This window comes from Mauremys mutica, chromosome 14, assembly GCF_020497125.1.
Source record: "Mauremys mutica isolate MM-2020 ecotype Southern chromosome 14, ASM2049712v1, whole genome shotgun sequence".
Lineage (NCBI taxonomy): Eukaryota > Metazoa > Chordata > Testudines > Geoemydidae > Mauremys > Mauremys mutica.
In genome coordinates this window covers 42028073-42149795 of record NC_059085.1, presented here as the reverse complement: position 1 = coordinate 42149795, position 121723 = coordinate 42028073, and the positions used below count along the sequence as shown (strand labels likewise).

The 121723-nt window shown below is 51.6% G+C and overlaps 4 protein-coding genes and 1 non-coding gene across 8 annotated transcripts; 3 read left to right on the top strand and 2 right to left on the bottom strand.

Moving 5' to 3' along the window:
- Nucleotides 1-7035: 7035 nt before the first annotated feature.
- On the top strand, nt 7036-7125 carry TRNAR-UCU. The gene is given in 2 exon segments: nt 7036-7072; nt 7090-7125. It is a non-coding gene; the product is annotated as a tRNA-Arg (tRNA).
- Nucleotides 7126-10493: 3368 nt separating this feature from the next.
- Nucleotides 10494-22011, top strand: MVD (mevalonate diphosphate decarboxylase). The gene is made up of 10 exons (XM_044987756.1): nt 10494-10685; nt 11319-11389; nt 13243-13357; nt 14316-14462; nt 14894-15093; nt 15717-15791; nt 17995-18213; nt 19390-19505; nt 19926-20034; nt 21186-22011. Exons 1-10 carry the CDS (start codon nt 10616-10618, stop codon nt 21264-21266), a joined length of 1203 nt encoding a protein of 400 aa, XP_044843691.1. The 5' UTR covers nt 10494-10615; the 3' UTR covers nt 21267-22011.
- Nucleotides 22012-25055: 3044 nt separating this feature from the next.
- On the top strand, nt 25056-35890 carry LOC123349657 (cytochrome b-245 light chain). Its single transcript, XM_044987874.1, has 6 exons — nt 25056-25188; nt 30845-30914; nt 32049-32123; nt 33315-33398; nt 34541-34622; nt 35330-35890. Exons 1-6 carry the CDS (start codon nt 25131-25133, stop codon nt 35519-35521), a joined length of 561 nt encoding a protein of 186 aa, XP_044843809.1. The 5' UTR covers nt 25056-25130; the 3' UTR covers nt 35522-35890.
- A 5870-nt stretch (nt 35891-41760) lies between these two features.
- On the bottom strand, nt 41761-44732 carry IL17C (interleukin 17C). The gene is made up of 3 exons (XM_044986752.1): nt 44606-44732; nt 43507-43826; nt 41761-42185 (listed from the first exon to the last, which is right to left on the bottom strand). Exons 1-3 carry the CDS (start codon nt 44621-44623, stop codon nt 41936-41938), a joined length of 588 nt encoding a protein of 195 aa, XP_044842687.1. The 5' UTR covers nt 44624-44732; the 3' UTR covers nt 41761-41935.
- A 6621-nt stretch (nt 44733-51353) lies between these two features.
- ZC3H18 (zinc finger CCCH-type containing 18) lies at nt 51354-112330 on the bottom strand. 4 transcript variants are annotated; one of them, XM_044987428.1, is made up of 19 exons: nt 112311-112330; nt 102897-103501; nt 97837-97921; nt 89705-89853; nt 89324-89416; nt 88371-88528; nt 86320-86352; nt 83468-83594; nt 81794-82092; nt 69118-69318; nt 67649-67774; nt 65226-65327; nt 63312-63455; nt 61946-62098; nt 59699-59853; nt 58161-58360; nt 56569-56665; nt 54742-54838; nt 51354-52292 (listed from the first exon to the last, which is right to left on the bottom strand). In XM_044987428.1, the coding sequence occupies exons 2-19, from the start codon at nt 103485-103487 to the stop codon at nt 52088-52090; spliced, it is 3015 nt and encodes a 1004-aa protein (XP_044843363.1). In that variant the 5' UTR covers nt 103488-103501; nt 112311-112330; the 3' UTR covers nt 51354-52087. The 4 variants fall into 4 exon arrangements, with proteins under 4 accessions (XP_044843363.1, XP_044843364.1, XP_044843365.1 ...); XM_044987429.1 differs by having other exon boundaries at nt 58161-58357; XM_044987430.1 differs by having other exon boundaries at nt 83477-83594; nt 112311-112329.
- Nucleotides 112331-121723: the final 9393 nt, after the last annotated feature.

The following is a 121723-nucleotide window of genomic DNA, read 5'->3' as shown; positions in this document are numbered from 1 at the left end:
CTGCTGCTGTCGGGTGTGACCGGCCCCACCCAGGAGAGAGCCGGCTGGATTCCCAGAGCACAGCCTCTTGGTGTGCAAGTTGCACGTGTCCGATCTGGGATTGTTCCCAGGGGAACTGGGCCGGCGCTCCCCGATGCCAGAGCCCAGGTGGTGGCAGGGAGGGCTGGTCAGGGCCTGGCCAGGCTGTCGGCCGTCCTTCATCAGGATCCGGCTGGGTGGTTTTACCAGGCACCAGCTCTGAGTCAGGCCTGCTTCCCGTTGCCCCCTGCAGCTCCTCTGAAAGCAACAAGGGTGTGTGGGACAAGCCACAACTGCCACTGATTTCAGTGTGTGTGTGGGGGGGGGTCGGGTCTACACTGCTGATGCTGGGGCTGAATTGGAGCCTAATAGAGAAACTGACCTCGCTCGTTGGGTGCCACAGGTGGCTTTTAGTCCATGAGTCAGGGCTGAGCCTAGAACTCCCCATGGCAAAGCCACAGGGTGTCAGGCTGGGCCAGCCCTAGTGCCTGCAGGGAAAGGCAGCCCTTCACCCCCTCCCCAAGACATCGAAACCCCTCTCCCCCCCAGCACTGGTCAGCAGCAGCTGCCAGGCAGGTTGCAGCTGGAGTGTGACTGAGGCTGCTGCAAAGCTGCTGGGTTAGCTGGGAGGGCAAGGGCTGGGGGTCCTGAACTCAAGCCCCCACCCAGTCTGTAGGGGGAGGAGCAGCCTTTCAGTGTGGCAGGGAGCCAGCTCCCCAGCTGGGGTAAATGGCCTGGCTCCACTGAAAGCAGCAAAGCTCTGATGATTTCCATCTGCCCATTGCTCTGGAAGGGGGCAGGCTGAGATGGGACAGCGACAGCCTCTTGAATCCTAGTTCTGTAGCCTTGGACTCACCGGCTGGGTCAGAGGCTTAGTTCAGCACCAGAAATTAAACCACGTTTCTGGAACTTTTCAGTGCCCAGACACCACGGTGATGGGCTTGTGCCTTCAGGACGGAGCTGAGGCGGAGCCCAGCTGGAGCTCAGTGCACAGCGAATATCAGAGCTCCTATGCCCCTCGCCAGCGAGAGAAAGGTGGGCCCACCCTTAGCTGCGAATCCGGAGTCGTGGTGACCAAAGGTAGTGGGTGGGGTCCAGACGAGGACAAGAAAGGAACGGCCAAGGTGGCAGATTCAGAACCCACCGCAGGGAATGCTTCTTCACACGACACGGAATTAGGCTGCGGAAGAGCTGAGGCCAAGAATTTAGCCTGGCCACGTGTACAGCCCTTGAGAAGAGACTAGCCAGAGTTGTTATGATGAGTGATGATAATGCTGGCAGGGAGATTACACCTCCCGCTTCAGGGCTTGAGCCGATTTCTAACTATCAGAGACCAGATTATCCCACATCTGTTGCTGCGACACCTGCCTTTGGTGCTGGCTGCTATTGGGGACAGGATCAGATGGCCCTTGGCTCTGAGCCGCTCTGGCGGTTCCTAAGTTCCATCCATTGTGCTAGGAAGGGCAGCAGAGAACCTGTGCATGAGTCACCCTAGAGGCACTCAAGGGGCAGACCCGCAGGTTTCCTTGGCACTCCCGGTTCTGCCTACACCGTAGGACAACAGGGCATCAGTCTGGAGGGATGTGGAGTTAACTGCAGGGCTCTGCTGGGACCAGCTTTGCTTCTTCAGGGGTGGTTTTACCACCTACCCCAGGGTTTCCCATTCTGCCCGAGTGGGGTCAGCTCAGCGCTAGGTGCTCCAGCTAGTAACCCACCAGGCAGGTGTGTGCTAAGCAAGGCTGCTATTTTTAGCCAGACCCAGTGAATCAAGGCTGGGATATATTTATCGTGGGGGTTGGGTGCATGTGTGTGTGTCTCTCCTAGGGCTGGGATTTGCTGAATACTTTCCACTGTGAGTGACTGGCAGATAAAAATACCCCCCCCCCCGGGGAGGGGGGGCTGGCTGGGTGAATGAGGCTTTGCATGCACTTGTTGCCTGCATTTCTCTGCTAGGTTCATGTAAATACGGGGGCAAGAGGCTGTAGCTGCTTGTTCTGGAAATTCGTTAAGGATGCAGAAACGAGCTGGGCTCCTCCGAAGGTGGCAGGTGCAATCACCCATCCCCCCATGACTCGGGAGCTTCCTTCGTTAAAGGGGGCAAGGACTGAATTTCAGCTGTTGCCCGGGGGATGGGGCATCTGCTCTTTCTGGGGGGTGAGGGGAAAATTTGGAGCAAGCCCTAATCGTCTTCCGTCGAGCTCTGATCAGACGGCAGCTGGAAGCCCGTGTTCCTCAGTGCCAGGAAGATGCTGCAAAAGTCAAGGGAATTCAGAAAGCAACAAAAAGATGCCGAAGAGATGAAGGCAGAATCAAATGATCCTGTCTGGCCTGGCCAGATGGTGCCTGCGAGGGACGTGATAACCTTGGGAGCTGCAGGGGCAGAGCAGGGTAGCTTGGTCTAAGGGACGGACGGGTGGGATTCCCCCGAGCTGTCAGTTCCCCAAGAAGTCAGTCTGACTCCAGTCTTGTCACTCAGGTCCATGAGTGGTGGGTGAACCCCCCCCATCTAGGGAGGCTAGCCCTGGCCCTGCCCCTTCCATCTGTGCCCCGCCCCCTGGAACTTCAAGGCCACACCCCTTGAACCCTGAGCCTCCTTCCCTGCAGCCGGAGGAGCCCCGAGGCCACCCCCATGGCCAGCTGGCCCACACCAGCCGCGCCGGCCGGCCCGAGTACCGGGCCACCAACTGGAGCAGAGCCCCTGCCAGCTTCAGGGGAGAGGGGGAGCGAGGGCAGGTTGGAGTGTGGGCAGGGCCACAGGCCTGGGTTAGGGAGGCTGAGCCTCTCCGCCCACGCTGGGGTCCCTTTATCCGGCACACAGCAATGCTACGCTGAGTTGATCAGCCTCAGTGTACGGTGAGTACAGGGTGCCCCACGCAGCCAGAGTTACACAGCAAACCTCTTCCTTCGTATACATTTACACATCACACGGCATCTGCTGTACACTGCATCACACGTGTTGCGACTGGGGCAGTCCTTGGTAGGAGCCAATGCCTGGCCAGCATGCTCCGTTCACGCGCGGCCGGGCACGCCTTACTCTGTGCCTTATCTCACGTGCCAAGCTTCTGGGCTCCTCTGGTAATGGGTCCCTGGGTGTCCTCCCTTGTCTCAGCTCGTACAGACGCTCGGCTTCCAGTGACCTCCCTAATTCTGTCTCCCAAGAAATGAGGCCGTGCCCGTGACCCATTACTCCTGTCAGCCCAGGCCTACATGTACCTGGAACACTGGAAGAAAGGAAAACATGATAGTAATATTCATCGTCGCTCAGGACTCTCCCCACCGGCCTGGACGGAGCCTTGGAGATCAGACAGTAGGGAACAAGGGCTAGAGCGGCCGGGATCCATGATTTGGGGATAATTATGAGCATCCCCAGCAGATAGAGGGGAGGCAGGGGCTCGGGTCTGTGCTTTGCTGTGGACCCTGAATGTCAGCTCTTCGTAGAGAGACTACCAAGGCAATGGATCATCTCACCGGGAATTACCCCAGTGTCAGGGGAAGTCCCTGGTGTTGCGCAGCTGGAGAACAGGGTCTAAGCTATCCCACTGCGGCAGCTGCCAGCAGGGGCGGCTCTAGCAATTTCGCCGCCCCAAGCATGGCGGCATGCCATGGGAGGCGCTCTGCCAGTCGCTGGTCCCGCGGCTCCGGTGGACCTCCTGCAGGCGTGCCTGCGTTGGGTGCGCTGGTCCCGCATGGCCGCAGGCACGCCTGCGGGAGGTCCACCGGAGCCGCCTGCCGCCCTCCCGGTGACAGGCAGAGGGCCCCCCGCGGCATGCCGCCCCAAGCACACGCTTGGCGTGCTGGGGTCTGGAGCCGCCCCTGGCTGCCAGTGCAGGGATGGGGCCAGGGTGGGGGAAAGGAAGGGTAGGGCTGTGCTGCTTCTAGTCTGGGCTGCAGCTTGGCCCCTCTGCACCTGTGGGAGGCCATCACAAATTAGAGCAGCTCCTGGCCCTGGGCTGCTCTAATTTGCTCCAGGGACAAAACTGGCATAAAACCACCTCACCCGCATAGCTGAGCTGACGGGGTAAAGATTCTGGGGTGGGAAGGAGGAAACCGCCCCCTGCCCCAAGAAGGAGAGTGGGAGGGGACCTTTGGGGCTGGACGACTGAGAGAAGAGGGAGCATGTGGAAGCCCTGGACTTAGCAGGTGTCTGGGGCTAATGGGCAGGCACCTGCTTCCTGGAGAGGTGATAAAGCTGCCGAGAGGAGCGTGTGCGTGTGAGGCTGTGAGTGTGAGTGTGTGTGCGCGTGCAGTGGGCGTGAGGTTAAGGACAAGTCTTGGGACCCCCAGCGCTCACCCTCATCCTCCGCACTCCATCGGTGTGGCCTTCTCTTCGGCGATGGCGTGATGGGGTGAGAACTATGCCTGGAATCCAGAGAGCTTGGGTAGGTATTTAAAGTGCATAAATAAATACACCAGCTGGTTCGTCAAGGAGCAGCGGCACCGCAGAGAGCTTAGTGGCCCATGCCCTGCGGTGGCCCCAAGGGGCGACCTGTGCTCCTTCTAGCACCTGCAGCGGGGTGCAGCGAGTGTGTGGGCAGACCCAGCAAAGAACACTCCCCACAGCGGGGGCACACTAACCCGTGGGCATCGCTGCCCGCAATGCTCTTAATGTCTTTGCTGCTGTGTCCCCACCTGGGCGGCTCTCGTCTCTTAGCATTCCACTCCCATCCCCGGCATGTCAGCGCGGGCCCGGTGCTGGCAGCGCAGCAGGTGTCACCTCCCTCGGTATGCCTGGGCCTTCCAGCAGCACAGCCGGCGTCCTGCACCCGGCGTGCACCCAGCAGCACGGCCCATGTCTTGTGCCCGGCGTGCACCCAGCAGCACGGCCCTTGTCTTGTGCCCGGCGTGCTCCCAGCAGTACGGCCCGTGTCCTGCGCCCAGCGTGCTCCCTGCAGCATGGCCGGTATCTGTGCCTGGTGTGCACCCAGCAGCACAGCCGGCGTCCTGCGCCCAGCGTGCACCCAGCAGCACGGCCCGTGTCCTGCGCCCAGCGTGCACCCAGCAGCACGGCCCTTGTCTTATGCCCGGCGTGCACCCAGCAGCACAGCCTGTGTCCTGCGTCCAGCATGCAGCCAGCAGCACGGCCTGTGTCCTGCGCCCGGCGTGCACCCAGCAGCACGGCCTGTGTCCTGCGCCTGGCGTGCACCCAGCAGCATGGCCCTTGTCTTGTGCACGGCGTGCACCCAGCAGCACGGCCTGTGTCCTGCGCCCGGCGTGCACCCAGCAGCACGGCCCTTGTCTTGTGCCCGGCGTGCACCCAGCAGCACGGCCTGTGTCCTGCGCCCGGCGTGCACCCAGGGAGGGTGGGCCGCGCAAGGAAGGGCAGTTGATCCTCTGGAGGGGCAGGGCAGGGCACAAAGCAGGGGCAAGCTGAGCGGGTCGTGCCCTGCTCCTTGCAAACCCTGTGACCTCCCGTACTGTCGTTCTGGCCTCTCTGACGCTTCCCCTTAGCTCCTCCCTGGGAGCGCCATTAGGATCGGGGAGCCAGCCCCGTCGCCGCTCTGAGGTCAAGCCCTGGCCCGAGGCCAGGATCTGGGCCGGCCCAGCCCGAGGCAGGGCAATCCCCCAGCAAAGCCGCCAGGAGAATCCTGCTTCGCACCTCTCTTCCTCCCGCGACATCCGCGCTTCCCGGGGGAGGGAGGGGCCATGCCCCCCTGGCTGGCGGGAAGGAACCAGAGGGGTGATGCTGTGGAGATTAGCGGGTGACTGGGAAGATGCTGGGGGAGGGAAGGGAGGGTTCTTGGCCCACTCCCAGCTGTCTCCCTTCCACTTTGCCCCTCGCTCAGTCACCAGGTGCCAAGAGAAAACATCCCTGGCTCACAGGGAGAGCTGCAGAGCTGAGCCCGAAAGCCGGGCCCACGCCGCCACCTGCTGGGCAATCCCCGTCACGCTGCCCCCAGGACCAGGCTGCCTTGGCCCCAGTGGTGACCGTGGAATTGACACAAGGCAGCGTTTGCTATTCAAAGCGCCATCAGGAACAGCCCTCCCCAGAGGCGCTGCAGTGGCGGGCAGCGGGGGCCCTGGAAGGCAGTGGAGGCTGCACTGGTGCAAGTGGTGCAGGCGTACCAGGGCCCATGAGGTTACGGGGGCCCCACCAGATGGAGCGATGCTCCAGCCTGTCTCCTGGCCCGTGGGATCACGATGCCACTCGCTCTCATTTGGCCCCATCGCACCCCTGTCGTGACGGAAGGGGGCGCGACCCTGGCACCAGGTCGCCATGCCAACCATCTCTCAGATTTGGCTTGTGTTGTGTGAGCGTGGGGCGGGTGAGGGGACAAGCACCCGGGATTGGGAGGAGGTGAAGGGTGCGCTGAGCGGGGGGGGGGGGCGGGGGGTGGTGGTGACGGGCTAGGAAGGTCCTGGGCCTGTGGGCGAGGTGCTAGTGGGCTGTGGAGTGGAGCATATTGGGGGGCTGCAGGGCGAGGGGTTGGGGATGGTGGGGTAGGCGGGGGGCCCGTGATATCGAGAGTAAACAACGTTTTAGATTTCAGAATCAGGAAGGGGACCCATAGTCTAGTCTTGCCCCAGGGCCCTCTGGGGCCATGTTACACCATTACTGTAAGGAAAGGAACTGGCAGCTCAGCTCAGAGCCTTCCTGTGGTTAACAGGAGCCAGGCGCTCTGGGTTGTATTCTCAGTTCATTGCATGAGCAGGGTCACAGCTCTGTGCCTCAGTTTCCCATCTGTAAAATGAGGATAATGCTAGTGACCTGCCTCCCAGGGGCACCTGCCGCCCACTGAGCTCCTTAATGTCCATAAAGCCCTGGCAGGTACTAGACAGGTGTAAACCATGCGTCTAAGAAACAGGGTGTCCCTGGCTTCCTTCGTCCAGCCTCCTGCCAAATGAGTCCTGCTGAAGAAATACAGCGAGGCTGGTAGAGTCCCAACCTCCACCAGGATCTCCTTTTTCTTTGGCTGTCCCTCCATGTGAGGAGCATGTCTGTCAAGGGGGCTCAGTGGTGAGTTTTTAGGTGGCCGAGGAGCCCAATTCATGTGCTGCAGATTTTCACATAACTGTCAGGGCTCTGTGGCACAATGGATAGTGCATTGGACTTCTAGCTTGATGACTAAAGTCATTCAAAGGTTGTGGGTTCAAGTCCCACCAGAGCTGTTTTACACCCCTCACAGTGAATGTGCTGAAAGCACAGGATATTCCACGCATCAGCACCAAGATTGGTTGGACAATCCTGGCATTAATCCAACAGAAGAGAAATGCATCCCGTAACTGACAGAATGATTCCTCTAACCAAGGAAAACATGAGGCCTGTCCCTTGCTTAAAGCCAGAGTCCAAAGGAAGCTACGTGACATCAAAACCAATCAGGATCTTTCTCTATCTTTAAAAACAGTTCTTGGGAGGGACTGGTCATTGTTAACTCCAGTCTAGGCCACTGGTCGGAGGTGAGTGGAGCTGTTACCATCTCAGGGCTGGTCGCAGGCCCACATGCCATGGATGGGCACACCAAGTCCAGTTCCCAGCAGACTCCACACAGAGAAATTACAGTGGCACTAACTGTCTGGCTGCTGATCAGTCTCTGCAGACAGGCCGGTGACCAGATTTTCCTGATTTCCCTGAGGAGATGGTCAGATTGGAATAGTAGACAGATAACTCCATCCTGCTTGGCAGGAACACTCCCTGCTCGCCAGTCTCAACCTCCCTTTGCTCAGTTTTACACCTTGTTAATTTCCAACATGCCCAGGGACTGTTTTGCAGTTGACTTTGATGGAGCAGGAGCGAGCTGTAAATCTCAGCTCACCCCATTTGAGGGTCCCAGCCGGATCCCCCAGGCTCCAGGGCTGGAATCCTGCAAAGAAACTCCAGGCTGCCTGCTTGGAGGATACTGGCCAGTAGAATCAAGAGCCAGCTTCTGAAATTTAGGTCAGGAATCAGCAACCTTTGGCACATGGCCTGCCAGGGTAAGCACCCTGGCAGGCTGGGCCGGTTTGTTTACCTGCCGCGTCTGCAGGTTCAGCCGATCGCGGCTCCCACTGGCCACTGTTTGCTGTTCCAGGCCAATGGGGGCTGTGGGAAGTGGCGCGGCCGAGGGATGTGCTGGCCACCGCTTCCCGCAGCCCCCTTGGCCTGGAGCGGCAAACCTGCAGACACGGCAGGTAAACAAACCAGCCTGCCAGGGTGCTTACTCTGGCAGGCCACGTGCCAAAGGTTGCCGATCCCTAATTTAGGTAATCACTGCAAGCGGCTCGCAGGTCCGGCCCCTAGGCAGAGGCACCGCAGGAGGCTTCGCTCGCTGATCTTGCCTGCAGGTTCCTGGCCAATGGGAGTGCAGAGCTGATGCTCAGGCCGGGGGCAGTGCGCGGAGCCCCGTGGGCCCCCTCTCCCCTGCCTAGGAGTTGGATTGCTGGCCGCTTCCGGGGCGCAGCACAAAGCCAGGACAGGTGGGGACTAGCCTGCCTTAGCTCTGCAGCTCCGCTGACCGGACTTTTAACTGCCCGATCGGCGGCACTTTTTCGACCGGATGTTCTGGTTGAAAACCAGACACCTGGTCACCCTAATGAAACGAGGCCTGGATCCCTGCCCAGTTCGCAGGCCTCTGTATCAGACAGACCATTCCACAAGGCACCAATCCGTCCCTTTGCTGGCAGTTGCAGCAAAGCGGCCAAGAAGTGAATGGGAGACAAAGGCCTTTGGGGGAACTGCACCCTGCTGCCGCCCATGCTGCACGAACAGAGGCCCAGATGCTCAAAGGTATTAAGGTGCCTAACTCCCATTGGAGTCAAAGGATCTGGGTCAGAGCGCTGCAGCTGCAAAGGACCATCCACACAGTGTCTTAACGTCTCCAGAATCAGCAAGCAGCAATGCATTTCTCTGCAATGAAAGGTGAAAGAGCCTGGGCCAGAGACGGGGAGGAAACCAGCTGGCTTTAATGCCCGAGGATGATACATGGACCTGCCAAGTTCACTCATTTCCCTTCTCACCACAGCTGCCTGTAGAACAAATGCATCCAGGTGTACGAGGCTCAGAACCAGCACCAGAGCCAGGCAGCCATGTTCACAGGATCTGCCTGGCCACCAGGGCTGACCCATGCTTGGCAGGAGAAAGAAGAGGAACTAAAGGGCCAGGCTGAATGTTACTTCAAGGAACTCTGCTTACACGTCCCCTACTGTCTAAACTTGTGTGACCCAAATTACACACAGGCTGCTTCCTCAGATCTCTTTGAACTGTCCATGTCATGCTGACATTGCTGGAAGTTACCCAGCCCCTGAGGGGTGTGTAGTACTGTGCCGGAAAACATGGGGCACCAGGGCTGAATCTCCTCTCTCATTGGTGTCAATCAGGAATGACAACCTGGTTGGCTACACAGGAATGGGGCACTGCCAACCTCAAATCTTAAAAACCCATCCCCCCACATCACAAGATTGGCTTAAAAATCAAAAGAGTTATAAAAATAACAAATGCCTGGTTCTTTTTATTTGCCTGCTGGTGTCTGAGCCCTTGTGGGGTAGGGAGGAAGGATATTTGTAAGCTTTCCTCTGCAACCACAAAGGCGAGAAACTTACTACAGGCAAGTCTCATCTTACACGGGGGTTCCGTTCCACGGTTAGCTCGTAAAGCGAAAACCGCGTATAGTCAAAATTACATTGAGTTGAACGGCGGGCGGAATCGCCCGAACTACAGGTACAGTATTACAATTATTTTTCTCTTTTTTTTTTTGGTTTTTGCCAACCACGTAAAGCTGAAATCGCACTTGTTAAACGCGTGTAAGATGCGACAGACCTGTAGTTTAAAATGAAAGCTGTGATTTCACATGCGATCCCCTGACTCCAGAAGCTGGGGCTTTCCGAAATCTTAGGCGGTACGTAGATTTTTACAGTGCTTGGACAAGTCAGCTGTTAAACAGTAAGAGAGTCTCAGACTTGGCTATAGTGGCACTCTGCCTCACCATGAAAACCCCCAAATATCCCCCCAGCCTCCCAAATGTTGCAAATATCCCCAAACCCTCCCATAGTCACATGAGCCACCATATAACATTGCGAGAGCTGGCACCCTGGGTAGTCTGGTTCAGTGGCCCGAGGATCAGCCCCCTCTCCCCCCAGGCTGCTCAGATGCAGGATCAGTCCCTAATTCTGGCCGCCCCAGCCCCCACCCCTCCCTTGGATTTGCCTATAGTGTCATGGCCGACGCTGGAACCCTAGGGCCTGAATGACGGTGGCACTGGTATACACTGCGCATGTGCACGCTGTTCCACTCATTAATATGGCGCCTGGTGCACTGCAGCAACATTCCCCTCTTCGTGTGACAGCTAAAACCCTCCGGGTGGTAACGTGCACCCGGGGCCGCCAGGGTTCCTCCTGCTGGGTGCAGAGGGAGCGGTCGGCGTCCATCTTCCGATCCCTCCCATTGGTTGGCAGAGCCAGCCGTGGGCGGGGGGCCGGTGCTGATTGGACGCGGCGGGAGCAGCTGGTGTTCCGCTAGCCAATCCGCTCCCGTCAGCTGATGGGTGTGTCGCGCGGGCCAGACACGTGTGGGAGGGCAGCTGCCCGCAGGGGCTTTCAGCGCCGGGCAGGACCCAGCGGGGTGCGCGGGGGAGCTGGAGCTCGGTGCAGCGCGGGGGTCCTTCGCTAGGCCTCTGCAGCCCCCGGCATGGCTGGGGAGAAGCCCCTCACCGTGGTGACCTGCACAGCCCCTGTCAACATCGCGGTCATCAAGTACTGTGAGTATCCCCTGCCCCTGTGGGCTGCCGGGCTCGGTGCCCCCCTGTGTGCCCGGCCCCGGCCCTCCCCGGGCAGCGCCCCCCCCTGTGTGCCCGGCCCCGGCCCTCCCCGGGCAGCGCCCCCCCCCCCCCCCGTGTGCCCGGCGCCGGCCCTCCCCGGTCCCCCAGTCACCCTGTTCGGTCCCGTGTTCCCTGCCGGGCGGGCCATCAGGCCCGTCTTTAGCGGGGCTGACTTTGGCTTGTTCTCTGGTCCTGAGTCTGCAGATGTTGCCCTTGTTTGTTTGTCTCAGTCTCTGCCGCGGAAGCACCTCCAGTTGTCAGGGCCGTACCCACTGTAGGGGTTAATAAATTACAACACAGGCCGCGGTAACTAATCAGCACCGGGTGAGGCAGGCAAAATGAATTCTGCAGCCGTGATCTCGTCAGACCTGTTTCTTGTAGCCAGTTCGCTGTGGATTATTTGGAAGTGACTTGTGTGTCTCTCTTATTGCATTTATGGGCTCCTCTGATGGGTCTCCACATGCCTGAGGGTAGCCGATGAGGCAGGAGCCTGAGTGATTAACTGTTTGCTGAGAGCCCTGTTCTAATGACTGGGGGGGCTCGGTGCTGATTTTACCATCTAATCTCTTCCAGGGGGGAAGCGAGACGAAGAGCTGATTTTACCCATCAATTCCTCTCTGAGCGTCACCCTGCACCAGGACCAGGTTGGTATGAACTTGTAATACAAGCCCAGGAAAGATGTTTCTTGGGAGTGAATTGGAGCTGAGGCTGCTAGAGAAGAGAGATCGTTAACAGTGGGACTCGAGCAGAGTTGGGGGGTTTCATTTGGGAGTGAAAAAACAGCAGCCGCTCTTCTTCTGGGAACAATCAGGCAAATGTTCAAGGAAAGAGGTTGTAACTTTCTTCCCAAAGGGCTTGGCCATGATGTACCACCATGGGAGAAACATCTGCCCCAAAGTGCCATAAACCCCATTGTAAGCGTGTCATAGAAATCTCTCCCCTCTCTACTTTCTATGTTGCTGTCTTGTGCGTGCCCCAAGGGCCAGTCCAAGTCCTGTCTGTGGCTCCTGTCCCTTCTCTTGGGAGAATATTCCACAGCCTCCTGAGTCACAGCATCTGGATTCATTTCCTGATATTTACCCAACATTTTCCCTCTTCTTATTTTAATCCCATTTGGCCCAGTCCCTCCCTTGGTGTAATCATTAACTCCTGAGAACTCAGTGGAGTTCCCTTTGCCCCTTCGGTTTTAGATCCCTGTGATCTGACCCTCTGCAGTGTTTGAACTGGCATCTGTGCTTAGAGAGATGTATCCGTCCACGTATTAGCTCAGTGCTTCCCCGCAGGGCGAGGGGGGCGAAGCCTGGTGGAAAGGCGGGCACTTGGGATTGGAAGGGCTCTCAGGTTGGCCCGTGGCCTGTGCTGAAGTGCTGCCTAGTCTCGGGTAGGGTGACCAGATGTCCTGATTTTATAGGGACAGTCCCGATTTTTGGGTCTCTTTCTTACATAGACTTCTATTACCCCCCCCACCCTCCCATCCCAATTTTTCACGTTTGCTGTCTGGTCGCCCTAGTCTCTGGTGACTTGTCGCGCCTCAGCCCTGAATAGACACTTAGTTTAAACTGCACTTCTAGGGCCTTGGGAAGGTCATGGCCAGTCTCACTCTCATAAAGGTGAGAGGTGCCAGCCCGTCTCGTGGCTGTCAGGGATGCCTCTTCCCATGTTCCCACCGGAAGGAGTATTGCCTGGTGGCAGGAACACCTGGGCTCTCTCTCCACATCTGCCACTGGCTTGCTGTGTGTGGCCTTGGGCCAGTCACTTCCCACCTCTGTGCCTCAGTTTCCCCATGTGTAAAGTGGGGATGATAGAATTTACTGCTGTGGGGTTACGCTGGGGGTTACGCGGCTGTGAGATCCCAGGTAAGCGATGGTATAAATAGACCGGCTAGGTGGTATTATTATCCTAGCAAAATGTGTAAGCCGCTGCCCCGTGGGCTAAGGGGTTGGGGCACCTAGCTTTTGCTCTATGTACACGTGCGGTGGGAGTGGAGCCGCTCTGGAAAACAAAGTAAACGTTGCAGAGAATCCGTTCACACATTCAGCAGGGCGGAGTGGCAGCCTGTGTGGGGAGGGGGTGTCCGGCGGGCAGGGTGCTGGAGTGGGAGTTGAAAGACCATGGTTCTAGTCCCACCTCTGCTGACCTTGGGCAAGTCTCTTCCACCTGTGTCAGCTCTTCAGGGGACTGTGTCTCTCTGCCTGTGTACAGCGCCTAGCACAATGGGGGCCTTTGGGTGCTGCTGTGACAGAGCAATCGTGATGCGTTAGAATAATTCTGGGCTTTTGTTCTTCCTCATCATGAATAGAATGTGATCCACAGCCCCCTCTGGGGTCGGGGATGGGGGCTTCGTGCGGCCCCGTGGGCGGTGCATAGTGGCCACTGCCGCGGGGCGGAGCTCAGCACCAATCCCTGGAGCTAAATCTAACCGTGTGCTTGCACGGCGCTGGGGCGCCCCCTGCAGGCCCTGGCTGCAGCTCAGCGCACTCTGATCTCTCCCTCCCAGCTTAAAACCACCACCACAGCCGCCATCAGCAGAGACTTCAAAGAGGACCGGCTCTGGCTGAACCGGGAGGAAGCCGACGTCGGGCACCCACGGCTGCAGTCCTGCCTGCGGGAGAGTGAGTATCCTGGTGGTGGGCAGGGCGGGCGCAGCCAGCTGGGCTGGTGTGAGCAGCTGGCATTGCCAGGGGGCAGGCCCCAGTTTGAGCCCCCAGCTCTCCCGTGCAAGGGCAGTGCCATGTGCCTTATGGGGGACCTCTCCTGGTTGATCAGGGAACTGCACAGTCTCTCCCAGACCTGGGACTCCATCTAGTCATTGTGCTCACACCAGGCCGGTGGCCAGAATACAGGACTGAGGGGTGTGTAGGGGCAGTGTAAAGGAGGGGGCTCATTGGGCTCCCAAAGCGGGCAAGTCCCCTTACCTGCGGGGAGGGCAGGCGGTCAAGGACTGTCTCAGTCCCTTGGGTTTCCCATATACTTCCAAGTTGCTGAGAGCATGATCTCCACTGGGCGCGCTCAGTATCTCCCTACAAGGCCATATGCAAACTGCAGGTGGGACTCCTGGGGTCCATTCCCAGCCATGCCACTGGTTCCCTACGTGACCCTGCACAGGATGCCGCCCTGCTCTGTGCCTCAGTTAACCCCTCTGTAAAACCTCCCCCCTGTTCTTCGGGGATCAAAGGGCTGTATTTAAAGCTTGGGAAGTGCTTTGAGACCCTTGCTGATTGGCGGGTGGAGGCTGCTTCTCTGGGACGTACCCCACGTCCTGAAAGTCCCTTGTGCTACCCCAGCACAGGCCCTCCTCCCCTGCCCAGAATCCATCCAGGAGAGCAAGGAGGGGCATGCAGATACCGCTGGCTGGCACCATGGCCCTGCTGCTGCCGCCTCGCTCATCGTCTTCTCTCCAGCACCCAAGGGGTTAATTCCCAACACAGGCAGCTGGTCCCACTGGCTGTGGGGAGGGGGTGTCAGGTGCTACCCATGGACCTGCCACCTCCAGCCCAGCCCCCGTGAAACCCACTGGGGCAGGTCAGATGCCTCCTGAAAATCTAAGCTCCACTCTGCCGTGTCCTGCAGTGCGCCGCCTGGCCAGGAAGCGGAGGGGTAGCAGTGCTGGGGCCGCGGCCCCCCTCAGCCTGGCCTACAAAGTGCACGTCGCCTCGGTGAACAACTTTCCCACGGCGGCCGGCCTGGCGTCCTCAGCAGCGGGGTACGCCTGCCTGGGTGAGTGCGTGGGTGTGAACCCTGCCTCGGGTCCTGCCCCACCCCGCTCTCGGGAGCGGGGAGCGGGTGGGGTGTATGCGCTGGGCTGTCCCTGCTCCTGGCTCTTGAGAGGGGGTGCCGGGCTGTCCCTTCCCCCCCACACACCCTGCCCCCAGCTCTGGAGGGAGTGGAGGGTGGGCTGTCCATGCCCCCACCCATGCCCTGTACCGGTCTGCTGTGGCCCCCCCTTCTTCCCCCGTTGCTGGGCCGTGCTACAGAGGGGTTGGGAGAGAAGCCTTGGGGGGGCCGTCTGGGGACGAGTGACCCTGGGATAGGCCCAGGGGCTGGATGCTGGCGGTGGAGAATCCAGCTGGGCAGAGCCCGGGGCCAGGCCCTGTGGGTGGGGAGCGAGTCCCCAGGCGGCGCTCACCTCACCCCGTCTCGTGTCCCAGTGCACACCCTGGCCCGGCTGTACGGCGTGGAGGGTGAGCTCTCCGAGGTCGCCCGCCAGGGCTCGGGCAGCGCCTGCAGGAGCATGCTGGGGGGCTTCGTGCAGTGGCTGATGGGGGAGCGGCCCGACGGCAAGGACAGCATTGCCCAGCAGGTGGCGCCAGAGACGCACTGGCCGGAGCTCAGAGTGCTCATCCTGGTGGTGAGTGAGAACCGGGTGATGGCCCAGGGGGTCTGGTACCCCTAGGTCACGGCATCCATTCAGCCTGAGCATGGGGGTGGGGCAAGAAAAGCATTATGGGATGGCGAGAGCTAGTGGCTGCTTCTGCGCTAGGACTCCTGGGTTCTGTTCCCAGCTCTGGAAGGGAAGTGTGGGCTAGTGGTTAGAGCAGGGACCTTGGCATCAGGACTCCTGGGTTCTGTGCCAGCCTCTCCTGCTTACTAGACCTTGGGTGAGTCACTCCCACTACCTGTGGCTCATTTTTCCCCTGCAGTCCTAGGCCTTCCTCCTGACGGGACTCTGGCTAATAGGGCTCTCGCAGGCAGTCGCTCTCTGAGCCTGAGAACTGGGCTCTGGGGTTTGCTGTGCCCTCACTTGGGAGGGAGAGCAGCGTCCGTTCCCGGTGTGCTTGGGGGGCGTGGAGTCAGCGTGGTCTTGAGGGTTTAGGGGTGAGATACTCCCAAGGATGTCACAATTTGGGTGGGGCAGCTGACTGCACCCAGCTGGTGAGATCCGCTCCCCAAGCATCTGGGGGCTGCTGCACCTTCTTCTGGGTGGGGAGAGCCCTTGGGGATGCTGATGCCAAGTACTTTCTCCCCCCGCAGGTAAGCGCTGAGAAGAAGCCGGTGGGCAGCACGGCTGGGATGCAGACAAGCGTGGACACCAGCCCCTTGCTGAAGGTTTGAGGTGGAAGCCCTGTTCTCAGCCCTGTGCCACCCGGGTGGGGGCAGGTGTTTCTCTTGCTCACGTTTGATCTAGCTGCCCCTGCGATGCTGCTGGGGCGGATGGGGGTACTGGAGTTTGGAATAATCCCCAAATCACTCAAATCCCAGAGCAAAGGAGGCCTGCGGCTAACTCCCTCCTCCCTCACCTCCCCTGTGCTCCAGCACCTGCCCCTGGAGCCATTCTGGGGGCGTGTTTGACTCCTGACCCTGGAATTGTGGGATTTGGTGGCATCTAAACTCTCCTGCTTCGGGGTCTGAGGTGACCTCTAGCTAATGGTGGCCAGGAAGGGGTGGGTGGGTTATTCCGTCCGTACTGTCTGCAGGGCTGCCGGGCCAGATGTCCTGCTCCCTTGCAAAATCTGCCGGACTTTTGAGTGCGTTTGGTGGTGGTTTTCCAGCTCCTTCCAACACAACGAATCCATGTCAGTGCTACTTGGGCTCTGGTCACCAGAGTGACTGAGCGCCTCTGAATGCACTCAGAGAAACTGCTCATTGCCAGCGGGCTGTAAGGCAGTGTGGCTGGAGGCACTGAGACCCGCTAGCTTTGAGTCTCCTCCTCCGGGGCTGCGGGATCCGAGGGTGTTGCCTGCACGTTGGGGAGGTTTTACTAGTGGGTGACCGGGCTGTACCCAAGTGGCCATGGGCCGAGTTTTCCGACAGCTGCGGGAACATCACTGACTGTGTTAACAACTCAGCCAGCAGCGGCATTGTGATGTGACTGGGGGCGTGTCTCGGGAGACCCTTTGTAGCTGAAGCACTAATTCTGTTCCAAGGGTGGGAGGGAGATTTGGGAGCCCCCCTCCCCCTCTGCATCCCCTTCAAAGCAGGACAAAGCAGCCGTGCTCCGGCCCCTGGTGGGGAGGGACTGTTCGCAGTCATGCTGGAAGGGCATAATGAGTGAGGTCCCGCAGGGATCAGTTCTGGGTCCCGTTCTGTTCAGTATCTTCATCAGTGATTTAGATAATGGCAGAGAGAGAGAACACTTATAAAGTTTGCAGTCGATACCAAGCTGGGAGGGGTTGCAAGTGCTTTGGAGGACAGGATTAAAATTCAAAATGATCAGGACAAACTGGAGAAATGGTCTGAAGTCAATAGGATGAAATTCAATAAGGACAAATGCAAAGTCCTCCACTTAGGAAGGAACAGTCAGTTGCACACATACAAATGGGAGATGGCTGCCTAGGAAGGAGCACTGCTGAAAGGGATCTGGGGGTCAGAGTGGATCACAAGCTAAATGCGAGTCAACAGCGTAACGCAGTTGCAAAAAAAGCAAACGTCGTTCTGGGCTGTATTAGCGGGAGTGTTGTAAGTAAGACATGAGAAGTAATTCTTCCGCTCTACTCCACACTGATTGCGCCTTAACTGGAGTGTTGTGTCCAATTCTGGGCACCACATTTCAGGAAAGATGTGGACAGATTGGAGAAAGTCCAGAGAAGAGCAACAAAAGTGATTAAAGTCTGGAAAACATGACCAAGGAGGGAAGATTGAAAAAACTGGGTTTGTTTAGTCTGGAGAAGAGAAGACTGAGAGGAGACTTGATAACAGTTTTCAAGTACATAAAAGGTTGTTACAAGGAGGAGGGAGAAATATTGTTCTTAACCTCTAAAGAATAGGACAAGAAGCAATGGGCTTATATTGCAGCAAGGGAGGATTTAGGTTGGACATTAGGAAAAACTTCCTAACTGTGAGAGTGGTTAAGCACTGGAATAAATTGCCTAGGGAGGTGGTGGAATCTCCATCATTGGGGATTTTTAAGAGCAGGTTGGACAAACACCTGCCAGAGATGGTCTAGATAATACTTAGTCCTGCCTTGAGTACAGGGGACTGGACTAGAGGACCTCTCGAGGTCCCTTCTAGTTCTATGATTCTGTGACTCCTCCAGCTCTCCTGTCTCTGACCCTCTCCTGGCTCTTTCCCTGCCTTTGCAGGGGCGTGTTGGTGGGTGGGGAGCAGCCCCTCTCAATGGTTGTGGGGGGTGGGGGCAGGTTTAGAGAGGGTGCGGTCCATCCCCCCCACTGTGATGAGGTGCCCTCACTATATGATGGTGCCAAGGAGATGGCACAGGTGCCCAACGTAATGACTTTGTGGGTCTCCCCATCCCAATGTAATGGGGTGCCTCCCACCCCCCGATGTAACTGTCCCTGTCGCCCCATTGCAGCACCGCGCAGAGGCAGTGGTGCCGGAGCGCATGGCCCAGATGATCCAGTTCATCCAGCAGCGAGACTTTGAAGGCTTTGGCCAGCTGACCATGAAGGACAGCAACCAGTTCCATGCCACCTGCCTGGACACCTTCCCTCCCATCTTCTACCTCAACGACGTCTCCCGGCGCATCATCGCCCTGGCCCACCGATTCAACGCGCACCACGGCAAGACCAAGGTGGGCTCAGTGCGGGATACGCGGACGGAGCTGACATCAGGGGTGCATAGCCTGGCACTTCGGGCAGGGCCTCCTGGTTCAGAGAGGGGCTTGTCCTTGTACCAAGGCGACAGGGTCAGGGGACGAGTGTCAGAGCCCCGGGATTGGAGAGTGGTGCCTGTCCGCTCAGAACATGTGCCATGTACCGGTAGAGCCATTGGCCACCCCTTTGAGATCCGCTGTGCCAGGCGCTACAATAGGATTGTGGGAGTTGGGAGACTTTTACCAGGTTCTCCCCTGGCACCCAAGAGTCCTTCACAACCGTGTACAATTGTCCACCATGCGCTGCGGCTTGGAGCAGCACTGGGAACTCGGGGGTACGTGCCAAGAAGACGCCGCTTCCAGCACAGTCAGGGTGCCGGGGCAGGACAGTGAACAGGTGTAGGGCTGCACTGACTTGTGACCGCTACGCGGGAGGTAACTTCTTAGTGGAGTGATGCCCCGTAGGGGGCTCCGGTGTGACAAAAGGCTCCTTGCTGCCCCAGAGGACCTGCCCCTAGGAAGCCAACTAAAATCGGCCTCCCCGTGTGAGTGATTTATCCTGCCTGCCTTCTGCCGCCTACCCTGCAGCACCTACCCGCCTTCCCCAGTGACTAACCTTCAACAAATCTCCATCACACGTCCCTGACTGTTTGTGGGAAACGTGTGGGATCCTGTGGCCCCGATCCCTGGGACGTGATGGAGTCGAGCAGTTGGTGGATGAGCGGATGAGGTGCAGTCGGCTCACATGCTTCAGGGGGCCTGTTGCTCTCTGCGGGGCTCAGGGAGGGAGCCCCACCCCAGATGCAGCCTTGCCCATGAATACTGGATTAAATGGACCCCTGGCCAGGATCTGTTTGCCCACCCAGCCGTGCTAGCACCAGCCCCGTTGCGTGGCAGGGGGAGGGAATGTGCATCTCGCTGGGGGCAGATGAAACAGGAAGCAGCTGCTGCTTTTCACGCTGCCTTCCTCGAGCAGGTGTTTCTCTCTGGCCAGCCCCATTCACCCGCCCCCTGAACTCCCTGCTCGGGTGCCAGTGTGCTGCAGGGCACCGACTGTGGAGACATGCCCTGGGCCAGCAAAGGCTGCAGCTGTGGGGCCGGGCGAGTGTTGAGGACCCAGGGCACCGAGTGCTAACCACGTCCGCTCTGTCGTAGGTGGCCTACACCTTCGACGCCGGCCCCAACGCTGTGGTCTTCACCCTGGCGGACACGGTGGATGAGTTTGTGGAAGTGGTGAAGTGCAGCTTCCCTCCTGAGTCTAATGGAGACCAGTAAGTCGCATGCGGTGTGCTGGGGGCTGCAGGTCGGGACTGAGGGGCACCAGCAGCGGGGCGTGGGACCGTGCTGCTCAGCATTGAGGGGTATCGGTAGGGCTGTGGAAGGCTGGGGTTCCCAGGCCTGGGCTAGCAGGGGACGGGGCTGCAGGCTGGGATTGGTTTGGGGCTGTCAGGAAGCGCTAGCGGGGTCTGCCGCGATGGACTACGGCAGGAGGTCTCGGAGTTGGGTCTCGGCCTGGAGACAGAGCCAGTCTGCAGCAGATGAGGGGGCAGCCCGAGGCGTCCTGGTGCGGAGGGGTGGGGTGGGGGATGACTGGGAGAGCAGCGACTCCCAGCCCCATTTGACCCCCCATCTCCCCTCTCTTGGGGTGTGCACCGCCTACCCCCACCAATTCCCCCTTTGTGCCCTCGCAGGTTCCTGAAGGGGCTGCCGGCCAGGCCCGCCTCGCTCTCGGAGGAGCTGCTCTCCGCTGTGGTGCTGGAGCCTGTTCCTGGGGCGATCCGGTACATCCTCCTCACCAAGGTACGGCGCGGGGCTGGGCCTGAGGCAGGTGGGGGGTGCGTCGCAGACCCGGGCCCATCCACGCTGGGGAGCTCGAACGTGGCTGGACCCCAGGCTTGACTGCCTGCAGTGGCAGAAAGAAACCGTGTTTGCTCGGCCTGGAGTGAGGAACGAGGGGAGCAGGTCTGTTTGACTCCCCTCTGGATCTCTGGCCACGCTCTGAACCCGAGTGTGAATTGGGGTGGGAAGGGGGGCTTAGGTCCTCCTCCCCCATCCCCATTGCAAAGGCTGGGCCCTTGTGAGGACAAGCCCTGTGCCATGGGGAAGCGCCCCAAGATTGTGGAGCCGGTTCCTTGGGCGGGTCTGAGCACTGTGCAGATAGACTCCCTCATCCAGGCCTTGTCTACACTGCCACTTTCTCGCTCAGGAGTGTGAACCCCCCGCGAGCGCTGCAGCTTTCAGCTCTGTAAAGCGCCAGTGTAGACGGTGCCCCAGCGCCGGGAGCTGCACCCCTTGAGGGGCTGGGTTTTTTACAGTTCTCTCCCCCGCGTTGGTGCTGCAACAGCGCTTTAACGTTTCTAGTGAAGACCAAGCCCGAGTTCTTTCCCGGCAGCTGGCCCCGCCCCACGCTAGCGCCTGCTTCCTCTTTCTCTGAGCACTAGCGAAACACCCAGCTGTCCCCTAGCTCATCAGCCACGTGGAATCAGGGCCTGCAGGAGTCATGTGGCTCCCAGCCATGGGTTTGGCCAGTGCTGGTGTGAGAGGAAAGCAGCGCGTGATGCAAGGTGTCCCCTGGCATCATGGGGTTAAATCCAATGTACCCACCAGAGTGCAGAGGGGAGACCTGGGGGCAAGCATCCAGTTAAGGGCAGGATGCAGGCGGCATTGGAGGGGGAGCAGGCTGCTGGTGCTGACTTCGTCATCCCAGATTGGACCGTGAGGTTTGCAGATCTGCAGTGGCAGGAGACAGACCACCGGCTTGCCCACCTCTGGCAGTGCAGTGCTCAAAGGGGGCTTTCTTCTAACTTCCCCCCTAGACAGGGCGGTGCTGTCTGAACCCTCTGCTGTGTACGTAAAGCCCCGTGTCTGGGTCCCTCGCTCGTAGCACCCATGGGGTCCCAGCAGCCCTCTCCAGCTCCCCTCTGTAACGTGTGGCTTTGTTCCTCTTGTAGCCGGGGCCGGGACCTCAGCCTCTGGACGATCCCAGCCTAAATCTGCTGGGAGCAGATGGGCTTCCCCGCCCCAGCGCCTGAGCGGCCCCCTGCGGAGCAGCCGTCTGGCACCCTTCAGCCTCAGGGAGACACGCTGAGCAAAGACACCTCCAGCCCACGGGGAACGTGGGTTGTGACGATGCTGTTTCAGTCGCTGGCTCTCAGGAGAGCGAAGAGGCGTTCGGGGCTTGGTCTTGGGGAACCTGTCCCAGCAAGGCTTGGGGATTGCCGGTGAGGTACAGTCTGGGAGAAGGTTTTCAGGTCCTGCTGTGCCCGCTGCTCCCTCTTGGGGGATTTAATGCTGGGGAAGAGCGCTGGTGACCAAAGCCCCGTCACAGAACACACGCCGCCTGGCCAGTGGCAGCGCCAGTGTCCCCATGCTGCCCAGCCAGGGCTGCTCCCCGCATCTGCCGGGGCCCCTCAGGAAAGGAGGGTCCTATCTCATGGCCAATTCTGCCCGCAAAGGAGGGCAGTTGTGATGAGGCTGCTCGTCTGCTAGGAAAAGGACTGAGATGCCACGGCAAACCGCTTCCGCATGGGAACAGCTCCTGGTGCCAGCTGCCCCAGGCTCCTTTCTGGTGGGGCCTGATCCGGACTGACCTAGAGATGAAGGGCTCACCCATCGCCTTAGCCAGCCGGTGCCGCTCTGCAGCACAGATCACCCCGTCCCACGCTGCACTAACTGAGAAGCTGGGTTTTAAAAATAGAGCAATAGGAGCAACTTTGAAATGTCCCTGCTTCTTTGTTGGTTTTTAGGTGTAAATGCCCATGAATATCACTTTCTGAACCCAAGTGTCTGCTCAGTTTTTACATTCCTGCCCTGCCTCCCTTCGACCTGTTAAGGTCCAGCGGGAGACACCCAGAGGGATGGGGGAGAGGGTGTTCTCCAGGAAGAGGCTGGACATGAAGCAGGTAGATTAAATTCCTGCATTACATTAGCAGCACTAACTGGTCCAGTCCCACCACGCATGTAGGATTGTTTCTTTCCATGGTGATTCCACAGCTACTTTAGCAAACATTTGGAATAAAAGCCCTGGTGTCTGGGGCAAATTCTGGTTACGTTCTGTCTACCTCCCATTCCCTTATGCAGTTCCAGTTGTAGGAGTTATTCTTCACTTCCCCTCTTAATAACAACCCCGCCACATGCTGCTAGCGCAGGGGTCCCCAACGCGGTGCCTATAGGTGCCATGGCGCCTGCTGGGGCATCTAAGAGCGCCAGTGTACTGGCCGGCCGATGAGCATCCCCGAAATGCCACCAACAAGCTGCGTCATCCAGAGGCGATTTTCGGTGGCGAAGCCTATTGACTTTGCCGCTTGTCGGTGGCATTTTGGCAGATGCTCGTCCGCTGCCACGGTCCTCCATGGCTTGTCCAGATGAAAAAGGTTGGGGACCACTGTGTGGAATGCTGGTACTGTGTGCTGCTCAACAGCTGCAGTGTTCCACCCCAGAGGCAGCTGCATTTCAGAGGTGGGTGAGTGATCACTAGTGTATACAGCCACTGCAGCACTTGAAATGGAAGACATGTCGTAGCCAACAGTTCTAGCAGCTGTAGTGTTCAGAATCTTTTCCTCATGTCCCATAGCTCCTCCTGTTATCAGCCCGCTTACTCATGAGGAACTTGGCTACAGGCTGCCTGGTTAGTGGGTGGGGTTTTTTTTGTTTTTTTTAAAGCCTTTCCTCATAGCTCATTCCAACACCTTGGTGGCTCTTCTCCCCTGTGCTTGTGACCTATCTGGTCCTGATGAAATCCCCAGTTTGGCGGAAGTTCTGGGGTGAGGGTTGCTATAGAAATAGTGTTGCCCATTCAGAAATTCAGGGGGGCTAGGGCTGTCAGTGGGGTAATGTGGGGGGGGGGGTTCCGTCACCTCCTGGGTCAGAGTAAAAGTTGAAGGGGCAGGCCCAGAAATGTGTGTAGACCGTAGAGCTCTGCCCGATGGGTATCTCGAAGGCCGGGGCGGTGGCCCAGGGGGAAAGTGGCTGATCCAAGAAGGGAGGAGACAGGAAGCGTTTGCTGTAAAGCCAGGGTTGGGGGATAAGGCAAAGGGAGCACTGGGGTGAGATGGCCTTAGCCGGCTCCGGGGGCAAGGAGGAACTGCCTTTATCAACCCCCAAGCATGAGGAAATTGTTCAATTTCCTCACCAACTGATGGCAGCTGTGACCCCTTCAGCTGTGGCTTGCAAACCCTAGGCTGGGTGCTGTAGCCAGAGGCTTGAGTGAAAGCATTTCAGGCCAGGCCAGGCCCAAGGGTCCTGCCCCCTGCCTCACCTGCAGAGCAGGAGCAGGACTCTGCTGTCTTCAGAGGGGGTCTGGACACCTAGCAGCTGCCTTCTTGTTCCCCACCTGTCTGGAGAAGGGGAACGGCAGCAGGTATCTCTGCGGGCCATGATTCCACAGCCTCTGTTAATGCCCCTTGGGCTCCTGGCCTTCATGCAAATTGTATCTCAGCTGTCAGGGCCTGAGGGAAGTGATTCTTCCTGCCCCCTCTGCTTTGGGTGAGCAGGGTTGGGCTTGCAGAGAGCCTGAGTTCAGTCCCTGCTCTGCCACTGCCATGCTCTGTGAGCATGAGCGGGTCCCTTTGCCTCTCTGTGCCTCAGTTTCCCCAGCTTTAACCTAGTTCAAGTGCTGCGAGATCTGATGAAAGGCTCCATAGGAGCACGGTTGTATTTCTACAGCCCTGCATGCTTGTCCTTGTATGGCCCTTAGGATCACAGCCCCTACGCTGCACCCAGTTTCTGATGAATGCAAAGAGCACAAGCTCCAGTAACAAGGAATGTGCCCGCCAAACAACCTGCTTCCCCGTTGCGCCCTACCTGAGGAAGGTCGGCCTAAAGGTTAGGTGAGGCCCTGCAAGTCCAGATGGTGGATCCTGTTCCCAGCCCTAGCGCTGCCTCGAGGAGTGATGCTGGGTCATACAGTCACAGCGTTTAACGCCAGAAGGGACCACTGACCCCCCCACCCTAAACGCAACCACCGAACTGAGACCAGCTCACTGCAGGGGCTGGGGGGGCAGGTGGGAGTGAGTGAAGTGCACTAGTGCCCGAGGCCCCCCAGGGGCAGGAAGATGTGTGATACACCGAGATAATTCTAGCAAGTGACCCACACCCACGTGCTGCAGAGGAAGGTGAAAACCACCGTCAGTCTGACCTGGGCCCTCCCCGCGGTCTCCTCTCCAGCCCCGGCCCACCCCGCGGTCCTGTTTCCAGCCATGGTCCCCTCTCCAGCCCTGGCCCACCCTGCGGTCCCCTCTCCAGCCCTGGCCCACCCTGCGGTCCCCTCTCCAGCCCTGGCCCACCCCCTGTCCCCTCTCCAGCCCCAGCCCACCCTGCGGTCCTGTCCCAGCCCTGGCCCACCCCCTGTCCCCTCTCCAGCCCCAGCCCACCCTGCGGTCCTGTCCCAGCCCTGGCCCACCCCCTGTCCCTCTCCAGCCCTGGCCCACCCCGTGGTCCTGTCTCCAGCCCTGGCAATCTCTGATGCTTCAGAGGAAGGGGATTAAAAAAAACCCCAAAAGCAAACCCGGGGGGTGGGGGGAGGAAATCCCTTCCAGACCCCTGCAAGTGGCTGGCTGGAAGCCTGAGGTCGCTTCACTTCCGTGCCTCAGTTTCCCCGGTGTGGCCGGGGGCTGGCTGAGCCCTGCCCGGGCTGGGTGTTTGCAGAGCCCCGGGCCCGCTCCCCGCTTTGAAGGCGGGTTTTAAAGCCTCCGAGGCAGCGACTCGCCGGGCTCCCCCCGGCCGGGCCCGAGAGCCGGGGGCGGGGGCGGGCTGGCGCCTGTCCCCAGGCGGGTGGGGGGGTCCGCGCTGCCCAGGGGGCGTGGCCGGCAGCGGGGCGGGCGGTAACCGAGCCGAGCGGGGCCGGGCCAGGTCGCCGGTGGCGGGCGCAGTGTGTCCGGGCCGGCAGCAGCGCAGCCATGGGGCGCATCGAGTGGGCCATGTGGGCCAACGAGCAGGCGCTGGCGTCCGGGCTCAGTGAGTGGGGGCGGGGGAGCCCCCCGGGCGGGGCGCTGGGGGGCCCGGGAGCGGGGCGGGGGGCGATTGGGGGGTCAGGAGAAGGGGAGCTGGGGGTGTGTGGGAGGCTGGCAGTGGGCAGGGAGCTGGGAGGGGGTGTGGGAGGCTGGCAGTGGGCAGGGAGCTGGGGGGTTTAGGGAGGCTGGCAGCGGACAGGGAGCTGGGGGGTTATGGGGGGCTGGCAGTGGGCAGGGAGCTGGGGAGGGGGTGTGGGAGGCTGGCAGTGGGCAGGGAGCTGGGGAGGGGGTGTGGGAGGCTGGCAGTGGGCAGGGAGCTGGGAGGGGGTTTAGGGGGGCTGGCAGTGGGCAGGGAGCTGGGGAGGGGGTGTGGGAGGCTGGCAGTGGGCAGGGAGCTGGGGGGGTTAGGGGGGCTGGCAGTGGGCAGGGAGCTGGGGAGGGGGTGTGGGAGGCTGGCAGTGGGCAGGGAGCTGGGGAGGGTTAGGGGGGCTGGCAGTGGGCAGGGTGCTGGGGGGGTATGGGGGGCTGGCAGTGGGCAGGGAGCTGGGGAGGGGGTGTGGGAGGCTGGCAGTGGGCAGGGAGCTGGGGGGTTATGGGGGGCTGGCAGTGGGCAGGGAGCTGGGGAGGGGGTGTGGGAGGCTGGCAGTGGGCAGGGAGCTGGGGAGGGGGTGTGGGAGGCTGGCAGTGGGCAGGGAGCTGGGGGGGTTAGGGGGGCTGGCAGTGGGCAGGGAGCTGGGGAGGGGGTGTGGGAGGGCTGTAAGTGGGCAGGGAGCTGGGGAGGGGTGTGTGGGGGCTGGCAGTGGGCAGGGAGCTGGGGGGTTATGGGGGGCTGGCAGTGGGCAGGGAGCTGGGGAGGGGGTGTGGGAGGCTGGCAGTGGGCAGGGAGCTGGGGAGGGGGTGTGGGAGGCTGGCAGTGGGCAGGGAGCTGGGGAGGGGGTGTGGGCGGCTGGCAGTGGGCAGGGAGCTGGGGAGGGGGTGTGGGAGGCTGGCAGTGGGCAGGGAGCTGGGGGGTGATGGGGGGCTGGCAGTGGGCAGGGAGCTGGGGAGGGGGTGTGGGAGGCTGGCAGTGGGCAGGGAGCTGGGGAGGGGTTATGGGAGGCTGGCAGTGGGCAGGGAGCTGGGGAGGGGGTGTGGGAGGCTGGCAGTGGGCAGGGAGCTGGGGAGGGGGTGTGGGGGGCTGGCAGTGGGCAGGGAGCTGGGGAGGGGGTGTGGGAGGCTGGCAGTGGGCAGGGAGCTGGGGGGTTATGGGGGGCTGGCAGTGGGCAGGGAGCTGGGGGGTTATGGGGGGCTGGCAGTGGGCAGGGAGCTGGGGGTTATGGGGGGCTGGCAGTGGGCAGGGAGCTGGGGGATAGGGTTTAAGACGGGTTCTCAAACTGGGGATTGGGACCCCTCAGGGGGTTCATGAGGTTATTACATGGAGGTTGTGAGCTGTCAGCCTCCACCCCAAGCCCCGCTTTGTCTCCAGCCTTTACAGTGGTGTTACGTATATTAAAAAGTGTTTTTAATTTATAAGGGGGGGTCACGTTCAGAGGTTTGCAGTGTGAAAAGGGGTCACCAGTACAGAAGTTTGAGACTCTCCGGTTTAAGAGAAGGTCTGAAGTGGCTGCCTTTCCCCAGGGTCATTCCTGGGGGAGGGAGCCTCTGCCCTGCAGGGTCTGTGATGAGCCAAGCCCACGCCTCGTCCGGGCATTTCCCAAGCTGCTGTGTTCCTCACCGGAGACCCCGTCTCAGCCTCAGGGGGCCTGGGCGAGCACCCATCACCCTGCAGCTCTGGGCCTCCGCCGTGGCTGGGGCTGAGCTTGAGGAAGTGAAAAGAATAAAAAGGGGAAGGAAGCGGCTGGGCTGTTTCTCTTCTGTTCTCCTCTTGCTTCATGAGTCTCTTCCATTGGCCTGATTAGCATCTGGTAATAAAATGTTCATGAAAACTCCCACTGCAGGGTGGGTACAGGGCTTGCGCCACCAACTTCACTTCTCTATAGAAATCAGAGTGAACTGGGTTTCTCTGGGGACTTGCTCACAGGAGAGAGCTGCCGTTCAGCCCCCTACCTTGAATGCAGTTACCCCAGGGGAAAGGTGCTTGAAACCAGTATCGCTTTCCTGCGCAGGAAGGGAAATAAATACCCCTACTGCTACGGCACCTTTATCCTGGGATAGCGGCGTTCACACTGCGAACGACACCCCGCGCCGACACGGGGATAGGGGAACACTTGGCAGTGGAGCCAGGCCTCAGTTTGACACCTGGCGTGGGGCTGAGTCCCTTGGGAAGAGCGTTTGTACAGGGATTTTTTTCTTCCAAAGTGTTCTTGAGCCAGGAGCTGGGATCCCTCCAGTGCAGTGGTTCTCAGCCTGTTTCTCGTTGCGGGCCGCATGCAGTATTACCTGTCTGGCCCTGAGGATGTCACATGCAGCCCCGTCTGCACACAGCTGCGGCCCACAGGCCCCGGGTTGAGAACCGCTGCTCCAATGTATAAATTCACTAGATCTGCCCTGCTGGCACCTCAGCTTCTTCCCCCCAGCCGTGACGTGGGTGTGAACTTTGCTTAGCTGCCGTCCAGAGAGACAGTACGGCACCATTGTGACACTTCGATTGTTGTGGAAGCCGCTGGAAGTGGAGAGAGAGTGGGTGGGAGGGAAGAGAGGGGTGAGCTGGGAGCCTTTTGCTTCTTGGTTACTGGGTGTTGTTACCATCAGGTGATTGTAGCCACCAGGTTACATTTACGGTCTAGTTCCCGTGGACAGCTGGTCATCACAAAATCCACCATCAACCTGACACCCATGCTGGCAGTGAGGCTTAAAACCAGTAGCTGGAAGGACTGGCCTTGGGGGTGAAATTCTGGGCCCACTGAAGTCAGTGGCAAAACTCCTGCCAACGTTGCTGGCACTGGGATTTCACCTTCAGGGTATGTCGGTGCTGCAGCAGGGAGGGTAGGTAGACCTGAGCTAGCTTGCTAAAAATAGCAGTGTGTCTGGGGGAGAAGGGGGGCCAAGATTATGGGCTAGCCACCCACGGACTGTCTCGCCTGGGCACGTACTGGGGCATCTAACCCATGCCGCTGCCACGCTGCTGTTTTTAGTGAGCTGGTTCGATCTAAGATAGCTCAGTTCTGCCTATGCACACTGCAGTCCGCCTCCTGATGGAGCGTGGTACCCTGTGTCTCCTGCCACCTCCATGGTGGTGCCTCCAGCTTGTGGCAGTGGGGACGCGAGCGCAGAGCAAAGGAGCTGTGGATAAATGAAGGAGCTGGGAGCTGCCAGGCCAGCACCAGCCTGGAACTCAAACCCACAAATGGCCAGTTTATAAATGTGCAACGCTGCATGCAAAATACACGTCTTGGGGGCCAGGCGCATAGGAGTTCCAGTCGGGATCAGACACAGGGTCCATCTGGTCTGGGAGCCTGTCTCTGGCAGCGGCCAGTGCCAGATGCTTCAGCGCAAGGTGCCTTGTAGTTGGCAGTGAGGGACTCGCCTGTCTGCAGGGAAGGCTGCCCCTCAATCCATCACGTTTACCGCCTGAAGCAGGCATGGTTATAGCATGTGGCTTTTAATCCTTACACCTGCTAGCTGGGTAACGATGCGTGGCGGTGTGCCTAATTAGCGATGCGTGCATGTCATTATCTGAGTTGTGGGCTCTGCCGTGGTAACTGCAAATTAGACATGCCTAACGAGTTAAAAGAAAGGCCCCAAAACATGCAGGGGGGGGCAGCATTGCATTTACGGGTCACAAGTCGGGCCATGCCTTGGGGAGAGTGAGAGAGGGTTGAAGATGGGGGTGGGGGTAGATTAAGCTACTTATTGAGCCTTGGGCCTTTTGGGTGTATTTTTTTCTGCTTAGACACGAAAAATCCTGAGGCATCTATTAGTGTAAAAGGAACCGAATCCAGTGAACGGATCCTGGCAGCGGGGCTGTTTGGTTTGTTCAGCTAGAAATCACGCCCTAGAGCGGGTGCTGCACGGCAGGGTTAGTCGCCTCCGCTGAGGCTTGGAGAATGTCAGGGCTGGGTTTGTTTGGGTTTTTAAGCGAGGAAAGAATGTGATGGGCTGTGCGGGAAACAAGGAAGTTTCTTAACGTTGGGCCTGCCTCTGAGAGTAGCACGTCCTCCCTTAGACCTAAACCCTCCCTCTGGCTGGCTCTGGGCTTTCACGCCAAATACGCTGGCCCGGGTCAAGTCCAGTGAGTAAAGAGCCAGGCAACTTCTGTCCCTCTGCTCCCACTTCTGACCTGGCTGATGGGAAAGTGCAAAGTGGGCGTCCCCGGTGCACTAGCTGGGGCTTTAAAAAGCCGCCTCTGGACTGGCTTGACCAGAGTGAGAGCTGCATTCCCGCCCAGGTTGCCATGGACACGTGACCTTCACAGGGGACCACTCCTGCAGAACTGGCTCTGCTTTAGGGCAATGTGAAAATGCCCTGCCAGGCTGCTGCTGTCTGGCACATTCAGGGCCCAGCTCCTGTGTCCTCGCTGGGCCAGCCTGGCAGTGGGGTTTTCTGCTGTGCTCTTGCTGTGTGAGTTGGAGAGGTTCTGGCTGTGCTGGTGGCTTCTCATAACACCCTGGGAAAGTCCCCCTGCTGATTCCCAGCCAGCGTGTCTGGGTAACCAGCCAAGTCTCTTCCTCCTCTTCCTGGTGAAGACTCCAGCTGGGTTCAGTGCTTGGCTCGTGGCAGGACTCACTTCCGGGCAGGTGCCCATGCAGTGATGGTTCCTCTCATACTGGGTTAGCGTAGCCCCTGCAGTAACTGAGGCGGATGCCCTCTCAAGGGGCCCTCTCCACTGGTGCCTACGGCTGAGTGCTCCCCGTAACTCTCACCCGAGTTCATCCTTCCTCACCCTCCTGCCGCCTCACCCCAACCCTAGCTCCAGCCGAGGCTATTCGGTGTCACTTTCCCTGCAGTGATGTGTGCCTGCCCCAGCGTGCCAGACGCAGCTACACATGGTGCCCTCTACCCTGGTGGCGTTCTTACATTTAAATCCGCCCTTCAGCTTCGGTTGAAGGTGGTTTGCAGGTGATTTCTCCTGTCCATGGTGGCTGGCCGAAGTGGAATTGAAACCAGCGTAGCCGGGGCTGTGCTGAAATGCCATGGCCAGGCCAGAGGCTGGAGTATAACTGACCAAACAGCGGCGCTTGTGGCGTCTGACTCCCTGGTGCAAAGACCAGCGCTAATGAGTGTCCAACTGACCTGGCTTGAGCCCCAGAGTGTGTTTGGATTGTTATTTCTCCAGCTAAATTTGTCACAAGTTGTGGTGACCTCTTTGGGCGTGATCAGATGGCAAAAACCCTCTCAGGCTGGGTCCTGTTTCTGGCTCTTACCTCCCGGGGAGAGGCTTTGATTTAAAATCTTACCCAGGCTCAGTCTGTGGTGTGATACTGGCTGGGGGAGGGAGCCGCAGCGGGGGCAGTTTGAGGCTGTGCAGCCCGTGGGGGGCTATTTCGCTAATGCATAGAACCGTGTCTCTGTAAACAGACAGAAACGACCTGGCGTGGCATGTGGGGCGCTCAATGAATGGCTAGACCTGGGATTAACTATCGCTGTGGAGCAGAGTAACATGGGGACAGAGCCTGTTCCGGGCGCAGAGGAGATCAGCTGTTGGGTACCACTAGGACAGAGTGTGGGGACGTTCACTCTGATTTATTAACTTCCTCCTCTCTCTCTCCCTTGTCTCTTAGTTCTAGTGACGGGAGGGATTGTGGCGGTAGCCGCTCAGTTCAAAGGGTGGCCATTTGCTGCCTATGCCATGTATCCTTTTCCAGAACCGCCATCTGGCCCCAGGCTCCCCAGACATCTTGCTGGCGAAGATCTCCGGAGGCTGCATCGTCCTGGCTTTGCTCACCGGAGCAGTAGTTTAAAAGGGTGCCAGCTGTCGGGAGGTTGGCAGTCACTGGAAAAGCTTTCGCAATGTCACAAAGTCAAAATGAAGAGATTGGGGTGGGGCATTTCAACTCCACTCCCCCTCCGGTACTCGCTTTGGGGCCAGTGTATTGGAAGAAGTGGAACTTACTATAAACAAACAGTGAAACTGACTAGCCGAGTTCCATGGTTTAGCCCAGGGGTAGGCAACCTATGGCATGGGTGCCAAAGGCGGCATGCGAGCTGATTTTCAGTGGCACTCACACTGCCCGGGTCCTGGCCGCCAGTCCGGGGGACTCTGCATTTTAATTTAATTTTAAATGAAGTTTCTTAAACATTTTAAAAACCTTATTTACTTTACATACAACAATAGTTTAGTTATATATTATAGGCTTATAGAAAGAGACCTTCTAAAAACGTTAAAATGTATGACGGGCACGCGAAACCTTAAATTAGAGTAAATAAATGAAGACTCGGCACAGCACGTCTGAAAGGTTGCCGACCCCTGGTTTAGCCGTTGAAGTGCCCAGCTGCTGTGGCTGGGTTTGTAATGAGGCTGGGGAATTGTCCTCTGGTTAATAACCTTTGTGATTCTGTGTGCTAAAGCAGGGGTATCCAATCCTCACGCTTCAGGGGCAAACTCATCTCGTCTCTCCCTTCCCTTCCCCCTGCTGGGGTCAGTTACCCTCTGCCTGTCATTGCTTAGCTGGCCAACATTATGGGCTTTTTCGTGTCTCCCTCTGGAACATCAGGCATTGTCCACGGCCACAGGTGGGATCCTGGATTTGATGGGCTGATCTGGACTGGCCAGCCCTAGGCTGCTGCAGCTGGCAGCAGAAGATCCCCAGGGCGGATGCTGCCGTCGAGGTCCCATCCAGGCAGCGTATGCGGGAGGGAGACGGCAAAAGGCCGTGGGCTATCGTGGGCTATCGTGGGTCTGTGCTGCACGTTCTGGGCTGCTCCAGCCATAGACCAAGGGGGTGCGGGCGCTAAGAAGCTATTTTCCTTGACTGGCCCTCTTAGAGCGGCTGGGGTCTTTGTCTGCTTGCTGGAGTACCCCCGGGGGAAGCGGAAAAAGGGCTCTACCATGGAGAGATGGTAAGTACTCCCCTGCCTTCACCTCCAGCTCTGTGTGTGGGGGTGGATGGGTGATCTCGCAAAGGGGATTTTCTGGCTTTCAGTCCAGGCCCAAACTGACACCTCGTGTTGCAGCCCCTCCTGGCAACGGCATGGCATGGAGAGCAGAGGCAATGTGCTCAAAGCTGAAGAAAGGAAATGGTGTCTTAAGCCATGGAGAAGTAACCAGTGGAACTCACTGCAACATGATATTAAGGCCAAGAGCTTAGCGGGGTCCTAAAAAAGGGATTTCGACATGGGCAGGCTTGAAAGAGCAGTCGTAGTTAGATTAGATTGGATAAAACCCGATAAATCCTCATGCTTCAGGGCATTAGCCAGCAACTCACTGACAAGGATTAGGAAGGAACTCTCCCCTATGGACGGGGTGATCCTTAATGCCCGCGATGGAGTTTCTCAGCCCTTCCTCTGAAGCAGTTGGTGCTGGTGGAAGACAGGTTATTGGGCTAGCTGGACCTTAGGTCAGATCCAGTCTGGCAATTGCTATGTTCTTCAGGCCTAGAAGGGCCAAAATGTGCCTCCTTCTGCTCCAACAGGAGAATCTCCGAGCAGTATGGGGGTTATGACACATGGCTGAACAGCTTTATTCTACCAGCAGGATGGCGTGCTAGATAAGGTCTCACCCTGCCAGCAGTGGAGAGTTTCCATGGCAGTGAAGCGACTCGGCTGGGGTTAAAAGCCCAAAATATAGCCATGGCCCTGAATTCATGGCTGGAGGGACTCTGAGGGGTTTTGGAGAGGAAGCCATAAGGGAGCTGGAGTGGCTGAACTGGGCTTGCATCTCTGGGTATCGCAGCCCTGCAGCCTCATGTCCAGGATGCTGACTCCCTCCATAGCAGCTGCCCTGTCTGGCTCCCTGTCACATTGCAGTTCAGATCCCCAGAGTGCCAGGGGCTGCAGGTCACTGCCCTGCTCGCTGGTTGTTGGTGATCAGGTAGGAGGAGACTTCTGCGCTCCCACAAGGTTTTCCACTGCCTAGGTGAGCATGTTAGATCCTGATCAGGATAGAGGGGGCAGAGAGAGGGGCACGACACAGGGCAGATTGGGAGCGGAGGGAAGGCTGCCCTTCTGTGTCATGTGCCCCATCCTCTGTGGGAATCCCATGCCTTTCTGACCCCCTTCCCTGTGTGCGCTCTCTCTCTCCACCCCATGCAGTGGCCAGAAGTACTTGACAGCCGTGGTGAAAGTTTTTGGGCCGATCACTAGGAATTACTACGTCCGGGCCATCCTGCATGCTGCGTAAGTCGTGTGTGTGTGTGTTTCTCGCAGCCCAGGCTGTCCTCTCCACTGCCAGCTCCTACCCGGGGTTACTTTTAACCATGTCTCAGTACACACATGCCTGATCCCGAGTGAGACCCTGCCCGGCTTGGATCGAGTGGTGGCACTGAGAGCTTGTGCATAGCCAGAGGGGATGGCTTCTCTCTGTAAGCACCAGATTTGAAATCCCTCATCCCCTCTCGCCATGGAGTCAGATCCCCATAGGGTCGGTGTAACCGTCACCCTTCTAACACCAATCTGAGCCCACGACTGCTCTGGGTGAATGAGAGCGCCTGTGTGCACTGTCCCAAGACTCTTTGTTTTCAAGCAGCAGTTCTCCCATGATCTGGCCCAAAGTTTTCCCTTTCCCCTGCTGTTAGGCAACACAGAGTGCCGCAGTGGGCTGCTGCCCTCCACCCCAGAGGTGGCTGCATTTCAGTGGGGCTGTGTGCGTTGCATGGAGTTTGGGATGTGCTCTGCCAGCCTTCAGAATGGGAAGCGTGAGACGGTTTCATTGATTTGGGGATGGGAAGCCACCCGTTGCTCTCGGCAGGGGCTGGTTTCGTATCCATTCCTGCCTCCTGGATGTCAAACGGCGGGCGTCCCCCCAGCTTCAGTTCACAGGGAGTTTATGTGAACGGACTGCTCCGCCCGCTCAGGAATTCTCCCGGGTTGTGTGCGGGGCTTGGGTTTGGTTCTGAGCCCGTGGAGGAGAGTCTGCTCCAATCCCCCAAAGGTTACAGCAGGGAGAATCCAGGAATGGGCAGTGAACTGTTCCTGCTAAACCCACACTGGAGATTTGGGGTTGGCACCCTACCCAGCCTGTCCCTGTGCCCCCTGTGCCAGGCGCCAGCTCCCCCATAGCAGACAGGCTCTTTCTGTCTGGCCAGCCACAGAGAGAACCAGGGATTTGACTCACCAGCTGAGGGAACGTTAGATTTCTGGGTAAACAAAAGCCTGGATTCTGCGGAACGCATCAGAAGCCACAGAGAGAACCAGCTCCCCGGTGCGCTACCCACAGACCTTTGCTTCCCCCTTGCGATACCCACAAACCTTTGCTCTTAATTTATTTGGAGGCTTGTCTTCAAAGGTTTCGGTTGGAGTTTAATCTCGCTCTCTCTCAGTCTTGCAGTGCCTGCGGGTTTCCTGTTATCCACCATTCTGGGCACGGCGTGTTTGGGCATAGCAAGTGCCATCTATTTATTGGTAAGTACCCAGTGCTGTTAGCTCACCTACCTTGTTAGCCCTCCGGGGGCTTCTTCCTACAGAGCAGCTGCTTGGGGGCTTGGTTTTCTCAGAATGGCACCAGGCAGCATCTGTCTTTCTACTCCCCCTGCATGTTTCACGCCTCTCCTCATCTTCTGTTTGCCTCCCCCGGTGGTGTGGACTAGTGGTTAGAGCATGAGAGAGGCAGGACTCTTGGGTTCCATTTCTGGGTCTAGTGATTAGAGCAGGGGACTGGGACTCCTGGGTTCGTGTCCTAGCTGCCACTGCTTCTCACCGGATTGGTGCGTGCCTCAGTTTCCCCATCAATAAACTGGATGGCATTTAGCTAGAGCCCCCCAGGAGGGGTTAGTTAGTTAATACTCATACAGAGCTGGCGGGGTGTCAGGAGGTAGGTAGGAGATGCAATAGCCTCCTTTGCTTCCCCTAGGTCTGATGGAGAAGTTTCTCTGCCAGGCGCTGAGTGCCCCCTGCTGGCTAACTCGAATGCTGAGCGTTCTGGGTCCCTAAAGCCTCCCGGGTGCATGGAGTTGGGCTGGCCGGCAGAGGCGCCCGTTGTGTGACTGGGAGATGGTGGGGGGTGGTAGCTGTGTGTGGGGTTCCTAACATCATTGCGTCTGCCCTGGGCCTGAGGGGGGCTGGGGAAGGGGTGACTCGGCTCTCACTGCCCTGCGGGGGCTGCTTTGCAGGCTGCGCTCCGCGGCGAGGAGTGGAACCCCATCGAGCAGAAGCCTCAGGAGCGGCCGCCGGTGGGAGGAGGCACCATCAAGCAGCCCCCGACCATGCCCCCGCCGCGGCCGCCCGCAGAAACGCGCAAGAAGCCGCCGGCAGAGTTGGCCGGCCAGGAAAATCCCATCCCGGTCACTGTGGAGGCAGAGTAACGTGTCAGCCCCGCGCTCTGCCTGCAGCCGGGTGCCCCCACTGCCAGCTCCGAAGCCTGATGCCCCCTTCACAGATGTTCCCTCCCGGGATCCAGCCTGCTCCCCATCTCCCCCCGGACAGCCAGCCCCCCCGCAGCTCTAGAGCCCAGTCCTCTTCCCGTCACCCCTTCACACTACAGCCCCCTGGCGTCACAGAGCCCAGCAGCCTAGTGGAGGGCGGTGGGGCCCACTCTGCCCACCGGGGTGTGGGGGGGTCGGGGGTGCCGTCTCCTGCTGGACCCCTCCCCTGAACGGGGGCGTGGTCGTGCCGAATGGCATCCCTTCATTGGATTGTCTCCTTTTGATACTGTAATAAAACGAGTGAAGCAATCTCTGATCTCGCTGCGCAGGGGGGGGTTGTGGCTGGGCGGGGCGCGGGTTGTGCAGCCAGGCGGGACCCCCCAGGCCTTGCATTTTCCACCTCGCCTTGTTGTTCTGTCGGTGCTAAGACACCCGGACCCTGCCCCATCCCCCTCGGGTACCAGGGCATCCCATCCGCGCCTCGTCTGCATTTCCTCAGGCGCCAGCTGCTGTCGGCATGGCCAGCCTCAAAGCACGGGTTACAAGGAGAGCCCCTTTCGGGGGCAAGATCTTCACGGAGAAGCCAGGGTGCTGCGTGAAGTGGTCACTCGCTCCCCTGGCTCTGGCTTTGCCAGCAGTGTGTGGGGGGCAGGGGCGGGGTGCTGGCTGCTGGGGGAAGCCCAGCGTCCAAGGGGATCTCTGCGGGAGGGAGGGCTCCTGTAGGCAGGGGGTGCTGGGAGGAGGTTGAGTGTGGTCCCTGCGTGGGGTGTCTCTCTCACCCAGCTCCAGGCCCACCCTCCTCCTCTGCTGGCTGCCTGATGGGCCTGGGGGTGGGTGGGGAGGCAGAGAGTGGGGTGGGGGCTGGTGCTGGGATGGGGGTCAGAGAGCCAGGTCAGGGGAGGAAGGGGTCCTTCCTCAGCCCCCTGCGAGGAGAGCGCCAGAGGCAGCGGGGCTTCCCCTGGGGCCTGAGCAGGCCTGGGGGGGGGGGTCCCCCAGCCCCAGGCGCTCGCTGGGGCTATGCTGTGGGTAGGGTCCCAGTCTGGTTGAATTGGTGCCGCGGTTGGTGGGTCTGGGCTGCAGGGGGCGCTGTGGCTTGCTGCTATGCAGCCAGGGCAGCACCAGCTGTGAGGGCAGCGGGAGCCGAGATGGGGGCAGGGGGGTGATGTGGGGAATGGGGGGGGGGGGACAGGTGCTAGGATTTCCCCCATCCCAGGTGGGCAGCGCAGGCCCGTGGAGCCCAGGCCTGGTTTGGCCAGCAGTGAGGATGCTGGGGTGAGGGGCCGGCTGATGTCCTGTGGGCCCAGGCTGGATGGTGCACGGGCAGTAGGAGCCGTGGCCGGGAGGGCAGCCGGCCCCTGGCCCCTGAGGGCCAGTGAGCTCCCATGTGGGGCTAGTGTCTGCGTGGGCATGGCTGTGCTAGCCCCTGGTTGCTACGTTCAGACGAGGCACTGAACGGCTGGCACAGCGCAACCGCCCTGGGCACTTCGGGCCGGGGAGGTGGGCAGTGGATCCCGCCCGCCCCCCCCCCGCCCTGACCTTGGGTCAGCACTGGTGTCCCGCAGGTGAACAGCACCGTGGCCCAGGAGGAAATGAGCCGGGTTTCCTTTCTCATCCCCCAAGGCAGCTAGTGTCTCCTCTCCTTGCATCAGACTAAAATCAGTGCCCGAGCCATGACTCACCCCAGGTTCCCCTCCGGGGCCTAGCCCGTCCTCCCCTCGCCCAGGCAGGACTGGCCTGGAACAGCTCTGTAGCCCGTTCCCTGACCTCAACCCGCTCACCCCGCTGCTATTGGTGCCAGCGCTCCGTGCTGAAGTGGCACCATTGTAAATGTCAGGGTTGCACCAGGCTGGTTGCATCATGGCCTGGATCTTGGCAGGAAGGGCCCACGCAGTAGTTGGGGTGCCAGAGCTGGTGTGCCAGGGGTTTGGGCTGTGCCCCACGCAGCACGGTGCCAGCACTGTGGGCTGGCCACACACCCAGCCACCATCCTGTGGCCCTGTCAGTTCCGCCCGGGGGTACCCGCCCCTGTCTCAGAGCCGCACACCCGGCCACCGTCCTGTGGCCCTGTCAGCTCCGCCCGGGGGTACCCGCCCCTGCCTCAGAGCCGCACACCCGGCCACCGTCCTGTGGCCCTGTCAGCTCCGCCCGGGGTACCCGCCCCTGCCTCAGAGCCGCACACCCGGCCACCGTCCTGTGGCCCTGTCAGCTCCGCCCGGGGGTACCCGCCCCTGCCTCAGAGCCGCACACCCGGCCACCGTCCTGTGGCCCTGTCACGAGCCCCCCCCCCCCCCAACACCTGACAGCCAGGTACTAAGCCGTCCGAGGCAAAGCGTCTGGTGCTGCGTGGTACGTCCTAGCGCTTTCTCCCCCCATCACTAAGGCCAGCACAACACCAGAGTTGGGTCCATCGCCAGCAGACACTTCACAGCAACATGGTCCAGTGTGTAAACCAGACGAAAGGGCCCCATGGGTGAGACGCCGTCACATGACCCATTCAGGGTAATGGTGCGCCCATGCCTGCCGCAGTCTGGCCCTGTTCTGAGTCAGTGGCACAAACAGAAATAAACCCTAGAGACTTTGGAAACGGCAAAACACACACGTCTCATGGCCCTTTTCTATAGCATGCGGCTGGCCGTTTGCGGCTCTGTTCCCAGCACGCCCGCCTCCTGCACGGGAAAGCCTGGGTAGGCACGCTGTTGCACTCCCGTGGTGTGCTGGTTACGGGGCCTGCTTTTGACAAACGTGTGCCCCTCGAAGGGGCGCAGAGCTGGGTACTAAGAGTGCGGGAGCTGTGGCGTTGGTCAAACATGGCTGGATGCTCCGGGCTGGCAGGTCAGCCACACCAGCTGTTGCCCTGGACTCTGACACGACCAGGTATGGAGCACAGGCTCTGGGCTTGGCTAAAGCATGTCGCCATACAGCCACCGCAGTAATTAAAGTGGTCGTGCACGGCCACACTTGCTCCGTCTGTTGGCAGTGTGCACCGCCCCCTCCCCCAAGAACACTGACATGGGACAGCGGTGAGGAGAGGGGGCTGGTTCATTCAACACCCCGCCTCCCGCCCCCCCGGCCCCAAAGCTGTCAGCTGGGCACCAGCTCACCCCAACAGCCTGAGCTTCTCAGCTGGGTGTGGGCTCAGAGCTGTGAGCCCTTCCCTCCCCCCCTCCGGCACTGCCCCCCACCCCCGGCCTGGTACTGCCAGCCCAGGCTTCCATTTCACAGCAGGGAGTGTATTATTTCCATCCCTTATTGGGAGGCAGTAGCAGGGGCTGGGGAGTGCTCACAGCTGTGACCCCAGCACCCCGCTGACAGCTTGGGCTGGCAGTGCCAGGGCTTGGGGGTGGGCGTTGAGCCCTCTTGGGCCTGACCACCAACCACCGATGTAAGTCACGCAGGGTCTACACAGCTGCTGCATCGTCCTGCCTACGCCAATGTGAAAGTGACGCGGTAGCGTCGTGATGGCGGTGTAATGGGCCACTTACTTCGGCGTGGACGTGGCCATAACTAGGGTGCCGTAACCGCCCTTTCGGTGCCTGAATGCTGTAACGTAGCCCCCCCGCTGAGCCATGTCATGCTTGTGCCATATGAGGCCGCTGGTGAAAAGTCGCGGGCGCAAGGTAGGCCAGGAGGCCGCTAGTGGGCTTGGCCAGGAGCAAACGAGGGAAGGTGCGCACGTGTAGTCAGCGCTGGGCAGTGGGCTCCATGCACCGATGAAGGACCGCCTGGCCCAGAGCCCTGCTGCCCTTTCCTGAGGGACTAGCCCAGGCGTCGGGCTCACTGTTTTGCGCCCCCACAAACACAGACAAGGTCCGGCTCGCCCTGGGTGGCTTGGCCCATCCCCTCATTAGGACATTCCCTAATTAGGCCGGAGTTCCAGCACGCCAAGCTGGGCCTGTCATGCCTCTCCTTGTTCATCAGGCATGGCCCTCAGGTGGCCTCCGGAGCCTCTTTCGTTAGGCCTCAGCCGGCTCTCTCCTTTTCATAGCCCGCCTCGCCCCACTCACCGGCACGGGCTGGGGCAGCCAGAAGCACGTGCCAGCGGCTGAGCTCACACCCTGGGTAGAGGTGCTAGCCCCGCCTCCCCCTCAAATGACAAGAGCAGTTCTCCAAGTCACCCCAAACCTCACTGAGGCCCTCTTGGGCAGCACAGCTGAGTGCCGAACTCTGCCCAGCCTCCCTGCGGGGCGGTGGGCTGCGCTGCACCCCCAGAACTCAGTGCGGTGGCCACACCCCCTCTCGCACCTCCCATGCTCTGATGGGGGCAGAGCAGGGTTGCACGGGTCAGCCCCACAGCGCGCTCCTATGCCAGGGGTGTTTTCCCAGCAGCAATCGCACAAGGAGGCAGCACCTTACCCAAGGGCTGGTCTGCGCTTGGGAGCTGATTAGCATCGCCGTGGGACATGGCCAAAGAGTCACCGCTGCCTGGCAGTGTAACAGACAAGGCTGAGCCCTGGACACTTTCCACAGGGAAATCAAATTTTATTGGCTGGCGTTTCTGCTACGTCCCCAGCCTCCCACACCAGAGCAATTACATCAGCGGCTTTCAACAAATCAGCAACATTCCAATCCAGGCAATATTAAATAGCGCGGCTCAACAGTGACACAATAAATAACAATGGCTTGGCATAAATAATAATAATAATAATAATTAGGTCTTATCACACACTCACCAGAAATCACAATAAATGGAGCTTAAATAAATAGATTTTCCCCTCTGTAGCTTGGAGGGCTGGGGAGGGAGAGCGCCCCCTAGCCACTTTCAAAAGCAACAGCAGCAGCTGGTGCAAAAGAAATGGCCCCGTCTTGGCTCCAGCTGGATGCTGGGCTGGCCCGACGCTGTCGGACTGAGCACACGTCTGGCCACTTGCTTCGCTTACAAGCCACGGGGGTTGCTTTTCAAGGGCATGTTGATGCTCATGCGGGACTATAGGCACTGCCCAGCGCCAGCATGGCCAGAACACCTCACTGATGTCCCACTTGGAGGGCCTGATTTCCAGTGCAAGACTTCAGGCTGTGGCTAGTGTGAGACAGAGCAGGGGGTTGGACCTGGCACAGTGATTCTCGGTGGAGGAGGCCTAGCGGTGAGCCCCTCCCGCCCTGGGGAACAGTATCACCGGCATCTCATTGCCATAGCATTACCTCCTCGTGGTTACAAGGGCGCGAGCACCTCCGCCTCTGGGGACAGCATCTCCCATCAAATAGAAATAAATAAATAACCAATAAATACACAGAACAAGTCAGCGTCACGGCTGGCTGGCCCCGACCCCTTTCGGCCCAGCTGGGGGCCATCTGGGCAGGACGCAGCCTTGTACTAGGCCATGGTTCCCTGCGTTGCAGCGTCAAGGGCGGCTGCAGGGGACTGCAGGTCTCCCAAGCGGCTGGGAATGCGCAGAGCACAGGCAGGCTGGGCTCCAGAGCAGGGCTGATCGCCCCATGTCACAGCTTGCTGGCCAGCCAGCGTGCTTGGGTTTGATAGGAAAGTACAGGCGAGTCCCCGGCCCACAGAGCATCTTAAGGCTGCAAAGTGAAGCAGCAAGGACAATGCTACTCAGTACGCACTGCTTCCTGCAGGGCAGAGTTAAGGCTATGGAGGCAACCCCCGCATTGCTTCGCTGTGCAGCCTTTCCTGCCAGGCTTTTCTGGCTGGAATTTCATATGTTTGGGGGGCTTTTTGTAAAGAAAAATGAGCCCTGGCCTGCTCTCTGCTAGAGAGCAGCGCCTGGCACAATGTGTGCAATCTGCAAGGAAGACGTGCTTGCCTAGCTCCATATGACCCCTCCTCCTCCCATCACATGCACCTTCTAGCTACCGTGGGGAAGGAGGCAGGACCAGCTAGGCACGAGGTCTGTAATAAACACAAGAGCATTAGAATGAGCCCTCCAGCAGGCTAGTGGCCTGTGGCTACTGCCAGTTGCTTCAGAGGAAGGAATACATTCCCTCTCTTCTCCCAAGAGATGCACCTAATTGTGCAAAACTCTAGCCAGGAGGAAATTCCTTCCTGACCTGTCTAACTGACAGTCAGGTGGTGCCCTGAAGCATGAGGATTCACAGCTCTTTTCATTGCATTTCCAGCTTGCAAAGCACCTGCAGCTCAATCTTGGCAGCTGACGGTTTGGATTTCAGGATCGCCAGGTGGCAGGCTGAAATCTAAATCCCAGGACAGCTAGCTGGTTGGGCAGGTCTCGCTAGGGACAGGGAAATGGTTCCATAGGGCCTACAACTGAAATAAATAGTAAGTGCTTTAAAACAAACATACTGGTCGGTGTGACATGGTCACAGTAGGGGTCTGGGGTTAAGATGCTGGAAATCAGCTGGCTCCATGGGAGCTCTGCTGCTCCAGCACCTGTCATGTGCTCAGCCGCTGGACCTGGGGAGGACACAGGTGCAGCCGACTGGCACCTTGATGTAGTCCACCTCCAAGGCAAAGGTTCCAGGGCTGGCATTGTGTGGGCACGGCTTGCGGCGAAGCACCATCATGGTCTGGTGCATGGGCACAGAGTTGAGTGAGGACGTCTCCCGGCCCGTCTTGACGTCGATGCAGCCGTTGCACAGGCACTCGGCGAAGGCAAGCTTCTGCGGGTAGCGGTTCTCATCCTCGTCGATGCTGCGGGAGAGGAGAAGGGTCACGCCATGCTCTGGGCAAGGCAGAGTTAATGCAACCCCATCCCCCTTGGCAGCAGCCTCCCTGGCTGCCTTGCCATGCTCTGAGCTCCGCTGGCGCCTTAACAGGGAGCCAGAAGCGTGAACTACCCCTTCCTGTGTGACTTGAGGGGGCACAGGAGCTTGCTACCCTCCATCCCCCATTGCTGTCAGTGAGAGCTCCGGGTGCCCAGCTCCAGAGCAATGTTTCCAAGCATCTCCATTCACCCAGCTCTGCCCCAGATGTCCTGTGTGCCCTTGGGCAAGTCACTTAGCATCTCAGGGCCCGGCCTGTACAATGCAGACAATCTCGCATAGGGGCGCATGAGGATAACTACATGAGATGTGCTGGGGACAGGGCCATGGAAGTACCTTCAGTAGATAGTTCCACATTGCTGCACCATCTGGGGATTCGTTCAGGGGCTAATTAAGGCCTGTTTCCACTGGATGGACTCAAGGAAACAGTTTCGATGAACATTTGGGGACTCAGTTTCCCCATCTGTGAAATGGGAACAGTAATACCTCCCTCCCAGGGCAGGAAGGGAGACCGTAGTTAATGGTGCAGCAGTGCTAAGCACCAGGAGGGGAGTCCAACCCTGCCCTGGCTGCAGGGGATGGCGGAGGTGTAAACAATCAACAGGTCTGTTCTGTGATTCTCTTGCAGAGATTTAACAGCTGGAGAGATTTGCTCCAGGACCACAATGGACTTCTTCTCTCAGAGATCCCCTGTGTCTCTCTCTCTGGATCGGGGGTTCCTACGACTCTCCCGGGGCTCCAGGTGACCACAGATCAGTTGTTCCTTAGCAACTGTCCGTTCCCTTGTGGCTCCCTGGCTGGGGAGGAACGGGATGGGAGTGCTGCAGCTTTGAAGTTTTGTGCAGGTGAGAACCCACGACCCTAGTTCTGCTGAGGGAACCCTCTCCACCTATCAGCCCTACTGGGGATTTTCATACGGAGCCGGTTGGTCTTCAAATGAAAAGGACCAGCGCCAGCCATGCTCAGACGGCATCCGGTGCATTCGTGGGGCTGTGAGAACACTAGCGAGGGGCAGCTAGCATCAGCCCGTTCCCCAAGAGAGGAAACCGAGGCACAGCTAGGGGAAGAGGTGTGCCCACGGTCACGCTGGGTGGAGGGGTGAGTAGCTGAGACTCAAGCCCAGGAGAGCTGGGATCACTAGCCCGCACGACCCCCTACTCAAGCCTGCTAGGCTCAGAATGCTGCCAGGTATCACTATCTAAGGTTCCTCCCCATGCACATCCTGCCCAGCCAGGGCGGCCCGTGCCTACCGGTATCTCCAGGGAGAGAGGGAGCGCTCGTTGGGCTCGCTGTTGACGGTAGCCTGGAGCTGCAGAGCCGGGCACCCATCTACTTGGCGCTTGCGTCTCTGGCCTCCTTCCTGCTGCATCTTTTCCAGGTGTGGCACCAGCTGCACGGGGGCGTATCGGTCCCACTTCATGGTCCTGCTCACAAAGTGGGTGGGCAGCTCCCCGGCCTGCAGCTGCTCCTGGCTGAAGCAGTGGTGGTGGTGGTGGCGCTGGTGATCCTTTGTCCGCTTCTGGGCTTGGCCGGCCGGCAGCGAGAGCAGGAGCAGGGCGCACAGCATCCCCTGATGGACAGAGACGGGGGACGATAAGTGCATGTAGCCGAGCAGCCTCCCCAGGAGGGACATCCCGCAACAGCCCGGGGACACCGCCAGAAAACGCACTCCCCTCTGCAATCATTGCCGGCTTCCCCATGAGCCTGACGCCTGGGTCAATACAGTCCCATCCCCCCACACCCAGAGTACGGTCACAGCTGCCATTACATTTTATCTACACAAACATCTACACAATGGACTGCGCATATTCCCCCAGGCCTGTACAAACATACAGTGTGTAGGTGTATACACCCCCTCCGCACACAAACACGCAGCTTATGTATGTACCCACACACCTCTACACATAGTGTGTGTATATATGTACACACACAGAGCATATATATGTACCCAGATTGCGCTACACATAGTGTGTACATATGTACACCCCCCCGCCATGCGCACACACTGCTCTACACAAACATAATGTGTATATATGTACACACACCCCGCCATGCACACACACACACACACACACACACAGCTTCTATATGTATACACACACCTCTGTCCACAGTATGTATATCTATGTACACACACAGTTCTACACAAACATACAGTGTGAGCAGAGCCTGCTATGTACCCACCCACCTACGCTAATTCCACTTAACTCCTGACCCTCTTTGCCACTCAGCCTTCCTGGCCACTGCCTCGCTCCCAGCGTGCCAGGAGAGCCGCACTGGCATGGGTGCCAAGCCAGCCCAGGCACTGCGAATCCCTGGGCTAAGAGCTGGCAGAGGCAGCCGCCTTACCACGCTGGCTGAATCCATGGAGGAGTGGGCAGACCAAGTGCCTTGGAGCAGGTGATGTGTCCTCAGGCTGAGGAGCGTCTTTTCTCTCTGCTGTGGCTCTCCCTAGGCCGGCTGCTGCTGCCCTCAGGGGTGGTAGGTGCAGTGACAGTGGCCAGGTCTCTTGCTGCCTGAGTTTATATAGTGACCCGTGGAGGTGATGTACACACACCTGGAAACTCCAAACACTCAGCCTCGCTTCCTCCTCCCATTTCACCTCAGCTACTTCCTCTTGGGCAGGATAGCAGCTAATTGTCTCTTTTCCTTTATTCTGCAATCTGTTAATCATTGGCTCAGCACCTTAGGGACAAGGTGGCCCGGGACAGGCTGCGGGGGTAACGGGGGGAGTCCTGTTTACAGGCTGTCACCTCACTGCTAGTCCCCACATGCAGCTCCTTCACCTTCCTCTGGAGCTTGACCCAGGGACCATGTGTTTGATTCGGGCGGCAGAGGAAGCTACGCCCCTGCTGAGCTCGCAGGGGGGGTGTGTGTCCCATGGCTCATTTCCCGCCTTGGCTTTGGAGACTGCCACTTGGGCCTAGCTGTCTGACTCGCCGCTAGGGCTGGTGGGCATGCAGCGCAGAAGGGTCTGGGTTTGGGTTTGTGTGGGCGGGGGGCCTGGTTGGGTGGCACCTTTGCCTCAAGGATGAGATGATGCAGGATCTGCTCTTTTGACAGCTCTCCAGGAAGAGACCTGCCCGAGGGGAACCCACTTGGCATTACAACGCCAGCAATGGCTCCTTTGCACCAGGCCTGCCTGGTCATGCCCAGCTGTAACCCGTCCCTGGGGCAACACTCTCAGCCGCTCGGTAGGCGTCAGAGTTGGCAAAGGGAGCCAGTCAGCTAATGCCGCTGCAGAGGCCTCATCCGGGACGCTCAAAGCGCTGCACAGATGGGGAAACTGAGCCACAGAGCAGTGACTTGTCCAAGGTCACATGGAAAGTTAGTGGCAGAGGCTCGGCAGCTGCCAAGGCCCAAGGTGGGACAAAGACCCAACATGCAGGAAGGGTCAAAACCCTCACAGGCCTGGCGGCCCCAGGCTGCCGCTAACCTGACCCTCGCATTGCTGCAGTCGGGCCTGCACGGGGAGGACGCCAGGCTGCCCCAAGACGGAGGCCGTTGAAAGCGCGTGGGGAGGTCGACATGCCTCACTGTGGGCGGCCGCCCACGCGAGAGACGAGGCAGGGGTGGGGCACTGCCACACGCCGCAAAGGAGCCCTTAACCCATGGCTGGACCAGGCCCCATCTCTTCAGCGAAGCCCCCTCCCCAAAGATAATGCATTGAGGCCTGACCATGTGGCCTGGCTGATCTAGGGGGCTCTTGTGCAGCACCGGGCGATGCCGGCGAGATGGGGGTGCATCTCCCCCCAGCGCAGCCGGGGAAGGGTTAACATGCAGCCCAGCCACGACTGGGTGACATGTTAACCCGCAAAGCAGTATCTGAACTTTCGGCTGGAGGATCACGGGTTCCCTGCAAACCGGCCTTACCAGGCGCTGCTGACAGCCGGCTCCTTGCTACCGTGCGCTGGAGTCACTCGCTCGCTGCGGCAGTCACATGCTCCCGCCCGCTTGGCCCTGGCTTGAGGGAAAACCCCCACGCTGCACTGCAGCTCGCTGGGCCATGCTGGACTGAGGGAAAACCCCGGCGTGGCAACTGCGGCTTGCTGGGACCGGCCCCGAAGTCGCCGAGGGCTGGGAGGCGAGCTGGCCTGCAGCCTCGCTGAGCCGCTGAGCCCGGCCCCCTGCTCGGTGACGGGGTGGTACTCGGCAGGAGCCCCAAGGCCATGGGCTGCCCGGAGACTGGGGTTGGGCAGGGACCAGCCCAGCACCCGTGGGGTCAGCCAGGGAGGGAGCAGGCCCTCACTCTGGCGCCCACCGGGGCCACGCGCTGCCCGGGGAGATGCAGATCTCTCTGGCAGCGGCAGGTTTGTTCAGCGCAGGCCTGGGGCTCTCTGCGCACCCCTGCGCGTTTGACTGCTGGTCTGTCCTGCTGTGGGCAGGCACGGGGCCAGGGCTGCATATTGAATTGCAGCATTCAGCAGTGGGAGCAGTGAGGCATGACCCCCAGGGCCTCCCTCGGCACCTCCTAATGCCCCTCGCGGGCTCCCCGCCGGGCAGCACCAACCCCCAGTTCCGTGGCTGGAGGGTGGCTGGGGGGTGGGGGTGGGGGCGGCAGCGCTAGCAGGGGAAGGCGTGGGCGGTCACCCTTCTGTCCAGGTCCTCCCACCACCCCATTTCTCAGACCCTAAACTCTCTGGGGCCGAGTCTGCAGCTTGGTTTGTACTGCCCCCTGCCCAGCGGATGTGTCCCTATGACTCTTCCCCTCTCCCCAAGCTGGGCTGAGCGAGCCGGACTATCTCCAGCCCCTAAGCAGAGACGAGATCCAGCCCCTGGCGTCAGAGAAGATGCCCCCACCCCCTTCTGCTGGGGAAACAGCCTAGGCGCCATTGCAAAGCACTGCCCGGACCTTCATGGCCACCGCTCCTTGCAGGGACTCCCTGGGGGCCTCTGACTGCTGCTCCCACCCTGCGGCCCAGGCTTCCCCGTCCCACTGCCCCCTTCCATTCCCCTAGGGCCAGGGACAGCTGCTTGATGCCAAATGGAGTCTGTGCTTCCCACAGAGAGTTGCCAGCCCTGGCTGCCAGCAGGGAAGGGGCCTGCGCCCGGTCTCTGCCCACACAATGCTGCGCATGCAGGTGAATTGTTTACAGGAACCCAGAAAATAACTGCAGGGCCGCAGCCTGGGAGCGAGGCAGCAGCTGGCCACAGGAGGGTGCAGGGCATAAGCCCCTGCGCCTCCAGCTGGCAGCAGCGTCAGGCTCAGCGGGCAGAGAGCTGGCCCTTCGCCCCCGTCCCAGCGGCTCTGAGCCGATCAGAGCGAGCCGGAGGCCACGCACCCCTCGCGGCGGAGCCGGTGATGACGTCCTGTAGCAAAAGGCACCTTCCTCGGTGGCTGCTGAGCGTGGGAGCTGAAGCAAGGCGAGAAATCCCAAGTTGGGTAACACAGGAAAGGGCTGACGGGTGACACCTTTCGCCCACACACCTGTGAAAGGCCGGCCTGGCGGGAGCCTGGGGGGAGTGGGTTTGAGAGAGGCTGCAGCGGCGGGCGCTGAAGGGCCAGGGACCCACATACTGGGCATCTAGCAGGGCCTGCATTGGAGCAAACAAAACACAAGTCCCTGCCTTGTCCCCCACCCCGGGGCCAGTGGCAGACACACCTCCCCCGTCACGAGGCCCCGGCCCTCTGACAGGGCTCAGTGCAGGCATGAAACAAACGCAGCATGGAAAGAATGTGAAACTCGCCTTTGAGGCGGCCGCTAGCCCAGGGACTTCCTGGCTGCCATGCCCTGGTGCAGGAGGCTGGAGCCAGCCAATCCAGGCATTACATGTCAAACGCGGCCTGAAGGGGCACCAGGGGAAGATAAGGGAGTTTTGTGGGCAGGAGAAGGGGGGCTCGGAGATTGGGATCTCAGCTAATGTAGGAGCAGAGGTTTTCAAAGTCTTTCTGCTGCCGGGGAGCAAGGGCAGGGGGTGGAGAACCAGGCTGAGGCCACTCCGTCGGCAGCTCTCTGACGGGGGCAGCACCGCGGGGGCTGCTCTCTGAGCCATAGCTGGCCCTGGCTGGATTCACTCGCTGGGCGCAATGGAGACAAGGCCGAACCTGGCTTTAAACTGCTGCTGGGGCTACACCAAGGAGCGAGCGCTGTGGGAGAGACCCAGAAAGGGTTTGGCTCCATTAGGAGTTTCAGGCCTAGCGGCAGTAGACTCAGGCTGCTCAGACACGAGGCCTCTGGGCCAAGGGCCACCCCAGGGAGCCGGCCACTCCTGAACAGGGGGGTGGAGCTGCTCCGCTTTATCCCAACCCCCTTTCAGGAGGCGATACCCAAACAAGCATCTCCCACCTTTCTGGGGGAGGGGGTTTGCTGCCCCCTGTGCTCTGCGAGCCTCACTCCTAGCAGTTCAGCGCAAAGGGCCCATAGCTGCACCCCGACTAAAGGACTCACTAATCTAGAGAGGCCAGCAAACCGCCTCCCGGCTGGCATGCAGCTGCTCACTTCTCTGCACTCTGGCAAAGTAAAGAGGGGAGGGATAGCTCAGTGGTTTGAGCATTGGCCTGCTAAACCCAGGGTTGTGAGTTCAATCCTTGAGGGGGCCACTTAGGGATCTGGGGCAAAAATCAGTACTTGGTCCTGCTAGTGAAGGCAGGGGGCTGGACTCAATGACCTTTTGAGGTCAGTTCTAGGAGATATATATAACTGGAGATATACCTATATATTAACACTACTGCACCATTAACCTCCATGTCTTACCCCCATTAAATGCCATCTGGGGAAGAGAGACTCTGCAGACCTGGAGTTCCAGCTCTGCGTGGAGGGCAAGGGCATTGATCTCTGTGCGTTAGAAGAATGTGCGCTCATGTTTCTGAAACGCTGTGGGATCGAGGACTAGAAAGCGTTACCTAGTATTATTGACGTGCGCAGAGAATCAAGCTGACTTTGAGAACCTAATACAAAGTGATCCTTGTAGCTGGTCCCCTCAGAGGCTTATCCGGGGAATAGGCCGGATTGCGATGCCTTCAGAAGGGGACAGATCCCAGGAGACAGGCAGCGGCAAGCAAATGAAAATGAGCATCTTTAAACATCCTTAGTACTAACTGACATTGCCTCTAAATTGCAGTGGCCACAGCAGAGCTATTTAGCAGCAATTTCATGTCATCCACCTTGTGCCGCCAGCGTGCTGTTTTGCAAAGAGCGTACGGGTTTTGTGCTTAGCCCTTTTTAAACCAGCAGGTTCATGACCTCTAAATAAGTGGCCCTTGGACAGGTCACTGCTGACCCAAGCCAGACTGCTTCTGTCCCCAGGAGACGGCAAGGTTCAGCAGCTAATGTCTGTCAGAACTATGCACTCCCTCCCCTAGGTTAGGAAAGTCAAGGTAGAGCAATGCTACTGGCAGGTTAGGAATGTGGCAGTTGCTATGGGGAAGAGGTCATTGGTCCAAGGAGCCTGGCCTCCCAGCGATGGCTGGGGATACAGGGAAAGGTGCAGCCCCATGCCTTTAACACCGGTCACCAGCTTCGGGAACATGCTCCCCTCCCAGTGGCATTATCAGCCAAGATACCCAAGCAGCAAATCAGGCCATTTCTTTTTGGCAAGATCCACTTTTTGTTTTGGCCTTCAAACACCAAGGCAAAAATCTTTTGATCTGGCAGTGAATGAAACAAATCTAAGAGCAGCCAGTCAAACCCGAACTGCCAGCAGATTTTGGGAAGAGCCACTTGGGCTGTGACCATCTCCTCAGTCCAACCTAGCTTGAGTGGCATCCCCAGACTCTCTAACATAGGGCCAGGGAAGGCAGGAAAACAGGAGTTAATTCCAGAAGGCTGGTGTCTCCCCGCATCCCTCCGCTATGACTGTACTTGTTATTGTCACTAGTACAAGTGCTGTGCGTCAGGGGAAAGTGGCAGACATGCAGGAGACTCTCGCTTCCCAGCTGACGGGCTAGCCAGCAACTGAAATATTGCTCCTGGCCTGTGTTCTTTTGGGTCTGTTTGCTGCTGAGCTCGGAGTTTCATCTCACAATTAAACTTAGGTATCACTGTACTAGGGCATTGAATTCAAACGCCCCTCACCCTCTCACTTGCCATTAGATCACAGCTCATCACCAGGGAGCCTAGTTTTCTGAGAGAACAATAAAATGAAACACTGAACTTTTATAGAGAGGTATCAGTTCAATACCTTTTTATTGAAGGTTATTGGAGCCTCCATTATCTGGCTCTCTGTATTAACTGAACCACCAGCCACCTGGGGCTGACAGTGGCAGGCCTCGGGTGGTCAGCCCCACCCCTGTCAGAGCCGGGCAGCTGGTGGTTTGGTTAATATGGAGAGACGGATAATGGAAGCTTGGGTAAATGGGGTTCTAGGGTATGTTTTTTCATAAAATGTAACAATAAAAAATTCTCTGTAAAAACGCAAATTCTGCCTTTTTCGTTGGCAAATGCATTTCTAGAATCCCTGCTCATCACTAGAAGTAGTGGTGGCTTCTCCCTTGTCTGATGTCCTTCACCCCTTACTCGATCGTGCAGCAAACACCGATGATGCTAAGTTTGTGACATCAAATTCGCTCTCAAAGTAGTACAGCAGGGTCAGGACAGGAAGCACAATCTGGTGGTTAAAGGACTGGCCAAAGCACCATGAGTTCTGGGATTCTCTCAAAGCTCTACCACTGATTTGCTGTGTGAACTTGGGTATGTCACTTAGTGCCCGGGCCTCAGTTTCCCCATCTGAAAAATGGGGATAGTGCGAACTCCCTGCACTGGAAGTTCCCTGGGAGTTCTGCAAGGGTTAAACAATACAACTGATCTTCAATGGAAGTTCTGGCTGGAGCCCAGCATTTATAAGGCACTACGAGCCTCCAGAAACAGCTCTGGAGCACAAGATGCGCCAGCACTAGGACGTTAACGCTAACATTAAGCAGCAGCCCAGCCGTGGCAGGAGCTCACATTCAAACAAAACCTACAAGCAGCAATGGCAGTGTTGGAAGATTAAATGGCTGTGTCACTTGACCGCACTATACTACGCGGGGAAGTCAACCTGGCTGAAGAGCTTACAGACAGAGGGAAGAAATACCCAAAGAGACGAGGGCAGGTGCCCAGAGACCACGGTGAGGGGTCCACGCTGGGATCGTTAAGAGAACAAAATAGATAGGAAGAACTGTTTATCAAAATACTTTATTTCAGGGAGACCCCTCAAAAAAAGACCCTCCTCAGACAGACATCCCAACAATACCTTTGCTTTTTTTTTTTTTTTTAAATCAACTAAAACAATCTGATGCTTAAAATAAAAGACAGGTCATAGTTCCCAATCAGACTTTAGTCAAGAATATATATATATTTGTTTTGTTCCTGGGGGAGGGAGGGGCAGGGGAGAGAAGATGATGTTGCCAGTAGTTCACAGCGGTTTTCGGTTCTCTCGTTACACAGTATATAGAACTGCATTGCTGAAGACACTCAACACACAGCAAGGCTAACTAGAAGAATACAACTTATGGCTAGCAAAGAGGGGAGGGACGGGCAGAGAGAGAGAGAGAAAGTGAAAGTATCCGACAGGGCTGGAATTTGGAGTCCTCTGTGCATAATTTACAGGGAAAACGTGGCGGTGTGGGCCTCCATCGTGGTGCCGGCTTGGTCTGTCTTGCATGGCTGATGCAGAGAGGGGATTATTCCCTGACTCTCCACCGTACGGGTTAGGAGCCAGAGTGAGTCATCTCGTCTGTGGGATTTTTCAGCTGACAAACTTTTTTTTTTTTTTTTTTTTTTAATTTTTAAAAAGAATTGCAGCCAAAATCAGACAGAACTGCAAAATCCAGAGTGGCCGCTTGTTATACTATTTATAAAAACATAGAAGAGTCTCGAATCCAGGTGGAGACAGAGCTCTGCACACATTGGACTATACTTTCCCAGGGATTTTGGCCCGTTTACGAGCAATGGCGTCTTCCACGGCTTTCAGCTGCTTCAGGAGCTCCTCCCGCCGTGACAGCGTGCTGGACTTGCCTGATTTCGCACTTGCAGCTGTTGGGCCTGGCTCGGTTGCTTTGCCTGGTACACTTGTGACTTTGCTGGAACTCTTGGACTGGGGCGACAGCTGGCGTTTCCTATAGGGTGGGGGAGAGAAAAAGCCAGAATGCGGTAAGAGGGGATTGATGGGTAACCGAGGGGGCTCCCCCCTCCTGCATGGGCAGCTCCAGATCAAGTGGTGTTGGAACAGCAGCAGCGGTTAAATAGCATGGCACATTTTCCCAGTGCTGCAGAAACATTAATGAAGCAATCAGGTTTTCGCTGGAGGAAGCTGCTCCCCTGCTTTAACGGCTGGCGGAAACGAATGAGTTTTAGGATTCAAGTGGCAAGTACGGTGGAGTTTAAACCACCACCCTCATGACTTTTCCTGCAGCAGCAGCAAGCCAGAGGCCTAGGTCAGCACTCCAGCATGCTAGGAGCAGAGCAAACACACAGGACGGGTCCCTCCCCCAAGGAGTTTACAAGCTGCTTTGAGATAAGGGACAAGTGACTGTACCAAACAAAAGGGGGGGAGGAGGTGGGGGAAATCACATGAGCTTGATGGCTCCACAGAATCCCCAGCTGAATGAACTCAGCTGCCCCACCTAACCATCCACACTGCTTGGCTTTTTCCAGGCCACCGGCGGAGGTGGAGTTCAAAGAGGCGAGTCACACTCTTTATGGACTGCACCCCACTTCCTTCCCTGCTCCCACCTACCCGGGGCCACAAAAATCCAGAGGAAACCCCCGGCTATTAGGCAAGGCAGTGATGACAGACAGAAGCCAGGAAATGCTGTCACCTGTCCCACGCCCCCCCTTGCAGGGATTGACGAACAGTGTATATAGTCCTTGGAATTGCACAACGTGCACATGACTGCAGTGCCCAAGCTCAGCGGTTCACACGCCAAGGGTGCAATTTGAGCCTCGCCTCCCTCTTTCTGGCAGCTGTCCCGTGGGGTCACACTAGTGCCACTCGGACTGAGCCACGACCGTTTGTGTAGCTGCTTCTGGCAATCTGACAGCACCATGTCACATGAGTGGTAAGACTCACTACCCAGGTTACAGAGACAGGCTGGTAATCCTCCTTAAACTGAGCAACTCCTCACTTGAAGCCCTTTGACATTAATCCCTGGCAGGCATTTCAAATGTGAACTGAAAAGCATTTAAAACCTCAAACCCAAGTTCCGGAAGAGCTCTGCCTGACTGTCCTTTACTCCCTGGCCAGTCCCCGAGCTCAGGGTTCTTGTGATTCCCTTGCCCAGCTGACAGTGTTACTAACCCATCAGGAAGAGGGTTAGGAGCTAGCGATGCCAGCTCCAGACAAAGCAGGTACCAATGCTCAGCTTCGCCGTTACAGCTTAGAAAGAACCCCCTGGTCACAGCAGTCGCCGGTTAAGGAGGAAGGCTGGGCTTGTGGTTAATGCGCAGGACTGAGTTCTATTTCAGGCTCTGTCCCACTTGGCAAGCTTCAATTGTCCCGATCAGTGAAGGACCCCCCCACCCCCCCGGCACAGGAAGGCAAGGCGTGGGACAAGGCTGGCTGCATGTCCACAGAGATCTCTGAGGGAAGTGCTAGAGGAACGCAAAGCAGTGTTACCTGGCTCCTACCAGCATCGAGTTGGACAGAGGCCATCTCAGCTGTACCAGGGCCAGCACTCCCTATTTCGCTGAGCAAGGCATGGTCCTTACTAACTGAGGCAATGAGCCCCCTGGCACCACATCTCGGGTTCTGCTCTGCAACGAAGGTGGCATTTGCTCTGCACTGTTTCAGTTGAGGGACTACAGGAAGGAGAACAAGCTGGCACCAGAGCCCAAGGCCTGCACAGGCGTAGATGGAATCGGGGTCATTCACTCTAACTCCAACCAGCAGCCACATCTGGGCAGCCTACTCTGTTCTTTAAGTGGCTCAGCTTGTGCAAGATTAGCTAGCAGACATGGAGCGGTGCACACTGGCCAGGAGAGATGAGAGGTCACAACCAGCACCTGTAGCTAGGACTGACCCCACAATGGGACAGCTGGCGCAGGGAGCCCGCCCACTGGCTTCCATGCAATCTGACTCCGCCCTGCAAACTCCACCGGCTGCAGTTCACACTGAAGTAGTTGTATATAGTTAAGATCTTCACTGCTAGTACTTTGCATTTCCAGAGCACCTTTTATCCAAGGATCTCAATGTGCACTACAAATAGCTTCCTTGAAAGGTTCGAATTAAACCCATTTCAGAGGCAGGGAAACTGAGCCACAGGGGTGAAGCAACTGGTGTCAGGGCAGTAGCAGAGAATTCCTTGCTTGTCAGTACTACCTTAAGCCACTCTATCGTCCAATTACATCCCCATCCTCCCAGTTTTCTTTAACAGACCATGAGTGAGGCTCTTGCTTCTCTCTACGGTGAGACCGCTAGAGAAGGGAAAGAGAGGTCTCCCTCCATAGGTCTGAGGCCAAACAGCTCTTTCCCTAGCCATCAAGCCAAGGCTTTTGCTCTTCTGCAAACCATGCTGGCCAAGAGATAACAAGTCACAGGTGGGAGCTGAGGCCAGGATAGGCACTGACCTGTCTGTCTGAGCAGGAGATGGTTTAGGGTTCTGGCCTCTCTGCCGATCTTGTTTGGGTGAAGAGATTCTCCCAGCCAGTTTCCTATCGCGAGGACCTATTGCAGAATGTAAAGACAAAAGGTTTTAGCCCTCGCATGACCCACGGAGTGTTACCAAAGCGCACAGGACCGCTTGGCCATTTTAAACAGAGCCTTTCCCTACATGGGCTAGGCTGCACCAGGGAAAGGAAAGGTCCAGCTGCAACTCCCGCAGCTCTGCAAAGAGACACGGCACTTGTGAGGAATAAGAGTCACCTAGGAGCGTGTGATGCCCAAAGCTTTGCCCTCTCGCCCTCCGCTGGGAACGTCAGCGAGTGCTATACCCTCTCTGCCTTCCAGACTGAGATCCTTCCATTGGCTCACAAGCCCCTGGGACATTTTATGTTTGCCTGTGAACGGCACGCATGCCCACAGCGCTATATACAAATGAATCACGAGGAGAGGCGAAGCAACCCAGTTTTGTTGTATTCAGGCAGTACGTTGGGTGCATTCTGGCACTGGGAGGGTTAGAACAGCAGTGCCTATTAGCCTGACATTCCCACATCCATCCAGCAATCCAAAAACTAAGCTAAAACGGCTCTTTGCATCACAGCTGGCTGAAGGCATGAATATCTGCGCTAGCTGCACTGTCTCACTGAGTCCTAGTGATCTTAAATCTAGCCAAATCCTCCAAGCCACCTTTGCAGTAGTGGGATGGGACAGGGTTATTAGCACTCTAAGGATTTTTGCTGGCTCCAAGCCACAGCCAACATAATACGCCTACGGTGAGAGCTCAAGGAAAATACCATCATGTGGCACAGCCTGCTTCTGTACAACACTCAGGGCAAAGGTGCAGCACCTCCACCATTGCCTGCTTCTTTGTTTTACATTAGCAAGAGCCAAGGCTGAAAGAAAGCAGGGTAATAGCTGGTTATCCGACAGGTTGCATCAACAGGGCCCTAACCACTATCAAGGTGCTAATGGACAAGTATACAAAGAGCTAGGTTACAGTGCTAGCAAGTTACAAGAGACAAGAAAGAGACTGCAGCCCTGGTGTATTTTTATTACCCTCCCAGCCTAGATTTTGTCACACACAAGTGGATGGAAGTGAGGGAAGTATCTATTTCACAGGAATTAAGCAGGGCTAATACCATGTTCCGGCCCCTCAACCTTCTGTGCCCCCCTTTAAAGTGTGGGGGCAACACCACGAGCGGGGAGAGAGCTGGAGACACGGCGGTTTCTAAAACCTGCCGACTCAAACAGCCGCATCAGTAACAGGCAGTGAGCGGACGGCAGGCCCGTGTGCGATGAACGTTTCCCCAGGACTCCCGGGAGACTCAAGCACGGTACTCCATCCTTGGTCGTCACTGACAGGAAGTGGGGGATTTTACAGCTAGTAACTGAGGCAAGATAATTATCTTGCTGTCAAATCCGAAGCGGAGACCAGGCACTGATAGCCCCAAGGTAGCCGGGGAGGCCAGCGCTATGCCCGCCCCTGGGGTTCCCCTCGCAGGGAATGACAGTTCCTGCTCCCCACTATATTCTGCCAGCGGGAGAGCATGGCGAACACCCCTGTGTTTCCTGGAGAAGACACAGCCCCGGTTTGGAAGGGGGTGTGCCAGCAGTTCATTTCTCCAGCTACTGGAGACAGAGGCACCGATCCCTTGGAATTTAACCTGCCGACAGCCCCGTGACCAAATGACCTCCCCTAGCAGTATGGGGCAGCAGTTTAACTGCTGCCCGCAGAGCTGCATTCAGGCCATGCCAGAGAGCATTTACCCTATCGCTGCATCTCTCAGATTCCTCACCTCTGTCAGGTGACAGGTTAACCCGTTTGGCTGGAGGAGAGCCCTGTCTGTCTTTGTCTGCTGGCTCGTATCTCTTCCTGCTTCCTTTGTCAGCCGCCTGAAATGGAAGGAAATAGATGATAGATCCAGATCCATCTCTATCCCGTAGAGAGGAAACTGCGGTAGCTGGGCGTGGGCATGGCAATGCTCCCACGCCAGCGACACATACTGCCCAGCACTTTAGGAGGTTTCCTTGAAGCAGGCTGGCAAACTGCCTCCCCGCGTACTTGAACAGCAAAGTGAGCCCTTGGAGTCACGTGCCGTTACAATGAAAGGGAACAGACGGCATTTCTGCTAACAGGGCATTTTACACCGAACCGCAGGAAGAAAGGAGCTGCATTTTGTCCGGTCCCTTTTGGCTTGGCTTAGGATGATGACAAGTATTAACAAGATCTAAGGGCCATGTTTTTCTCTAGGACACACCCCAACACAAGAGATGGGGGGAGTCTACCACCACATGATGTGATGCTGCAGGGTCTGTGTAACATTTAGTAAGTCATTTGTCATGTCCCCTTCACCAGAGAGGACCTAGCTTGCTTAACGAGCTAGCTGTCGGAATCCCATCACACAACACTCCTCACTGCAGTTGAGGGAGGAGAAGTCGGGGGAATGTTGCAAGCAGAATTCAGGATAGTAGAAAATGACCACTCAAAATTGAAATTATGCAGGTCACTTGGGCTACCTCCCTCCTCCAGCATGAAGCACCATGAGGATGAACCACCACATGTGGTTGGGATCTTAACCGTGCTTCTCAACCAAAGGACGGCTACCTCTAAGAGCACATTTTCTCCAAACGGCATGCTGGGGTATCAGGCCCAGCACTAACTACAAGGGAGTCACCCCTAATGAGCCACCAACTCCACCTTCTGCAGCCCTCAGCGCAGTCCTTTGGGGTCTCCACATTCATGCACTGACCCATGATCACTTTTAGAGCCAGCCAGGCTAAGGAGAGCTCATTCCCAAGGCAGGGTCAGCACCCTTACGCAACAAGAGTCAACCCCATAGAGATCATACAATATCAGGGTTGGAAGGGACCTCAGGAGATCATCTAGGCCAACCCTCTGCTCAAAGCAGGACCAATCCCCAAATCCCTAAATGGCCCCCTCAAGGATTGAACTCACAACCCTGGGTTTAGCTTGGCAAGGCTCAGACAGAGGCAGGAGAAGCTGCAGTGAAAGGCACCACATGCGACCCTGCCTAGCTCAGGAGATCTCACACTGAGATCTCAGGCCACGGTGCTATATGGCCACAGGTCTAAAGAATGTGGCTCAGGGAAAGCGGGCAAGAGCCCCTGATGGGGTAGGAGGAATGTGCCCCAGGGAAGCTTCCAACACAGCCAGAAGTCAAGACATCGTGTACGCTGCCCAACAGGTTCTGTCATTTGTCCGCTTTCCAGAATCAGGAGAACTTTGGAAGCAATTGCAGACATACCCAGCAGAGCTCTCCTCAGCAGGATGGCAGCAAACGCTCCTCCGCAGGCCAGAGAGCCAGCAATGGCCCCGTTCCCCCACCACTCTGAAACACCGTCCGAGAGCAGTCACCCCACCTCTCACCTTATTCAACAGGGTCAGTTTGATCTCCTTGTGGGCACTGAATCCCCCCTGCTGAGGCTGGGGCAGTGGGGGCTGCTGCGGTGGGAGAAGCTGCTGCGATTTACTCGCTTGTGTGGGTTTTGTTGATTTCAGGGGCTGGGCAGGCACCTCCCGTTTCCGTTTCTCCTCTTTAACACTGTCTTCTTTTTTCGATTTTCCTGCTGAAACCAGAACCCCAGTGTCAGCGACGCGCAATAAATCCTGCCCTGCCTTTTAAAAAAAGGCTCAAGGAGGGAAGGCGCTGCAGGGACCCATGCTGGCTAGCAAAGCCGACGGCACCCAGATTAAAACCGGTAGAAAGCCAGAATTCCCCAGGGGAGAATAGTTAACGTATTAGCAGACAAGGAATGAGAAGCTCTTGCATCAGACCGTGATGGGGTCTCGAATGAGCAAACGGGGAATTTATGAGAGGAAATAACAGTCTCCCAGGAAGAGAGAGCGGCACTGGCTTGTCATCTCAGAAGGGTGGGAGTGAAAACAGGGTGGGCAATGGCAAGATGAAGGGGGAGCGTGCACCAAAGCACACACAGGGTTCGTGAGGACCCTTCTCGGACAGGCAGCCGAGCAGACATGACAACGGTACAGAAATGATACACAAGTCTTCCTGCTCAAGCTCGTCACCGCTGCCTTCTCAGCACTCGTCCAGGGTGAAGCCTTTGCACTCTCCCAGTCCATATCAAACCATAGTTGCTCCCCATACTTTTATCTACCTCCGTGTAATGCAGAGGCGGGCAAACGTTTTGGTCTGAGGGCCACATCGGATTTCGTAAATTGTATGGAGTGCTGGTTAGGGGAGGGGGTCGTGGCCTGGCCCCCACCTCCTATCTGCCCCCCCAACCCTCCCTATTCCCTGATGGCCCCTCTGGGACCTCTGCCCCATCCACACACTCCCACTCCCTGTCCCGACTGCCCCTAGACCCTTGCTGCCCCATCCAACCCCTCCTCTCAGTCCTGATGGACCCCCGGGACCCCTGCCCCATCCAACCCCCCCTTCTCCCTGTCCCTGACTGCCCCCCGCTGCCCCTCCAACCCCCCCTCCTTCCTGACTTGCCCCCCGACCCTTGCCTCCATTCAACCCCGTTTCCCCCTGACCACCATCCACACTTCTGCCCCCTGACCACCACCCCGAACTCTCCTGCCCTTTATCCAACCTCCCCTGCTCCCTGCCCCCTTACCGCGCTGCCTGGAGCACCGATGGCTGGCGGCGCTGGAGCCGGGCCACGCTGCCGCCGCCACCACGAAGCACCGGGTCAGGCCGGGCTCTGCAGCTGCGCTGCCCCAGGAGCTCACAGCCCCACCACCCAGAGCATTGTGCCGGCGGCGGAGTGAGTGAGCTGAGGCTGCGGAGGAGGGGGGACAGCAGGGGAGGGGCCAGGAGCTCGGGGGCCGTCGTTTGCCCACCCCTGGTGTAATGGGTTTCATGCTGTTTGCCATATCACCAAGTGAGCTCTCTGCAGATCTCGCCCCACCCCGTTCCTTCATTCTTAGGATACCTCTACCTTTCTTCTGCTGGGCTGGGGTCAGGGATCGGGAACTGGCTGACGACACTGGACTGGCCAGGTCAGCATACATGTCTTCTGAGTCCGCGCTGCGTATGGAACTGCTACTGGAGGAGGCACTAGAGACAGAGGAGACGCTGCTCACGCTCAGGGACCTGGAAAACAGACACACACACTCAACCTCTGGCAGCAGAGAACACCGCGAGGCTGTCTAGCATTCACACGAGCGCCTTCTCTCTGACTCCCACACCGCACCGGAGGAGCCGTCTGTCACAAGAGCTGCAAAGGGGAGTGGTACTCATGACAAGACAAGAAGGTTGTCTGCATCTCCGGAGGCAGGGATGACATTACCCCCTCAAACTTGCTGTCAGATGCAAGATGACAAAAACCTTCAATGTAATATTATACTCAGAGACACTTCTACAGCTTATTCCTCCACAGATATCAATAAAGCAAGAACTAGGGTGAGCCCTTGACTACATGTTTCAGAGATACAGTGCAGGTCAAGAGTTTCCCCATATCATTCATGCTGCCTGATATACAAGTTGCCTGATTCTTATTTACCAAGGAAGCTTTAAAAGACATGGAGTCTCCAAAAACTACATCCCAGAGGACACCAAGTTCCCTTTTTGAAGCACCACAAGACCACAGAGATGGAAAGAACAGCACAGGGGAGGTGGGGTATTGCAGAGGGGAAGATGGATGCTGCGTGATGACATGTTCTGCACAATTAAAATGCTGTAGAACGACGACTATTTTTTTGATGCAGACTTTGTACTTTGCACTGGACCAGATAAAGATAAGATAGATCAAAGGTTTGGGGTCAGGGACTATCACAGGGAAATTCAAGGGAGGGCACATCACTTTAAAACAAATCACAAGCTCACAACTCAACAGTACCATGACAGAAGTGAGTTGTTAGAGGAGGCAGTGATGACCTGGTAACCCAGGAACCCAGGGATAGAATTTCATCTCCAAAGGAGGGTGTGGCTACAGATTTGTGTCAGCAGTCTGTTTTCATTTAGTACATTATTTCCTATGTTCAAAAAGTGCTTTGGTCCTGGAGTATCAGTGGGCAGAGTGCTCTGACTGTGTCATGCACACAAAGTTTTCACACTGCTGGGTAAAGCAGCATGGTAGTAAATATGAAGCCAGTTCTGTTTATGTTTCAGAAGGAATACCAGCACTCACTGTCCATCTCTGGCCTCACACCCTATCTGTGCTGTCTACAGTGAGCATCATGAGGCAGGGATCTTACTTGCAAATACCTGCAAAGCAGCAGGCTCATCATTTGGTGCTGTGTAAGTAACAACTGGAAAAGCAGACATTTGAAATTCTAAACATAAACTTTACAGTGGATTAAGTTAAAAAGAGAGCACCTGAGAGGCAGACGCACCCCTAGCCTCTCATATCAGCTTCTGAGGGCCTAATGAATCAGACAAGCATTTAATAAACATGCTTAAATTCCTGGGGGAAAAAAAATGTAGCCATTCAACCTTGTGGCTCTGCAGTGTACAGAGATGTGAATTGGCTCTGATTTGAATCACGTTCTGTTCCATTCTATAAAGGTTTATATACCACACCCATCATACTACCCAAGGGCTTAAGAACTTTAGATAGAAAAAAAATGGTGCAGCCGCTTACAGAGTTGCAGAAAGACACTTGTGTATGAACAGGTTTCACAAGTTAATCTAAATATGCTTTTGAAGGGGACTCATTTCACTGGGCTTTTTAGGGAGCTAACAGACGCAGCACACTCATTCGCTTCAAAGAACTGAATGGTGTCTTGGGGTGAAATGTGTAATGGGAACCATTCTTGCAACCTTATTTGCCATTAACAGTGCAAAGCACCACCACTAGACAGATCTATTAGATGCTTTCTGATCAAGCAGAGCTGACATGCCAGGCATCAACCCTAAAGAGATCCAACAGTGAGATTTAGAGAAAAGTTTAGAATAGCAGCACTGTGTAATATGAATGCCTATTTCCTTATAATCCAGGGCACGTTAACGATAATTTCATTATTTCCTAGAATAAGCAACATGGCAGCTGTTACATTTTGAAAAATGAAAACAATGTTAAGACTCATTTATATACTCCGAGCAAATGAATCTTTCCTTGCACTGCATGCACCTGCTTGTAAGGTGGTTGCCTGCAATGTAAACTCTCAAATGTGTCAAGTACGACACTTGCACATAATCGGAGTCTGTTAACCCTGATGATCAAGTGTGAAACATAGTGCTTTACCTGGATTTTCTGGACCCAGATGGGGAGGGGGAAACTGAGGCAGACGTCGATCGGGAATGAGATCTGGAGAGAGACCGAGACAAGGACCTAGATCGGGAACTGGAGCCGCTATAGCTGCTGGCACTGCCACTGATGCTGCCACTTATAGTCCGCCTGCAACACAGATCAAAAGAAACCATTCTCATCTGATTCTACTCAGCAATAAAGCAAGGTTGGCTTTTTGTGCATTTGACCAATGGTGAGAAAGAGGCTTCCAATGCAGTTATTTACAAACACTGACTGACACTAGATCATACAGCAGAGAATTCAGTCTTGTCAATCAAACAGATTTCCCTGTCCTGGCCACGCAGCCCCACTTCTCAACAGCAGATATTTCGTGAAAGACTGAATGATGCTGGTTAGAGCCGGACACAGAACAGCACCTCTGTCCTGTCCTATTGCATCAGTAGCAAATGTTTCCTAAAAACAAAGGTGTAAAGTGCACAGGATTGTGGGGCTGGCTTGTAGCGTGAACTACAGAAATATCAAACTCATCTCTTGTTACTTAAAGTTTGGGGTGATGAGCTAATTGGAACTGATCTTCTAAATTATCACATTAGGGACAGTTTATTTCCTTTTCCTTCTGCGAACACTGACACCCATAACAGTCGCGCAAGGGATCACGCAGTGTCTAAGGACTCCTAAGAGTAACCTGTTCCAATAAAGGAACCATAACCCACTTTTCTAAGGGGAGAGGAATCCTAGCAACCAATCTTCACGTTTAGAGACAGAAGTAACTCAAACTTTCCAGTACTGTTCTCTAGTCACTATTAAGGAACAAGGTGACAGCGCCATTCAAAGCTAAGAATTGACCTAGGAAGCTTGTCATTGAAAGGAAAATAGAATTAGGGCATAGGACTTTATTTGTATTGATTTAAAACACCAGGATCTAGGAAAACTATTGTTTGCCCTCAAAGGACACATCAATTTAGTGAGGTCTGAGGGAAGTTCCACATTTTTTAAGTCACATTTTCTTCTGGGTTGGCGCAGTAGAAATCTTCTCTCCGAGCTTCCTTTGCTTCCTCAATGGCTGGACTAACCAATCAGCTGCTCTACGATGTGTTTTCCCTATAATATGAGAGTTTCCTATTGGTGCGATTCAAGGATTCCACCTGCTGTTCTCATTCAACAGGTCTCTAGAGGGATCAGCCTGGGTTTTTTATTGCACGCAAGTAATACGTTCTCCTCCTTTTCCAATTCCCTTGCTATCCCAGGGAACAGATTTCTCCTTTGAGTCAGAGTGAGTTCTTGGCTACTTCATCAATTAGCAATTACCCAACTCTCCATTTGTGCACATGATCAAATCCCTCTGCCCAGGTTCTCCTACCTCCTGGGAGGAGTCCTCGTTTGACGTTCCTTCCTTCTCGCCTCTCTATTATCCCCTGGTTTGGCTGGCTCTGGTGCAGCTGTTACAACTTTAGTCAATGGTGGTGGGACTGGAAGGGCAGCTACTTTCTTCACAGACTTCTCACTGCAAAGTTAAAATGGAGTTTTGATACTCTCGCGTATGATCAAACACCACGGGCATGTAACACGGGGATTTTCAGAAGCAACATATTTCCCACTACTGAAACATTATACAATTCCTGTTACCATGGCCTTTTGGAAAAGTCAACGTAAACCATATCTCACAGAAATATTCTGACACTACAAAGCCCCTTAACGAGGGCAGTTTATTGCATTCTAATATGAAAGTTTTTTTAAAGAGATCAGCTATTATATAAACAGTCAGTGTTCTGGTGACAACCTACTCCAGCAGTTTACAGTTCCACAAGTTCCCCTTGGAATTAGTATGATACACAGGTATCTGAAACAATCATCTCCTTACAAGTTTTGGGTCAGACTTTAAAGTTAGACACACACAACTAACTTGTGTGCAAATAACTGATTCATTTACCTGTAGTGGACGTTTGCATGCTAAGGTTGGTGCAAATGTATGCATCCATTTGTGCATGCCTCATTTTGAAACTCTGCTCCTAGACTTTTAGTCTTGCATTTTACAGTGTGCAGTGGTATATTATCACAAAAATAGTATACTTGTCCATTGCCTTTAAGCTTTTATACTGAACATACCAAACAGGAAAGGGGTCATTTCAGCACATTTCCAGCATTACTCTTCTTCAGGCCTATGATGAGCCAATCACTTACATAATAGTTGGCTACTGTCCAGCATTCGCTCTGATAGTGATGTCACACCCATTATTAACCAGGGGTGGAGCTGGCTGGCTGCAAAGGTTGTTAGTTTCTCCCTTTTGCTACCTATTTCATATTCTTATTTTATAACCTGCAGAACACAGATATTAAATATGTGCCATGTTCCACAGGGAAAAGAAAATGTGCCATTTTAGGCAGCTGGAGGGTTGCAATGCTGTTCAGCAGTAGATGCAATATTACCAGAAGAATACATATAAAGGCATCACTCCACATGGGACCCAATCCATAGAAGGCCCGTCATGGGCTCAGAAAAGTGAGTAAATACTGAATTAGAAATGGGCTGAAGTAGTCATGTGCCCTGCTGGAGCATTCAGCCCAACCTCCAAGTTGTAACTTTTGAAAAAATTTCTGTCACCTTTAAAAACAACGACCTCAGTACAGCAGAGAAACATTCCCCAGGATAACCACGTGTACTATGTTAGTGTGACAGAAGTGTGTGAAATACGAAACACAGGCCTATTAAAAAGAGCACGAGGGGTGACATAAGCTACTAAACAAATATTTAAGTTTACATAGCTATTGTGCTTGTGTTAATTCACGCTCAACATTGCAAAACAGACACACCTTAACTGCATACAGCTATATTTCCTCTCGCTAGTTTAATGATATGTGTAATACACACTAGCTTTAGTCACATGCTTTGTATCACGGACACCCTTCTACAAGAGTGTCATTCAGATTTCATATCTGTACACACCCAATTTACAAATCAGTGTGTGTGTACATATGTACCATTTACATACACCCATACACGTAGCTTGTGTACATGAACTATTCATACAATTGAGGGACGGCCATTTTTGCAACCCTACCCCTATGAGATAATTAAGAGAACACAATTAATCAAAGACTTAAACAAAAGTGTCAATCAATATAAACAACATTCTGTATTTACAGTTTTCAGTAGGGTGGTTGATTTCAGAACCAAAGATCAGGATCACATCCCGGGACCCTTTAAGGGCCAAGGTGAAAGTACAGTTCTAGGGCTGTCCTACACCATCTCTTCCAAGCAGACAAGAAGTCTTACCCTTTTCCAGCAGGTGGTGCAGGCTCCCCTTTAGCTTTCACAAGCGCTTTGTGTGGAGATGGTGTTGGGGAAGGAGAAGGGGAAGATGAGAAGGATCGCGACCTGGACAGTTTAAAAAAAAAAAAAAAGATTAGCTCTGGGAGGAAGAGAAGGGGTACATCATTCAACTCCGTCCCTGAGATTGCAGAAAGGTTCTCTCCCTTGTGGTCTCCAGGCATTTCAGGCGTGTGGAGTACCCTCTTATTTGTACCTTCTCCTTCCCTGGGTTAGGTGGCTGTATTGCACTGGCTACTTCTAGTGGGACTAAACTTGTTCTCTTAGTGTCATACCTGCCCTCCGCTCTAGATGCCAGTACGGGAGATAGGATTTCTGAGGGAAAACTGGATGTTAGCCAGAAAGTGACTAGCTCTAAGCTATTCCATATTAATGTTTGGGTCTAAGCCCTCTGTACTCCATTACAGACTTCAGGTCCACAGGCAGGTCCACCAAATGGGTTTTTATTAAGAGAGAAACTAGAGACTAGATCATGCTTGCAAGTGTGAATTCTATTTCAAGTCCTACGGATTCCTGCTCTGGCCCAGACACTCTAAATGCGATCTACAGTCACTTAGATAGGAGCAAAGAAAGGGGATGGCTCAAGCACTTGCAATTTCCTGACACGTTAGGGGAACAATCAAGCAGAGTATATCAGAGTCAAGAGAGCCAAGTGCAGAAGTTATTTCCTGGACTGGCACTGACAGAGTCAAGTGACTTGCTAGTACCATGGGGTGCTATAACTGACAACGATTGCAGCTCATATGAGTCACCTTACTACCAGGATTGAAAGTCTCTTGCAGCCTAACACTTCCCAGGGCCAGAAGATTAGTTTGTTTACACAACTTTTCCTTTAGATACCAAATGATCTTGGGAATATAGCTGGGAGTTTCATCACTTCCTCGCACAGTAGCAGCAGCCACGTTAAACGTGTCAGACTGATTGGTACTGTACAGGATGGCAGTGTTCTGCAACAAACGGAGGATGAAGCACAGGGGAGGAAAAAGTGAAAAGTTAATTCCCCTTTCCTCCCGCTCTCTCTAAGTGCTGGTGTCTATAAAGCAATTCCTTAATTGGGTGAAGAAGCTGGCTCAAATGACACACTTGTATTTTCAGTTCAATCCACTCTGAGGTTACATACGATTTCAACCCTAAAGAGGTGCTCAGGATGAGAGCAATTCCTCTTACTATTTTCATTCCTGATTTGGGGAACTATCCTGGCCCTCATCCAGTTTATGCAGTTGGCAAACTAATAAATATGCCGGCATTCTAACAGCACTAAGGCACAGAAGTGTCATTTCCAAATATCAAAACATCTTTCAGACAAATATGCACAGGCTGGTTCCTGTCAAAGACATTAATTCCTCTTCTTTAAAGGGAAATTCCAGTGCAGGATGAAAGAGAGTAATACATAAAATAATAATAATAATACCACCTAGCTCTGATATAGCACTTTTTATCAGCAGATCTCAATGCATTTCACAATCTTTAATGTATTCCTCCTCCTAACACCCCTGTAAAGAGCTAATCATTGAAAAACTCAGGGGCCTGATTTTCGAAGCCTGGCATATGCAACTGCACAATTACCACAACTGGACCGGAAAACCAGATATTTGCATGCACAAATGTACTGACAGACATAACTGGCCATCTGATTTCACAAATACCTAATCACAGATGCAACCCCAGAAACTCTGTGTGCGCACAATGGGTGTACAGTTGCAAACCCACAGTGCAGAAGAGGCAGACTTTTAAACAGCAAATAAAAAAAATAGTACCCTTATATGATGCAGAGTAGGGCTAAATCAGCTTCTCTATTTAAAAAGGGTGTGTGTGTGGGGGGAAAACAGATTTTAAAAATGGTTTATTATCACTCTATCATTTAAAAAGTTGGTTAATTTAAACAGTAACTTAACCAATTAACATTAATAAGTTATAGAATCTAGTTAACAACTTTGCAAGACTTTCATTTCCAGGTCTTTTGAACAGTGAAAATGATTCTTTCGGACCTACTGTGTATGACCGGGAGGTACAGAAAGTATCAGTGGGAAAGAAGCAATAAACAGCAGCATCCACAGAGAGAACACCAGGCCCATCCACTGAATGGAGCTATTTGGTGAGAAAATTTTAAACACTCTTTTGAAATAGAGGCAGCACATGGTGTGTAATTATTCCAGTATTTTAGTTCCCAGTAATTATCTTTATATGCTGATCTTGCTATTTAAGATCATCATTGGTTTGACTATTTTTGTTTCAGATACTGGTTTTGTATCTGCTTTTAATACCTGAGTAACACAAAGAAAAGATTTTAAAACTAAGCACCCTATTTATTTATTTTGGTGAGTAAAAGAAAGTTGCAGCTGTTGCGTTAGAAGCCAGAGAAACAGTACCTGGATCTGCTGCCTGAGAAAGAACTGTGTCTGGAAGAGTGACTAGAGTAGGAGCTGTAGGAAGAGGATCTGGAACGAGACCGTGAAGAACCAGAACCAGAATAGGAGGATGAGCGAGAAGACGACCTGGAAGAAAAAGATTAAAAACTCATTTTGGGGAAAACAAATTTTTCATTTTCAGTGCTCAGTTTCAGGGACTCTCCTGAACATCATTCAAACCTCCCATCCCATCTTCAAGACCAATCCAGGGGCATATTACCCTATAGATCTATAATCTCTCTCCCTGCACCCCACACCCTTCATTTCCTCCTTTGATGGAGAGCGCTCTCTTGCCACCACCACACCAGCCATCTGGAACAGGCTGACCACCTTCCTCTGCCTGAGCGACTCTCCATCCCTTTTTGGGAAAAGGCAGCTCAGAATCCAGCTCTTCTATGTGGTCTTCAACCATGTCACCACCAGCTTGTTCCCCGGTGGGCCAGGATGGCCTGACCACTGCTGATGTGAGCGGGGGGGAGGAATCCAGAGAACGCAGCAGTTCTTAAGACAAAAGGTATGTTGGGATTTATTTTACCAGCATTTTATACCTGTTTCAGACCCAAATCATATCAGTGTGGCGCGCTGGGTGTGTCTCAAGTCGCTTGAGGCCCTTTTTCTTTTTGGGAACCCAAAGTTCAAGTCTTTAAAGAGAGGCAGGCGCAAGTCTGTGCCCAAACTCTCCCTGATTCAGTACCTGCTTTCTATGGGGCTGTTCTGTCCTCTACGGCTCTGACTGACCCTGCTCCTGGGCTCCACAGTCTCCATGCTCCCAGCTTTTATCAGGCTCTCCGTCAGCCGTGAGAGCACGCCCTTCCTATCGCCAGCCCTCCCGCTGCTACCCCTGGAGTGAGCTAGGTTTGATTTATATGGGCCACAGACCCCACCCGCCAGGAGCCTTTGCAAGGATTAGTGATTAGAGCCAGCTGAACCTCATTCAGTTCTAATTTCCTGGGGTAGTCCACTACTTGCAGCTGCTTCTTGGAAGACTTCCCCTTGCTCCCAATGACAGTTCACTGTTGCAACCCACTAAGCTGTAACTAGGGTGACCAGATGTCCCGATTTTATAGGGACAGTCCCGATTTTTGGGTCTTTTTCTTATATAGGCTCCTATTACCCCCCACTCCGTCCTGATTTTTCACATTTGCTGTCTGGTCACCCTAGCTGTAACCCATGTGCCCCACACCTGCATTTACAATGACCAGTGCTCCAAGCCTCTCCTCTCCTGTTACCACCTGCTTGCACCCCATTCCAACTGCTATCTAGGTCTAGGAACGGTACATGAGAATATTAAATTGTGCTCTAACAGACCAGCAAGACTCCCAAGTGCCTGTTGAAATGGCTGCTGTATTGGACAGGTAACCATATCACAGGGATAATCCAAGGGAGGCTCACGCGTTAGCTCTCCCTCCGTCTCCCCTGCTTCCATTTACCTGGAAGAACCAGAGGCAGATGCCGATGACGCAGAGGTTTTCCGGCGTCTGCGTGCACGGCTGGGAGAGGCAGACATTCCAAGTTTCTTCTTAGGTGACTTGGATCGGCGCCATGGATCCTTCCATTCATCTGCTCTCTTGGACTGAGAGCTGGTGGTTGTAGTTGTCTCCTTTTCCTTCTTTGGTGGCTCAGGCTGACGGCTGGAAAATACACATGTTTTTAACTACCTGGGATTCTCCCACATGTATAAATATCTTCCAAGTGGTAATACAACGTAAAACTTGATGGCAGGGGAGACATTCATTTCTCAGGTTCATCTGTTTCACGGCTGCAGCCCCAGGCTCAGTCCGACAGGACTTTTGTACAGCAATTACACAGAACGCGGATCATTTAGGACAGGTATGCAGAGCAGCATTAGGCTTTTGTTCCATCCCTCCATATAGCATTACTGTCCGTTTCCAATGTCACTCTTTGATATACGCAAGGTGAGTGGTGGACATGGTGATAAACCATGACTTGACCTAGGTTTTCACACTGCGTCCATCACCATATCTGAGCATCTGACCGTGACTCTCTGCATTTATTCCTGAGACTTTGCTGCCCACTGCAGGGCCTGTTATTTGTATTTTGATAGCCCTGGCTGCCACTGTTAGGGACTGAACTGCCATTTTGTTAGATCTAGTACAGATGCATAGTATGAGTCAGTTCTTGCTCCAAAGGGCTTACAATCTAAACCAACAAATCAGAGGACAGAAGAAAGGAGGCATCAGCCTCTTTTTACAGATGGGAAATAGAGGCACAAAGGGTATGGCTACGCTGCAATTAAAATCCCACAGCTGGCCTGTGCCAGCTGACTTGGGCTGGCAGAGCTCAGGCTGTAGGGCTGTTTAACTGCAGTGTAGACGCCCGGGCTCAGGCTGGAGCCCAGGCTCTAGGACCTACGAGGTGGGAGGGTCTCAGAGTTGTGGCTGCAGCCCGAGTGGAACTAAACAGTCCCGCAGCCCAAGTCAGCTGGCATGGGCCAGCCGCGGGTGTCTAACTGCAGTGTAGACACACCTAAAGTGACTTGCCCCAAGGTCCCACGTGAAGTCTGTTGGCCCAGTTATCTCCCAGGGGGCTTGGGGAGATATCAAGGTGATGCTGGTTGTGTGTAATCTCCGGTGCAAAATCTACCACTTCATAACTGAATTTAGTCTACCAAGAATCTTATTTTAAACTGTCCAGGGACTGCTATATCTCAGAGACCAAGGTACCAAGATTACCAAGGATCTCAACTCAAGAGTGTTTCACCCGTCTACAGCATTTTAACCCCCACTCAAGAGCTTTTTGAAAGAAACCACCCACCAAATTCTCAAAAGACACAAAGTCACTGACTCCAGGTTCTGTTTCATCAGAGACAGCACATCCTCCACACTACGCACTGAGCATGAGCTTGGACTGAGTACACCCAAGAAAGCATACACCTATTGCCTAGACAGATACAGTGTTTTCTCCCTGCTTACACTTCCTGGAGAGGGTTTTTGCCTGGGAAAAAAAAAATCACAACAGGAAGCCTGGTTTCCGTATATGCTTCAGTTATTGACTCAGCAGTGAGCATACAACCAGGCAAATGCCAAGGGGGAAATGATACTTCTGTGAGGGCATTTCCATGGTTAGTCTTTCCTCAAGAGCTATCTGCTTACTCAACATATAGCAACACCCGGCAAACTGGTTCAACTCTCTACTATCAACTAGTCCTGGCTCTGGTCCAGTTAATATCCTGCAGGGATATCTGACAGCCAGCATTCAAAACTATGCTAACAGGCTACAAAAACTCTTAGCAGATTATGGACATTCCTGTTTCTCAGGTGTCCTTTAGCCCACGCTTTTTCAACAGCTACATCTCAACTATACCCGGCCTTTCTTTAAATGAAAGCCGTTCCTGTTATTGAGGCTGGTAGCCCATGTGACCTACCCTGCTGTGTTTTCAAGTGGATTTACACACATGCAAGACGCCATGTAGTCCATGGTGTTGTTGGCATGTAGGCAGTGAAGAGAAATAAAAGAAGCCAACTCTTAGCTGCTTCAAGAGGGTTTCTGACTCATTTCAGTCTGCTGCTGGCACGTGATGTGAAGAAAGATGGCCACAGCAGGGAAAGACTCTAGGTGCACAGTGACTGGTGAATGGAGAGGAAGCAATCAGAGACAGGGTAGTTTGCATGGGGTTTTAGGCATATTTGATCTAAGCTTCAGAGTGTCTTGCAGCTTTGTGTCTCAGAGATACCACGGAACGGGAACTACATGTCAGCATGAACCCTGACTATGCACTTTGATAGTAACGCCTCTCTCCAGTATACCACCCGCATAAGGTGCTCTGTGTCTATGAACTAGCTCTGTATCCTATACATGTGGACATTAATGTGTCCACTACTGAAACATCCAGCATGGCAATGCTTCTGTTCCACTAGCAAAAAACTTTCATGATTAGGGGGTTTGTTCCGCTCCAATGGAAATCTGTGTGCCAACTATTAATGCTCCATCTTGCTGCTTTGCTGCTGGGGATAGGGTGAAAGACAATCGAGGATGGCTCATATTTCTTGTTAAGCCATAATTCAGTTAACCAATTTATCAATCTGTGGATTCCTTCAGATTAGCCCTATTCAAAATGAAAAGCGCCTGGAAAGCAGAATGTACTTCATTTGCATTTACAGTGCATGGATCTTAACGTAGTACATGAGGTCCTCTACAGTATCTTTCAGTTTGTAGTACTGAATAAAATAGGATTTATTCATCAATATAAATGTTCAAGAAAATCTATTCTCCCCCTACCAAAGCGAAGCTCCTGCTGAGGCGGAACTCAGAGGTTGTTTAGAAGCACACAGCCAAGTGCCAGTATAACAACTCAGTTTAAGAAGTCTGTTCCAACTGATGCTGCACGAGGTTATTAAGGAACCAGGACAGAATTAACCAAATTGGAATTTGGCCAGGACATAAAAGGAAAAACCCCCCTTTTGCAAAAAAGCATCCTGAAATCTCAAGTAGCCAGGGCCTCAATTTTCTACCTGATCCGAAATATAAAACCTCTAAGTAAAGAAGCACCCTGGGAAGCCTCAATGTACAGATTAGAAGGCCCCTTCATTCTTTTTCAGTAAGGAATTGACTTCAGGTAGATTGTTATCAGGCACTCCAACCAATGTAAGAGTGCTTATACAAGGTGGCTGCTCAGATTTAACTAAATCAATTTCTAAGCCGAGTTAAATTAGGACAGCTGTCCAGAGAAGACAAGGCCTGAGAAACAGGTGAACCTAAGTCAGACAAGGTGGGGGAAATAACATCTTTTTTTGGCAGTGAGCGACAAGCTTTTGAGCTTACATAGAGCTCATCTTCGAGTCTTGGCCCTGGTCTATACTGCAGACTTAGGTGGGTCTAACTACATCGCTCGGGGCTAGCCTGCACCGCTGTAGCATGTAGTGAAGATGCTATCTACACCAACAGGAGAAGTTCTCCTGTTGGCATAGGGACTCCACCTCCCTGAGAGGGGGCAGCTGTGTCGATTGGAGAAGCCCTCCCATGGACATAGCGCTTTCTACACCAGGGGTTAGGTTGCCATAACTACATCGCTCAGGGTGTGGATTTTTCATGCCCCTGAGCGATGTAGTTATACTGACATAAGTTGGTAGCGTAAACCAAGCCTCGGGGGTGATACGGTGTTTGTGTCTTTTATCATTTTTCAGTCTGAGTTCAATCGAGTGCATAGCGATTGTCTGGTTTCACCCACCTAGTTGCTATTGGGGCATTTAGTGCACTGGATGAGGTACACCACAAGTTGTGATAGATATGTGTAGGACTCACAGATCTTGAAAGGTGTTGTGTGGAGTGTGTGTGTGTTAGTCACTGTAGCAGTGGAGATATGCCTGCAGGTTTTGCAGCTGTTGTTCTGGCAGTGTCTGGTGGCAATTTGAGCTGGTGTGTCCTGGTCTGTGGGGAGCTTGCTTGTGATGATGAGCTTGGAGAGGTTGGGGGCTTGTTTGAAGGCCAGAAGAGGGGGCTAAGGGAAGATTTCTTTCAGGATGGGGTCTTCATCGAGTATGGGTTGAAGTAGTTTGATGATACCCCGTATGGGTTCCAGCGTGTGTGCGCGGGGGGAGGTGCCAACTATGGGTGTGCGGTTGGAGGAGGTTTTATTTCTGCATTGAAGCACATTCTCTTAGGATATTTGGGTGGCCTGTTGCATGATGCGATCAACTTCTTTGGTGAAGTGTCCCTGTTTGGTGAAGGCGGTTTTGAGTGTGTTAAGGTGTATCTCGGACTTTCTCCTTGGAGTGCCTGGCTGTAGATAACCGATCTCTTGGTGTGTTTAGGGTAGTTACTGGATCTATGAAAGCAGATGTGGTGATCGTGGGTTTCTTGTATGTAGTTGTCTGTAGAGTTCCATTGTTGAAGTGGATCGTGGTGTCCAGGAAGTTGATGCTGGTGTGGCAGTGTTCCAGAGAGTTGAATGTAGGGGCGGTGGTCGTTGAATTTATGGCGGAAATCTATGCGGGAGTTTAGGTTGTTGGTCCAGAGGATGAAAATATCATTGATGTCTCTCAGGTATATCATTAGTTTTGTGGAGCATTTGTGAACCTAAGTAGCAGTCAGGGTCACCTGTTTGGAGTTCACCGCCCAGCTGCATTCAGAGAGCTAAATAACAATAGGGAACAAACCTGCACTGCCTGGGGGATGGACTAGAACCAGATGTCTTAATAGGTTTTTCCCAGCTCTAATTTCTATTAATCCCTAAAGTGAGTAGATGTCAGCTGTAGAAACCGGAAGAGACATTAATTTGGAATTTCAAATTGTGGTGATCAAGAAAAGGAATCAGGCTGAGCTTGGCTTTGCCAGGGAAAGAACAGGGAATAAAGCTAACTATGCTGGAAATGCAGTCAGACTGTAGATCACCACTGCACACAGCTTAATCGGCAGCTATCGAGCAATCCACTGCTAGGACTTTGTCATTTCATTCCACGAGGAAATTAAAAGAGGAAGTCTGACCTCATACCAAGTTCTCCTCTCAGTGTATTTATGCAAATTACCATAAGCATTTCTAATCTATGGCCAGGAAAATAACCTTAGAGAAAGTGCTTCCTTCCCCTCCCTCACATGTGACGACAGTCTACCACAGGTAATGCAATCTTATCACACAGAGTGATGTCAGTGCAGCTTCAGGGCTATTGTTCTGAAGTGTACCTATATTTTCATTTTTGAAAGAGGAAACTCCATCTTTATTATTTGAAAAGAATTATTTTCTAGCAGGAAGGTAAACTTTTGAAGTGGCATTGACATCAGCACACATTCTCCAGCAATGTACAATGGAATTTTACAGCAGGAAATAAAAACAAAGGACTGTTTGGAAGTATTTGTCTGAACAGCCATTAAGATTTAGTAACTTAAAAAAAATATATAAAATTAAGCTCTGTATATATGTGTATTACCCGATTTTCAAGTCTCTTAGTATGCTATGGGAGATTAATGACTTCAAATTTGGTGATTTGCATGTGCAATTACCCAGTTCGGGCACAGGTGTGAAAGTCTGGTCCTTGCAGTGCTATCAATTATAAATGTTAATGTGCCATTGAAATGGATGAGGACAGCTTGCATCTCTTGGAGCATTTCAGGCCAAGACAGAACTACATTCATCATGTTTAGAAGCTTTTCTTCAAAACCACAAAGGACAAACTTTAAAATTCAATAAAGCAGATGCTTTCATTCTGTAGAATCTGAATCTCTCACCAAGACTGGCATAAATATGTCTAGGAAACAGGACCTGTTTTGCAGGCTGAGTATTTGACATGTTATAGCTACAGCCTTCTCTGTTGCGGGGGTACAAGTGAAAGTGTCTAGTCACTCTGCCTCATTCTTTACAGTAATTTTATCAGAGCGGCACACATTCTTTCTAGTAATTCCAGCTTTGAACAACTACTAAGAGAAGAATGTACTCCCTTAGGTCCACATTCAAGTCATACAAGTTACTTGCTGATCCCAGCTTATGTTCACAAAATCTTTCTTTTTTTTGTGAAAGTGGTGGACAAGCCTGCATAAGTAGGAAGGCTTTACAGGGATGCTAAACTTTAACAAAAGCTACAGTCAATATAAGCGTTTTAACTGAAACCTTTAAACAGTTTCATTAATTCTAAAAAAAATTTCTCTGCAGCAACATTGCAGCAGTGTGCTAGTGCACGAACTTGACCATGAGGCAGACTTAATAAAACTGACACTGACTAGCCGGTTTTCCGTGCCTAGGCTAAATTATAAAGTGTCAGAGAAAACAAACAGGAACAAGGACACATTTTATAAATTATCATTAATATTTTACATTTGTCAAAAATGTGAGATTTTTAAAATGGAGTGATTAGAAGTTTTTAATCTAGCAGTGCTTTAACACGGCAGCTAAGATTACTCATAAAACAAAAAGGAACGTTAGATGCAAACAGCAGCCAGTCACACAATTTTGTATTTTAGGATAAAATCCTATTACTGACTACAATAAAATATTGTACTGCATTTCTGAGATAATACCAGCTGTTATAATACACAGTATCTACCCAGAAAGGACACAAAAGCAATTGAAATCAAACAGCAATACAGTTGGTTAACCAAGACCTATTAGGAAAGATGACACTGATCGAGGAGCACTGAAAATTATGAACCCTTCTTGTTGAATGTCAGCTCTGACAGGTTGCAACGGCATATGTCTCACAATCCTGAATCACACTCAGTTTGCATTGCTTTATTTTGAACCACTCCCTTCCGGGATCAGCCCTATTCGAACACTTTCCAGTTTGCAAACTGTGGGTGACCAGATGCAACTGCACTGGTTGGTTCTAAACGCAGAAAGTTATACTATTCTCCAATGCACCCACCACAGAGAGTAACCTTCACGATACAAGTTATTTTCATCTTGAATCACAAACTAGCTCAAGATTTCCATAAATGTACAAATACATTTGTATTTTTGGGGGGTGATAACTGATACTGAAAAAAAACTCAGGGATTTTTTTTGGAGGGGGTGGTGTGGGAAGCTGGGTGGAGGATTTAATTTTTGGCCCTGCAGTACTGAGAAAATTGATATGAAAAGCAAAAGGACACCAGGAGAAATCTATGGCCAGCAGCATTAAGGACAATAAGGAGTTTTTAAAGATACTAGGAACTAAAATAATCCTGACAATGGTATTGGGTCATTACTAGATGGAAATGGTAGAATCATCATAATGCAGAGAAGGCAAAAGTGTTCAATAAATATTTCTATTCTGTATTTGGAAAAAGCAGATGATAGAGTCATGCCATATATGATGACATTCTTTCCAGTCCACTAGTGTCTCAGTAGAATATTAAACAGCAGCTACAAAAAAGTTAAACATTTTAAAATCAGCAGGTCCAGATAACTTGCATCCAAGAGTTTTAAAAGAGCTGGCTGAGGAGCTTGCTGGACTGTTGATGTTGATTTTCAGTAAGTCTGGAACTGGGAGAAGTTCCAGAAGACTGGAAGAAAGCTAATAATTTAAAAGAGTGAATGAGATAAGCCTGTATAATTATAGGCCTGTCAGCCTGATGTTGATCCTGGGAAAGATAACGGAGCAGCTGATACAGAACTTGATTAATAAAGGATTAAAGAAGGGTAATATAATTAATGCCAGTCAACATGGGTTGTGGAAAATGAATTTTGTCAAACTAACTTGATTTTTTTTTTTTTTTACGAGACTACAAGTTTGGTTGATTAAAGGTAACAGTGCTGATACTTCTGTAAGACATTTGACTTGATAGTGGATGACATTTTAATTAAAAAAATAGAAAGACAAAATGAACATGACACTCATTACATGGATTAAAAGTTGGCTAACTGACTGGTCTCAACATGTAATTGTAAATGGGGAATCATCATTGAACAGGTATTTCTACTGGGGTCCCGCAGTGATTGGTTCTTGGCCATACTCTGTTTAACATTTATATTAATGAGTTGAAAGAAAACATAAAATCACTGCTCAAGTTTGCAGATGACACGAAAACTGGAGGACTGGTAAACAATGAAGAGGACAAGTCACTGGTCCAGCATGATCTGGATGGCTTGGTAAGACTGGCTCAATCAAACAGTATATGTTTTAATACAGTTAAATGTAAATGTCTACATCTGGGAACAAAGAATGTAGGCCATGCTCACAGGGTGAGGGACTCTATCCTGGGAAGCAGTGACTCTAACAAAGATTTGGGAGTTGTGTTGGATAATCAGCTGAACATGAGTCCCAGAGTGACATGCTATGGCCAAAAGAGCTATGGCAATCTTTGGATGCATCCGCTGCTGGAATCCTGTGTCCAGTTCTGGTGCCCACAATTCAAGCAGGATGTTGATAAATTGGAGAGGGGTCAGAGAAGAGCCATGAGAATGATTAAAGCATTAGAAAACCTGCCTTATAGTGATAAAGCTCCTTAAGTCTATCTATCAGAGAGGTAGCCGTGTTAGTCTGGATCTGTAAAAGCAGCAAAGAGTCCTGTGGCACCTTATAGACTAACAGACGTTTTGCATGCATCCGACAAAGTGGGTATTCACCCACGAAAGCTCATGCTCCAAAACGTCTCTTAGTCTATAAGGTGCCACAGGACTCTTTGCTGCTTTTAAGTCTATCTATTAAGCTTAACAAAGAGGAGGCTAAGGGGTGACTTTTGATTACAATCTACAAGTACTTATGGGGGGAACAAATATTTAACAATAGGTTCTTGAATCTAGCAGAGGAAGGTCTAACATGATCCAATGGCTGGAAGTTGACGCTAGACAAATTCAGACTGGAAATAAGGTGTAAATATTTTAATGGTGAGAATTATTAACCACTGGAACAATTTACCAAGGGTCATGGGAGATTCTCCATCAGTGGCAACTTTTAAATCAATTTAAGAAAAACACTTAATTGCTCTGCTCTAGGAATTATTTTGGGGCAGTTCTCTGACCTGTGCTGTACAGGAGATCAGACTGGATGATCACAATAGCCCCTTCTGGTGCCTTGGACTCTAAGAGGACATCATTCAATATTCGCTTTTACTATCCGTTTTAGAAAAAATCCCCGGTGGTGAAGACTGATGTAACGATTCTCAGCAGCATCTCCATTCACAACTACTACCTTACTGCGAGGGGGCCACTGCACCAGACTCCAATATACTTGAAGTGTCATATTTGTTTTTACATTTCTGGCTGTTTGATCTTCAAATCCTCTTCCATCCCTCTCAATTTCCATCTTACATTCTGCTGGTCATAGTTTCTGTTCTGTTCTATTGGCTTCCTTTAGGGAAACTCCTGTGTTAACGCACTGAATGCCATTTACTAGTAATTATAGTTGTCCTTGGTACACCTATGGAAAAGATCCTTACTATTTCAATAGTTGCATCATGCTTTCTGGCATGGTCTCTGTGGAACTGGGCTTTCTGAGCTCTTTAGTCACTAATGAGCCAAGGAGAATTATTCACGTTCCAGCTGGAAATGGGAATCTGTTTATTATGCAATGTCCGGCTTCACAGCTGCGGTGCCTGCCAGAGATCTACCTGATGATTACTTGCATGAGGAATTTCACACGAACCTAGAACGCCAATAGTCTTCCACATCAAAAAGCCACATGACAGAGGGAGGCATTGAATATCAGCAGCCAAGAACTATGAAAGAGGCTGGAATTGCCAACAGGTTGTGATTTAACACATTAGGGAAAGCACAAGAGTCTATAAATAAACTAAGAGGGCAGAATTACTTCCCCTATGAGGGAGAGGCATTCAGGTTAAAGATGAAGCAATTGCTAAGATGTTACATATTAAACTTTGTAAATGGTTTATTCATAGAATGGTAAAATTAGAAATCAGTTCTATAAATAGCACTGAGTTATTTGTATGTAATGGAGGTAGGGAGTTGGTGAATTCTTATTGTGGCAGTATCACTAGGCACGAGGTAGAGTTTAAAGGGCTGGCAAAAATGTGTCAATTGAGCAAATTTATATAAATATGTTTCAGATTAGAACCACACTTTAAATGTGTGTTGCAAACAGCAGTACACTGTAGCAATGTCCACAGGGGCTGTTATGTTACTGCACCGCAAGCTGGTGTGCTGTAGTCACACACTGGCCTGCCAAGCAGTAATCGTCTGTGTAAACAATCCCTAGGATTTAAACGGCAGCTTCCTTTATTTTATTTGGTTTCCTGCCTTTCTCTTTCTACTTCCAATAAACCCAAACCCTTGTAAATGTAACAGAGCTAGTGGCTCAAGAGTAGAGTCCAAACAGCAGAAACTGGGGATCTGACTGCTTACATAAGAGTACTTCTAACATGCAGGAGTCTTCAATTGGAGCATCATCTCCATTGGAAACAAGATAAAGAGATTCTCAGACACCACCTTACTGTTAAATATTCCTATTGCTTCACTCCAAATACGTTACCTTATAAAACAGTTACCACCCTTCATTTGACGGTTTATGTCAGATTTTAAAGCATTAAATTTTACATCTATACTATGTGCAACAATGTAAACAGCACAATAACCACTTCATTTCTAGCATTAGGGGAGGTGATTTGTTTTTTGGATTTAAACCAACCTACAAACAAAGCCAACACAAGTTCCTGTTTGGTTTCCCCCATAACTTCTGGTAGAACCTTTGCTTGACCTTTATCTATGTATTTCTTGTAATTACTGGCTGAGACAGGAGTGGGTCTGGACGAATAGATTTGTCAATCAACAGTTCCTAGAAATAGATATTGAGCCAAAAGCAATCAGATTATTGGAACCCTTTGGATCAGTGTGCTTTGTACCAGATGAAAATAAGGCCAGGAACACCCTCAGCTTCCCCTGCTGTCTTTCTTTATTTATCAAATACAGACCTATCTTCTGGTTTAAGGAGTCAATATGTAGTTCACAGATCACTGTGAACCAGGAGAGGTTGTTCGCTGGGAAAAACTGAATCCATAAAGTGTGTAAAGATCAAGAAGAGTACCACAAGACCATGAGCCTAACCTTCCTGCTATGGTGATAGTGTCCACTATGCAGACCCATGAACGGTTTTGAGGTGGCGGTTAATTGAACTGAAGGTTGGTGAAGAGTGCCAGAGTTATCTCCTGCAAGTCCTTGGTGAAAGTTTCTCCATGCTGTCCTACCCCTGATTTGGGGCAAAACTACCTCTAGCGCCACAGAAGGTAGTTTAGTCTCCATGGCACCATTCAGCCTGTGTCTCACATCTGTGCCCGTGGGCACGGTCATTAGATCAGTCATGACAAACAAGACCAACACTGGCATTTTGGAAGAGAGGTAATCAACTTGTATCATGAGTCAAACAATTATAGATGACAAGATCTTTGCCATCACTGACCTAGTGCAAATGTGAACCAGCAGCCTAAGATGAACGAGTGGCAACTGAGGTAATTAAACTGCATATTTATATTCACTACTTCTAACATCTGTGTTTTAACTGCAGTTTTTTACATTAATATAACCATATTGATAAGACACTTGAACACTTAGTATTTATTAGGGATAGTAGAAAGATTCTTAATAAAATGTTTTCCTGTTGGAAAATGGGATTTCATTTAAAAATACATCAACATTTTCTAGCAGAAAAACCTAAAAGTGTTTCATTTTGGGTTGGGTCGACATTAATCTCTGCACCTACTTGAATCACAGCAGAACTATGTGGGAGTTGTAGTTCTGGGTCACTCATGGTCTCTATTCACCCCTAGAGTCCCAGCTCCTCAGATGGACTAACTCTCCCATGATGCACTGCAGTCTCTATGACTGAGGCACCCTTGATATTTTATTTTTTCCGACATAGGATGAAAACAGGTGTTGCAATATCAGAATTTCCCAAGGGATGAAAATTCCATCCCCCCCCCAACCGATCAACTCTAATATTTACATAGTGCTTTACAGTTAATCCAAACCCACTTGAGTTATTGTAAGCAGTAATTTAGTTGACAGATTGGGAAACAGGAACATAGGAATTCCCATGCAGGATCTAGTACTCTGTCTCTGACTGTGGCTAGCACTAGAGGTTTCAGAGGAAGGTGCAAGAAACCCTGCAACTGGCAGATCTGAGTAACCAGCCCCTCCCCACAGGGAAATCTCATCCTAATTCATAACGGAGATTGGATTAATCCCTGAAAATTGAGGCTTTACATGTCTTCCAATCCCCTTTTTGTTTTTAGTATTAACTAGAATACTGGATATTTTTGTTGTTTTTAAAAATGCCCAATCCATCCTGGATTCTTGCCAAGAGTCATTTGCCAAGGCCACAGAAGGAGCCGATGTCAATGCTTCCATGTCCTGTGCTCAGCCAGCTAGACTTCTGAGAGGCACATTAAACTCAGTTACCGTGGCTCTGGACTCCACAGCTCTACGCAGTATAGGTACATCCCAAAGACACCTTGAACACTTCCACCCAGAAGTTCTCTTCTCTATGCACAGCCTGCAATGGTGAATGCCCTTGAAGCTCTAATCGGAGCTAAAGCAACATCTATTTGCTGGCTGGCAAAGCATATTCCCCCTATGGTCAGTGCACATCCCTTGGAACTACTGCTTTTCCTACTTAGGGCAGCAGACAACAGAGCTCCGAAGAACATACATCCTCTCTCCCTGCTTGGTGCATCTCTGGTTAATCCACAGTACCAAACAAAACCAAGCATCAATAAAGGAGCACATACCTTGGCGGCTGCGGTGACTTAGGTTTTGGTTTTTCTTTTTCCTTTTCACGTTCCCTCTCTCTGTCCCGGTCTCGATCTCTGTCCCGGTCTCTGTGCTGTCTGTCTTTTTCATCTCTCTTCACTCGCTCCCTCTCTCTCTCCCACTCTTCTTTCCTTCGCTGGCGTTCCTTGTCACGCTCCCGTTCCCTCTCTCGTTCTCTCTCTCTCTGTCGTCGCTCCCGCTCCCGTTCTCTCTCTCGTTCCCGCTCCCGTTCCCGCTGTCGGTTCTCTCTTTCCCTTTCCCGTTCTCTCTCTCTTTCCTTGTATAAATAAAACAAAACAAGACAAGACACTTTTACATCACTTCCATGGTTACATCTCACTAATGAAAGTGTGAGGTTTTAAAGTCTCAAATTGGAAACAATTATACTAGCTCGCCAAAGTTACAGCAGGGCATCAGGGGGACAACTGGAGTTTGTGTTTGCCATAATGTTTCAAAATTACTTAGGAGCTGTATAAAGACATAAAACACAGCATCAGGTTCATCTAACTTCACTAAAGGCAACAGAGCCATCAATGATGAACATGGTCAATTATCTAGAAGGCTTCCCTTGAGAAGAAAGTAATATGCATGGAGCTGTTCACCTATCTTAGGGAGAAGGTCACACTGCCTCACATTGCTACTTTGTCCCATTAGCAATTCCTGAATTTTGCAAATGAGCATAATATAAAAAAATGGGATGATACAGTATTAAAAATTGCACTAAGGACTGGCCACTTTACTAATCTGAACATCACAGAACTCTTAAAAAGTGTTATTTAAGTTTACAGGAAAAAAACAGCTACTGCTGTTCTTTTGTATAACAAATACAGCTGAAAATCTTAGCATCGGGCAAAATTAGTTCTCATTACCAATGTGTCCCAAGGCACTGCAGTCTGTGACCTGGCAACAGGTGCCAATATAGCCTTTGGAATACAGAACAGAAATAAGAATGTTTTCAATGAAAAAACTCTGACCTTTCATTCTATAAGCAAGTCGGCTGCAACAACGTAACAAGGAGATTCCCCTTGGATTCTAGCGGCAGACCAGTCAAAGCTGCTGCCTCCCTCATCTCAATGCAAAGTGACCACTGTCACTGCAAAGCCCAATTATAGTAACGGGTATTACGTTTCTTAAATACCCATTTATCCTGGTGAGTCTCTACTTGTGTACATAACACACATGCCCAAATCCATCCATCTCTTTCTGTCCCAGCGGACAATGCTCTTGCAGACTGGCCTTCATTCAAATCCCTCCCTTAGACTCACTTCTTTGCAAGGTCCACAAACACTACCTCCATCTGTCAAATGCCTTCTCCACCCCCAGAGGTAAGTGACAAAGGATACCAAACTAACTCCTTCAGCTGGGTTGTGCCACTAAGTTCTTCTGCCTTATCTAAAAGAGAGTGTGAACTCAGCAGGACAGGGACAGTATTTTTGTCTTGTTCAGTGCTCTGCACATTACCAGAACTTAAATAAATAATTAATGATTGAATCGTTTCAGAGATTAAGGAAAAGTGTTGTCTACACAGTATGCCAAAAGAGGAAAAAAAAAATCTAATGCCAACATATGTCCTATATGGTAATTGAAAACAAATGTATGTGAAGGACCTGGAGGAAGAGAGAGTGCAAAGCTTAGGAAAGGGTGCATGTTACCGTACTTACTCTGTAGTTACGATATGGGTCGGGATCTGTGTATTGCACCCTAAAGTTCTCATATTGCCCACCACGCCAGAACCGTTCTATTTCATAATCATAATAGGGATCTGTATAGGAATCAAGCCTATATTGAGAAAGGGGAGAAGATTAAACAGGAAAATATCATTTGCACATTAGGAAAATTGTTGCATTTATAAATGAAAATGCTAAGCATATTGACAGGGAAAAATATTCAGAGATTAATTACTGTATAAAATGGTTCACATACGTATCTGGGGAGAGGTTCAGAAAGCCTCTAAATATTACAATAAAACAAAACTTAGAAAAGCACGTTCTCATAATTCTGCTCTCAGTTCAACTGGGGTGAATCTAGAGTAACTTCATTTGATTTCTACAGAGGCTACTTCGTATATATTTATGTTGGTGTAACAGAGCACAATTCCCCCCCATCCATTTAGAGTTTAGCATATTTTCTCCCCAGTGCACAAGTGCAGCTCCCATCAAGGGAGGTTACCCATGGACATGGAAAGTAGGGCAGACCCTGGAGTCTCCTACCGCTGTGTCCGCAGAGGTGATGTGTATATGACACTTGTGAATGTACCAGGAACAAGTATGTTGGCAGAGCTTTCTAGTGAGAGAAAAATATGCCACATGCAGACACTTTCCTTATGGGGCGAAGAGTCTAAAAGACACCAGTCCTCTAGTATGCAAAGCTTCCTCTGTTAGAACAGCTTTACTAATACTATCTGGTATCTTTATGGCATGTACCCAATAATAACTAATCCTTGCAAATCAGATGGCAGGTAGCAAGTATTATACTCATTTTACAGATGAGAAAATGAGTAAAGAGTTTACTCCAGGGGGAATTCTGCGCCACCGTGTACACGCAGAATTCATGTTCCCCAGCAAATTCTTTTTTCTTTTCAGAAAACACATTCTGCCGGGGAGGTGCTGCAATTACACCTTTCACATACCAGGAGCTGCTGTTGCACCAGAAGAGGGCAGCTGACTCAGGGCTAGAGCAGCCAGCCATGGAGCGAGAGGAAGAGAGGCTGCTTTCCTTACGGTACCCTGTCCGCAAGGCCAGATGAGGCGGCAAAGGATATGGGGTGGGGGGGGGGAAGACGGACAGCACAGGGCACACGGGGCTGCTGGGGGTCATATACACTGGAGTTCAGAAGGGAGTGGGGGAGACAGATTGGGGCAGCGTCACAGGAGCTAGTGGGGTGACAGGGACTGAACAGGAGTGGAGGTGCATGGTCACATAGTAAAAGGTGGGAGAGGAGTGGCTGAGTAAGAGTGCATGGGAACGGGGCAGATGTGCCTGACTGAATGGGAGAGGCTAGGGGTCAGCATGGGGGAGGCTCCGCAACTCCCTAACAATTCCTCCTCCTCCCTCCGTGGAAAAAAAAACCCGTTCCATACTTCTCCCAGCCACACCCAACAACCCTCCAGGTTCACTCCCAGACTCCGGCCCAGCAATTACTTCCCTTTCCCTCAACTTCTCCGTTACCCCGACTCCCCCAGCCTTTGCACTGCTTCTGGGGGGTGTGCAGGAAATGCAGTTCTGTATTGTACTTTAAATGAATTACTACTAAAAGTTCTGTTATAATATGCCTAGTAAGGAATCTATTTGTCAAAAAATATTTCTTGAATCTTTTTTGCCGTTACAGACATACATGCTGGCAGATATTTCTCAATAAATTACAAAAATAATTGAAACGGACGTGATTATATTGTGTTATTTTCGCAAATAAGATATGCAGAATTTTAAAATATTATGCACCGAATTTTAAATTTTTTAGTGCTGAATTCCTCCCCGGCGTAAGGGTTCAAGTAACTTCCAAGGCCACAGGAGGAAGCGGCAAAGCCAAGATTAGAAATCAAGAGCTCTGTCTTCCAATCCCATACTCAGTTTAGTAGCCCGTACTGAAAGATAGGAAGGGTAACACTACCACCACCACCACCGACACCCCTCCGTAGTATATAAGTGGCCAAAAAGCTAGGGCAGAGTGAGATCTGAGTGCTATCCTGGGAGCCAAGTTATTATATGTATTTATTTCAACACTTCTACATATCTTAAGATTTCCACATTTCTGCTTGAAGATGCTGATGACATTTTTATATATATATATATATTATACATATATACATATATATACAGAGAGAGAGAGAGAGAGATACACCTATCTCCTAGAACTGGAAGGGACCCTGAAAGGTCATTGAGTCCAGCCCCCTGTCTTCACTAGCAGGACCAAGTACTGATTTTGCCCCAGATCCCTAAGTGCCCCCCTCAAGCACTGAACTCACAACCCTGGGTTTAGTAGGCCAATGCTCAAACCACTGAGCTATCCCTCCCCCCCAAACCTATAATACAGCTCCAAATTACAGGTACCAGGTACTGAATTCAGTTCTAGATTCTTGCACCGCTAGCAGAGAACAGGTTCAGTGACTCATGGTTTTCAGGAACAAAAACAGAAAGGTATTTTAAACTATATCAAAGGAGAAATTGACTTTTCAACCCAGCCCCACCCCAATGTTCTCCACTCCCTTCCCTGTAAGGTATTTATGTAAATTTGTATTTATAGAAACATACACCACTGTTTTGCCTTCTAGGTGTATTTATAAAATTAAGGACATAACTTCAAATTTTATAATCTGCTACCAACAACTGGCAGCATCCAAAAATAAAAATATATACAAACAATTGATCAGCTGCAGCCAACTTTGTGACAATTGTCTGTAGCCTAAGAAATTTGAAAAAGTGAAACAGAAAAAAATTAAAGGAACATTTTAATTTTCTTACAGAAAATGTTGGGACAGTACTGAAATCAGAAAAAACTACTTACCCATAGTTAACATTTTCTTTGACGTCCACCTCCCTATAATTTTTTAAAAGAGAAAAAAAATCATGAACTATTTAGCCATCTTTGTATGTCACAAAACAATCAAGCTATCAATGTTATGATCTAAATAGTCAATAGTTAGGACGTGCTGCAATATGTTACTTGGTTCTTGCAATGATTAAGGGCTTACAAATTGCTGACATTTTCCAACTTAAATTTAATGGCTCAACATACAAAGCTTGCTAAGGAGAAAGTTATTTCTTATATCAATCTGGTTACACAGAACTGTTCCTCTGGAATTTCCTGAATGAACTGGATGATCACTTTTTCAGGACTCAATTCATACTAGATTTATAAATTCTGTTCAACTCTGCTGCACACAAGTAAAAGGTTAAACTGACTGTTTAAGGAGAGTACAAGTGCCTAGCAAAATGGGGCACTTGATGGAATCTCTGCTGAGTACTACTGCAATACTGTAAAACAACAACCTGAATACTTGTAGATTTAAGAAGATAGGTTTTACACAATGTTAAAACCCAGGCTGAAGTTATCAATCCAGGCTTTGTCTACTTAGATATTTAAGAATCTGTAATACCTGCATTGTAGTAACCTGTTAATAATGTTAGGGACAACATGTACTGGTTACATCTGAAAGTTTTTCAGAATCAAATAGGGGGGCATGAATCAGTGTTCATGTTGTGCTTCCTGTCAGTACCCGTCCCGGGCCAGGGAAGCTAACGATCCAACCAGCGGACCAAATTTGGTGTTGAATCCTGGTCATATGCCACTTGAGGAACTTTGCAGATATGCTAAGGTGAGAATCAAATAAAATCAGGTTACAGAATGACTGATGTTAGCTTTTACTGTATATAGGGAGTTACTGTTCTGCAACTACCTACAAAATTGGGTGCATGGTACCTCTCACGGTGAAAATGTGGAAAAGGAATTATGTTGAATTCCAGGGCAAATCTGCGCCTACCAACCAACCAGTTTCATTTGCCCCTCTTACGTTTTCATTTCCTCCACAGTCAAACTAGCTGGGACCAAGCCTTGCCAAATGCATGCTTATACTGTGAGCAGGAATGAGTGTGTGTGTGTGTATGGACGTACACACACCAGGGCTTACCCTTTAGTTCCTGCAGAACTTATACGTTAATTTTTTTAAATGATTTTCTAGCCCATATGAATTAAAAAAAAACAGAAAACCAACTCCTAAAGGTGATTGGTGTCATATTGCCTGCTAGAGTCTACAGCCAGCCAACCACACTGGAGAGCCGTGAACTGCTTCCAGTCCCCAAAGCAGGGTGCTGACTGATGCTTCCATCACTCCCACTTAGTTTTACCTCACAAAAATCCTGCAGGAATGATGTTTCAGACATTTCCCATTGCCCAGAATCTTCCCACTCTGCAAGTCCTGACTGCATGTAGGTTAAGTCTTCTGGTTGGTGACCTATCAAATGATTAATCAAGGGCTGGCTAAGATGTCAGAGGCTAATCTAGTGCCATGCCGACCATGATTGCTGCCCTTAGACGTACAGTGTAAGCATTAACCCTGTCAAGATGGCATCACTGCTGCTCTGATGATGCAGGGTATTGGTGTGTGTATACACACGTTATTAAACTTTTTAGTGTATGCTTGAGTTGTGTAAATACCAAAGGAACACAAATCACTAGCTCAAATTAACATGACAAATGCAGTACGCAACTAGACAATCAAATTGGCACACTAGGCTCTGAAGAAACAAGAGAAAGTACTCTGAAGGAATAAAGCTAAAAAAAGCATAGAAGGAAAACTGGTTTTGAACCAGGACCAACTGAGGCATGCCAAGTAACAGTGGAGCCTATGGGTTTTGCTGGCATGCTTCTGATGTTGTTACACAAAGTGGCTAATCTTCAGAGCAAAAGATTAACTGCAAACCTTTCTACACAACTGGTTAACTGCAAACCTTTCTACACAACTGGAGCGAAAGGTTAACTGCAAACAGCCATGCGGGGATTCCTTCCCACTCATCCACCCCAAACAGCAAGGATGCAAGCACAAAGCCACATCTTACGCTGAATCTCGGACATCTCTAGTGATGCGATAATTCCAGTCCCGGAAAAATTCATTTTCTTTGTCAAATTCACGTTCATCTTCTCCAATGGTCACCGTAAACCGCTTCTCCTCAAAATCAGGCTCTTGTTCTTTTCTCATTGTTGCCTTTTTTAATACCTGTCACAAGGCACAATAAAAGGCTTTTTAAGGAAGCAACAAGTTTGAGGCATGGAGGGCAAAGTTCAGCTTACTAATGGCACATCAGCCCTAGTGAGGGACCTGCTTCCTAATTAACCTGTCCCTCTCCTGTTCAATTCTCACAAACAGTTAGGGTTTGGATATCTACTTGAAACAAAACATGTAATATTTCACTATCCTGTTAGCTCACAAAGATGAATCAGACAGCCAAATTGGTGGGATCACTAAAAGGCTCTCAAGAAAGTTAAACCCACATCTTCGTAGCTGAACAAAACGGGGTTTACCCTGCAAGCACCACAGGAAACATCAGAGAGGCGATGGCACACTGTACCAGCTTGAAAACAGTTCTGCTGTATTGGCGGGTTGAATATGGTGTCCTTTGCCCTGCTTAGGAGCGATCTCCATTGGCTAGTGCTGATGGGAAAAAGAGAGCTGGAAACCAGCTCTTCTCGACCAAAGGATTGCCATGTTATACAACACGAAAGTGACTGTTGGGTTAAACACACAAAACAGACTCCCCCAAAGAAAAAAGGATAAAAAGTTACACATCCCCCAAGAGGTTCAAGGTTAGTATCACAGAAACATCTTACAAATCAGACCAAAAGTAGTGGCTATGCCCTCTGACTCTTCTTAACTGTCTCCACCGAGCAGAGAGAAGAGAGGACTGAAAGTCATTCCCAGAGGCTTTGACTATATTGTCCTTCTGCCACCAATGATACACATAGGCTGACTTTGAGTGAAAGACATTAGTGTATTTCTTAAAGAACACTTTACCTCTTTAGCATGCCGGAGTCCTCTCTCCCAGGCACTTTCTGTTGGAGGGTCCGGAGGGGGTGGGGGCAAAATTTCATCAACTACAGGCGCACCCTGTTAGAAAAATGAGAAGGAAAGGGGAAAAGACACAGGCTGAAAATTGTGCTTTGTGAATGTTTGCGACTATCCAGGCGAAACATCAGTAGGGCACTTGAAAAGTTATTGCCATTTACTAGAGGTTGTAAAAAGCGCCTTCTTAAAATTCATGCATCCCAGAAGAACATTTGATTTTGCTAAGTTAACGGCCCAAATGAAACAAATCCTTCGCCACCTGCAATGTATCTGCAGATCTAAACAAGCAAAAAACACAGAAGCCACAAATGCAAACCAATGTTTTCATACCCAGGGATTTGCTGGCATCAGTGGGTGAGGGCCAATGGGAGGAGCACCGTTGGGTGAGAAAGGGTCTGGTTTTGAGATCAAGGAGTAGTTCCCTTTGTCGTTCACACCAGGATGGATAAACCTACAGTTCATTCCCCAAGTACAGTGACCTGTGAAAAAGCACAGAAATCTCATTAAAGTACTGCACAGAACAGTCAAATACCTGGAAGCTCTGGTATCTTGTTCAGGTCCAGAACTATCTGAAGTCTTCCAGGAGAGAACATCTTTGATTTTCAGAGACATGACCTTTCTGCTTCCCACCTTGGTTCACAGTCACTTACTGTCAGGGCACCCAGCAAAGCCTTTTTGCCTGGGCTTTCCCTGAGAGATGAATTCAGTTGGGATCACGGGTGAGTGAAAACCCGAGACACTTACTCTGGTAGGGTGGGAGGGCTGTCTATGTGGGTTGTGATCCAGAGAGTTTTGTGTGCACTTTTAGAAGTAAAAAGTGCTTAGAGCATAGTTAGGAACTTTTATAGCTCAAAACTAAATAACCCAGCAAGAAGTTTAAAGGCCTCAATCTGAGTTACATACACAGGCCGGTGGTGGGGAAGAAAAATATAACCCAAGCTCCTCTAATAGCTCATTCTCCACAGAAGCAAGAGAAACATTCTCAGGGGGCCAGAGACAAAGTTTAACATCAGCTCCCCTGAAAGTCCACCTATGATGCCGCAGTGGGTTAGCTGAAGTTATCGTACCCATGGGGAACTCAGGTGTTTGTAATGGGGTATGGATATGGCCTGGTTCCAGGTCTGAATTTAGCTCAGGTTAGTAGGTAACAGAACTTGCTTTTCCGTTTAGCTGCTCACATAAAATCATTTGATGGTCCTTCAGCAGCGATCCTGACAGGTGTCTGGTCACACAACCACCACTATAACTGCAACCTTGATTGGCAGTCTCAGCATTAGCAATGAGAAGTTAATGGGACACAGAAATTTAACCACCTTCTCACGCCTAAAGGTGGTCCCTCCAAGTCAAGGTGGAGACACATTGGCAGGACAACACACAAAGGAAAGTTACATTGACACTGCCTGTGTTATACCAATTCTGTGCTAAAGGGGCATTTAGTCTCCAAGGCTGTCCATTGCCAAGGCACTAAGTTAACTGTGAGCTTTTATATGCGATCAAAGATAACACTGAGTAAGTTAACCTGAGTCATTTGGTACTTTCATGTTTTCTAAGAGGGTTAGTGTGCCCCCTTCAGGAACTTTATAAAACTGACTTCACTCATTAAGAAAGGATAGTATATTTGAATATTTCCAGTAGGGCTGTCAAGCGATTAAAAAAATTGTGATTAATTGCACTGTTAAACAATAATTTATTTAAATATTTTGGATGTTTTCTACATTTTCAAATATACCGATTTCAATTACAACACAAAATACAAAGTGTACAGTGCTCGCTTTATATTTATTTTTTATTACGAGTATTTGCACCGGAAAAAAACAAAAGAAATAGTATTTTTCAATTCACCTAGTACAAGTACTGTAGTGCAATCTTTTTAGCATGAAAACTGAACTTACAAATGTAGAATTATGTACAAAAGAAACTGCATTCAAAAATAAAACAATGTAAAATTTTAGAGCCTGCAAATCCACCCAGTCCTACTTCTTGTTCAGCCAATCGCTCAGACAAACAAGTATGTTTACATTTTCAGGAGATAATGCTGCCCACTTCTTGTTTACGTCACCTGAAAGTGAGAACAGGCGTTCTTATGGCACAGTTGTAGCTGGCATCGCAAGATATTTACGTGCCAGATGTGCTAAAGATTCACATGTCCCTTCATGCTTCAGCCACCATTCCAGGGGATATGTGTCTGCTTGATAACAATTCAAAGCAGTGCGGACTGATGCATGTTCAGTTTCATTATCTGAGTCAGATGCCACCAGCAGAAGGTTGTTTTTCCTTTTTGGTGGTTCAGGTTCTGTAGTTTCCGCATCGGAGTGTTACTCTTTTAAGACTTTTGAAAGCATGCTCCCTACCTTGTCCCTCTCAGATTTTGGAAGGCACTTCAGATTCTTAAATCTTGGGCTGAGTGCTGTAGCTATCTTTAGAAATCTCACATTGGTACCTTCTTTGCATTTTGTCAAATCTGCAGTGAAAGTGTTCTTAAAAACAAACATGTGCTGGATCATTATCCAAGACTGCTATAACATGAAATATATGGCAGAATGCAGGTAAAACAGAGCAGGGGACATATAATTCTCCCCCCAAGCAGTTCAGTCACAAATTTAATTAAACATTTTTTTTTTAAAACAAGTGTCATCAGCATGGAAGCATGTCCTCTGGAATGGTGGTCGAAGCATGAAGGGGCAAACTCTCTGTATCATCTATTCTTAAACATTTTCTAATAAACTTTTATATCTGGCACGTAAATACCTTGCAATGCCAGCTACAAAAGTGCCATGGGAACATCTGTTCTCACTTTCAGATGACACTGTAAACAAGAAGCAGGCAGCATTATCTCCTGCAAATGTAAACAAACTTGTTTGCCTTAGTGGCTGGCTGAACAAGGAGGAGGACTGAGTGGACTTGTAGGCTCTGAAGTTTTACATTGTTTTGTTTTTGAGTGCAGTTATGTAACCAAAAAAAAAATCTACATTCGTAAGTTACACTTTCATGACAGAGATTGCACTACAGAACTTGTATGAGGAACTGAAAAATACTATTTCTTTTATCATTTTTACAGTGCAAATATTTGTAATAAAAATAATATACACTTTGATTTGACACTGAAGAACCTTGACAGCATCTTCTACTTTAAACCATTCTCTTTTCCTTCCTGTATTAACTGAATCCTCCCAGTCTTCCAATATTTCAGTCACCGTAGGAACAAACATAAGTCCTACACGTCCGGTCTTGGTTCTCAAATATCCCCAGCAGTCTGCCTAGTATTCCCTTTACTCCAGCCTCTTCATAAACGTCCCAGATTGCAGCACCTTCTGGTTCCTCCTCTGGCTCTGTTCCTCCACCTGGTACAATTCACTGCTCTGGGTACCAGCTACTACTCGCTAACAGCACCTCGTCCTCCTGCTCACTGAGGAAGCACAAACATGCCACCTGCTTCTTGCAGCCCTCCTGATCACAGGTCCGCATCTAGTTCGGCTTCAGCTTCATCACAGAGGCGGAGGTGCCCCAGCCGCCCAAAGCCCCGGCGTGCTGGGCAGACATGGCCCCACTCCGCCTGGCACCCGCCAAGCTCCGCTTGGTCTCGGCAGGGAAGCATCTCTCATAGGAGTGATGTGCCGCCGCCGCCGCCCAGGGAGCCGTGCCACGCCATGGAGCCCGCCTACCCCTTGCCCAGCGGCTCCCCAGCTCCGAGCACCTTCAATTACAAGATAGAATACAATATCTATAAAAATACAGAAAAACATCCAAAATATTTAATACATTTCAATTGATATTAACAATGTAATTAAAACTGCGATTAATCACGATTAATTTTTTGAATCTCAATTTATTTTTTTGAGTTAATCGCATGAGTTAACTGTGATTAACTGACAGCCCTAATTTCCAGTAAATGTATTAAGGGTTTGAAAGTTGAATGCTGGGACTATTAAGAATCTATAGAGACCATTTTTTATTTCTTATTCAAATATGTCAAGTGCAAGAGTTACTCCTGGCAAGTAAGAGGCTCTTTGTGCATGTGGTCGAATGGCTATGAATTGGGTGTTCCACTGGGATGGGTATAAACACACATTATTTCACAGAATCAGTTATATTTATCAAAATGGACTGATGCGGCCACATGACATGACACTTTGCTCTTTCTGAGGAATTAATTGCAGAGACTAGAATTTGAGCATCAGAAGTCCCACAATGATGCTTTTAGCTTGGCTCCTGGACGGTAATATTTCTACAGATCTCCTGTACCGGGGAAGGCAGAGAGGAAATCAAGGTCACCCAAATAAGGCTGAAATCAAAGGAATGTATCTTTGGCAAAAGAGCTTGATGTGATGCAATCTGAATTTTCACACACAGAGATAAGGGCCTGGTGATTACAACAAATCTGTGACGCATTGGGATGTAATCTGATTAAACAACACTAAGAATGAAGGAACAAACAACCCCACCCAGGGAAAACTCACCTGGTTCAAACAGAGGAACACATCCCTTCCAGCAATATCATTACCAAACTCATGACAGGAAACAAACGATTAGACACAGGAAGCCATTCAATAACACAGGTGAGCTACACTTAATGCTCAGCTCTTGGAAAAATCCCAAACAAATCCCTGTGTCGTCTTTTTTCAACATAGCAGTGAAAGCAAGTCTCCCACTCCGCCCTTTCTGGCTTTATTTTAGTTCATTTCATTTACCATTTCTACTAAAACAAAAGCATTTGGGTGAACACAACTTTAAGGGGAAGTTGAAGGAACTCAGTCTAACATAGTCCATATTAAATTCTGTTATAAACAAGGCTTTACAAAACCAAGTCTCCACATCTTTTGAAGAAATTCCATGGAAACAGATTTTAGTTTTTAAACATTCCTCCGCGGTCTTTGAAACAATGTGCTAGCATATGAGACCGTGAAAGTGAAACTGGTTAGTTTATTTCCAATGGTCAAGATGGAGAAAACGCAAAAAAGCAAGCAGAAAGCACAAACAAGTTAGTTTTTAAACCTTTGTTTTACTAATCTCAGGTGTTGTGTGTCACAAAGGTAAGAAAATTTGTTTCTTAAAAATATGGGTTTTCACTCAATAGCACTCCTCTTTAATCCCAGTCCATAAAGACCCAAGTAAGTAAAATCCATTTATTCATGTCTGAATATTGGTGACATTGTAGCAGAATTTTTGGATGCCTTCGATCTATAGCTAGCTTTGAACACTCAGTGGCTGACCTCCAATTGATCTGCCACAAATCATTTATTCATCTACTCGCTGGTCGTCCTCTACTACGATGACCTGCCACTTTTGAGGTTACTTCCACTTCTGTGCCTGATGGCACCAACTTGCATAAGTTTGTGCCTATTGATTTCCGACAGCAGGGTCTGCTTGTCTCCAATAATATTTCTAACATATGCATGTGTCTTTTTTTTCCCCACATCCAGGAGATATGCACGAGGTTTTGCCAGCACCACATCTCAAAGGCTTGAATTTTCTTCTTGTCAGTAGCATTAGTTTCCCACAATTCACATCCATACGTCACTATGGAAAAAATTAAGCTGCTCACCAATCGAGCCTTTGTACATGTTGAGATGCCACAGTGTTTCCAAACTTTTGTAAGAGAGGCCATTACTGATGAGCCATTCCTAGTCATGTTCTGATTTCTTTGGAACAGCCTCCTTGGTTAGTATGTATGAGCCCAGATAATTACTCAATTGCCTCTACAACTTGATGTAATCATACTGCCCGGGTATTCTGTTTTTGTTAATCATGTCAATGTGCATGCATTTCATTTTCACTTCATTCAGGGATAGTCCACAGTAAAACAGACTCCAATAGCTGTTGCCTTCCCTCAGTGGCTGTAGCAAAGAGCATTGTGTCATCAGCTGAGACTGGTTAAGAGATGTCTGCTAATGAAATCCCAGCTCCTTCCACTTTGTCAAAACCTTCCAGGGCATGTCTTGTAACTAATTCTGCAGACATGTTGAAAAGGCTTGGGGACAGAATACACCCTTGTCTCACCCAGTGGAAAACCAGTCGCTATCACCTGCTGCTGTTTGCACTGTGGTCTGTTATTGACAGTGGAGACTTGCAATGAGTTCATTGAGATGTTTTGGAATCCCCATGTCTCCCAGTATCCTCCAAAGAGTCATGTCAGAAGGTATCAACGCTTTTGAGTTGTCAATGAAACATATGATCAATAGGTGATTAAACTCCTTGCATTTTTCAATGATGTAATGGATAAGAACATAAAAATGGCCATACTGGATCAGACCAAAGGTTCATCTAGCCTTGTATCCTGTCTTCCGACAGTGGCCAATGCCAGATGCCCCAGAGGGAATGAACAGAACAGGGAATCATCAAGTGATCCTCATCCCACGTCATCCAGTCCCAGCTTCTGGCAAACAGAGGCTAGGGATACCATTCCTGCCCATCCTGGCTAATAGCCATTGATGGACCTATCCTCCATGAACTTATCTAGTTCTTTTTGAATCCTGTTATATCTTGGCCTTCACAACATCTTCTGGCAAAGAGTTCCACAGACTGTGCGTTGTATTAAAAAAGATTCTTTTGTTTTAAACCTGCTGCCTATTAATTTCATTTGGTGACCCCTACTTCTTGTGGTATGAGAGGAAGTAACACTTCCTTATTTACTTTCTCCATACCAGTCATGATTTTATAGACCTTAGTGGTCTATTTTCCAAGCTGAAAAGTCCCAGTCTTATTAATCACTCCTCATAAGGAAGCTGCTCCTTTTTGTTGCCCTTTTCTGAACCTTTTCCAATTCTAATATATCTTTTTTGAGATGGGGCGACCAAATCTGCAGGCAGTATTCAAGATGTGGGCGTACCATGGATTTATATAGAGGCAATATGATATTTTCTGTTTTATTATCTATCCCTTTCTTAATGATTCCCAACACCGTTCGCTTTTTTGACTGCCGCTGCACACTGAGTGGATGTTTTCAGAGAACTATCCACAATGACTCCAAGATCTCTTTCTTGAGTGGGAATTTAGACCCTATCTAATTTAGACCCTATCCCTATCATTTTATACGTGATGCTTGTGATCTGATCACATGTGCCTCTTCCCTCTATGAAACCAGCTTGTTATGGTGGTTTCTGTTCATGCAACCCTGGATTACGCAGAGCAGAATTTCGCTCATGTGCAATAATAGGGAGATAATATGATTGTTACTACACTCTGTTATGTCTCCTTTCTCTGATACAAGCAGAAGGATTTCATTCGTCCAGTCACCTGGTCAGTTTCTAATCATCCATACATCACTGCAAATTTTTGACATGACATCAATATGTGGTCATCATTCACTTTTAACAATTCTGCTGATAGGTTATCTGTCCCCAGTGTTTTACCAGGCTTTTTTTTTTTTAAAATATATATAATAGCATGCACCACTTTCTGTTGCAGGATTAATGGCTCCCGCTCCACTCTCCTTTCTGCGGTCCTGTATTTTAAGTGGCTCTGATGAGGCATACAGATTAGCACAGTAATCCCTACACCGGCATGTAGTGTCATCACCTTCAGTGAGGACTCTGCCATTATGATCTGTTATCATGAAGACCATAAAGACCTAAAACTTCATTAATCCAGATTATATTGCATCATATACTTCAATAGGTCTCACATTTTTGATTTTCTATACTGAGGGGAAAAGTTTCTCTTCCTAGACTACGCTAGTAGCCTACTCGGTCTGAATCCAGTCTTCTGTGCTAAAAGGGACACTACCATTCTTCACCTAATCAATCAGTCCTGATGCTACGTCTGCCTTTAACACGGTGCTTCTCTGGAACTCTTAATGGACAGTTTCTAAAAATGTTCTGCATTTCAGAATAACACATTTACATACAACGCATTGCTTGGTAGAAAAGGCAGACACTATTCATCAAATGCAATACCGAGCAGATCTGTGTTGGTGGAGCTGAGAGGAAAGGAACATGACACACCAAGTTAACATTTACAGGGAAATGCAACATTATTTCTAGCCTTGTCTTCAATAAAAGATATTTCAATAAATGTCTCTCAAAGGAAGAAGTGGAATCCTATTGTTTGGGATTTACAGATGTAACCTGGATATTGCGCTGCAGGGAACAATTCTGCCCTGGCAGGGCATGAACTAGACAAGAACGAATGAGTATTTTCCATCTCTAATTTGTACAATGTAATATTTTTAAAACATTTGAAGCAATATTTGATTATTAAGAGGACGTCTGAAGAGATTTTTATTTCAAGGTGCGGTAAGTCATCCTTTATTTGAGGCATTCTGCACTTAAGACAGAACAATTTTTACATATTTTGCATGTTGGCCTTGTGTACAGTCAGCACCTGGCCACCATGGAAAAGAACGGTGATATAAGTGATGTCTGGGACAGCGTGCCTCATGTGATTGGTAGTCCAACAGTTGCACTACTGAACAAGAGAAGCCACAGAGTGCTCAATTCACTCCCTCTGCTGCAGTATATTGTTACCTTTCATGAAGAATCGGCAGGTGGGACGTGGCCTCACTTTCCTATCACTGGGATCTTTAACTTCTCCCTCTTCCAGATCATCATCCTGCAAGGCACAGAAGGACAGATGCTTAAGAGAGTCAAGTCATCATGAAAACCACAGACTCTTTCACAGTAAAATCAAAGCCAGCAACTCCACAGTTACAGGGAATGTGTGTCCCGGGGCAACTGGGAACATAACAGTGTGATACGCACTGTGGATCTTCCTGTGCCTAAGAAAGGGTAGGGAGGGTATTAATTCTAGTGTTTCAGGGAAGACTGGAAATCCTGCAAGCATCAAGAGCTTCATAGAATCTGAAGCCTTGTCTAGGGACTAAGTGGCACCCATTTTCCATGTTTTTAAATTGTTTTAGTTAAACTGTGACAAACCCAAGTGGACACTGAAATCAACTGAACCGTATCATACTGATTTATCTTGAGTGCCTCCTTTAGTTTATCAATTTAAAAATGCATGTTTAATTACAATGCTGTGACTCTTGTATACAGACCATCCTGAAAGAGTGACTGATGAGGAGAGCTGATACAGATGTTGGGAACCTGCATATTAAGTTGGAGGACAACTGCTGTGTTATAACACCCATTTGAATATGCTTCTTTATCGTGTGTAGTGACAAAATCTCATGGCCAGCCTTTCAGGGAGGAAGTTAAATCTGTTGTTTTCATAGTCCCCTGTTGCGGCAGTTAAATCACACTCCCTTCTCCACCATTCCGACCCTTTTATTTTTTAACACTGCTCAGGAGTTCAGCGTCGAGTCATAAAGCAGCATGGCTTGTAATGGAACTCAGCATAAACTGAGAGCCATGATGCAGCGCAGGGAGAACCTTAGAAAGATGGAGTGCGTAAAGGCTCTCCAAGTTGCCTTCAGGATTAGTCATCCTGGAAGATTAGACATCCAAATATGATTTATGAAAATGGATATCCACAGAATAAAACAAGTGTAGCTTCACAGAGCAGGCCTTGCTTTTGTTCCCAAAGGAAACCCTTTCGGAAAAAGCTTTTAGCCACTTGGATTTGTCAGGTCAAAGGGAGGTTTTTTTTAAAAGGGGTCCAGTGGAGAGAAAATATGCATGTGACAAGTGACATCAAAGGCACTCGGGGCCAGAATGACAGCTGTTCGGACTAAGGGTGTGCCTACAATGCAGCCGGGAGCGTGCTTCCCAGCGTGGGCAGACAGACATGTGCTAGCTCTCCTCAAGGCTGCATGCTAAAAATAGCAGCATAGCCAGCAGTTGCATGGGCAATGGCTCAGGCTAGCCACCTGCCCACTAACACGTCTGGACATCCTGGGGACGTTCTCCAGCAACAAGCCCAAGTTGCTGCCCACGCGACCCCTGGCGACACTGCTATTTTTAGCATGCGAGCTGAAGCAGAGCTAGTGTGTGTCTGTCTAACCAATCTGGGAAACACTCCCAGCTGCAGTGTAGATGTACCCAACAAGGTGTTGGAACCTTACCGTGCCCCTCTCAGCTTCTCTACCTCAAAGAGATGCAATATTGCCATACTGTGGACCACATCTTAATAGAGAAAGTGTCTTGTGGACACCTTCCCTCTCACTGACAATCATGACATCCCTGTAGCAACTACAGTGATTACATCCATGGAAAAGTTATATGAGGAAAGCGTTTTATGTATTTTTAGCAATGTAACAGCTGGAAAGCAGAAGATATGTCCACTTGGCTCTGGATAACGCAGCTCTCCAGGGACCTTTGTTTAATATCTCTTTCACTCTATTCCTTCTGAGATTCTCTCGGGCCAGAGCTCCTTTTTTAAAATGCCTACAAATAGTGTATATGTTTAAATCTTGTGCTAGCTTTTCTTCCCCATCAAGTTAAAAATGTCCACAAACAGCATAAATTGCAGACAAATTAACATCCCCCCCAAAAAAGATGGGTCTTGCATTCAACATAATGTGAATGGAATAGCCAGCTTAACGCAGCTCCTTTCACTAGAACTGTGCGAAATCTTTGCAAATCTGGTGCTTGAACAAAAGAGAGAGTATTTAATTCTGTGTGGTCTAACGAGAATCAGACAGCTGGGATCCCCATTATAAGCTAATATATGAAAGCCATTCAAAGTGCAAATTCATCTTGCATATTAGTGTGGACAGCGTTCCCAGGAATCCCTAGCAATCAGGAGGAATGCTTTAGTATTGTATCAAGCTGCGTGTTAAAAGTTATTCTGAAATGATTTTAGGGATCCAGTAAATTGAATTGCTTGGGTTCTCCCACCACATATATAGAACACAGAAATGTCTAACCTAGGGGTGGGCAATAATTTTCGCAGGAGGCCACGCCACAAATTTTGGTAAGTCATCACAGGCCGTCCATTTCTACTATATTAATGGAGGGGCTCTGGGAGGGAGCTTGGGTGCAGGAGGGGACTCTGACCTGGGGCAGAGGGTTGGGGTGCGGGAGAGGGTGTGGGGTCCGGGAGGGAGTTTGGTGCAGGAGGGGGCTCTGGGCTGGGGTAGGGGATTGGGGTACAGGAGGGGGGGTGAGGTGTAGGCTCTGACCGGGAGGCGCTTACCACAGGCAGCTCCTGGCCGGCGGCGCAGCAGGGCTCAGGCAGGCTGCCTGCATGCTGTAGCCCCATGCTGCTCCTGGAAGCAGCTGTGGCTGGCTGCTGCTGGCACATCTCTGCGCGTCCCTTGAGGGGAGCAGGGCAGTGGGTCTCTGTGCGCTGCCCGCGTTCGCAAGCACCAACCCCGCAGTTCCCATTGGCCGGTTTCCACCAGAGGCACTCAGAGACATGCTAACAGCAGCCGTCTACTTCCGGGAGCAGCAAAGCGTCACAGCAGGTAGGCAGCCTGCCCAAGTGCCCTGCTATGCCGCAGGAGCAAAGAGCCTGGCGGGCCGGACAGAAATGTTAGACGGGCCAGATCTGGCCCATGGGCCGTATTTTGCCCATCCCTGGTTTAACCTGTAGTGAAACTGAGTCAGAACGTTTGAGTCGTTTGAAAATATATAATGAATTTTATCAGATCACCTTCCACAATGAGCAGAACATAAGAGGAAACGTGTGATCCTGACCACTAAGTTAGCCAACGCACCACGTGATTAAACCAATAAAGAAAATTCAAGATATTTGTCAGAGGACTGCTGACTGGGGCGTGAACAGTTTTGTTCAGACCTTTGGGCTAAGAATTGAGCCATTCAACTGATCAAAACAAAGACAGGTGGTCAATGCAGGAAAGATCAATTCTGTTACTGTATTCTACCCACAAGATTTAGGACTTGAGGTCTTTTTGAAGAAGTCCTAATAAGCTAAATCCTCTGTCATTCACCCAAGTTTCCTGAACATTTTATCATAATGGGGTAGTTCAGCCAGACATCAATGCCCAATTTGCGTTCTAGGTTAACTTCAGCTAATGCTGGTCTACTACAATTTCCACTCCAATCTGAACCTCTTTTTCAGAAAATGTCACTGCCAGCTGCAGCCCAACTGAAAAACAAATTGAAACGACAGACTATTATTTTGTACATCTCCTCCAATTAACTTCCTCTCCCTTAGGGCAGGTCTTCACTATGCGCCGGATTGGCGGGTAGAGATTGATCTATCAGGGATCGATTTATCGCGTCTCGACTAGACACGGATAAATTGATCCCCGAACGCGCTCCCCGTCGACTCCGGAACGCCAGCTCACAAGAGGCGGAAGCGGAGTCGACGGGGGAGCAGCAGCGGTCGACTCACCTGGCCATGAGGACAGCGGCAAGTCGACCTAAGATACGCCGGCTTCAGCTGAAGTTGCATATCTTGTCGACATCCCCCTGCCCAGTGTAGACCAGGGCTTAGTCATCAGCGGAGAACATCCTACTTTTCTACCCTGACCTTCTAGCTCTCAGGTTTGGGTAATCTTCCTTGGCTGAGTAGGACTAGAAATGACTCCTTTCTAAACCCATTGCTTCCTTGCTTATCGAGTTGTGCTGCAGTGACAAACTTTCCCTGCCCAGCTGCACCTCATGCATGGGGAACAAGAAACAGAGCCAAGAAATTGCACTTGGGTCTCTGACATAGAGGAATTAATGCTAACCATTCGGCTTTTATATTTTAAGTGCTGTCTTACACTCCCAGTAGTCAGAGTGAAGTATGGCCTAAACACAAGACTGGGAGCTCATAGGAAGGGTTCTAATCCCTGATCTGTGGTATTGAGAAAGTCATTTCACCACCAGCTCATTCTCCTCCACTTGTAAAATGGCACTAATATTACACACAGTGACTGCGGAGTGCTGCCACACAGCAATCTGAGCACAGAGTGCTAAGTAAGCGCTATCGACCACAGTTCCTAATGGGATCGCTCACTTTGCCTTTCCAAGTACAAACTCAGGTCAGTCACCACAGGAAGTGCGCATCACCAAAGCGGCAGACAACAACCTACTTCTATTGTCAGCTCTTTTTGTTATGTTGTTTGTACAGCGCCTAGCACAATGGAGTCCTGATCCACGACTAGGGTTTTAAGGCACTATTGCAATACAAACATTACAATCTATTTTAAGCACTTGGGTTTGCCACACATGCTGGACATCCCATCCGCAGGAGCCATTATAGCCCGGTAGGTTAACAATGTACAAGTGATGGCATAGCTTGTAAGCGCCTAGCATGTGGCTGGCTAACTAGGTGCTAGCATTACCCAAAAGTCCTTTGTGAGCAAAGGTAGAAATCTGAAGTTCTGGAGACCCTGTGCACTGATCAGGACCAAGTTTACTTGAGACATCTTTACATATGTTGTGCGCAACAAGTTTTTCCAGAGTACACAGCAACTGAAGTCACAGTTATGTACACAGCAGGCCTTCCTTTTCAGAAATGTGCATCTCATTTATATGCTGGGGCATAACCTGAGCTTGTGAGGGACAGCAGTGATGGACAGTTTGAGAGCCTACAGTAGTTAGAGGCCATAAATTAGACAGATGTTCAGGGCACGCCAGCCTAAGAGCCAGCTAATTCTGAATCCAAGGGCAGAACAACAGATTTCCCCTCCCCACCCAGACATTCCCTCCCTTGTCTAAGGATAACTCAAACTTACATCAATTTCGCCATCATCAATTTCTCCATCATCTTCCTCTTTCTTCTTCTCTTTGAGGGGATCCTGGCCATCCTTTTCATCATCGCTTTTACTGTTGGATTTCTTCTCGTCCTCAGGTGCATTGTCTCCCTTCTCCTCCTCCTCGTCATCCTCACCCCCCACCTTCTCTGCCTCATCCTCTGGAACAGCAGCACTTGACTCCTCGGGAACCTCCTCATCGTAGTCCAATTCATGCTCATCCAGTTCCCGAGTGACAGAGGATGCTTCGTCTCCAAGATCAATTGTCCGGTCTTCCTCCTCCTCCTTGTGACACGGGGAGCTCTTCAGTTCCCTGCTCTGCTCATTATTGTCAGAGTCCTGAGACTTGGTTTCACTTAAGTGGTCCTCCTCATCTGAGTGGTTCTCCTCTTCGCCCTGACTCAGTCCCCTGGCTGCATCCTCCTCTTCCTCTTCCTCCAGAATGTTGCCATGACCCTCTCCATCCAGTTCCCGATCTGAGCCACTCTCTTTCAGGATTTCGTCGTCTGAGAGCTGCTGGTCCTCCTCCTCGGGAGAGCAGGGGTGTTGCTCAGGGCTGTCGGAAACATCCATCAGTACTTGCTAGTCTGCTAAGGGCAAACACAATACATTTAGTATGTGGAACAAAAAACCTTGTCCTCACTCATTGTATAAAATACAGGAATACACTTTGTATCTTTCTACTGGAGGAGGTGTTGCCTGAATGCATGGTCAGGGCTTACCTTAATATCTTAGCAGAGAAGAGCTATACATATTGGCCAGAGCAAAGACAAAACAAGAATTGCACATGTGTGTGGCTGGTTTAGATTATTAAGAAACTTTTAATAAAGTTAAATTTAGAATGCAAAACGATGTCTAAGCACCGCCCTCTCTGCATAGTAACACTGTATCTAAAATATCTTTAAGTAAACGTTTCAATATCAAATATATCCATGTGCTGCATCATGTCTTTTTCTGTATGTTCAATATGAACATTTAACAATTAGGTCTCTCCTTATAATAGAAGAGATAAAATACAGTAATGTCAGGAGGCAAGGCAGAAGGTATTTCAGAAGTAATACAGCAAACGCATTTGTATTCCACAAAGGAGAAGGCTGACTTTATAGAGGACTGGATGGCCCAGGGAACTGGTAATGAGGTATAGATCTTCTGACCTCCAGGTAAAGTTGTTACCATTTGATAGCTGTTTGATACTCTGTGCAGATACCTTAACCCTGAGAACAAAGTACGTATCACCAGACACACCACAATACCTGGCACCAGTTGGCAGTCTCAGAAGAATCCCAGGACTGAATGGGCATGGGTCTAAACTGGGTATCGAGGTTACTCCTCCAGAATGCTGGAGAGGCAAACTAATGGTGTAGCATGGGAAAGTTCATACTGTATTCTCAGTCCTGTACCTATGGCATGATTAAACAGAGGCTTTAAGTTCCCAGCACTGTCAATCTGACGCTTTTCCAAAGTACTAAATTCACCATTAATTTTATATATATATGTATATGTGTGTACACACACGCATGCGCGCACACATAGTCTGACTTTTCTTTGTGAAAGTGTTCTATAATAATGTAGGTTTTGGAGGACAGGAGGCAGAAGTCAAGAGAAGAACTGGTATTAGGCTTGTTAAGGTACCTTTATAGCTGAAAGAAAAATCATGGGATTGCAAATCAGTTTTATTAAACTCCTCTCACAAACCGATTCCATCCCCCAAAATATGCATCATGCTTCACTCAACTGATTCGTCTCCATTATGAACAAGCTTTCAGCGATCTACTTTGTGGAACAACTGCAGTTGAGAGCTGCATAAGGGGCCAGATTTTCACAGTTTACATTTAAACTCTTCAGATGAAAGATGCTACACATATAAAATATTATATTAAACCAAGCAGAAGGGAGCTTCTTTAAGGAGACAACCCATGTCTCCTTCAAACAGTTTGTATCCATTAATTCTACTTCTGTGTGAAGAAAAAGAGTTACCACCACCAGTCAGCTGTGCAGTATTTTCTCCTCTCCTGGTCCAAAACACTAGCTCACTCACTCTTCACTACTGAGTTTCTTTGACCCAGACTGTAGCAAAAAAGGCTGCCATTTACCTTAGAGGTAGGCAATAGACGATGACAGGGGCATGCTAGGTCACTAGGGGTCAAGCAGACTGCCATGAAATCTAAACAGATTTTAAGACTGAAAAAAACAACAAGTCTCAGAATTTTAAACACCAAACCCTGGCTGATTATTAAGGAATTTGGATCTCAGCACTGATATGGGGCAGGAAGGGTGTTATAGGCAACATGGTTTAGTAGTTAGAGCCCAGGATAGGAAACCAGGAACTCTGGAACTCCAATTCTTGCTACCGATTTGCTGGGTTGGCTTGGGCAAGTTGCTTAGCCTGGGTTTCTCAGTTTCCTCATGTTAAAAACAGCAACAAAAGAGTCTTAGTTTCCCCCCACTTTTGTTTTTGTGCCTTCTTCCAGCAGCCCCCCCCCCCCCCGCATGGATCGCTCTCACTCCCAGTCAGCCCAGTTTACCACTGAGATTATGGTAAAGACACATTTTTGCCCTAGTAGTAGTTTCTAGTGTTTCTCAGCACACAGAGCTTCCTCAAATGACCAACTCTGTGATTTTATTAAGAAATTAAAAGCTCAATAAAAACATAGCTAATTGCCTCCTGCTAATTGCAGTTCTGGGCAGTTAAGTGCATTATGGGACAGATTTCAAATAAATTGTGTTTTCAAAAACATTTAAAGGTTGATGCTGAACTCAAATGTCAGTCACAAATTGTTACTTTCTGTAAGAGCAGTTCTATGACAATTTTAATTATCTAACTGCCTGAGAAATTACCCTTTCCAGCACATGCATGGCAATTTACTTACAATTTATTACATCTCACATAAAAGGTCAACATTAACAGGCCTGGAGAAATGTCCAAACTGTCAAGCAAAGATGAGATAGGGGAATTTATTTGTTTTCTAACCTGCTGCAAACAAGTTGTTTAAAAAGAGGATGCAGGTTAGGGGATGTGAAGGGAGTGGGAGAAAATGTGCTTGTGCTCATTTTATCCATTTAGCTGCCGAGTACAAACGTTCACCTCTGCTGGCTGTTCCTAAAACTACAAAACCACAGTCTAGTCCTGGTACCTCTCTCTCCTGTTGAGCTCCACTAAGAAGTGATGGAAGGGACAAATGTATATAAAACCAGTGCTGTCTTTAACAACAGCATTCACAAAGGCAAGTGTTCATGTTAGTTCATTACATATTTCCTGCTTCCCAGCAGCAGCATTGCAAGTTTCCCCATACCGATCCTCAGCAACCGGCCTCAAACCTCGTCTGCTGGGGCATCTCTAAAGCTACTTTGATGAGGCAGCGCACATGGGAAGCTTGCACTGCCTGCTGTTATGTGGATACACAGAGGGCCCTCGGTTCAGTCAGCTGGTCAGTCTCCATGGCCATCACTCTGCCTCAGTTCACCAGTACAATAGAAAAACTATGCCCAGACGAACAAATGCTATGATTATTATGCTACAAGCAACTATATGGAAATCAAGAAAACCCACCACAAGAATCACAAGGTGAAACTAGAACAAGGAAAAAAGTGGGAAGATAAAATGGTGTGACAATTTTTTATATTAACATGGGGACAGGAGTGGCCACCATTCTCCTTGTAGGCCACTAACTGTTGTTCCTTCAATGAAACGAAGGTTAGTGAAAATTCCAGCCTAAACTGTACTCCAAGAAGTTTAGATTGACAGCATTTACCACCCTACCAGAGCCATCAATCCTGCCCTGGCTGACATGGAGATGCCTAGGCCCTAGACGACACACTTGTCTCCGAGTTCTCAGATTCCCCAAACAGGTCCAGAGGGCTGGAGGGAAACAAGTGAGGAAGCTGTGCTAACACCACAAGGGCTTTATTTGGAGCAGTATTACAGAAGTACAATGGGACAGGAAGAGATGCGTTGTGACTGGCTGAGTGGAGGTGAATTAAACCGATCTGTTCAAAGAAAAGGAATAACTCTGAACCTCATGCTACAAAACTGGCCCAGTTTATAACGGGTTAAAGGCAAATTTGTGAGAAATAAAATGGATATTTTTTTTTTTTTGGAGAACGACCAATCCACATATAATGCTACAGGACTTATAACCTAGAGTTATGTGGCAATAAACCAATTAATAAATACTACCTTCAATAAACCACTTCATAATTTATGGGTGGGGCCACCTCTGTTTAAGGTCACCTGACTTTTTCCATTAGAAAACCCTGTTTTTAGTTGCCTGTAACTTTGCCAAACTTTAACCTGAATCAGTGCCTGAACCAGGCTGTTTTGTTTGTTTGTTTGTTTTTCCTGAAAGTTTCAACTAAACATTTCAGTTGTGTCTGAGAATGGGATTGTAGAAAAATGTTGGTTTCACTCAAGTTAAAAAAATGCCTTCATGCATTGGATCTGGGATTTTAAATTTGCCAGACAGGGTTGTTCTGGTGCCAGGGATGTGCTGGCCCCATGAGAATTCACCCACATTTGGCCAAGTTATAAACCTTTGAAAAAAATCTAGTTCACATACGTTCAGTAGAGACTTGCTAGACTTTGGTAGCTAAATTCCCCTAAGATTCTGCCTGCACTGAACATTCTGCATCCTTCACGGTTTCTACATGTGACTGGACTGTGCACATGTTATCCCCACAGAGCAACTGAACATGTTCCATCGCAAGGGTGCAGAGGCTGAGCAGGACCTTCCCTGCAATTGCACCTCCCTTGCTGCCAAGGGTTGTGGCACCACAACTGAAAGCAGGGAGACTGTCTCTCCTGTGCTTTCAAAGCCTCTGCCTTCCTCCCTCCACACCAGGGAGAATAAAGGAGGAAAGTCTGACCTGACTGCAGAAGGGCGACGTCAAAAGTGTGGCACTAATGTAGGATCCCCAATTTGAGATGCCAAGGGTCTGCCTATTCAGAGCAGAGCTCCCAGTGACCTCAGCTGCAACTGTGAGTGCTCAGCATTTTCATAACTTTGACCCTAAGTGTCTCATGTTCGGTACCCAGAAAATGAGGAACACACAATGGCTACCTATGGAAACTTCGGTTTAAGTGACTTGCCTATGACATAGGAATTCTGTGGCAGAGGCAGGAATAGAATCCAATTTGCTACAGTGACATTCTTCTTTTCCTGCAATCCCCTGCCTCATTCACTGTACATGTTCCAGATCTGTGACACATGATGCAGGAGTGCTAAAGGCAAAAAGCCTCATTCACTACACAGTCCTGATTCATCCCCAAAGCGGGCCCATTCCGTGCACGGAATGAGGCAGATATCCTGCGAGGAAAAAATAGAATGTGATCATGCAATAAAAGACTATCATAACGCAGGTGCATGAGGTGGTAAAATTAAGGTTGCATGGACAACCTGAGTTCTGGCATTTCCTAACTTTTGAGTGTTTGACTTTGCAAACTCAGTGTTGTTTTAATGTAGGTTTTTGGATGTAAATATGAACAAATCCTCAGACCATCACTGCAGGTATTTAAGTTATCCTCATTTTTACAGTATGTAAAATGGATCTGCTTACTGAGGAGAGGTAAAAACGGCAGTCTGTTCATATTTATCCCACTTCTGGTTATGTTAAAACAAACTTTTACCAAACCAAAGACCAATAAAAGTGTTCTTAAAAAATTTTTTTTAATAGTTTTTTTTAATACAAAAGTATTCTTCTGCACTTTTGCAAGTTAAACAAGACAGCACTGGAGCTATGCAGGAGAAATTCCACACTGAAATTTGGAAATGGAAACAAACGCAATATTAAACAGCTTAACTAGTGAAGAGATTTTAAAAATTATTTCCATTTTATTAAGCAAAGTACTGTTCATAATACAAGGATGTTATTTTTTGAAATATGATTTTTAACCTGACTTGCCCAAGGCAACAGAGCCTAGATTAGAACTCAGGAATTCCAAGCTTCTGGTCCTGTGCTCAAGATGATGCTCAACTCCTATTGTCTGGAAAAGTAACACTGTCAAAGGGGAGACAAGGTGGGTGCAGTAATGTCTTCTATTGGACCAACTTCTGTTTGTGACACAGATATGCTTTCGAGCTTACAAAGAGTTCAATTTGTCTCTCTCACCAACAGAAGTTGGTCCAATAAAAGATATTGCCTCATCCACCTTGTCTATCTAATATCCTGGGACTTGAATACAACACTCACTGAACATTGTTGTGCTTTTGTGTGCAAAAGACTATCTACCACAAAGGCAAGGTTACCTGGATGGCAAGATAGATCAGAATGCCCAAGCGGACTGTGTGTGACTTCAGAGTTAGGCTGTTATGGTGCCTGAGGAGTTTACACTTAATAAATGGTTGGGGAAAACTAAGTATAGAATTCTCATCCAATTGAGGTTTGTGACCTGCTTCTTAACTGTCTGCCCTGAGGTTGGTACTCATGTTCTTGAGTTACTGCAGCACAGTTTGACCGAACAGAGAGGCTGGATTCTAACTAACACTGTTGCCCTCTTTGTGTGGAGTTAAGTGTATAAGGGAAACAGTTTAGACAGAAGAATCTACGGGAAATAGTTTAGAGAGAAGATAACAGCAATGGAATTTAAGGTAGCTTAGTGTTCTGGGCTCAGGGCCCTTGTCAATGCCTTTGACAAGAAATAGTGCTAAATTCAGTCCTCTCTTGCTCTATGCATATCCCAGTGAAATCAATAGGAGCAGTCCACATCACTCTAAGGGCAGAATTTATCCAGTTTTAACAAAGATGTTTTAAATGGCTGGAGATGTATGTTTCTTATTTGGACAAGCTGTCTTAAAGTAGGTGTTAATCAAAATCTGTTGCTAGAGCTCTTCTTTCTGCAGAAGGAAAATTCCACTATTTGAGCAATATCTGACAGAAACTGGTTAAAAGGTACAACTATTTAAGTAGTATACTCAATTAAATCTACAGAAAGTTAAGCTCTGCCTACAATAGCAAACTGACCAGCTGCTGAAAACAATCTGTTAGCAGTAAGTCCACTGAACTGGTGCTGAAAACAGTAACTTGCTGTCATCAGGTCTTAAGAATGCTTTCTGTAACTATGCTGAAAACGGTTTTGTCCTAGATACACTAAAATCTATTTAAGCAAATGTTTGAAAAATCCAGTCTCCCGGGACTAATAGAAAAGCTTTCTTGGGCAAATGTCATCAATTTTTACAGCATCTAAGCTTTCATTAAAAAGGTTTAACCATCCTTATTGAAAAGAAAACCTTCCAAACGTGAACAAAGTGTAAGCCCATGAAGTAATGTCTCCCTCAGCTCCAGCATCTCTGCAACTGCTCAGGCTCTCCAAACTACAGCAAAGTGGAACCCCCCGATCAGAGTATTGTCAATTTCAATATTGGAATTCCATGAGCCATCAGTGAAACAGGTCAATTTCATTCTGGGGACTTCAGAGAGCTCTGAGCATCAGAGGCAGGCCCTGGAGAGAAGGACACCTTATAAAACAGAAGTTGAGGGAGAAAGGATTAGAAGACATCCCTCCTCAGTACAGCTCGGAGGTTGTGGGAGAGGTAGCCCCCTAGCTGCTGAAACGATTGTTAGGGGTCTCCTTTAGTTGACCTCTCCCATAATCTTGTAGCTGCTACTGTTGGACCATGCAAAGCTTTTCTAATATCTGTAATTTGTGAAATTCCCACTTTAAACTATTGGCATATCAATCTAACTACAGAGAATAAAAATGAAGTTGTTAAATGTATTAAGTACATTATTAATTAATAATTAGGTTTCAGAGTTAAACTGCATTAAAATAAGTTGAGTGAGATGGTTAGTAAGAGTTTGTTTACACTAGGAAGAGATCTTAACCTCTTTCCACGCTCTGGATAAACCCTATGAAGATCAGGAGAAAGAATTCACACATTTGCCCTAGTTCATGCTACTGCTGGAACAGTGCTAGTAACAACTGTTTCAAAACAGTTGAACCACTGCTGACAGATTTTCCTGAAAATCAAGTTAGCGAGTAACTCCGCAGCACAATTCTAAGGAAAAAACTCTGTCCACACTGCTCAGGGAACTCAACCTAGAAACAAGAGTTGAACTACAGTTGCTGATAACGTGGTTACAGCTATACCATGGAGAGGCCTTAGTGCTACTGTTTCACTGTGCAGATGAAACAACCCAACAGGGCATAGCTATCTATATTGCAAAGACTACCATTCTAAACAAAAGGGTTAGAGCATCTAATTTGAGTTCAGTAATACAACATCTATGTTCCTAATATGCAAAATTCATTCTAAAACAAATCCACATATGCAATGTCACGAGAAACGACAAGAGAAAAACAAGTTTAGATGTAAAACATTATGGATTAAAAGCACAGAGAGCAGCATCTGGATTTCCAGAGAGCATGTTTTCCAGACAGCCCTGAAGGGTTTCATCAGTAAAGCTTTGCCTCACTTAAGGTCACTTTGCATCTATCCACAATTCTGAACAAGCTGTCCAGTTTAAATAATCCATCATCTCCCCATATATTTACCAGTGGGTATGCTAGCTCAGGCCCTCACCTTCCCCAGATACCACCTGTACCTAGCCACTTGGGTGCAGCAGTGGTTCTCCACCAGGGGTCCAGGGGCCCCCCCGGGGGGGAGGGGCACAAGCACGTTTCAGGGGAGTCATCAAGCAGGGCCAGCATTAGACCTGCTGAGGGCCAGGGTAGAAAGCCAAAGCCCCACAGTATGGAGCTGAAGCCCTGAGCCCTGCCGCCCAGGGCTGAAGCCAATGCCTGAGCAATGTAGCTTTATTGGGGCCCCAGGCAAATATCCTGCTTGCTACTTCTTAACTCGGTACCTGACTTTTTTATGCAGAAAACCAGTTGTTGTGGCACAGGTGGGCGGTGGAGTTTTTATAGCATGTCGGGGGGTGGGTGGGTTCAGAAAGAAAAAGGTTGAGAACCCCCGACATGCAGCACAACCCTGCCCTAACCCTCCACTGCCCACCCATGGACAGGGCTGCTGCAACCCCACCCTACTCAGGTCCTAGTACAGCTCCCCAGGGCCTCACCCCTCTCACTCAGCCCCCCAAACCCACTCACCCCGCAGGTCCCCGCCTCTCCATACAGCTGCCTCCCTTCAACCCCGCCCTGGGGAGGGGGCCCAGACCCCTCCTGGGGTCCCGCTCCTCACCTGCAGTAAGGCCCCCCCCGCCTGGGGCGCAGAGCCCCCCCTCAGGGGCAGGCTCCCCGCTAGCCCCGAGCCCCCCCGCTGCCCCCACCATCCCCATGTGGGGCCAGGTCCTGCCCCCGCCCTCCATCCTGGGAGCCGGGCCCGCCCCGCGCCAAGGGCCCAGCCCCTCCCCCTGCCCGGGGGCCGGAGCCCGGGGCGGCCCCCCAGGCGCCCGGCTCCCTGGAGCCCCCCCAGGCGGCTAGGCCGCCCCCCGGCTGCTCACCTGGGCGGGGGCGGGCGGCTCGCGCGGGGCGGGGGGGGGAGCGGCAGCGCCTCCGAGGCGGGTGGGGGAGGCGGCTCCGGCTCTCGGCGCGGGACGGGGCCTCTACTCGCGGCGGCGGCGCAGGGCGGCCATTGTGTGACATCATCGGAACGCGACAGCCTCCCGGAGCGGGGCGCCCCCGCCCCCACCCGGCCGGCCTTAAAGGGACAGCGGCACCAGGCAGCGCGCGTGTGTGTGTGTGCGTGTGTGTGCGCGCGGGGGGTGTCAAGCAGGCTCGGGGGGCAGGCAGTGTGTGTAGCAGGCTCGGGGCAGGCGGTGTGTGTGTAGCAGGCTGGGGGCAGGCGGTGTGTGTGTAGCAGGCTGGGGGGGGGCAGGCCGTGTGTGTGTGTAGCAGGCTCGGGGGGCAGGCTCTGTGTGTGTGTGTGTAGAGCAGGCTGGGGGCAGGCGGTGTGTGTGTGTGTAGCAGGCTGGGGGGGGGCAGGCCGTGTGTGTGTGTAGTAGGCTGGGGGGGGCAGGCCATTTGTGTGTAGCAGGCTGGGGGCAGGCAGTGTGTGTGTGTAGTAGGCTGGGGGGGGCAGTATGTGTGTGATCCATTCATTCACTCACAGAGTGACAGATCACATGCAATGGTGCCCTGCATCCTGCTCTATTGCGAGAGGGTTCAGTGCTACACAACACCCTGAACTACCCTGATGCCCCCACCATGCACTGAAAGGCAAGGCAATGCAGCACACCACAATGCATAGGGGTCAATGCAACAATGAAACCCAATGCTTATGCAGCACAATGGCAGGTGCTAGGCGCACACAGACTGCAGGCCCAGAGCAGAAGTCTGTGTGTATTTTGTCTGTCAAGAATGTTAAAGTTAAACAAAACAAAAAGCATCCCATAGAAATGCAGAGTTAAAGTTAAATGCCGTTATCAAGCAAGGAACCCAAATCACCCTAACTTCACCCCTGTCATGATAGCCCTGGGAAAGTCGGAAAGGCAGATGGCATCATCGTTCCATAACACAGAGCTTCATTCACAAACCCGAGAATGTCTCAGTGTGACAATTGTGTAGTGGTGGGCCTGCTTTTCAGCCAGGCACACCATGCAAACAAGGATTTTACAAATTCCTGAATAGACAAATACTGAAGGTAATCACCATCCATTCATCATTAAAGTCCTGAACGTGCCAGGTGATCGGTTTATATTCAGCACCTCACAGAATCTGGCCTTATGATTCCATGTGGCCACCAATTCTCCGTGGATTGTTAGACACAGAGCTAGCATATCACAGTATCCTTGTGTTTGAAAAGAGAGACGGTACATGTGGTGTTAAAGCAGCACATGGTAGTGGAGACATGCATGCAGTAAGTTATAAAAGCAATGCACGGGTGCATATTTTCTATATGCTGTGTGCAAAGAGGGGAAGATGGCAGGATACCATCTGTAGGAGGCAGAGTTAACATAGTTACAGCAAATGTCTGTATTTACAGATGGGAAAACAGAAGGAGACAGAGGTTAAGAATCTTGCATAGGTCACCCAGCAGGTCAGTGACATGGCCAGGAATAAAACCCAGCTTGCTTGACTGCCTGCCCCTGCTCTAACCATTGGTAATTTCTCCCACCATTGATTTAGAATAGCCAAGGGGGCTGTGGCTCAGGACTGGGATGCTCAGAACTGGAAAATGAGGTGATGCTGCGTGTCAGGTCTGGAGTGAGATTTCTGAGACTTTCACTTTACTCACACTCTCTGTCTCCCCTGATGGAGCTCGCAGCCCAGGGCAACGCTTAGATCCGAGAAACCCAGCTATGAGAGACTGCAGCAGGATGTGAGGGAGTGTCTGGTGGTGAGTGGCAGTGGCAGGTCAGGGCCCTTCTGAGCTTATCAAGCCATTGGCTAGTTACCTGGTTGTCCTGGGACCACACCAGCTCAGCCCCTTGGTGCTATCTTATTGTTATTCATGGTGTCAAGGACTGCCTGTCAGTGTTGGTTTATTTTAAAAGTGTTCCCTCTAAAGCTGAGAACTCAAATCTCATCCTTCAGAAGGATCAGATCCAAGTGGGAATGGATGGATAGATGGGGTGAAGAGTGATGGACCCAAAGTCAGGGAACTTGGCACAGGAGGGTGTTTTCCCTTGGTGCCTATAACAGGATCCTCTCCACCTTTATCTTCTTTGATACAAAAGAAAGTCATGCTCCAGGATCCACATCCAAACACTCCCAACCTTGGGATTAGTCAGCTCCTGATCCAGATCTGATCTTTGGTGCCCAGGCTCAACTGTATCTGAGGTCTTGTCTGGGGCTGAATCCAAATAGAGCTGTGCCAATTTACATCAGCAGAAAATTTGGCCCTGAGGTTTTAACCATCAGGTAGCTGCACTGGGAAAACCCTTAGTTCAGACATGATTTATGCCACTGCAACTTGTGTCGACACGAGGGTTTTGCACCCGTGCAGCTATCCCAGGGGCCAAAAACCCAGTGTAGAAGAGGCCTGGCAGAGGAACAGAGTATCTTGGTTTGGTTCACTGTGAGCTGTTCAGTTCTTCTGCCTCTGTTCACACTGAATTTTTGCAAAGTGGACCTCTGAAGGGTTCGAAGATAAAACCCTCAGGTGCTGCTCCGTTTGGAAGTGATGGTGGTTAGCGTACCACTTACGGCTGGAGTCTCCAATAGCCTTGCAGCATTTTGTTTCAAGGAAAACAGCCTGGGTTTTGTTTTGTTTTATTTCACCTTCCACACCATATGCTCTACTCTGGCCATTCTCCTTTCCTTGTTACAGCATCCCAGAGGTCTGAGGAGCTCCGGAACGGGCCTGGATGTTTGGGTGGTATTTAAACGGCAGTTAGGGTCTGTAATTTACAAGCCAATGGGAACTGATTAGTCGTTAATATTTTTGACAGAGCTTAATTCCGAGCATTAGAAGACTCTCTGCGCTGAGACACTGACCTAAACCGAAGGTACCCGGGGTGAGAATCACAGAAAAGCCCTGGTTTGCTCCAGTGGGGCCAATTCATCCTTGCTCTGAGATGTCTCTGTGCTGGCTTTGCCCGTGAAAAGGGCCATAAAGCAGGTGTGAACCTGCAGGGAATATTACCAGCATAGGGAACCTCTTCTCCCTCTCACAAGCCCCCCTCACAAGTGCTATGCCTGGGGAGATCAGGAGGAGTGGGGGGCACGTCAGGGCGAGAGGAGTATGCTTAGGGGGTCCTTTCACCTTGGCTGTTCCTGAGGGATTTTCCGACCAGTGCTGAGGGCTGGTCTGGCCCCTGACTGCACCACCTCCCTTCCAGCCCCCGGGGTGGATCCAGGCCTCGGGGAGTCACTAACCTCAGCCTCGCTCTTCCTAATTGGGAGCAGGCAGACTCCGGAAGACTCTGTCAAGGATTCTACAAGCAACTGCCCCATGATTTGCTGGGCTCACCCCAAGAAAACCCAGCCTGTGGTGCAGATGGGACACAGACTCTGAGCTGCTCTGGGCTCCCTTAAGAGCCAGCTCTGATATTCCATATGGTGGCCCCCACCCCTGCGACTACAGAGCGCTTGTCCCCTGCCAGGGTGTCCTGGGATCTCTACCAGCATGGGGGTTCCTGGGAATGGCTTTGAATCCGTGCATCTCTCTGCCCCAGCCAGCCCTGGGCCTCCCACAGGACAGACTTTCTGCTGCTGGGCACGTGAAGGACCTAAACATGCATCTCTCTCCCTTCGACTGGGTCTTTCTTGCTCCCAGCTGCAGATGGCAACACCATGCTCAGGTGAAGAAGTGTTTTGTGCATGGATCCGGCTGCCGGGGCCTCCAACAAGGCACTGGAGCAGCTGAGTCCGTCTCCTAATGCAGCTTCTAAAATGCACCGCGGGGCATGGTGCCATGCTCCTCAGCTGACCCCGTGAGCCTGCCACCAGGTGCAGTCAGGACCTTTGGTGGGACGGGAGGCCAAGGACTATTACATGAGGAATCTCATGGCTCTAGCCCGTGTCCCAGGCACGGTGCACGTACCAAGCCCACTGAGCTGGGCAGACAGTTGAGAAGCCCCACAGCGGGCGGATGGGGGCTGCCCCGGGGTGGGAGACAATGGGTTTAGGGTGGCACCTGGCTGAGCTACTCGCTGAGAAGCGGGGAAAAGAAATGGCAAAGGAGACCCTGCCTTCTGCATTCCACCGAGGGCTGGGGTGTGAGGTCTGGAAAGCCAGCTAGTTACCCAGGCTCCCCGAGAACTACCCGAAGGGGGGATGTGGGGGTGACTCCGCACTAACAGGTGCGGGAAGGGGAGTGTCAGACATTGTGGCAAATTGATACTGTTTGCAACATGCCATCTTTAAGGAGGGAGATCAAAGACAGGTGAAAACTCCATCGACCCAGCCATCCCCACCCCCATCCACCCCCGACCCCATCCACCCAGCCATCCCCACACCTCCACCCCACCATATATTCCCACCCCATCCACCCATCATCCCCACACTTCCACCCAGCCATCTAGCCCCCATCCTCCCCATCATCCCCACACGTCCACTCAGCCATCTACCTCCACCCCCATCCCCCCGTCATCCCCTCACCTCCACCCAGCCATCTACACCCCCACACCTCCATCCATCCATCCCCCACACCCATCCATACAGACACCAACCCCACACCTCCCCACACCTCCACCCAGCCATCTACCCCCGCACCCCATCCACCATCATCCCCACACCTCCACCCAGCCATTCACTCACCTGCAGCTCTGACAGTCAGAGCCCTGAGTGGGTACAAAAATGTGTATCAGCGTCCGCAGACATCCCTGGATTTGCAGGGCTCTACTTACTGTGGCCAGGGTGCAGCTCCGAGGCATCCTCCCAGTGGAGCCCAGTCAGGGAGAGTCACGGACCCTCCACCTGCTCTCAGCTGGGCAGGGATCCTGGGGGGTGGGCTGCTCTCAGTCTCCCCATCCCCGCATGGTGGGCAGGTGGAGAGTCCGCCGCAGCTCCCCTTGGCTCCCAGCTGGGCTCCACGCTGGCCTGGCGAGTGGGAGCGGGATGACCTGTGGAGCTGGCCGGGGGCTGCTCAGGCCCCCTTGCCCTGGGCAGGTGGAGGGTCCACCACGGCTCCCCACAGCTGCCTGCCTGGCTCTTACCATGGCCGGGCTGCGGTTCCAAGCTGCCCCCTGCCCCCACCAACCCATGAGAGGCATCAAACTCCAGAAATGGTGGGGCCAGAAGCTCAGTGGAAATGGCATATGGGAGCCCGACAGCCGGGCACCTGCAGAGGAAACAAAGAAGGGAGCCCTGAGCTCGCTGTGGCGATCCTGGGCTTGATTCTCTGAGCTTTCCTGGCCCCGTTCAGCTGCCCCGCCCCCGGCCTTGGCCAGCTGGGAATTCCTCAACCCGGCTGCATTTGCCCACCCCTTGGCTTGCTCAGGTCTCACACTTCTCTGGCACTGACTAACTCAAATCACTTGGTGTCTTTGGGAAATTTTCCTGTCTCCCGGCTCCCTTCCCTTGCCGGATCACTAATGAACATGTCAAATACCATGGGACCTAGCCTGGAACCTGGAGGCCCTGCTGGTAATGCCTTTGCCCAGGTGAAAAGGCACCATTTAACCCTGCTCTTTGCTGTCCGCCTCCCAGCCCATTTGAGACATGACAATACTTTGCCTCTCACCCAGTGACGACTTAGCTTCCTTAGCAGACCTTCCTCGACCGGATCCCATCTCCTTCCGCTCCCAACTCCTGTCTGCCCCCAGAAGTGGTGTCACTCTCACTACAGTGGGATGGCCTCCCTGGTACAACCCCCTGGCATGGACTCATTGTACCAGCACGGTGTATTCCTGTGAGGGCAGGGTTACTAACAGAAGGCTAGAACTGCATGCATGCTAGGGGCTGCCCTGATCATACTGTGTGGGTAGTAAATCTCTTCTCCCCCACCACCCAGAATAGCTAAGCTGGGGCAGAACTGGGCCTAGAGCTGGTTGTATCCCAGCGATTCTCAGTCAGGCGCAGGAGGCCTAGCTGTGTGCTAAAAACAATTCAAAATGTGTGGCACTGGTCAGGCGGGGGAGGGGGGGCGGGAAGAGTGAGTAAGGCAGCCTGCAGGAGCGTGTCTGCCAGCAGGGGGGCGGTGATGAAGGCCACACGGGGGCAGGAGAGTGGGTCTGTATAGGTGGGGGGGCTCTGGGCATTGAGTGGGTGGAGGGCTCTGAGATCTAGAGTTTTGCTAGGGTGCTGCAGCACCCCCAGGTTTTAGGTGGGGCTCCGATCCAGGGGTCGGGTCTGGCTGCAGGCTGCCCAGCCCCGCGTGGTGGGCTCCTGGGGTCCAGTGTCTGGCCCTGCTGCAGGGTCCAGCTGCCTGGTCCCACGCGGGGGTCTGGGTGCCAGCTACCTGGCCCAGCACCCAGGCTCTGCTCCTGGCACGGCTCTGGGCGGGGGCACTAGGCATGGGGATTGTTGAGGGGTTGAGCGGGGGGGAGCTGTGGTTCTCAGCCTGCCGCCCACAATGATACACAGGTTGAGCCCCACTGCTTTATCCACATCTCCCAGTTCATACATTCTGGTATGGATCCAAATTGCCACAAGGGGGAGCTCCAACCCAATCCAAAAGGGAGGCATTTGCCAGGCAGCCAGGGCAGCGTATCTCCGCTCCCCCGGGGGGCTCCCTCCCGTGTGCCATGCCGCGCTGCGGGCCTCTGGACGGGCCAGTCCCACTCAGCCCTACCCGCTGGGGGGACGTCAGCCCAGTGGCTGGTCTCCAGCCCGACTCAAGGCCCACTAGTTACTGGGTACGTCTACGCTGCGCTGAGAGACCCGCAGCACGTCCCTGGCTGGCCCGACTCAGCTGACTCGGGCGGTGGGGCTACAAATGGCAGTGTAGACGCTTGATCTCAGGCTGGAGCCCTGGCACAGAGGCCCCAGGAGGGGGCAGGGGGAGTGGTCTCTGAATCTCCTGGGCTCTGACACCACTGCAGCATAGACGTACCCCTGAGGCATCTCCCAGCCGTTCCTTGGTGGTCTGGAGGGGAACCCAGCCCCTCCCTCTGCTCCGGGGCATAGGTGCTGGAGCTAGGGGAGCTGCCGCACCCCCTGGCTTGAAGTGGCTCCCATCCCAGACAGGGTTTACAGGTTGGCTCAATGGCTCTCGGCACCCCCAGGCTACACACTGCTCCAGCGCCCCTGCCCTGGGTTCCAGCCCAGGGTCCCTGTAGCAGGTGATGATGGTCTGGTTCTTCAGACCGCCTGCTTCTTCCCTGGACTATGTGCTGCTGCAGCCTGCCTCAGGCCTTCTTCCCAGCCCCCGCAGGCCTTGGAGGAAAAGCACAACACAAAAAGAGTCCAAACTGGTCCCTGGCCTCCTCCCCTTGGGAGATACCTGATGAGCCGTGGCCCGGCGCAGTGTCTCAGGGTTCACAGGACCCCCAGGCAGCTCCATCCCTGCAGCACTCCTGGCTGGGAGGTAACAGGGAGAGGTTTGTTCACCTCCCAGGCTGGGCCCTGCTGAATGTAGAGCCTCCCTTTCAAGGCTCCGCCTTTAAGACTGGCAGGTGTGGTGGGGCGGGGCTGCCAGAGCCCAAAGCTGTTTTAACCGTTCCTTGCCTGGGGGGGGGGGTTTGAACACCCCATCACGGTCACCCTGTGTGGAAAGCCCAGCCTGGCCCTACACAGCATGCCTGGCCCATGGAGAACAGCCATGCCCTGTGCAAAGTCCGAGGCCCATAGGGCACAGTGTCTCCCTGCACAGAGCATATGGACTCTCTGGCGCAGTGTGGCCCTACATGCAATGTATGGACCATATAGTGCCCCCCGGCTCTGCCCGGAGTGCAGTCAGCAGGCAGTGGTTTGGGAGGCCCTAGGATTTTTTTAAACTATCCCAGTCCTGGGGAAATCCAAAGGCTAAACATTGGCTCTGAGTTTCCACCAGCGAGTCTATGGAGCCCAGGCTGTCACTGCAGGCAGGAAGGATGTTTAGCATCCATGATATATATGTATATGCATGTGGGGAGAGAGAGAGAGAGAGAGAGAAACTCTCTAGGAGGCAGGGAAATCTCTCCAACTGTCCGTGCAGGCTCCTGAGTCCTGCTTCCTGCTTCACTAGACAGATCCTTGGGCTGTTCCACCAGGTCAGTTTCCACGTTCTGACCAGGGTGATTGCTGTATGTAAAGGAGCTCTCAATGCTGCTCAGGCAGCCACTCAGCAAAGGACAGGCCCAGGGCCTTCCTCGAACTGTTTAACTCAACGCCGGACTCACTGTGGCCCTGCATTCTCCATGAGACGAGGCAGCGCTGGCTCTGCTTTGGCTGCCATTCCCCTTTCGATTGCTTGGTTAGCCGGGGGGGGGGGGGGGCGACTGCTGCAAAACTGGTGGGTCCTTTGTGCCACATACACAAGGGGCCCAATCCTCAGCTGGTGTGAACTGGGGGAGTTCCAGCGAAGTCAATGCTGAGTCACACCAGCTGAGGATCTGGCCATTTGTCTCCTTAAACATCTTGAGGCTGGTCTGACTCTCCCCAGGGGTCTGGGCAGTGCCAGGACAAGCCCATTCGGAGCTCTGCATGTATGTGACACCGTACTAACAGCAATCAACGCCTGGGAGTGAGCAGGCCCTGCAAGCTGGGGGAGTCATGCCACCCCCTTCCTCCCTCCCTCTTTGCAGTGCTGGGGTAATGAGTGTTAAACCCCTTGGAGGTCCTCAGTGGCAGTGGCTGGAGAAGGGCAAAGGGTGCTGAGAAACGATGTCTGGCTGAGGCTCCCCCCATTGTCTAGAGCCTGGGAATACTCGCTCCCATTGTTAACCGAATCAGTTTCCACTGGGTTCTTGCATCCGCGTGGGACAAAGTGGGAAGGTGGCCCCTTGCCATCCCAGTGTGTGTGTGTGTGTGTGGGGGTGTTCCCAAGGAGAGGCCAGCTCCCTGCCTAGCCCATGGCAGCAGCCCATGGTCTGGGCGAAAGGTGGGCCTTCTCCCTCGCTGCTTGCTGGGAGCTGGAAAAGCTCCAGTGGCTGTTCCCAGGGGGTGAGTTCCTTTGCTCCTGGCCCTGGGCAAAGGGAGTTGGATTGACCCAGAGTTCAGGACTTTATCTGCTCCCTAGCTTACCTCACCTTCTGGCCTATCCAACCCCACGGCATCCTGGCAGGAACATTGGTGGGAACAGTGAGTCTCCCAGAGAACATTCAGGGAAGGGGAATTCTGAATCCCCAGCCATGAAGATCACAGCAGAACCCCGCTTTGAAAAGTGGCACTCTCCTGTCCTGGGATCAGAACCAGCCACGCGTATGAGTGGTGCGTGGCATCAGGCCCAACCAACACAGCCGGCATTCCCGACACCCAATCCAGGCGGCACGCTGCCCCTGGCCGTGCCAACCCTGGCGCTGTGTAAGTGAGCTGGCAAATCATCTTCCCCAGCAAACACATTAAGGAACATCGTGATCTTCTGCTCACCAGCGGCCCGAGAGACGCAGCA

Coding starts and splice junctions, on each gene's coding strand:
- MVD (XM_044987756.1), top strand. CDS start 10,616: ATGGCTGGGGAGAAGCCCCTCACCGTGGTGACCTGCACAGCCCCTGTC. Junction 11,390..13,242: donor TCACCCTGCACCAGGACCAG/GTTGGTATGAAC, acceptor TCTCCCTCCCAG/CTTAAAACCACCACCACAGC. Junction 18,214..19,389: donor CGCACCACGGCAAGACCAAG/GTGGGCTCAGTG, acceptor GCTCTGTCGTAG/GTGGCCTACACCTTCGACGC.
- LOC123349657 (XM_044987874.1), top strand. CDS start 25,131: ATGGGGCGCATCGAGTGGGCCATGTGGGCCAACGAGCAGGCGCTGGCG. Junction 32,124..33,314: donor GGCTCTACCATGGAGAGATG/GTAAGTACTCCC, acceptor CACCCCATGCAG/TGGCCAGAAGTACTTGACAG. Junction 34,623..35,329: donor CAAGTGCCATCTATTTATTG/GTAAGTACCCAG, acceptor GCTGCTTTGCAG/GCTGCGCTCCGCGGCGAGGA.
- IL17C (XM_044986752.1), bottom strand. Junction 42,186..43,506: donor CTCTCTCCCTGGAGATACCG/GTAGGCACGGGC, acceptor CCTCTCCCGCAG/CATCGACGAGGATGAGAACC.
- ZC3H18 (XM_044987428.1), bottom strand. CDS start 103,487: ATGGATGTTTCCGACAGCCCTGAGCAACACCCCTGCTCTCCCGAGGAG. Junction 89,854..97,836: donor CTGCCGATTCTTCATGAAAG/GTAACAATATAC, acceptor GCTTTTTCACAG/GTCACTGTACTTGGGGAATG. Junction 82,093..83,467: donor GTAACTACAGAGTAAGTACG/GTAACATGCACC, acceptor TATTTATACAAG/GAAAGAGAGAGAGAACGGGA.